This window comes from Aphis gossypii, chromosome X, assembly GCF_020184175.1.
Source record: "Aphis gossypii isolate Hap1 chromosome X, ASM2018417v2, whole genome shotgun sequence".
NCBI lineage: Eukaryota > Metazoa > Arthropoda > Insecta > Hemiptera > Aphididae > Aphis > Aphis gossypii.
The window spans coordinates 55953997-56092922 of NC_065533.1; the positions used below are offsets into that span (position 1 = coordinate 55953997).

Consider the following 138926-nt stretch of genomic DNA (forward strand, 5'->3'; position numbering starts at 1 on the left):
TATTTTAAATTATTTACAATTGTTTTAATAAAAATTTTCAATTTCACACTTACGAGTTTTTGTTTCTAAAATATTTTTAATAATTATTATATAGTACCTACGCGTATTATACACATGCAAACATTGCATAATATGCGTACTTGGAGAAATATCACTTATAGTGAGATTTAAAAGCAAAATTTTTTATTGAAATGTGTTAAAGGCAAACACAACGCATTCTCTAAATCTAGTCATTATTGATAACTTACTTCAGCTATTGCCTATAACTAGGTAGTAGGTATAGTATATTTATTATCTAAATAGTTTATTAAACTTGATTTCAATCGATACTATGCATACAGTTAAACCTATAAAACTAATATAGATACGCATATTATTTATAATATATAAGAACAAAAATAATAGCCATAGATAGTATAGTCAATAGTGTAAGCCAATTCATTTTGAAAAAACGAGTTCATGTTTGTATTTTGTGAATAACAAGTATAAGTAAACGTCACTTAAATATGATCTTGAATGAAATCGATACTTTTGAATAGAGAGTGAAAGATTTTTATGATGACACTAATTTTTAATATGAACATGATACCTATTATTAAATATTGTCATGTTATTATATCCACATTTTATTTATGTACAATATTTAAAAAAATTTATAATGTTGAATCAATTAAAAAAAACGTCGTTGGACTATGCGTTTATTGCTGGCAATTAAATGTAGTATAGTTTTTATGCATGTAAAGGTTTGTATATTATGCTATAAAATTGTTATTATAAATTTATTAAATTCTATCAAATAAATTGGTTTACCTAAAATTATTTAAATTGGCTCTAATTCGAATAAATTTGGTATACCCTATTAGTCATTATACTTATGTAGTGATTAATAAGTGAGAGTATTTTATTTTATAATTTATTTTACTATGTATATATAAATAATCTAACTACATATTTATTATGTCATTACTTATTATTATATAAATTTTGATAATTTATTACATTATATTATGTAAATTAAAAAATAACTATTTTTAAACTCCATAGGTACTCAGTATTTTATCTAAAGACTAATAAAATAGAAGAATGTGAAAACGAACGTATTCTTTCAAAAAAGTGAACAATATGTACAACTTTATTTTTTTACATCAACGCGTGAACGAATTCAAATTTCAAGTGAATTCTCCGAAAATTGTCGATGATACTATAGCTATTCTGCACCTTAATATGGATATTTTATTTGCATTATATAACAACAGAAAATGAATAATACATATCCATACTATTTTACCTTTTGTTATATTGTAATATATTTTAAAATAAAGTGAATTAGGTATCCAAAATTCTCAAAGCATATAAAATTTTCACTTCGTATTATACGTATTATACATAAACATGTTTTTCTATATTACACTTTTCATTCAATAATAATAGTAATAATAGTGTAAATTAAATAAATCATTATACGGTGTAAAGGTATAATATATGAAATGTTAAGTTATAAAGTTTTTGTTCACAGGATAATATTATATTATAATGATGTAAAAAAAAAAATATTCATAAAAGAATATACGGCTAAATAACTTAAAAGATCATAACACTCAAAAACATAAGTATATCATAAAGTGTTATATCAAGTGAGATGAAAACGGAGATACTATATAAATTATATAAAAAAATGTTTACAACGACTATTTAGCAAGCGGCAACAGTCATTTGAAAAATACATACGTAATGTCATAATTTCGCCTTCAACGTACAGTACAGAGTATGTTACATTACAATTTTCGTTGTTTAAACACTTATATAAATTATAACCAACTAATACTCAATTTATTGAAACAGACCTTTATACATCTTGTGTATTGCATATGTTTTACAATACGTTCATTATGTAATATATGATCAAATAACTAAAAGGGTGAACAAGTGGGTACCGCTCTGTTGTAAAGTGATTGTTGAGTGAGTCACTATAATAGATGACGTATTAAATACCACTATTTTTAATATGGTTATTATAATATGGCAATGAATGGGTTAAAATAACTTTTTTTTCTATTGGTATTTCGATAGGTTGATTTAAGTTTAGCCATATATTGTATATTGCATTTATTTTATTATATTATTAATATTTAGTTTCTGTAAAATTATATATTATTGTTATTTATTAACAGTTGTAATTAAGTTAATACCACATTACCACCTTAACACAAAACAAAGTAAATAGGTTATATATTTATGGCTATATAGATAATTCCTAATAAGCATATTATATAGGTACCTAATATAATTTTAAAATAATTAATCTATATATTTTGAAAATTTCATTCTTTGAATTAAAATTAATAGTAAAAGTACAATTTTTAAGTCTTCGCGTAAAATGTTTTAAAATTATAACAAAATAATGAATATCATATTCATCGATTATTATATAATTTCACCCAAATTTAAACATCGAATATTTATAAAAATCTGAGATTTCATACATTCTTTCCTATAAAATATTCGTAGTTTGTAAATTATCGACATTTTATCAAATTATGATGAAATTTTAACTTTAAAGAATTAATTTAATATTTTTTATTGATATGAATAACTGAGATTTAATTTTTAAGAATAATTACCCAGAAAATAATTGTAAAAACTTAACGAAAAAACAACCGAGAAAAAAATTATTTATGTTTATAAATTGCTAGGAAAGAGTATATATACTAATATTATTTTGAAAATTATATAGGTACCATACAAAGAAAATGATAATATAAACATTCAATGCAAGTTCCGCAAGTATCTATAGTTATTCATTGAATGAAAACAAAATAACAAAAAACGTTGTAGCCGAAATAGTTATATTACGGATCACGGATGAATATAATATTCAATTTTATGAATATTTGAATTTCTAAATTCAAACGCTCATAAAAAAATAAACTGATTTTACAATTAATTTTTTTATTAAATATATAAAATTAAAAACGTATAAAGAACCTTATATTATAGTATGAAACCATAAGTATGAATATTAACAATTTTATGAATTTTTAACCACAAAATAATTTGTTACAATGATTCGTTTTTAAATTATAATATAAAGAAATAAAATTTATCAAAAACTGGTTTAGCGTAAAATTTCTGCTTTTTATAAAATTGTTTGTTATTTTGAATTCTGAAGATAATATTTTACTTTTTATCTTCTCAATGTACCTACTAACCAAATCCAATTTGGTTCCTTAAAAGTTTAATCATCTTCAAAAGTTAAAAATTTAACCATGTCCACTGCTCAAAAGACAAATATTGATAGCAAATACAAAAAAACAAAACACATCATTATAAAATCATTATATCATCGCTCCGCTCAAAATTTAACACATATTATTATAAAATATGCTTAGGCAGATAGATCGTGTATGCAAAAATTATTTTTCATATATAATTATGTATTATTGAATTCAAATTTAATATGTCCAATGCTCATTACAGTGACAGTGTACATATAGGTATGTATATTGTATATATACCCACTAATCTACTTTTTTTTTAATATTTTTTATTATTTATCAAAATACTTTATTTCGGAGATTTGTATTCCTATTAGGTCGTGGATTATCTTAGTAATTTATGATTTTGATTATCGTATACTATCAATACATATTATGCATTATTATGATATGCATTATGCATATCATAACGATTGACAAGTGAACGAGTGTGAATTCAACACACATATAACACATGTTACTGCTTACACCTAATACTAATTCTTTTGTTTTTGATGAGATATTAATTGTACACAAAAACATAATAATATATAAACATAAAAACATTATTCAGGCATTGAAAATGTTATTCATATATTTTTTTTAAATGCTTAGTAGATTCTAAAATATTTTAAATGTATATGGACAAATTTTAAATTTATGATGATATACATATTGTTATATACAATAGTACAAATCATAAATAAAAATTGAAACTATCTATCAATCTTTCTTAGATATATATATTAGATTCAAGGAAAAATTATTAAGAAAAGGATCCAAAAATATTCTAGACACCTCCTTAAACTGAAGTCTGCGCACATCTATGGATGAGATACTCGTATAACCTTTTATTGCACTATTATAGCTGATATTTGTAATATTTATACATATTAATGTATTTATAGAGTACAATACGGCAGTTAAATTATAATTATATGAAGTTATGTGTACTTTTCAAATATCCGTATAGACGTACTTGAATGAATATGGGATAACAGATTTTAGAAGTAGGTACCAATATTTTTATCTTTGAGTTACATTTTATAAATATATATTAAACAAAATATTATCTGTTGTTACATTTTTGTCAAAAAGTGTATTACACATGAAGTGGAAATTCAACAGCCAGATTACACAGCTGGTTCCAGGCTCCAGATTGACTCAATATGACAATATATATATTAATGTAATACCAATATCATCTACACATTCAGACTATATATTTTTTCAAACACAACACATCCGACACACCATACACAATACTTTTATTATTTAATCCCTTTTGAATGCCCTTTAAAATTACAATAACGACCTCTTCAGTCAGGTAAATGGCATTTTCTAATCTTGGTCGATCGTAAGCGGAAGAGAATAATGTAGTTTTGACAATTCCAAGACTACCTGTAGAGTTCCCGATATTCATGTCATTTCGGTTATTTAATATAAAAATTTCCATTGAGATTCAAACAAATATTGTTGTACATTTATAACATGTTATCCAAATAATTTCTACCTACCACATGATCTATTTTTGGTAACAATAGTTAAAGAATAATAAGGGATAAATTTCCAGTAGAGTTCGCAATATTGTTCGATAAGCTTCTCATAAAAAGGTTTATTGTTGTGATCGAATGTGTTGTTGCCAATAAAATCATTAATCATCAAATGAAAAATATGTATACCTATATACTGACTATTCTAGTAACAAACTAATAATATTTTCTTTCAAATCTATTGATGTATTATGTTTTTTCATTTTATTGGAAAGGGTGTGTGGGTGGTTTAAATTTGTTAAGTGTAATATTTTCAAATAAGGACATTATAGGCTATTGGCTTTTATTTGTATTAATCTTTCGGTCTCTCTGAAGGGTGTTATTTGAACTATGAAAAACCACTTAAATATTTGCATAACACTTTATTGTCATGACATTCTAAGTATGATAATTAATTTATAAAATTAAAATCTGCTGCGTTTTAGTCAGCATTAACATTCCTATCGCGTGCCCCAAAAAGAATGAAATAATTGAGTCAAGAGAAGTTGTAATTATCGTATATTTACTTGTAATTTAATACATTATATTTTGATATAATTCCAACATTTTTTGGAAATTGAATATAATAATTATAATTTTGTAGATGATTATAGTTAAAATAATATTTACAAGATAATTTTAATACTATACTTTTGTTGAGTTAAATGCTTCATTAAAAAATAAATATATATTATATATTAATATATTATGTACCTACCTATATTTATGCGTGAAGCATTTTTTAAAGAAAATACAAATAATAATTATAAATTTTTAATTTTAATTAATAATATTCTATAATAATTAATTATATTATTTTTTAACTTTAACCCAATTATATAGGTGCACTTGAGATTTGAAACTAATTGATGTTTATACTCTTTAATATATACGATATACCTACAGAAGCTGCTTATAAAAGTACATTATTGCAAAATAAATTATGCTTTTTACACACTACGTGTTATTGCAAGTATCATACATATTCCTTTATATTTGAGTAAAGATGTTTTTTAAAGTAAGTACCGATGTGCCACCTGTGTTTAATTTACATAACTATAGGGGTACAGCATACAGCTATTTGAGTTCTTTAGCTTCTTGGAAAAACTTTTCAAATACAACATTTGCAAACAATATAATATAGGTACAAAGTACACATCATCGTAAAGTAAATTCAAAATATCCTTCTCCCCTCATCGAAGAGCTAAAAAAAATGAAGTTTTATCATATAATTTGATTATTTTTTTTTAAACAATTATGTTAAGAATATAATCTATATAAGTAATTAAATTTTGTAAACCGAATATTAATTAACTATATTCGTCTCTACATATTTCGTACAATGTCTATGCTCAATGAATATTTTTAAATACTATAACATCTATGACCAATAACCATTTATTAATATTAATTTATAACTTAAACCTCTTTGGCTAATTCTTGAACCTCATTTATTGTATACTACATCAAACCAATTCATTATATCCAATAGGAATATAATGCAAAAAGTCTACAGCACAACAATAATTTACAATGCAATTTTGACCAAATCGCGTACGTAATGTCTAATAAAATCAAGTAAATGTTGTATTTGTATTTTATTTTCATTAAAATTTTGTTCAATAAATTTGAATTTCTTTTAAATTTATTGGAAGCAGTTAAAACAGTACCTTAAAACATGGTGGCAACTGTTCGTGATTGGCAGCGGCCGTCACGATGCTCTGGGTGACGTGTTCGTGTCCGTGTCACGCCTCCTGCTCTACTCGTGATTCTTGACTCGCTTCGATGATCACTTATATACGAGCATACTGTATCACGTCACGTAGTAAAAGTTGTCTAAACATTATTGCTACCAACAAACCATTATTGGCCATTATTGTTTAACACCCTTGTACATAAAAATTGGTTTTAACCATTATAATGTAGGTACTAAGTATATACTGTTCTGCATTAAACTAACCAAATCGTAATTCATACGTTTTTACATTAAATAAGAAGTAGCCAACAAACAAGTTCTTAAAAAATTATTATTATTCATCTAATATAAAATCTCGCTTATTCAGATAATCGCAGGAGAATAAAAATAAATCGGAATCATAAATAAGCAGCGTCCGAGATATCGAAATATCAAAAATGAATAAATAAATCGCTAAGCTGCCTAGGCTTATGTTTATACGTAGGAACCTTATACTTACCTCTTATATACGTATAATAGGACATTTTTGAGAAATTAATATGTCTTTTATAGTAATCCGTCACTATACTGACGTGCAAAGTATCTATATATGTTCAGTGAATTAACTGTTTGCATCACGAGGATTTATATTTGTTTAAAGTGATGCTATATATGGCAGTATGGCACTATGGGATTTCCTATATTACCTTATTATATCTTATAATATTAAAGATAAATATTCGTATCTTAAGCAAATTTTTAGTTAAAAATCATTCTCTTTGAGTTTATATTTGGCTATAAAAATATAACTAATTTTAAGAACAATTCATTTGTAGTTCTTTTATAAAATTGTTGTATACTATACATGCATTACAATTTATAAGTACCTATATGACTACATAGACATGTAGGTAAAGTAGATATGTACCATTTTCATTGTGGTTAGAAGATGAAAAAACCATATTATCCTATTATCAACATATGTGTTTCAAATTACATTATTACAATTATAATTTATAGGTATGACGCTGTATGAGATTTAAACGAAAAACAGATATTAATAACATTTCGTTTCGTATCGGTGCTATAATATTATTATATTATAATATATACGTTCCGAATATAATAAGTAATAACTAAAAATATTAAGTTGACATTTGGCTGAATAAATTTAAGTAGGCATTATAATATAACATACTACGTATCTATACCTATATAAATGTACATTTATATATATAAGCATTCTACCACTTTATGATAAAAAATGTGTTTATGTATATATATATATACCAATACACCTGTATATAATATATTATAATAGGTACACGAATGTATTCAACATCCACGTATATTTTTTATGACTTAAGCCACTGCAGTCTTTGTTATTTCCAACAACAACGACATCAAAAACGACCGAGGTGGGTGCTGCTAGACAGTATATGTAATGGATTCTGAGTATTCACTGCCGTAACAGTCGAGTCGAGAATATGACACCAGCAGCGACGAAGAGTGTAATATTTTATAAAATATTATATGCGATCAGATATACATCCGACCCTGCAGTATACTCATTACTATTTTTGTACGTATTATATACCTACACCATGTGATGTATTAAAATAACAATGATTGCACGGACGATCGTAAAACCGTTTCGAAAACATTGAAAAAAGAAAACATTAAAATATTGTTAATATAACACACGTGACGCATTTATATGGATATATATACAAAATACAATTTAAAGTGGTTACATCATATATACTATAATATACATATATGGTATTATAAATTCATAGCACAATATGATATATATTATTTATTGTTGTTTAAAAATCACCAGTAGCGCGGCATAAATTACTAATTATTTTATATCATTTGAAAGTTTCGGCTCATTCGGCAATTTCAAAAACTGCAGATTGCTAGGTACTGTATAGGTACATTAATAATTTATGCTTTTATGTACCTATATAATGGACACGATACATCATTACGAAATATATAATTTATTAAAATTATGTATAAACGTCAGTTGTTCTTATATAACCATAATATTTGCTACCTGCTGTGAGTATAACTATTCGTCGCTACCTACGTGACTTAGAAGTAACTTAAAAAGAAAATCATAGTTAATTCATATCGGTTCAGTGTAATATATTATTATAGATATTATAACCTTAATCGATGATCATTATATATTCCGACACGTTGTAGCAATAATAATTAAACCAAGACTGCAGTATCTATATTATATAATGTATACCGATCAAAGTGATACACATGTGTACATTACAATCTTATTGTAACTGGTAAATAATTAAATATATTGTAAATTATAATATCTACAAGACATTGTTCATAATACGCTATTTATATTGTGTGTTGTTTCAAACCGTTTTATATGTGAAAATCTTATAATTTAAAAGGTAGACATAATATAGTACATTTACGATGGTTAGATTCGACTGATTCGAGTCTGCAATTTTAGTTTATCGGCGCCATCTGCACGTTTAGATCAAATAATTGATAAAAGCGTTTACATGGGGTACGGGATAACACTATAAACGTTTAAATTATAAAACGTTTACGTTTTATCTGTACCAATGAATATAAATATAAATACAGCCGATTGGTCGTTGGACCGTAACTTCCGAAATTTCACGTTAGCCTGAATTCTGATCAACCTAATTCGATTATAGCCATAATAGCGACTCAACACTATATTGCGCTGTTCTGACAACATTCAGTGAACTATATAATAATAAAACATAATAATATATCTGAAAACAAATTTATTTAAATTATAATACCAGACTCGCATAAAATATTGTTACTTATGTCATTTAGGGTTTACTTAGCCCTATTTCTTAGTGTGTAGAACAAGTTTTAGTGTGTCTTAGAATTGGTAGTAAATAAGTTTACGAACACATTATAAGAGTAATAAGGTTATTAATGTCCATTCACTTGTTTTAAAACAACAATGGAATAAAGGTGTTTTTTAAGAAGTAGGAAGTCTAAACAAATTATTTGTGTAAATAAATACCTATATAGTACTATAATGTAATAGAATAGATATCGATATAACTTGTAAAGTTGTAACCTGCAACGCATTAAAGACGATATATAGTATACCTATACTATATATACAAAGCTTTCAATATGACTATTATGCTGATGGATTGGAACAGCGCTGCGGCATGATGTTATACTTTGTTGCTCGTTTATAATATTATATATATGTATAACTGACAAAATAATATGCTTACAGTTAACGCGATTTGCCTTTAAACAGTATAACGTTGGCATTTCAACAATGGTAAAAAAAAAAATAAATAAATAATAACGATATACGATAATAAAACGTAATATAAAACATCAAATCGGCCGTCGAGGGCGACTTATATTAATTAAAATAGTTTAGGTTTTTCAAAGGCCTCGAGGCGGTAATACTATAGAAAACATAATAATTCACACACAATATAGGTATACACATTGAAATATTATATTATTACGCGCTCGTTACACCTTTCCCGTATACATAGTCTTTGCCGAACTCTGGCCACGTGTCTGCACCGGAGCGACGTGGCGGCGTATAATGCAATATTATTTACGTCGTCTCGCACATACGCGCAATCCGCACACACACAAATCGTCGACACGAATATTGTGTGTGTGTGTGTCATTTCGCGTGTGCGTGTCGCAAACAATAATAATAATAATAATAATCATAATAACAGCGACGGCAACAAGAAAAATAATCATAACGACCGAAGCCGGTGCAGGCAACGCTGATTTAGTGTATCGCGCGGGTGCGGGGCAGAGTGTAGACGACGGGCGCTGTTGCGGGGGGGTCGAAAAGCGCTCCGAGGGGTGGAAGGGGATTATAGGTGTGGCGCGGCGAAACGACGAACGTCGAAGGGAGCGGGGCGGGGGGAAAGCTCACTCGCGCGCGTGCCATCCGCGTGAAGCGGCGGCGGCGGCGGTGGTCCAGGCCAGAAGCGTCCCTTCGCTCCCTGCGCACACACACGCGCGCGGGCGAGCATATATATATACATTCGTCCTCTCTTCATCCCTCGTCGTCTATACTCTCGTCATAGCGTCGCGTACGCAAAAAAAAAATCCTCTACCCTGCACCTCCCCTCATAATCGTCCTTTTCCTCGCGTGCTCGTCGTCGTCGTCGTCGTAGTCGTAGTCGTCGTCGTCGTAGTCGTAGTCGTCGTCGTCGTCGTCGTCGTATAAATGCTCGCGTTGTACCGACTCTACTCCGCCGCCCTTGCAGTCACGCGGATGGCTTTACCGCCCTACACACACACATACCCCCCCGGTGCACCCGCACAGACACCGGTGCGTGTCGCCTATATATAAACCCACCACCACCCCACGACTTACCACCTCGTTCCACCCGCCGCCGGTGCTCGGCCCACGTAATGTGTGCGACCCGCGAGCGGCGGGTGCCGACCGGAGGGCCCCATGTGCGCCTGCGGTCGGGCCGCGAGTCGCTGGCAATCGCCGGCCGGACGGCCACATGGGGTACGCACGACGCGCTGCTGTGCTACAGAGCCTAACCTTATATGGTCGTCAACCGCTGCGACCGTATAGGACACTGCGCTGAGCCGACGCGAGACGGGAAGCTCATCTGTCCCGCGTGTTTCGAAATATAATTAAAATAATATTATTATTATTATTATTATTATTTTATCCCACATGTAAGAGCTGCGGCGCATCTACTGCTGCGTGTGTAATGCGCGTATAACGTTTATTCATTCCTGCAGTAATATGACGTGCTTACTATATACTCGTATACGGTATAATATTATGTAACAAAAGAGGGGGAGCATAAAAATGTTAATTTTTCGAACCATTCGACATTTCCATAAATATACATACGATCTATTTTACACGAAAAACGGGTGGGTCGTAAATTGGAATAGTTTTTCCTAGATTTTTTTATACAAATCATAAGATGAAACTATAGTGAGAAAATCGAGAAATTATCTTAATAATAATCTACATCAATGTAAGGTATACAACCACGTGGTGATAGGATCCAAAAATTAGCTGCTTCTCGAAAAATCTTATCATTTACATGAACGCATTTGAAAAAAAAACCACTATATATGAATAACGTTTGCCGTCAGTTGCCGATAGTTGAACGAGAATTTAAATCATATTATACAAACAAATATACAATGTACCTATACACTATAATACACTTTATTATTATTACTACTTAGATTTAGGATATATAGGTCATCTCTGAAAACCAGACCTTCACGGTTCACATCCTAATATCCTATCCACAATCATAATTAATTTTGCCTTGAATTGAACTCTTAAGAAACGACGTTAAATCAAATGTATAAAAAATATTACAGCTGAGAAGATAAGCTATTTTACATCGAATGCTCTTCAAAATCATAATTCATATAAGTTATAAGTAATAACCAATATGGAGATTGATAGCGTTATAATTCATTCTCATTAAATACGTTTATATTATAAAAAATTGTGAACAAAACAACTTAAAGTAAATATATATTATTTTTATGGTTACCTATGTATATAATTGTGTATAGTGTATTTATATTTTTTAAATTTAATCATTTATTTCAATTGTTTAATGTTAGAAATATAAGTACAATAATTATAATAATTTTTATTAATTTTTACCACATATAGTAATAATTAATTCAAAATATTAAGCACAAATGTTCATTTATTTACTTATTTTGAAATAAATTTGTAGTTAATAAAATATATTACCATATGAAGTCAACAGCGTTTTACGTAACTCTTCACTTTAAAGTTATAAGTTCTACAAGTCACCTGAATATAACTATTATATAAGTATAGTATTATTCAGTATTCTCATTTGAACTAACCTAACTTAAAAAGAGATCACTGTTAATACTTTTTCACAACTTCGTAATTTGTTTTTTTATATATATATAAATATAATATTAAATGTATAGTACCCATGCATATTATAGTAATTTATTATAAAGTTTATAATTTAAATTGTAGACTATGATAATATTTCCACTTCTTAGTTTCAAGAGACTATTATAGTATACTACTTACAGAATTAGAGCTATATAATATGTATATCATCGTCAATCGTCTACACAAATGTGAATTATTCGTTTTTATTTCACGTTTCTCATTCTTTGGATTGTATAGCGATACGATGCGCACACATTTATTAAATGAATAAACATTTCTTTACCACCAGTGCATTTGTTTGAATTCATTATTTTGATTTCCTCTATTCTATAAATGAAATATTCACTGAACTACAACAATATATACTATTTTGTTAACGCAATAATGGGTATATACTATTTATATATATATATATATATATATATATATATATATACTCAAGGTTTTTCTTGGCAACTGTCAAGTACGAATAAACTACGCTTACGATGTAATAAAAAAAAAAAAAACAATTAACACAAAAAGAACAATATTTAGTGTAGAGGAGGGGTAGCCGCACATAGTTGGAAAAATTTGTTTAGAGTTCAGTTTTATTCAAACCGTTCATATTGTTAAATTCCTATTCAACGATAAATCGTATAGGAAAATATTTACTGTGACTAAACATTTCAACATTTCACTATTATAGGTATATATAGTAAGAACTATAGGACATAATTGAGTAGGTCCACGTTGTATTCTGTTTCTATAATAGACTTATATTTTTGGACATTTTGTTATGGACATCATATAGTAGTCGAGAACCGTTATATATACTATATTGTTTGCCATCGGGAAAATTGAGTTTGTTAACAGCATGTCATAACTGTGCTATCCATCATCTATTAACATTGTAACAGTCAAGTTTTATTTATTACAAAAGAAAATATTTAAGTAGTTATTATTGTTTATTTTTAAAAACACCATTACACCTATTACCTATACAAACTAGTTTTATTAAATTGTTATACATTGATTTAGGACAGTTAGACGTAGCCATTTGAACTTAACTGAAAAAACTAGGCTGTTTGGAATTAATAATAATAAGGAACAAAGTAGGTAACAACTCTGCTGTACAGTGCCGAGTTTACCTAGTCATTTAAGATTAAGTTGCAGTGATTGTGTTATGTGTATGTTAAATTTGCATTCAATAATAAATCATACGAACGAAAAACGTTTTTAAGCATGCGGATGGTCTATCAGTCTATATTTTATGATAAATTTATATTGCTTTAAAAGTAATTTATTTTACTATTAAGTATAAGTAATACAGTAGGTAGGTTAAGTTAATTTTTAACGAAAACATTAGATTTTAAAATGTTTTCGTGTACCTACATAAAATATAATAATATATGTTTAAACTTATCAAAGTACTCATGAGTTTTTTTTTTAAATTACAACAAAATAATTGAATTTGTTATTGTTTGTTCGTATAATCCAAACTTAAACTTAAAATATTTATGAAAAACTATGTATTTTTTTAGATTTTCTGGTTAAATTATGAACTAATTATTAGATATTATACTAAATGATCAATCCTTATATAGCTATAAAAATTGAATATTTTATACGTTTTAAACAACAAAATTATTTTCAAATTTTCATGACTTACAAATTTTTTAATTCAGATGAATAGGTGAATAGAACTTCAGTATCAAACCGCGATTTGATTTGAAAAAAATTATCTGTCTTAAAAGTTTACGGACCAGACCATGATCATGTTCAGTCTGTATTTACTCAAGACCGAGGCAGACGCATGGGCTGCGCTAGACTGCACCATGGTCCGATAAAAAAAAAAATCACAGAAATAAATGCAATATTCTGAAAAATGTCAACAGCAGTCCTGTATCATTGAATAAACAGATGTGATATTGTTGTAAATATAATTGTTGCATATTCAGAAAAAACATATAAACCATTGATATGGGTTTGAGGTACTTGCAGGAGGAATGAACCACCAAGAAAACCACTATTAATAAGGTATAGGTACTATATATCTGAAAACATCTTTTAATTCATAATGAAATTTACTTGAAAATGATTTCTTACATTTTAAAATTATTTTTTTAACTTCATTATTATTAACATTTAGAAGAGTTTAGAAGTTCTATTTGAAAGAAGTGGAAAAGTTTTGATGCCTTGTTAAATTACTACATTTGACGTGTTTATTTTCGTGCTTTGCATCACCTATAAAAATTAGTAAATTGAATATAGTTATTACTTAGGAAGTCAAAAGTACATTATTCCCAATACTTAGAAATAATCGAGAAATACCAAAACAAGTTTACGGAAAACGAGAATATTTATATAGATAATACCAATTTTCTACAAAATCAATTTTGTTTGTTTGTTTTAATTCAAAAAATAATAACTTTATTCAAGACTTGATATTTTCTTTAAATATTTACATAAGATATGATTTGAAACCCAAAGTTTTTTCAATTTATGTTGCAAAAAAATGTTTAAGTAAAAATAAATTTAAGTCCCTGATTTTATAGTAATTGAAACGTATCTAAAATATGCATTTATTTATTTTGATATAAAAATATAACATTTTTCAAATTTTTACTTGATATTTAAACGAAAATAGTGATTTTAAGTCCTGGTTTCTTACAACCAGGGCTTTAGTTATTTTATTTATTTTAATAATTCAAAAACTATATAAAACCTAAAAACTGAGATTTGTGGTTATTTAACTCGGATCTAAATAAATTTATTTAAAATATAAATTCATTTCGTTTAAATTGCTACATATCCGTAGATATTATATGTTTATATATTATGATGACCGTGTACTTTATTATATTTTTTTTATCTATAACATGATTGATCAATCAACAGACAAACATTTAATGCGTAACACAGATCAAGACCATTAAATTCGCATAAAAATAAAATATAATGTATAATAATTACTTGTCTATATGCATATATATACATATTATATTATATATATATATTTTATATTATATATATATATATATTTTATATTATATATATATATATTTTATATTATATAAGTAATATAAATTAATTCTTCTGATAATTTATTTTTATTTTTTATTAGTATAATAACAATTTACTTAATCTTATATAATGGCCATTAACTAAATTGTAATATAGTAATAGTCATTCAATAAAAGAAATTAATAATACATCTACGGCTCGATGTTATATTATATATATAGTATATTAGTATATATATAGTACCTATCATAAACAACCTATGGTTGCAGCGTAGGTATACCCATCATATTATAATGATCATATTAATGATTAATCGATAGCTAAATTTGAGTTCAGTATATATTTCTTTTGTACTCAACCATGCATCCGCACGTCTGCTATTTTATAGTCTTATCTCAGATGAACTGTCGCACAATTAAACATTAAACTCAGGTATATTAGTTTATAATGTTTATATAATAATTATATTATATTATATTATACGAGAGTATAATAATACATTTATTATATAACTTGTATATACGTATATATAATGGAATCCGGTATAATATTCTGCCGACGGAGCACGTAAAGTTTAAAGTAAATATTGTAATAAATAATAATATAATATGTTTACTTAAGTGCAATTATTTGATATGAATACGTTATCATTTTAATGTATAGAATAAATTTCATATAATCATTAATCCTTATATTTATTTTATAACTTATAGTAATTAATGGAAATTATAGCGTTTATTGTTGTGAATATTGCGAAACGAACCCAAAGTGATCTTTATAGATCAAACTTCAAATTAACCATTTATCGTTACCTAGCAGTTATCTATCAAAAAAAAAATGTGTCATTTAAATATTTTCAAACATTATTCGTGTCTATACATAGAATATATAGACTATTGTGGGGGCATGGTTGGAACCTCCTCATAGTGCCCCTGGAATGGGCTAAAATTTCATTTGGAAAATGATTACGGAAACTGACAGAATGCAATTGCAGCCTGAGAATCCTAACAAACACGGTCACTGTATAAAAAGGTCTTTTTAAAGGCCAAGCTCAACACATTTAGTATAAGATTCCTCATAATTACCTAATTCATATTGTAACTAAAAAATATATAAATACAATTTTGTTTTATAAGTATTTAAAATATATTAAAGTTCAAATTTTGACTAAAGTAGTTATTTTAACAAAAATATCAATTTTAATTATTGTTTATTATAATTTAAAAATCTTATTCGTTGGTGAAAAGAAACTCTTAACATACCTATCTATATATTATTATATTTTATACACATAGTTATATTTTTAAATGTTTCTAATCGTAACACCCCTTTTTTAAATTATATTACATTATAGAGTGGTATGGTTTTGATAAAGGAGATCACATTCTTCTTCACACTTTAATCAATTTTTTTTACGTAAATAATAAAAATTATCAAATAATTTATTTCAATTATTTATAATAAATTTCATAAAATTTTTGAAATATAATAAAAATAAAACGTAAGTGGTTACGTATAACGCTTGAACTGCCATCTTCGAAAAAACAATTTACTAACATAATAATATACAGAAGGTATGCTTTTATGCTTATAATATATACTTTAATGCAACTTTATGCCATCGATCTTTTTATAACAACAGATTTTCCACATACCGTGAATTACAAATTATTTATGAGATGATCACAGAACAATAGCAAATTAGATATCGTATAATTTATATTTTTTATTGAGCCTAAACTGGGATTTTTTTTAAATAAATATTCCTACAGAAGTAATGCTTTAGCTATAATTCTTATAAAATAGAAATATAAAATCCCAGTATAAGTTCAACGTAGAAGAGTTAAAATAAAATATGGATTTAGGTTTTAGATTTTAAATTGGTTTTACAATAATATGAGTTTTTTTCATTTCTTTTTTTTTTTGGATGCGAAGCGGTTGAAAATATTTTTATATAGTTAAAACTGCATTGATTGAATTGATCAAATTCAACTTCAAGTAGATATATTTTCTGATAAAACTTTGTATCTAAATGAGGGAGGGGCTTAAAATAAAAAAATTCCTAGTAGTTATTAAAATTATAGAGAAAACGAGATAAAAAATTATCTATGTTACATTAGCCACAATATGTTTTATAAATATTGAAAGTTCGTTTAAATCATTAAAATATTCATTTATTTATTTACAAAAATATAGGACATGATTAAATTAATATAATATAATATTTCAAACACATAATATAGTAGGCACAAAATAATAATATTAATCGAGTTTTTGCATCATTACCTTTTGGCTATTTACTTGTAATCCTGTTTAGTTGATAGTTGATTTCTTGCATGATTGGATTTAATTTAAATTATTTTGTACTTAAAAATGTATGGGTTTTTAACAAAAACAAATATTATCAGATTTAAAAATGTTATATGAGAACATACATCCATTTTATTATGTCAATGTAAAACATTGGAAATACATGTATTAAACACAATTTATTTTCATAAATACTTCAAGTTTAGGTAAATTAGACAAAATCGGATATTTAAACGAAACAATGATTATACCTTGGCTGTTTTGTTGTAATTCAAAATCTATTATTATAAACTTGAAACTTTTCATCATCATTCATTCATTTACTAAACATAAACAAATTTTCAAAATATTTATATTAGTTTTAAGCTATTTACATCAGGAATAATACATTTCTGCCCGGTACCTACATCAATATTTTAACTTATATAATTGTAAATTAATTACAGCCTGCCATATTAGATAAAATAATATTATAATGATTAATAGGTGTATTAACTTAATATAGTATAACATAATATGAGATTTGTTTTTGTCAAACATTAGTTCAACCTACGCTGTATTACCAAAAGAAAAATACATCACTAATAGCAATATTAATAATATGTACATAATAAAATATTTTTAAAAGTATAGACTGTCTAGTGTCTACACTCAGAATCGTTTTTCGTATGCAATGGTTAATGATTTATCAATTAATTCAAATTAAACAATCCGTTACAGTCGCACCTTTCAATGCTTAGATACACTCTAAGCATACAATATAGATTCAGTAGAGCGACGGTTATTAAGGGCAAATGAAACTATAAAATAATTTATTTAAATGCGTGAGGCACTGAGGCACCATGTAAACTAGTTATGGATATAAAGGTCATGACTCGTTAGGTTTTTTTATGAAAATCAAGTGTTGATAATGTAAAATTATTTTAACAATTAACTAAATATTATTTATACTTATTTACTGCAATCTGTAAAACATTTTTTATGAATAAAAGTTGTAATTGTAGTATTGTATACAAAAAATACAAATATATCCCAATGTTTTGATTTCATCTTAATTCCCAGGCTATAATTTTTGAGTTGTATAACTCACACATAGGTTCACTCGTAAAATTTTCGAAATAAACATTTTAATTACCTATTGGCTATTATTCATAATACACATTTTAACTAAAATAAGTATAAACTAAATTTATTACATAAATAATTTAATATAGTTGCACGTGATAATTAATTAATTCAGTATATTATACATAGTATTTAGTCATTCAAAGTTGATTATTATATTATATTACATTAAAACAAACAGGTATACTACTTCAAGTTAGGGATTACCTTAATTTCGTGAAAAATTCACCTTTTCGTAAAATATTTACGTACTCTACAAAGTATAGAAAAGCCATTTCCATTTCATGAAAACAGCGATTTCGCTTAACCAATCAAAATATGATATATTATTAGAGCGCGAATTTTTATGTACTAAAACCTATCAAAATATGCCATATAGACATAATATGCAGTCCAAATCGTAAATTATGCAACAAAAATTTAATTATTTGTATCCCTAATTTTTATCTTACAATATTAATAAAAATATTAATGTTAGTATTTATAAGTAAATATTGTAAAAAAAGTATTATAAATCAATATATTTTTTATATTTTATTTATTATTAAAATGAATAACCATACACATTTCTAGTTTTTCTTCAGTGAAGTTTATGACGTTATCTGTCAACATATTTCGAAATACTGAGAATGATCGATTGACATCAACTGAAGTTGTTGGGTCGTATTTGAAGCAACTAAGTATTGTTTGGTTTTGATAAATATCATCAAGTTGAACGTTTTCGCCTAATAGTACTGCATTAATTTGTCTTAGAATTACCAGACCTTTATTTTTATTGAAAAGATCATACACATAAAATATGTCGTAATCGATTAGTTATCTTATCTTTATTTTAATTACTGTTTAGTGTCTACAAAATTTATTTTTGATTTTTCTACTAGAAAAAATATTATTTTATACCTATTTTTTTTTAATTACACTTCAATATACAATACCTTTTCAATTTCGTAAAAATATGAAAATAAGCAATACCATTAAATATGCAGGAATATGAACCAAAAATTTCCAGAAATCCAAAAATCTGAAAAGGAAAAAAATATTCAATTGCATTAGAAATCAACGCTCTTTATATTAAACATTATGATGATACTTGGTGCTTTATCAAATTCCCTATTGATGCATAAAGACATACATTAAATACAATGTATGTTGTATATATTATATGAAATTCCCAATTATTAGGCGTAATAGTAAAAATTATTACATAAGGCACTACCATTTTATATTATAATTTATAATATAGGATAACCAAGATTTATAGAGGACATTATAAAATATGTAGTTGTATTTCCATTATTGTTTTAAAATAGCTACGAACTAAATGATTTTAGAAGTAATACATAAATATTTAATTCGAAATTTCAACAACAAAAAAATTTGGTTTGCTATTACTTATTGCAACACGGATTACTTCCTGGACATTTCGATAGACATAGTCGCCCAGATGTCATTACAATTAGTTTATGATGTTAAGGAATTCTTCATTCTTCACGCATGGTATTTCATTGTAGTAAGTAGCTATTAAATTATGGGCATAAGCGTACGCACGAGCAGGAATGGACTGGCCCGCAGGCCCACCGCAGTGTTATTGTGTAATTGCACAGCAAGGATCAATGTCATATCCGGCGTATTCTGGTTTATTCCCTAACCTTAGGGGTAATCCACAGACAGTTGGTTTCTGAATTATATTAGGCTCTACACTAGTTGGGTCTTGCCAAAATAAAAATACTTTATAAACGAAATGTTAAAACTAATATGCGAAAATACTTAAACATAATATAATGTATGAAACTGCAAAAAAAAAATATATTCGCACTATGAAAGCTATAATTATATAATCAATTTTTCCAACATAAAAATGATATTATTATATATTTTTTGTATTTAATTTTGAGAATTTTTTTTTTTTATTTCTATTGCGGTTACGACATGTATTTACATAATATGTAATGACTAAACTAGTATTAGATACCTATGATTAACTCATATAGTGTTCAAGCCCAACTCGGATTCGTCAGTTGTCCTGTAATGACACTGATCTACTGTGTAGTTGCACAATAGCACTGCAGTAAGGAAATCCAGATAGGACATTCGAGAGCCCGAATCACATCAAATTCAGATGATTCAAGTTTGATAAATATTCGAAAAACTGTACGTTTTTACGGTTGGGTATGCCCATAACTTGAGGTAATTGCCACAATGAAATATTATGCTAACCAAATTAATAAATAAAGAATTTCTTAATATATATTTATTGACTCCAATGAAATTCAGACAACTCTGTATATTAAAATTGCACGGAAGTCATATCCGTCAAAAAAATACCTACATATAAAAAATAATTTGCCTTGAAAATTGAAAAATAATTTTTATCAGCATACCGGAGCACTATTTTTGTTTTCGCATATTCAAACATAATTAATCGATAAACACGATTGAGAAACATCGATGTTATTACATCAACAGTGCACTAAATTAACTTAAAATATTATTTGGTGGTCAGCGTGATTTATTCGTTAAATTGTATTAATTCATTAATCAATAATTTATTATAACGCCAATACTCAATACCTACTCATGTTTATCGTATGATACATCATAATAGGTACATACCTATATAGTATATAATTATATTACAGTACCTACTAAATTTTAAATGTAGTATTACACATTATTTAATTGGCACAACAACGTCAATTATTGATTTGATTTTATTAACTATTGATGACAATATTTTTTCCACAATTAATATTATAATATCATAGGTTCAAATTTCTATATTATATTTTCTTAAAAGAATGCTACACAACCGTTTTTAAGGGGTTTGATATCGGCAATTTAAAAACGTTTGGAAAAAAAATTAAATTTTAAATATAATTGACCAGTCAGTTCCTCTGTTGGTTATTGGAAAATTATTTATAAAAACGGTTTGGTGTGGAAAATAAACCTACAACCATTGTTAAGAAATCAAATTTATATATTATAAATAAGAAAATACGTATAAAAATAAGAAAAAGTTATTATTATTTTAAATTCTATTATTTTTAAATGTTTCAAGCTCAAATAACGTTTTCTTATTAATGACAAATATAATTTATAATAATGCTGCGACACTGAAAATGTTTTCTTCTGTATCGTGTATTATTTTGATTTCACATCTATGACTGTATACCCTAAGCTTAAATGATTCTTTTTCGTGTAAAATAATTTCTACGAAAAATTCAAGCTTTATTACTCAATACTCGGGGATTTGTTGGCTCACAAAAAAAACGAATATTTTCTTGTTTATATGAATTATATGGGATTATCATTGATAAAATAAAATAAAATAGATTTTACAATTTGATATAATTGTAGATTTTATTTTATATTTGGTCAAAACCACCAAAATCATTAAATTAAAAATGTGTGTAATTTAATTTTAACTGAGTTTAAGACGTATAGTAAATCTACGATCATTATTTAATTTGTCACGGGCAGCATTAGATAGTATATACATTATTATATTTAATTTTAAATCGTCATAAATCAGTTTTCAATGTTTAACCGTATGTCAACATTCGATACAATTTAATTTAATTAAATAAATTATTATATATTTTGATTGAAAATTTTTCTCAAAACAAACAACGTTTCCTGTTTCCTATGAATAGACCACGTGGATAAGTGTTATTAAGTTATTATTCGTGTCAACACAAATATATTTTGATGGTTAAAAATTAATAATAATTGTTATATGGTAATTATTTTTAGATGTGTTTTTCAAATTATACCTATACGGCTATACAGTATTACTACTTGAGTTGCTACTTCCTTGATGAATGACGAATATATTTTTATAAATTATCAAAATTGACTGTGTTTTTTTAAACTTGACAGGTAACATAGTTAATTTTATGACTTAAAAATAAAGTATTTCATATTTTCATTACATTTATTTTATTATTTTATTTATTTTAATAACGATTACAGTGACTAAATTACTTTTTTGTAATATATAATGTATCGGTATAATGTATAATAAATTTTTTCCCAAAACGCAAACATGGCTTTAGATATGCTATTATAAGTTCGATTATATCTATGGTGTGGGAGATTACAAGCACTAAAGATTGAGTCCGGTTTAGTTGTCTTGAGTATAATTTTGTTTTATTGTGCAGTGCATTGACTACTAGAGCAACTATTTTGAACTCAGTTGGTCTCAGAATTTGAAGAGTAAATCGGTAAATATCAAAGTATAAAAATTTTAGTCTTCCAGTACTTTATAGCTATAATACTATACATTTTTACAGATTTATAAATAATTAATTTATATTACAGATAATTATTAGCAGATAGTGCTTAAAGTTTTTTGGGGTTAAATTATAAATTATAATATTATATTGCAAGTACCTTATACAAAAATATTATTACATATTACTTCAAATAAGAAACCACATTAACGAATCGAACGATTAAAACTTATTTCATATCCTTAATAAATTAAGATTTGATAAAAAAAAAATCGCTTTTAAACACGAGCTTTGTCATATCAGCGAATATTTGTTGAACTGGAAACTATCCATCAATTTTAAGGAGTAAAAGTTAGGCAATTTATATTATAAAAAAAAAGTGTTCTTTTAACTTTGTCAAAATGAATAAACGTTATTAATATTGTCTCAATGATAAGAGTTCTAAAGGCATCTAAGAAAATAACTTACCTAGATTAGACTAATAGATAGTAGTAAAATAATAATTAAATAGTTTATGGTTTCAATGTATCATAGAATATTAAAAATTTTAAATACCTGATTTTTTTTTGTTCCAAAAATGTTGTGCTTAGCTTCCTTTCATTAGTAAATAGTAAACCACAAAGATTATTCTGATTTAAATTATATGTAATGGATCTTAATTCATTACTATAATATATTATACAGTATAGTACCATACCTACACAAGTATATATATGTACATTGTACACCCACTTTAAAATCACAACTTCAATAGTCCTTTAACACAATTCTTAACATCTAAAATAAAACCATGACTGATAGGGCAAGAGTTATAATACATTTACAAATTTTAATTCAATAATAGTTTAATAAATTTTATATCTTAAAAAGATATTTTTATTACTATTCGAATTTAGCATATTACTAAGTAATATTAACAAAACTGAGGATAATTAAATAATTAAAATATGACAGACCATTTTAATTTTACATCTTTATAACTGTATGTAAGGTCCATACAATTAAAATCCATGGTATTCCATTCATTTGATGATAATTAATTTATAAAGTTAGATATTATTCTGCATAATGCTGATATGTGTATAGCATATAACAAAAATCTAATTATTATTCCTAATGAAAAAAAAAGATATGTTAGGTATTCATTAAAATGTATTGCGCCTAATTGATAATATATATATTAATTCGATACTACTTGAAAAACAACAAAAAAATTAACTAAATCTTTCAGTCAATAAAATTCAAAATTAAAATTGTACACACATAAGTATAAACTGTCATCTTAGTACTCATGTAGTATGCTACCAACCAAAAAACTATATGCATAAAGTATGCTACCTATCATATCTATTATTATTTAATTTCATTTAATTGCAGTAAAGTAAATTTAAATTATTAAGATAAATAGCATATAACAACTGTACAAAATTATACCTAAACAGACATGATAACTGATGAAGAATGGCGGTAGTCCATTAATACACAACACAATTTATTAGTAATTTTCAAGCAAAAGTAACCTATGATGTATCACAATATTATTACTTGACAATGATAATCATCAATCTTCAGTAATACATTAAGTTTATTTAGATAAATTTTAATCAATAAAATAGAGTAGTATTTTGGTAGGTTAGGTAGGCAGCATTTTACAATAAGTAGCATACTACACCAACAAAATAGCGATTAATAGCATACTACATATTAAGTACTGTTACCTTTATCATATTTATCTATGATTATCATTTACTCCTTTTGAATTCGCTATCTTTATTTTCATTTTTTATATTTTTAAATTTGTGATTTATATATCCACGATAGTGTAACTATTTTGGTCCAACCTCTCAAAAATCAAAATTTAATTAACATAATTGAGATAAGGGTTTACATGTTACACATTTTATGTTTAATATTTAAATAATACAATTTTCAAAATAATTAAAAATCATGTTATTTTAATAAAAATAATTCATAAACAGGTACTGTAAAAATGACTGCATACATACATACATACATACATATATGTATAATGTATATATATATATATAATGATAATAGTTTATAATATCAAACAATAAACGGTTTTAATTTTTTTTCAACAGAAAGATGATAGAGACAAGGTATAATATAAATGTATAAAAATAATAATACTATTATTAATCAAACATTGTGTTGATTTGATTCCCCCTTGATTAATAATTATTAACATTTTATAAATAATACAAGTTATCTTAATATCTATTTTAACACAAAAATTGCAATTGCCGTAATCTATACTAAACATTATATTTTATAAAATATCATATCAAAGTAGTCATATCATAATACTGCTGTAAGTCTATATTAGTTGGCAACTGACGTATACAAAAAATACATGGTTTTTACTCAGTAAAATTACATTCCTGATTCGGCTATGCCTTCGTCATCTGTAACATTAAACAACAAAGATTAATATTTTATTATAATAAAAATTAAAACTATTGCAACTATTTTGATTACTGCCCGGCATTAGTTTATTATTTAATAAATCGATTTATGTATTTTCATATTGTAGTCATGATCAAAATACTAAATTATAAAATTAAAAAGCAAAGCAGTATTAGTGAAAAATCAAATATTTAATAAAATTGTATTAAATTATATACAAAAACAATAAGATGTTAGTTGACAAACATTCTACTTTAAAATAAAAAAAAACCACACACAATATTGTAAATTCTACGTACCATTGGAAATTGTAAAGTTATCCCATTCTCAGCAGTGAAAAAAAAAATTGTTTATAAAAAATTATAATTCAACAAAAAAAAATATTATATACCAAATGCTAACAATAGTTAGTTTTGATTAAAATCATTAAAGTTATAGACAAAGTACAAAATTTTTATAATTATTATTATTGTTAAATGTTTAAATATATTAATCCTAATAGTTATTACTTATCACTTACATAGGTATGCCACACACACACTAACTTAGACGCATACACTCAACTTTTAATTTTTTCTCACTTTTTTTTATAAAAACGATTTCAGATTTTGTGCTCCTCAACATCATCAAGGTCAATGCTGTCATCAACATTATACCATTATTGCAACACTACACCTAATAGTCATTATGAAGAAAATTTGACTATTAAAAATGTGTAAATATAAAATAAGCTTATAAACGATAAATATCATTTGAATTTTTATTAGAACTAGATTTTCGCCTCCACCATGAAGACCACCACGATTTATTATATGCATTTGTTGTAATAATTGTATTTATAGTTGTTATATTATTGTAGGAAGTAGCTGTTGATACTTTTCTGTTTGTTATTTTAGTTGTTGTATTACTATTTTTGGGCCAAAAGCCCCCCACTACCGTAGGTAAACCGCTAGTAACAGCAGCATTTAACCATAATACACCACATCGTACAATAAAGTCAGTTGTCTTTGAATTCAACATGAGTGACGTACCTTCAAATGCACGGTTATGATGAGCCATCATTGTAGCTGCAGTTGTATTGTTCATTAGCTCCAAATCTTGTTGCTCCTGATCAAGTAGTTCTTGTTGATCACTATTGCCACTGTTTTGTTGTAATATACAAACTATGCATTGATGAATACATATGTATTGTTGCTCAGTTTGTACCATCCATACACGTTCCTTTCGCATTGCATACACAATACCATACACATCAATATAATTATTTACTTGTGTAGGATCATTAAGCGATTGCAAAACTCTGTCCAAAGCTATAAAAGTACCAGATCGGCCAACACCAGCACTAAAATAAGACATATTACATTATTATTAACATCAACAATATTATCTGAATTGAGTTTATTTGTAAACTTGTAACTGAATAAAATAATAAAATAAAAAGTTAATTTTATTACCTGCAATGCACTATTATAGGACGGTGGTGTTGTTGCAGTTGATGTTGATGTTGTTCTATATTATTTCCAACACCTGCATGGTGACGTTCTCTAAAAGCACGAACAAAACGGCAAAGTGTTTGTGGAGGACTAGGTACACCAAAATCAGGCCAAGTGGTAAAATGGAAATGTCTTATTACTCTTTTTTGATCATTCTACAAGCAAAATAAAAGTTTAAGAAAACAATTAAAAAAAAAAAATCTTTGAATATTTAATTCAGTTTAACACTATATTTTCAAGTTTGTGAGATTTAAATTCTTACCCGACAAACCATGAATTCAGTTATCACCCAATCAGAATAATGAGTATCGTTCAGTAAAGTGACACATATATTGTCACCGTAATAAACGGGATGAGTATCATATGGCCAATAATGATCACATTTCTCGCGACCTTTTTCCACACATCTAGTTAACATTATTATACTTCTTGCATTACTTTCCCAACACATCCGCCAAAAATCATCCCTTGTTGAATGCAGCGGTCCCTGTGTAACAATAAATTCTCTAACGCTGTTGTGGCCCTGAAATATTAAGTATTAAAAACTTTAAAATAATAATAATATCAGAGTTTAACTCAGGCATACATTACTGTAAAATATGTATCATATATCAAATCAAATAAAAATATTGAAATTATATCATAAAAATATCATCTTGAATTTTAATAGTTTATAAATTATTTAGTTATAAACTTTTTAAATTACCGGAACATAATTAGCATTTATATAGTCAGATCCTTCTTCGTCATCCACTGGCTGCAACTTAAAACGACTATGATCATAAGGCAAAATATTGGTGAATCTATTTTTAGGACGATTGCATGGTAAATCAGCCGCTGTAGTTGTTGTACCCCCATTAGTGGCGGCAGCTGCTGCTGCATGTTTTAAGTCTTCAAATTCTTCAGAAAATCGAAAGTCAGAATCAGCTGACATTTGAGCATAATGCTCTCCAAATCTATCTACTCGTACAGGTCGGCTGATTTTCATAAATAAAAATTCAAATTTAATAATAGCTAATAATAATAATAAAATATAAAATAACAAGAATACTGTGGATGATTATTGGTTTACTTTAAAATATTTAAATCTTGTTATTAAATAATTATTATTTTAACATAAATTGCATTATAATTTATAAGTTAATTATAGCTTTTTATACCTTAATTGTAAATCACATGATAGTTGTTGTTGTTGTTGAACACTGGAAGAATTTAACATATCACTTCCACGGCCACCATTACGGCCACCACCATTTAAGTTTCTAGTTGATGAGTTTTCTAGGAATTTTCCTCCCGTGATTCTTCGTTGACCAGTTCCAGCTTGTCTTTTACCACCAACAACAGAGCTCTTCATTATTCTGCTCTTGCCACTACCACACAGGAACCAACGACTTCGACCACCCCCAGTAGCTAATGCAGCACAAACAGCAATTAAAATGAAAATAGCTGGTAATCCTACTACAACTGATAATACAATGGCTGTAGCTGATGTTGGAGCTGACGTGTTATCTTGATCTGAAAAAAATAGTATTTTAAAAATACATCATTATTTTAAACTGATTTTAGTATTTTTCAAACCTGTCTGTATAGGAAATGAAAACATGGTGTCTGTAAATTTGTCATTAGCTGTAAATGCCCGCACTTTAACACGATATGTTGTACCCGGTTTTAACAGTCCATTACAATATTGCGATGATAATAATTTTCCGCCACTTATGGAATTTGTATTGCAATGTGCATCTTGCCCAATTGTAAAATCCTCCACAGTTTTATTTGTTGAAAATGGATAGTATGGATCAAGAACCTAATAAATAAAAATAAATATAATTAATGCATCTGTCAAAATAATTTAATTATTTTAGTATCTTCTTTATAATTTATGATTCTACCTTCTAATCATACAAATTACTTTTAAGAAAATAAGTAGTTTAACAATTAAAACAATGAAACCATTGCATGAGACTTAAATACTTAATGATAGTTAATTGTTATTACAATTGGTATATAATCATATACTAAAAAAAGTATTGTACCTGATAAGGAGGCCAAATTGTGTATGCTTGTACATCTTGCCAACTGGGCATTTCAAGACCACTGGCATTTTTAGAATCATCTTCTGCTACGATCAAAGTATAAGCTATCACTCGGCCATTTTGATCTCCAAAATAGTTCTTTCTGAAGCGCACTTGTATAGTATTTGTAGTTCGACTTACTTCAGTTGGTACTACTTGGGCACTTGGTTTAGGTGGTGCTGTTAAAAAAATATTTAAAAATAAATAAAATCTAATTATTGCTAAATATTTTTAAGTAAATTTACCTAAAATTGGCATTCTCTGCTCCAAACTAGCTACAGGACCACGACCAATACGAGTTTCGCCACTTATATTAAAAATATATTGACGACCCGGTATCAGACCTTTAATAGTTGCCCTATTTCTCCATGGCTCATAATATGATGTTTTAGTTGTTTCGCCAACTTCGGTTTCAGATCCCAATGGTGGTTGACCATTAAACAAATTGCCATTACTCAGTAAATTATTTATACCTAATCCCAATATATTTTCTTCTTCTTCGCCACCGTTCAACTGAACCACAGTATTAGTAGATACAGGTATACCATCGGATGACGATGAAGTTGTTATAGCAGTCCAAGACACCACATAGCGTAAAAGTATACCATTATGTTCAGTCTCTGGTAACGTCCACTCTAATGTAAGGTGCCCAGGTTGTACATCTACTGCTTGGAAATTTACACAACGCCCTGGTACCCACTCCAATGTACTAAAAGTACCAGATACTGGAACTGAACGTCTTAATAATAATGCTGCTGCATAGCCTCCTACACCACTATTTAATATTTGTTGTTGAGATAAAGACCCTAAAGACCCTCCACCACCAGCTCGCACTACAACAGTGAATGTATAGTTACGATATGGTCGAAGACCTTGAACTAAAAACCATGGTTTATCAGTCAAGTTTTGTACAAGTAACCCTCCTCCCCCGTCTGAAGATAATTTAGAAGATAAATATGAATTTGCAATAGAAGAAGCTGTGGTAATAATTGTGGCATCAGTATCTAAATATTCAATTTCAAATGCATCATATTGTCCACGGGGTAGGGTCCATACAAGATTTACAGAATCACGGGTTATTAAAGTGGCATTCAAATCAGTAATTGGTTCTGGATCTATAAAACAAATTAAACCAATCAAAATTATTATACATTTTAAAATTGTAAGTTATAATATCTAAAAATGAACTTACAAAGACGATCTTGACGACGTAAAGGTTGGCTAAGAACTCCATAAGCTGATACAGTCCACACAGTGATATCATACAAGCGTCCAGGGACTAAAGAGTGCCAAGTAACTTTCCATTCATTATCTGATGCAAATTTTTCAGCAATCAATGTTGTTCCAGTAGATGATGTAGGTAGTATTCCAGATCCTGAATCTGGAGGAGTGGTAGATGATTGATATGTAATAGGTTGTGTATTAGTTTGATGACTAGCTTCTGCTAGTTGAAAACGGTACTTAATAAAACGACTAGCTGTTTGTGGAGTAGGAGTATACCGCAATGTTAATGTATCAGTAGCAAGTTGTTGATCATTTACAGCCAATATTTCAGATAAAATCAATGGCACTATAATTTTAAATGATTTAAATAATTAGTTTGCTGTATGATTTATAAAACGAAACTATATAATAACAATTAAACAATGTATTTATCAAAAACCCACTTGTATGTGTTTCCAAGATGACAGGATCACTGTACATAGAATGTGAACATGTGCGTACTCGTAATCCATAACCTGCACCAGCTATTAATTCATCTAGACCCAAATTCACTAAAATAGTTCCACTAGATCCATTAGGGTATCCAGAATCAGTAAAATTTTTCCATCCACTAGAAGCTGTTCCAACACTGCTACTACTCCAAGTTGCAGCTGTTGTAGTCCAACTAATGGAGGTAGTAGTTTGATTTTGATCTGCTTGTGGTGGTGGCTTAAGAAGTATATACTCAACAGAATAGTAATCAATTAAACCTTCTGGACGAGGGAATTGTATAGTTAAGTTGGTCGCATCCACAAGCAAAGCTATGTTACTCACAGGGTTTGGTCCTAATAAATAAACACAAAAAAAACTAATTGCAAATTAAAAATTTAAACAATGTTGTTAATTGTAAATGTTCATAAAACTATGATATATAAAAAAACATCATGTTATTCATGCTGTTAGATATAAAAATGGTTCCATGAATAAATGCAATTATTTGTTAAACAATGGATTTAAAATAAATTATACAGCTATACTAACGTATTGTATAATTAACCAGCAGTGGGTATGGAGACTCCAGAGATCCATAAGTTTGGGTGTTAACTTGAATTGTGTATCGTTGTCCAGCCACCATATCTGCTATTTCTGCTTCAGTTGTTTGTACTCCAGGTAACCTAATCCATTGTTGTTGGCCCCCATTGGAATCAATAGTACGATATTTAATAGAATATTCAGTAAACAAGCCTTCAGCTGTAGGGCCATTCCATTTCAATAAAACCGAATTCGACCCAATATTTGAGGCAGCAGTTATATTCTCTACTTGAAGATCAGTAGGAGGCCTAGGATCTAAAATTAAAATTGAAATTTATTACATCAAACATCAATTATTTAAAATATCATTAAACTATTGATTAGATTCTAAACTTACAAACAGCTTGAAAGTAATCATGAGGTTCAGATAGAAGTCCATGACTTATGGCAAATACTTTAAGTTGATAAGCTGCTCCGGGATATAAATTTCTTAAAGCCATGCGCCATTCATTAGTTATCCTTACAGTTGGTATATCATCTATAAGACAAAAGTATTGAATAATTAAAAAACAAATATAAAATATATATTGTATTTAAATTTAAATTTATATTATTAGAAAATTACAAACCAGTATCATTACGACGAAGTACCACTTGAAATGTTTCTTGTCGGCTATTGACATCTGTTTTCCATGATACATTTAATCCATAATCTAATGTTGGTCTTAAATCTTCTATAATTGGTGCAGATGGTTCTAAAAATATAAAAAATATATATAATAAATACTTCAAATTGTGCATTTAATAATTTAAAACAATAAAGAATATTATTTGACTCACTCATTGTGTGATAGACAACTGTATCATTAGAAGCAACACCAGAACTAAGTGATTTTACAGATATGGAGTAATTACGACCGGGTAATAATGACTCTAATGTGCATTCAATAGGGGTCGATGGATCTTCAATTGATTCCCTAGTAGCTTGGACTACCAAAACATTACTATCAGTAGAAGTTGTTGCTGTAATCGCAGCTGATGCTACAGCTGATGATGTGGATTGTTGTCGAGAGGAACCATTTAATGATTGATTAAGGTTATTCCCCAATGATAATACTGATGATACAATCAGAGAATCGGAAGCAGATGAAGAAGATGATAGAGAACCTGTAAGAACCTCAGCATAGCTCACTTGATATGCGTCTTGCCAACTCATTGCATCAGCTTTCCAAGTTAATTGTAATACACCACCACCTCCATCTTCATTCAGATTATTTCCATTTGCATTACCACTACTTATAACTTTTAGATCAATTACAGGCAATGGTTCTATAAAATACACAAGACATTAATACAATTAATCTAATTAATCTAAAATTAAATTAGTTTAACATTTTAAATGATTACATACTTAATGTTACATTTACAGAAGCTGGCCAAGAAGCAACTTTTCCAGAAACTGTCTTCACAAGAACTTGATAAGTTCGACCTGGTTGTAATAACTGTGTATCGTATACATCACACCATTGTGTTGAACCCCCAGAATTAGAACCATCACCATCACGAGGACGAGTAAGTGTAATTGGAGTAGTAGTTTGTTGAGTTTGATCACTAATGCTACGATGAGATGCCAGTTGATTTAAGGAAGATTGTTGTGATGGTCTCTTAACATTGACAGATATTTGATATTTGTCAAATTCACTATACATAAATTAAATAAAACAGTAAACAAATAAATACCTTTAAATATTATAAATAAGAACATAACATTTATTTTTATAAATACCTACTATGTGAATTAATAAAATATATTTTATTCCAAATAATAACGCAAAAATGTTAAATCATAAAATAAAGGTGTTATTTATTGAGACAATAAAAAGAGTTTTTATTTTTATCATTTTTAATATTTTAATTTTTGCTTTTATCTCACATTTCAAAGTAATTATTTGGTATAAAAAAATTAATATCTTAGAGATTAAACTAACAATATACTATATAATTAAAAAATTAATTTACCAAAGTCCTTTTGGTGGTTCCCAGTGTACCCGTAGACCATATGAACTTATATACTTAGGATCTACAGCCACATTTAATGGTTTTAAAGGAATAGTGCGATATTGAGCAGTTGTTGGTGCCGATGTTTCATCTTCACTTACAGTGTGTACACTTATGTTATATGCACGCCCAGGAACAAGACCTTTAAACGCAGCTTGTGCTGGACCTGGTGGCTCACCTTCCCTTTCAACATAAACTGTTGACTCTGGTGAATCCTGAGGCTCAACACTTACCTAAAAAATAATTTTAGTGAAATATAATACATACAATTTCAGGCAAAAATTCTCTTATTTGCATTATTAAAAAAGTTTTCTGTGTATATTATATAATACATTGTTTTACTAAATTAAAGTTGGATGAATATTAATTGTCAAATAGTATAATTCAATAGTTCATACCTTATAGTGAGTAAATACACTAGCTGGATAACTAGGTTGCCAAAGCACCAACAATGTAGTTTCATTTCTGAACCATACAATAAATTTTCCTGGAGTACTGGGTTCTGTGAACAAACAAATTCATTTAAATGTTAATAAAAAAATTCATAAAATGAAAACATTTGTATGATATATAATTAAACACTAACTAGTTGTAAAATTTTTGGATATATAAGCCACACTTTCTTTATGTTCATATACAGTAAACAATTGTAACTGATAGGTAGCTCCAGGTGTCAAATCTTTCAAAACATATTGTTGCAGTGTGTCTCTAGATAAATCAGTTTGAGATGAAGCAGTGGATGGAGAGTTACTAGCATCAACAACTTTCACCAACTGTTCTTGTTGTTGTTGCACTATACTAGATGCAGAAGATGGAGACAAACTGATAACCTAAAATTAAGAGTAATAACTTAATGAATTTTATAAATATTAAAATACATAAGTAAAATATATTATGCACTATATAACAGAGGTAGCTGTTAGGTAGATCACTACATAAGTTCAAGTTGATCATGACAATCTATCATTTTTCTTGAATTTTTTTCACAAAACAAATAATTATAAGTTAAAAGTAATAATTTGTAATCAAATATATTAAAATGTGTTATGTAAAACTATGAAATTAAATGTTATTATATATTAATATTCTAAATAAAAGAAATAAAAAAAAGTGTAACACACATGTATATAAAATATGTTATTATTGAGAGAATTTCTTTAATAAACTTTAAATAGAAAAATCCAGAAGTTGATCATAAATAATTAAAATTGGCCGCCCTAGCTATGTAATATAAACTATAATAAACTATTAAGTATAAATAAATAATATCTCTAATATATAAATATGAAAATGAAAACCTTTGAGTGATATATTCTCGGAAACTACTGAACCGATCGTTATGATTTTTTTTAAAATTGAAGAGCTCATTGCGGAGAAGGTTTATGGCATTTGATCGATTCTCTAACTTTAAAAACAAAGGGATTATCAATTATTATAAATAATGGCCTGTTACGTAGACTATTATTATTATTATTTTATTTTTGGTAACCATAGTAACAACTTTTTATTATTATTATTTATTTTCCTCGTTTTTGTAACATTTTTCACTGATGATTCGCTCCTATTGGTCACAGAAGAAGATGCTTATGTAAGTGTAATGAATGTAATGATATGTAATGTAATGATGTCACTATCCAGCAAAAAAATAAACTATATTAAGGTCGCTATTGATTATGATTGAGTATAATAGTTGTAGACCTGTTGTTATATTTTGTCAAAACCATAACAACAAAAATAAGAATTAGCGAAATAAGTAAATGTCCACAGTAAATCTCAAAATCACAGCAATAGACTAACATAACAATATGAAAACCATGAGATGGTATATTATTGTATTTTATCCACTGTAGTAACAGAAAAATTGATATAATTTTGATACTTGGGGTTAGATATTATAAACTTACGTATACATATCGCGGAGTCCGCAACCCACTACGGGTGGATTACCAACATGATAATATACTGCTCAGATAATCACAAGTCTCACGGGCAACGTGAAGCAGAATGACTATAAGATTATTACTTAACTAACTCACTAATTGATAAACGTAGAGTCTGAATAATCATAGTTTGATGCTTGCAATTTACACAGTACATTTGTAAAATCGTACCACAAATTTAGTGTGCAATAAAAATGCATTTCACAAAATTTGAATTTTAAAGTGGTGCTTGAACAACTTTTTGAAAAATCAAAAGGGTCAATGCAAAAAAACTTAGTGAATCATACTATAGAATTGGCATTTTTAACGGGCAACGAAGTGCACAAGGTCAGCTAGTATAGTATAAAAACAAAATAAAAAGTATAGAAGTTTAATAAAAACAGACAAACTACAAAGACCTTTAATTGTTAAATCGTTCTACTTTATTCACTTTTGAATAAAAAATAACTTAAATTGTCTTAAATTTAAGAAAAATGATGAATCATTGATTTAGTAGTTAAGTAATAATCAAATTTTTTTTGTATTCATTTGAATTGAATTGTACCACTAAATATTTTTAGAAAAATAACTAGCAATAAGTTTTTGAAATATCTATTTTTTAATGAATTATGTATAAATATAAACATACGGGTTTAATACAAAAAAAAAATTAGTGCTACCCTAATATTTATTGTAACAAATCTATTATATACTTGAAATATCATTACCTTCAATTTAAATCCATTGTAATTTCCCAATACTGGAGGTGACCATTGGACGTGCGCTGTTTTTCCACCTTTTACAGTTACAGTTAAATTTGTAGGTGGATCAGGTGCTATTATAACATTTTTAAATAATAAAACAATTAGTAAATACCTATAAATATGGGATTATTATCTTTTATAACTTTAAAATTTAAGATACTATTCAAATCATATTTTTTATACCAGTTGTAATTGATGCGGTCCAAGTAAGTAACCATTGTGACTGGGGCTGTAAAGAACTAGTAACAGCTCCATTTATGAGAGTTTCTGCGCCAGAACCAACTGGAACTATTACATTTCCCGGAGTTGATTGTGGAGAATTATTACTTATTGAATTACTTCCTGTGCTTGAATTACTATAGTATAACCAAAAGTCATAACGGGTCCCCGGTAAGGCTTGAGAAAAATGTATAACATCACCTAAAAGTTTATTAAATATTTTAATTTATCTCCAATTGATAAGCAATGAAGTAATATTCTAGGGCTTTAGAGCAAACAACAATATAATATTTCAATACCGATGTCTTGAGCTGCAATAGTTGTGTTTGCTGGGGGATTGCCGTATGGAGGTAGATAATCAAGTCTAAAATAAGCTTGTTGTAATGAAGATGCAAATGACACCGAGTTTGATGGAGGCAATTGTATAGCTAGATCAGCCGCTCTCTACAAAAATGATAAAAAGTTATTGGTTTAAATAAAATATTAGTAATATATAAATATGTATAAAACATATTAATGTGTATACTTACACCAGTTTTAACAGCAAAGAACAACAGTAATACTATCCACATTTTCACAGTTGACTTATTGATACTTAAACTAATAGTAGTAAATGAGCAACAAAGTTAGATTCTTAAATTACGGCTATGAAAACAAGCCGTTTTGAGTATAGTAGATTGAGCAAGAGCAAATGCAATATGTAGACCAGACACCATTAGGAATATAGGTACTACATTTTGCAAGATTACATTGAAATACTGTTTGTTGAATGACGTCTTCAGTTTTATCACAACACATACAGAAAGAGCTGTCGATCATATCTCAACGAACGGATGATGATGATCTGTAGCCGACCGATACAACTGATATCAATAACATGAATGGTCGTTAAAGAATTCTTGTGCGATTCGTCAAAATCGTCTCGCCGCTATCAACGTGTTTAGACTCAAGTCTTCCGATACGCGCGGATACAATAGTTTTACGGAAGGAGACCGATAGTAGTATTCGAAAACAAAAAACACTCATTAAATTACAACAAATGAACACACAAAATAACACACTCGACACTAAGGGCTGAGATAATAAATTAATACTGACACAATTACGAGCGATCGATACTGTTTGGTAAACACGGATAAAAAAAAATTACGAAAAATGCCGACGTAGGAATCGATGAGAACAAAAAAAAAAAAAATTCTTGTGATTTCACACGACGAAATCGGGCGAGAAAGTAAAAAAACGACTGCTGTACTGCTGTAATACCTGTGTCGTTGCGCGTTTACCACCACCACCACCACCACCGCTGCGGTTGTGCTCTACTACAGTCACTACCGTACACGCTCGGCGAACGCCACCAAAACGAGTGTCGCCGCTTTCGTAATCGGCCCGCGAATCCCTAAGGCCTGGTTCACACGTAACGCACACACGGTCCAACACGCAAACACTACCACACCGTCACATTTACCTACCTGTGACAACAACGACAATAACTTATAATAGTAATAATAATAATAATTGCTTTCACGACGACCGCGACGGACGATAGCTGCTGCTGCTGCTGCTTACCGCCACTCACTACTACAACGACTAAACGTACATATAGCTAAATAATAACAATAATAATGAATAATGATACGGCAGCAACAGTTCCGTGCCCGCGTCGACGGCTGGGGGCTGGAGGGGGCTTATCAGCCACTGATGGGGTCTTTGTTTTGGTTTCCGTCGTCGTCGTCGTCGTCGCGCGATGATTACAACGCGCGGTTGGAGGTAAACTCGGCGTGCTGTTCGGCGGCCGCGGCTGAGGCCATGGTACTGCGACCGTCGTCGGACGTACCGCGGTATAGGTCGTTTTTAATACCTTTGTCGGATCGTCATCCGATACGGTTGAACGCCACTACACACGTCGTGTGTGTGTATTTTATTATTAGGCACCTGCCTAATTATCTTCCACTATTTTTAGGTACCTACCTAGAAAAAAAACCTATAATGCGTATTATCATTGAGTATACTCAATGGTATTATACATTACGACGTATGGTGTTTGATGTTTGTTTCGTCCCGGAGGTTAAAATAATAATAATAATAATTAATAATACGATTTAATTATATTATACAATAATTATTAGGAGGTAACCTCTATACAGAGTATGACATAAAATATAAATATCATCATGATAATTATATATAAAATATTGTTTTAAAAAAGTAAAATATAGTGTTGTAATATATTGTAGGAAGTACCTAGTCAATAATTAAAATTAATAACTGCAGGAAATTGTAATATTGCAGTATTATAATTTAAATTTTTAGTTAATTGTGTCTACACTCGTATGTGAAATTGACTATAAACATAAACATAATTTACTCGACGGTCGATAATAAATAATAATAAGAAAATAAATTAATAACTGCTTATACTTTATTTATATAAATGATACAATATTATAATGACGAATAAAAATGGATATAAGAACAACTATAATATAACATGACTACAAGTTCACGAATGGATGAAAAAATACAATTATTTTTCTAATTTTACGAAATACTTTTCAGCATATAGAACTACCTAAGATATTTAAAGCCTTCAACATATATAATATTCAATATTACATCGCATTTTTACATCACCATTCTCCATTACTAATAGTAATAGTACATAGAGTTATAAGTTTCTATAACGACTATAACATAATAACATAAATAAATTATCAAAAAACCATACACAACTCATCAAACAAATAAATGTACGTAACGTTTTCTTGGATGTTTTTCTAAATGTGAAACATTTATTTATGCCAAATTTAATGAATAGACATGATATAGATAAAAAAAAAAATGTAAATTAAAATGTAGGACAGCTTCTTTTTAATTACCAGCTAATGATCTAAATTAAACACACAATTCATATAAATAAACTATATCACTAAGTTACTCAACTCAACTGTATAATCTACATCTGTAAAGATTTAGTACTAAACAAGTCCAAATAATTTAAAAATAAATAGCATTCAGGTGTTTGGATTTTGGCTCTACATACAATCCATATCTTTAGTTCCCTAATTTTTATGGTAAATTAGTAAAAGTATTTTTAAATAGGTAATTAATTTAATTTAATTTATTTTATCGTCTAATTATAATTTTTATTAAAGTTTTTATTATATTTGAACATGTTGTGTAATAAATAATAATACATATTTTATTAAGTATGTATTTTATTTTATGAGTATGTCGTAGGTGTTAGGAACATTAATTATACTATCTAAAGTACGTCTTAAAGAAAATATAATTTATGTATCTTTTTATATTATTAATTATTATACTTCAAAAACATATTTTCCATAGGTAATACGCAGTTTAAAGTCTGGATAATTGAGTGCTAGTTTGTATCAAAAACATTGCTGGCAAAAATATAAGAAATTTAAGTAATTTAAATAAATAATATGGAGTACTAATTTAAAAATACTATAAAACATATAATATGGCTCACATTTGCGAATTTGTGACAACGTATTATTATTCAAATTTACAACCATGGATCGCTCAAAATATAATAAATAGATCACAGTTCCCTGTACCATTCTGACAAAGCCTCATGGGAATAGAAACCAACATATTTTATTCTGTATAACCATATACCGTCTACTTGAATGGTTATTTATCAATGATACATCGCTTATACGCCTAATCTCTTTGTTATATTATTATAGCATATTGGTATGTATGGCCGTATAGCCGTATAGGTACGTACTTAACTATAGTGTTTCTCGGTAATAGTCCTACGCAGTACGCTCTATAGTTTATTACTCTTAAAACAAGATTTAAGATCCATAAAAGTTCATTGGCTAACATTCAATATACCTACTATGTATTCATTTGTTTTTTTCTATTATAATATTATTCAAACTTTGTAACACGTTTTCGCTAGGCTAAAAATGTAAATCGTATCTTACGTACTATGTAACTATTATGTCAGTGATAAATATATTTATACCTATATATAACATGATTGTATCTAAATATATACCTATTTTGGCTTAGTCGTATAGAAACATCCGTTAGAAAAAATAACTAATAAGATTATACAATCAGCCTTCACCCCAAAATATTTGGCATCATACATTTAGATTTTACGAGAGACGAATGTATTCGTTTTTCAATGTATTTCTTTAGAGTAATGAGGGTGATTTTAGGAATAAAGTTGGATCTAATTTAAACTTTGTGAAAGAGAGTGATACAATTAGGAGGTACTTTTCAATAAAATCGGGAATTACGAGATTAATATGTACAAATTACCAGCCTTCGACAAAAATTGATTTTTTTTATTTAAGAATTGAATAGCTATAATTATTTTGAAAATACCTATATGATATTTTATAGTTACTAGGAACTTATTTTCACAATAGTAATTAATATTTATAGTTTTTAAGTAGGAATATTCGTGGGTGTGTCGTATGCATATAAAAATATAAAATGTGTATGCTGTATTGCATGTGTGTTTATTACATTATTATACATGTATTTTTAAGTTAGAGCTATTATTTTTTATTCTTTTTTTGTCGAACAGAAAAACACGTATGTATATTGTATATGTTTTCATTATTACGTGATATTATATAGGAACATAATTACAAAAAATTGTTTTCCGGTAATGTACTACAACAATAATAAATAAATATATAATAATTGCATGTGATTTGTAAAGGACTTGATGTCATCTCCTACAGTCCTACACATAATTTTTTATCTACGATTAAAAAAATTCATTTTCAAAATATATTGGTTTTCTTTTATTAGTTATAGTCCTATAGACATTTGAAGTTCTTAACTTTTTTAGGTCCATGTTGGTTTTTTATTAAATACCATCAATTTAATACAAATTTCCCCATAAATTGGTCTTTCAATAGTAATTTAAAAATATTGAATATACATGGGTAGAAACAATTTTTCTAAATAACTTTTTTTTATATAATATATATCATCATTCATCATTAGCTGACCTGGCAAACTTTATATGAGAGACAGCCTACTTTTGTAGGGCGTTTATGGTTACTATATCCCTCTCCTAAAGAACATCTAATAGTTTTTCTTAAACTTAACATTTTGCAGTTATTTTACTCATTATTGCTATTTGCTACGCATGCGATTTGTTGGAATCAATAAGAAAAAACCCGACTTAAACGCATTAAAAACAAATTACAATTTTTAATTGTAGATTCCACGCCACTTTATTTTGGTACCTAATGCGTTTAACATGAGTATAGTTTTACCTATCAAACCTATTAAAATTTCAGTGTGTTATTAGTTGGTTATTATAGCTATTACTTATTATATGTATGTATTTTTATTTATTTTTTTTTTTAACTATTTTGTAACTGTAAAAGTAGTAGAAAACACTAAACCAACTACTATAATCTACTATACTATACTACTATACTACTCCAGAGGTTTGAAATTTTCCAAAAATATTTTTTACCAACATTTATTAGACATGATATAATTTTCAAAATATTTTGCTCTTTTTGTGCTATTTATAAACATTTCAAATTTTTTCTATTACCTGCGTACGTAATTTTCTTATATTATTATTAATAGGTCTTGAAAGTTATAGACCGAATTTAACCTTGCTAAAATAGGCAAAATATGCACGAATAAAATGTTAAATATGCATAAATGCATAATATTATTCAAAAAACATCAAATATTATTAATAACATGCACAAAAACAATTGTAAAATTATAAAATCTTTATTCTTTTCCTATTCATCACTATTATAGGAAGTGCATTTTTTCATTTTGACTAACAAATTATACAGTCAGTTTGTCTCATAATTTCTTCGATAAATGCCTTCCTTGGAGGTTTTTCCCTTCCTTTATGCCGACTTATCTGTCCTTCAAATATATATTAGTCATAAATAAATACTATGCGTCAGTAGATTACCAAACATTTTTCCATACCTTTCTCTTATGGTATAAAACAGCATCCTTTTTTCTCCCTCTTGATTTAATACTTCAAAGTTTCTTTTAATTTCTTCTAATATCTTACTTATAAAAAACTAAATAACTCATGAATAATGATAATATGAATAAATTATAAAACATCTTTAGAAGCATAAGTGACATACTCGCAGGCCCGGATTGAATCGGCGAGCTACCGAGAAAATCTCGGTGGGCCGCGTAAAATTTGGGCCGTTATTATTTTTGGACAAAAGTAGTCTAGTCTTTAGATACTTAAAAAATTCACCTGTTATTTAGATATCCATTTTCTTTACATAATTTTATTTCAAAATATTTCACTTATTTTAATAAGGCAATTTATATGCATTTGAAATATTCTTTTTCGTTTAGTTTATTTTGGCTAAGTTAAAATACTTGAAAATTTAACACAAAGTTTCTCATAAGTTTGACTTATGATAATTTAAAAATTATAAAAATACAAACACATTTTTTTTTTATTAGCGTTTAAAATTCAAATATTGACAAAATTCTTCAAAATCATTAGACATGAATATTTTCAAATAATTTTGTATTAAAAAATGTATTAAAAGTTTTGTATAAATAGCTAAGAGTTGAAAATTTAATACAAGATTTTCCATAAGTTTTTCTTACAATAGTTATAAAAAAAATTGAACGTTGACATGACGACTTAAATTTTTTTTATCTATAACGTTCAAATTTTTATGAAATTAAATATATACGTGTAAAATAACAATTATTTTCAATCAAATAATTTTAGTTTTTTTTTATAGTTAAAAATTACTAGTTGTAAAAACTTGAAACATACACCAGTTGTTTAAATTTCCATTTTCTGTACATGATTTAATTTGAGGTATTTAGAATTTTGATCATTAAAACATAAACCACATTTTTCACCACCCAGTAGAAAATATACATCTTAGGCTCACAAACCATCTCCGTTCAGAATCGTTTTTTGTATACAATGAATAATGATACCTATCAATACATTCAAATTTAACACACCCATTATAGTGACCTACTATATATCCGAGGCCCACTCGATACCTACTGTATAGCAGAGCGTTATTTTTTTTAAATATTGTGTTAGTTAAAAGTAATGTTATTATTATAGTATTATCTTTATTTAATCTCTCCTCATATTAATAACATTTCAAAATTATTGGATTCAAAATCATGTAAACAAAAACGTTTGTATAGTTTCTTATAGCTGTGTTATTTCAACTTAGGTGCACAACTTACTGTCATAGTGTCATTTTTATTACATAATGATTATATTATTATTATATAGTTATCAATTTATTACTATGCTAATAAAAGTAAATCTCGCTTAAAAAATATATACTTAATTAAAATATATGACAAGTCAATTTATAAACTAGTCAATCCAATATTTATCAAACTTGAATTGTGTGCGAAATGCGAATTAGTGTGTAGACTTTCTGAAATACATATAGTAACTTTCTTATTTATTTCTTCCCCTGGACCTGTAGACAAACTGGCATAACTGCATCCTTTATTTGGTTTTTGCATACTTATTTTTGTGAATTTATTATTCGGAAAAAACTGAATGAGCATTTTTATGTTTAATTGAGAGAATTAATTTATTCTCGGAATTCTAAATCATTATATATCCATATGCACACATATATAGGTATACGTATATTGTTCTTTGTTCATCAACTATTTTATTGGGGAATCGTAAGTTCCTACACGAGAGTAACAGGTAAATTCCTTAATTCCTACGTAAATTCCTACATATGTGATGTGTAAGTTCCTACTTGAAAAAAAAAAGGTATGTATGTTGGTTCATACACCGCGGAAGACAGGTGCATGTGTAAGTTCCTACACGGTAAAAAAGGTACACATGTAAGTTTCTATACACAACGTAAATTATATGTTATTTATCTAATTAAATTTAATAATTTTAAAAATAATAATTCTAATATAATAATAATTCATAATTGTAAAAAAAAAAAACTAAAAGTAATGCATTTTATATAATATTTAATAATTTACCTAATAAATTTTATCAATTTAATAATTTTAAAAATAACAATAATTCATGATTGTAAAAAAATATATAAGTAATGCATTCTATACAATATTTAATAATTTTAAAAACAATTTAATTCAGCAGATAACGATGTAGGAAAATAGTTGGTACATATTTTTGGACTTTCTTTTCTCTATCCAGAGAAAGTGGAGGATTGTCTTACAGATTATTTTATGGCAGATAAACCTAAAAATTCAGCAATTACAGAATTTTGTGATTACCTATTTAATTGACAACTATAATACAAATAATAGTATTTTTCCTCCGAAAATATGGGCTAAACAATCTTCTAATAGAATACACACGACAAACGCATGTAAAAGTTTCCATTTACATTTTGAATCAAATTTTTATCATGAACATTCGCATAAATTTTAAAATGATTGAAATTCTCAAATTATTTCAATTTAATAAATACATGAAAAAAAGAACTACTGATAGTAACACAATAATTAAAATTAGTCAAAAACATGGTGCAAAAGATAATTTTATAAACCAAAAAATTAAAAGATTAAATTAAATTAAAAAAGAATATTCAACTTAAAAAAAAATTAATCAATATGACTACGTTAAAGCTTTAAGCTTCAGAAATAAACCACATAAAATATAATATATATATTTTTTATTGTTTTATTATATTAAAATTATTAAATTATAAATTATATATTTTACATAGAAAGCAATACTTATATTTTTTTTTACAATAAATTATGAGTTATTATTTTTTAAATTATTAAATTAAATTAGATAGATATCTTTTTAATTATATATTATATATAATAAAAGGTTAAAAATATGACAGTATTATAATATGATATAACTATTATAACTGATATTAGATTGATAGTTTATAATTAAGTACGTAGTGTAGGAATTTACTTGTGTTTTTTTTTACTGTGTAGGAACTTACATAATATAACATAATATGTATCTAATTCTATCAAGTAGGAACTAACATTTGTATTTTGTTTACCTGTTAGGTCTTGTGTAGCAATTTAAATTCGCCTATTTTATTATGTTGCGAATTTTTATAGATTTTAGCCATTAAAGGGTCCATAATACATTCCAATCACAAATAAAAGTTTCAATATGAAAAAACTAATTGAAATCTGGAAGTTTAGAATTTAATTTCAACATCGTTAGTAGGGAATAGCTTACATTTCACTATTTCAGTGTACAATATTATTGTTCACATTTTTATTTATATACCTATATCATATACATACATATATATAGTTTAGTTAGTATAATTCTTATAATAGAAACAATTTAAACTATACATATAATATGAATTAAAACTATTTATAATTTTTGCTGATTTTTTGGCGCCTGTGTAATTTTTTTTTTCGTATTCAAGGAACTGACTTCCTTAGTAAAATATTAACCGAAGTTAAAAAATTTTAATTTAAAAATAAAAATAAATATTGTAAATACAAGGCCTTTTTACCCACAAAGTACAAACAAACAAAACTCTTAAAAGATCACATACTTTAGATAAATTAATAAAAAATAAACAATTTTAAATACTTGAGGCCATTTGTTATCATTTACATTTTTGTTCATAATTTGAAAATTCACGCATGACACATTCAGTGGTTTTCAACCATAATATGCATTAGTATAGTATAATATATGGACAAACATTAGAAATATCGATTAAATTACGAATTACATCTATAGAATCACAATATAACTTTTACCTTAGTTAGTTATAAATTATTTATTATTAGTAATAATCAATAAAGGTATGTTGTTAAGTGCAGACCATTTTATATGTGATATTCTAGTTACGACAAAATCACATGTTAAAGCTGGTAGTTGACCGTGGAGGAGTTATAATATTTTTCCCATAAGAATAATACAAAAACTGTTTGTCATTGTTCAAGGAAAATAAAATATGGCAACCCTATAACTAATAAGAAATAAACGTATGTACTATGTATTCATGTGAATGATTTATTACCTACCTAATACTAAAAAGTATAATGCACTAAAAAATAATTATGGCTTTTCATTATGGCTAGGTGCCTAGGTCTAGGGAAATTTGATCATTTGAGATGATGGAAATAGTACGGAACGAGAATATTATTATACAGATTCTCTCGCAGAGAGGCGTATATAATTACGTATGATAATGTAAAAATTTAGAAGGTTTCTAGTAGCCATTTAGTATAATGATTAGATAAATTAATAAATGGAATTTGGCTAAAATAAATATATTATAATATAAAATATACTAGAAGCTTAAAAAAAAGAGATTAAGAAAGTCAAGAGCAATGATATAGGATTGATAAACGTATGTATTATATTATAAAGCACGTAACTAGATAATAATAATAAGTAATCACTAATAACTAATAACTATTAATATAAAAAATAATTTAAAATTAATTTCTACCAAATTTGTACCTACTTGAAATTTCTATAGAGAAAATATTGTACTTCTTAGATTTGGTTATGAACTTTTTCTTAAGAGGAATATTGTTTACAATTTAAAACACTATGACCCTAATGTATGAACATAAATCATTTTATAATTTTTTATAAAAAAATAATAAGCAAAGTTTTAATTTAAAGAAATTTGTTGAAATTCTAACTTTAAATGTTCATATAAAAATACATAAGACTGTATTTTATGTATTTAATAACTCAGAATTGAAAAATAGTGTACACGTTTTATTACTGAACAAATGAGTACCAAACTTATGGGCTATAGAAACTACTATTCATAGAATTGGGTTACACTAAAATTCAATAATTGAAGAGCAAATTCCCATTTAAAGTTATCATATACTTATAGTCGGGTGAATGTTCGTTCCTATATGCTATCGTCAATTTAGTAATAGAAATTCTTCAGTAGGTAATTCGATCAAACAGGCTAATCAAAGAAAATGTTTTCCATGTATAAAAAACGTTATTTCTGCACTAAATTTACACCCTATAATCGTTTCCAAATCCAAGTCCTACCTGAAATATAAAAAACTTAAAAATGCAATAAATATGTAACCGTATTTAAATGTTTTTGGTTAGAACAGTGATTTACTGCAGTGGTTAAACAAAAAAAAGATGATGTTGTGGAACAGGTCAAGGGGGTAGATGAAGAGGAAAGAGAAATTGTAACCGCAGTGATATAATAGTTTATATCAACGATCAGCCGTCCATTCTTAACGGACAGATACCAAAGTATCTCGAAGATTATACATTTATAAATAATATACCATATTAACAAAAATATGAATTATTTGTTTTAAAATTGTAAAATAGTTATCATGAATATTATTACTTATAGTTATAGTAATGACGTCAATATTAGTCGAAATTAAATAATAAAAACCGTTTTAATTATAAACTCATCATATTATGTACTAAACTACTAAAGTCTAAAATATTGTATTTTTATCGCACTCACAGTTCGGTGTCGGCGTTTGTCTTTTTTCTTCCTATTGTATTATTATGAACGTTTTATGTAAAAAAACATGCATTTCATCGTATTTTAGTTTTTGAGTCTTTATATACTAAAAAAACATATCTTGGAAAATACGCCTTTTGATGTATATTTTAATAACAAATAATAATGAAACTTATTATTTTTTATTATATAAATAAAGTTCGAATAGTTCGATTACTAATTTAAATAATTTTTATATTTCGTATTACCGACTATTACCTGACTTTACCAGTAATTTGTTCTAATTTACCTACTACTTACTAGACAGATGACGCCACTAGTATATTCTTATTCTTACATTTTACCTGCCTTAACGTCATACGTATAACAATTTGTCGTATGTAAATTTATTCTAAAATATATTTTCAACGATATATCTATTTTTTTACTAGTATTTATGTAAGTAATATATATGCCGAGTTATTGATACATCATACATATGATAAGTGCTTACGTATTAATATATTAAATACTAAATTGTATTCATGTTTAACAAGTTGTAGTATCCCGACAACATCTAGCTATTCATAATGTCTCATATAAAAATGCAATTTTTATACTATTAGAAGATTTGAAAAAAACAATAGGTAACATTTGTTTTCCATAGTTAAACATATTCATACGGTAATTAAATATAAAATATATTAAATTGTTTTAATTGTTCCTTGATAATAGGAGTATCTATCAAACATATATTGATATATTACTCCAGAATCCAGAGTAGTTCTAATTGATTATTGTTAAAACGATACCTACTATGTTTAAATTATGTTCATCAGTTATCACTCATCATCATCCTACTTTCTATAGAAGTCCTTGATTTTGCTTAGTGTTTTCTACAATGTAAGTAATAAGTATGTATGGAGTGATAACTGTATTCGACATTCGTAATTATAATGTATTGTTAATCTATTATTACTTACTAGATTTGAAATTTCATAAGTTTGTATGGAAATCGAGCTGCGTAATAATTTAACTTCGTAACAAAACGAATAGGTATTAAATTAAATCACGTGGCTATCGTTCGGAACGATCTGTGGATTAAAGACTAAGTTTATCAAGTGTGACCCGACAGCCCATATTACCTGTAACCCGTAATAACTAATGAGTACTTAGAGTACTTAAATTCTGTGTAAAATAAGGTGTACCTGACGCCTTTCAATAATAAGCAATCTCCAATTATATTTATATTAAAATAAAAAGATTTGTGTATATATGATTTATTTTTCGAAATAAAATGAATATAATAACAAGTACAAAAAGCTATTAGCTAATTGATGTGAAGGACGAAAGTGTACTTACTATATACTAGTTATTACTAAATTGCTTTTGAAAATAATCTCTTTTGATGTATATTGTGTTTTATTTCCATGAACTAACTGAACAGTATAATCTTTTATCTTTCTAAATTTGCATCTTTAATATTCATTGGTAGCCGGTAGGTAAGAGATTAAACTTATCTCAGTATTGTACGACTATAATATGCAAATACCTACTTAATGTCTATATATACTTAAGATGTACATAATAATGTAGTCTAGATGACTAGATGTACTATATGTATACATTATACTGTTTTGCAGGGTACATCCGATTGTATGAGTTCAATTTTAATGAGTCATTAGTTTTATTATTTTTTGATTTACATTTAAGTAGGTATAATATTACAATTTAAATTACTAAAAAGCTAATTTACTACATCATTATTTTGTGACTCGTGAGCTTAGTTATGCCTCAAGATCTGTAACAATGTTATTTACGAATTAAATTAAAACTGTAATATACCAATGTAGAATACAAACATTGCAAACTATAAATATATTAAATGATTATAAATTATGATTTTATAAATACACCGCGGACAAAGATAGAACACTAGATATTATAATTAGATACTCGTCATTTAATCTAGTAATTTGTCTTGTCGTTAATATCGCGATGATAATAATATTACGACATGTTCGTTTAACACTTCTATAGGGGGCAAATAATGCCGAGTATTATAATTTATAACTTATACTGTGTCTAATTGAGGACTCACGTGGGTGAGCAGTCCACTTTATAAAATGTTATTTAATTAAGTTGTCACACACGGATAGTTACCAATACCATGACTATGATCTATGAACTATGTAATGTATACTATGGGAAAAAGAGGTAGTGTAGTTTCACGTAGGACGATCCCCCTTTTATTGATTGGGAAGGTAAAATTGTAATGTTTTTTTTTTTAGATTTTTATATGTTTTCATACTATACAGTACGAACTATGATGTATTATTATTTCGAATATAACATTATTGCGGATAGGTACAACAAATTAGCTCTGGCCCCCGTGACCCTTTGCTTATACCATTGATTATAATTAATATATTATTATAATCAATTCGTATAATACCTACTGCTGTCATCGTAATCATTGATTTTCGACATTTTGCTGGTACGCAGCATTTCTATCGTAGTATCGTGTGATAATAATAGGTATATGTATAGAGATTAGGGACGAAAAACGAAAGCTTCTCAGCGACTCGACCGAAATAAACCAAAATCAATAAATAAAAAACCGCGAGCTTTATGTTTGACGGTCACCGCTTTTTAGCGCTCTTTTTTCGTGACAACAATATTATAGCCGCCGTAAATCTCGTCTCACTCGTACAAATGTACATTGAGCATGAAATAATTCTAGAAAATAAAAAAAAATTACAAATCGGTGAAACCCAAAATGATTCAGTGCTCCGTTCGAGTCGACACGAGTGACACAACGACGGGCGACGACCGGTCGAAACTCGCTCGTCGGCCGCCAGTCGCCACAAGGCCATGGGCCCAGACATTCGGTATCCACCGAGAGACCCAGGTGGACCACCCCTCCTCCCCCAACAACAGTTAGCGACGCAACACGATGTACAATGGAATAACAGAACAACTAACAACGTCGGGCGCGCGGGCAGCTGTTTTCCGTGAGGCCGCCGTCTGCCGTACAGCTGTGTGCGCGTGAGCCGCCGGGCCACTCGATAGCGCTCGTTCTCCCCGCTCCCCCGCGGTCGCTCCCTCACTCGCCTGTGGGTCGCACACAGACGCACACGCACACACACACACATACCAACAGACTCATTGTCATCGTGCCGGCGCGACTGCGCGCGAGCTCGAGCGAGAGAGAGACGGCCGCGGCGTCGGTGAAGGATGGCACTATGGTGGATAGGCGGCGGCGGCGGGGTGGTACCGCGTCCGAATGATAAAGATTTATAAAGACTCGCACTGGCTCGCTACCAAGTACCAACTTACGATAATAACAATAATAATACGAGAAAAATAAATAGTAGTAATAGTACAAAGGAGTCAAGGTCGTCGACAAAAACGTCCCGCATAATATTATTATTAGATAGCGACGGCGGCAGTCGGCATTTTGGCGGCTTGGCGGTCGTTTTTATCGCTTTTTAGTGCGCCCGTTTGTATATTATAGTGCGTGCGTGTGTGTGTGTGTGTGTGTTAGCGATTGTATGTGTGTGCGCGCGCGCGGTGAGTAAACAAAAACAACTCAATAAATAATAAACGTTCAACGGACCAAGCGAGTGTTTCGACTTTTGACTTTCAAGTATTTGTTGCGCGCGGAGACGATCTGTGCACCTTTTTTATTCGTTCGACCTCTCTTCCGCGTCCTCACGGTGCTCCAATCGGCGCGGTGAATACCTTTGGTCCGGAAATTCGTCGTTATTAATCGCCAATTTTTTACCGATCGTCGGTGGACTGCGTCTGACCGTAGGCGTATCGTTAATTTATCCCGGTCGGAAATCGTCGTTCGCGAATAGTATTCCGAAGGTCGGTGTCGGCCACAGCTGCGTACCATCTGGATCCTGGACAAGGACCCCGTCCGTCCGTGTTGGACCCCGGTGCTTTTGTCGTGAAAATGGAAAGTTCGACTACACACCTGAATTCGAGTAATTGCTGTTCACAACGAATACGGTGCTGCCTATACAACCGGCGGATATAAACGGTATTGACGTTGTACCTTTGTTATATTATCCATCATGAAACTGTTGGAGAGCTCGCAATTAATCGAGCTGTCGAGAGCACTTTGCGTTGACCGAGGAGATGTTAAAGTTGTTGCCAGGTAATATTGTTATATTAATTATTATGCAAATGTACACGTCGATCATAATCTCTTTTGATATAGGATTGAAAGCTATTCGTGCAAAATGGTAGGCGATGAGAAACACAAGTATAAAAAGTTTTACTCTCAGAGTGGCACACAGCCAGGTGACCTCGAAGCATTGGGCTGTTCACCAAACAGTGATCCGCGATACGGAAGAAGGTATTATAAATAATAGTGCATTGATAGTTTTATATACTTACTTATGAAAACAAAATGTAAAATTACCCAACCTATTATATTATCGTGGTGTTAATGCAAACAATGTTTATAAATAAAGTATTAAAATTACATATTATAGGATATCAATAAAATTAGTTCTATGATTTTGCTAATTAAATAACTTAACGATTCTTTTGTATATTCAGATAAAATAATTTTATATTAATACACTAATTATTATCTTCTGCAATAAAAATATTCCTAATATATAAAATAATAATAAATAATTGAATTATAGGTATCATGATTGATTTAATTATTTTGTAAGAAAAATAAAAAGTTGCTGTTAAGAAAATTGTAAAAGCTTAAACATTTTACACAATTAAAAATAGAAATAAGTAATAACTAGGGCTTGGAAGTTGATGATCTCATTAACATTAAAAAATGATCTAAAAAAAATAATGTTAATATCACATAAAAATGACAAAAAATTACTTAAAAACATATAGTTAAATGTTTCAATTAATAAAAATACATTTTTTTTTAAATATTTTACTCAATTTTACTATAAAATTCTAAATAAATTTATTAAAGCTTACAAATTACTCAAAATATGACATAAAAATTACAAAAAAAAAAAAAATTACAAATATTTGTTTAATAAATTTCCAAGTTTCAAGTTATCGGCATAATGGTTGACAAGGTTTAATAAGAAGTGAACTAGTGTGAAATCAGTAAAAATGACTTAAAAGTAATAAACACAAAAAAATTCATACCAAAAATTAGTTATTTATAATCACATGCTAATGAAACATATTTAAGGTCAGGAGAGTATCATCAAAAAAGTTAAAAAAAAAAAAAAATGCAAAATACAACAACTTTCGAGCCCTAGTAATAACTCATGTTATATTAAAATTTGACTCACATATTTTATGTATTATCATTGTATGATTAATATAATTTTAGTTAACACTTTTTAATCTCCTTAAAATTTTTAAGATTTTAATTCAATCAAATTTAATGTATGTTTACAGTCTTAGTGTATCAGGAGATGAAGAAGTCTTGTTGTGTGATACAATATCACGCAAATCTTTATTTTACTTAATTGCAACACTGAATGCCACATTTGCACCTGACTACGATTTCACAGATGCCAAGTCGTCAGAATTTAGTAAAGAACGTAGTTTGCAGGTTAATAATTTGCTAATAAATATTATAATTGTTATATTATCTGAAGAACCTACGATAAAAAGCTAATACAAATGTAAGAAATATTACTATTATTTTAATATTCAAAGTGTCAAGTATACCTATTATTAACAAATTCATTTTTATACTATATCATGAAAATAGTTTAGTTATTTGTTTGTAATTTAATTTTTATGCCTTTACAATGCATTATTTATTACTTCAAGAGTTAAAATTATATATTTTCACTAACATCAATTTTTTTTAAGTTCAGAAAGACTTTTATGTCTCTTTGTCTTATGTTTCCAAATTTCTGAGTATAGCCATCTTGCTGTCAAATTAACTTGAAGCTATAATTAAAGTATTTTATGTATACATAAACATTTATGTAAGTTTCTGAAGTCAATAATCATTTATTATACTTAACTTTTAGCGAAAATCCCTCTTAAGTGTCCAAAACATGAATACCCAACCATTATCCTTTTTTTAAAAAACTTTGTTACAATTTGTTTAAATTTCTAGAGGGATAAAAATTATTTTTCAATTCTTATTAAATGATTTTTTGAAATACAAAAATTTGAGGCGAATATACATTTATTATATTAAATTTTAAGATAGTTTAATTATTAATAATTTTTTTAGTGGGTCATGAGAGATGTGGATAATAACTTATCAGCAGTTATTGTAGAACCTACTACAGCAACATCATGTGTTGGATCTAATCAAACTATTTTGAATCACCTACAAAGTAATGCAACTCCCAAAAACTACTCACAGTTACGTGATAAACTCTGGGAAGTTATTGACAAAGAAATTAGCATGTCACAATGTGACATTTACAGGTAATAACTTACTTACAACTAAAATTTTATATTTTGACACATTTTATACTCATTATGTGTCACTTACAGCTACACACCTGACATGCGATCAGATCCATTTAGCGAAGATGGATGCCTGTGGTCATTCAACTATTTCTTTTACAACAAAAAACTAAAAAGAATTTTATTTTTTACTTGCCGACGCATTATTAGGCGAGTTTCACAAATTTATAGATATAATTTAAACTGAGAGGTTTTAAGATTGAATTTTTTTTTTAAATATTTTTTTTTATTTTGAGTCTAAAATAATAATATGACTTAAATTACTAAAATACTTCAATTCATTATATTTCCTCAATGAATCTATACTTCTCAGATTTAATTGTATTTATGTGTGTGTGTTACAATATTTGACTTTATGTTGAATTAACTTTTTTTTATTTTTGTACTTTAGTTCTTCTTATCCTATGGACTTTGATGGATCAATAGGACCTGGATCAGACTCTATGTTCTTGTCTGATTATTATGATGATGGAAATGCTGATAGCAACAGTAGGCATCGCAGAGAAAGAAGTCCTTTAAGCAGTAGTCGTCGTCGAGGTGGAAATAGTAATTTCTAAGTGACAAAATTAAAAGGAAAAATAGTCTAAATATATTTTAACTTGCTGTCTCTCTTTTCTTTTTTATGCTTTTAACTAGATATTAGTGAACATCAGTTAATAACTATCATTATTCAAAAAATAATCATAATATATAGATTTATAATATTTACACAAATGATGTGTTATTTTACACATTTGCACATTTTTAATTGTTATTATGTGTGAGTGTAATTATACTAGGATGTAAATTACTTTCCAAATGTTTGGTAAAACTAAGATATAGTGTGGTGGATCTCAGTTATTGCTTATTTAAATAGTCATGATTGACTTATTGTCGCCGATATTTCGTTGATATTTATTTATATTTGAATTTATTAACAACAATTTTACTAAAGATTATTTAAGTATAACATTATTATAATATTAAAGGTTTATAAAATTATATTTCCAAAAAATTAATTTAAGTATATTTTATCTATAAATGAAATTGTTTAAATTTTAATATTATTTATTACAGTAACAAAGTATTATTATTATACATTAGTAGATAGTATTATATAAGAAACTGATCTTTATCCTGTAACTGTTTTATTTTTTTTGTATTGGTTTGATGAAATTTAGATGAACAAATGACTTATTGTATTCAAAATGTAATAGATTTTATTTGAAAAGAAATATATTATCAAAAAATAAATATTAAAAGTATGTTTTGATGAATTTGATGTACCTGTTTATGACTTATTAGAAACATAACTTTTTCGTTATAATTTATAAGGTGATATTGCTAAAATTAATTTTTATTTATAATTATTAATATTTAATTCTGTTTGTGTAATACAATAGTTGAAAATTTAAAATCGATTTACGAGTGGTAGTTATTACTTTTACAGATATAATTTTAAACCCTGATTTTAATTTTTAAGACAAAAACCAACATTCATGATTTTATTTTTTATTTGATAATTATTAGTTTATTGCAAGAATTTTAAGTAATATAATATAAATTAATAATCTTTGCACACTTTTTAGTCAATCTAGTAATAATTAATAAGTAGTAGAATTAAGTACTAACTATAAATAATTTATTAATAAAATATATATTTTTTAATATGATTTACTTATTGTTAAATGTTTATCATGATTGTAATTATTATTTTATTTAATAACTTATTCACACTATTTTAAAGTAAATAAAATAAAAAGAATTACCAAAATAAATGTGTAAAGATATATACTGTAACAAATTTATCATTTAAACATTCACAGTCTGTACAAAATTATTTAAGAAAATTTAAATCAAAAGAAACAATTTTCTTGTCTATAAACAATAATTTTCAGAATATTTAATAATAAATTACTGAAAATTTGGTTCAATATATTATATTTATTTACAATAAATTTATTTATTATAAATTTATAAATTTATAGTAAACATTGTATTTCTTTTAAATTTTAAAACCACAATTACATAACATTTTAATGATTTGTTAAATCTTATAACATACTGTGCTGTTTAAGTTTACGTAAATTACTAAAATTGCCATAATATAAATTATGACCAGATATCAGTTATACTTTAAAAAACACCACTAATTTATTAGTAATTATATAATTTTCCATCAAATTAGCTTTTCGATAAAATGAATTCTTTATATTAGTTTTATTATTGAATAGTTAAATAAACACACTTCACACATCACAAGGTAAGCCTAATGCCTACATTTAATTATAGTATGGAAAAAATTGTCAATTATTATCTTATTTGGAATAGGTATATATTTAATATTATACTTTATAATTAAATAAAAAACACCATTGCTATTATTTCATTTAGTAATACAATCTTCATGCCAGTTATCTAGTAACTAGTATTGTCAATTATTTTATTTGTTTATTATGTATTAATGTGTATCAAAATATTTGTCATTAGTCATTATGAATTTATTATGCTGACAATTGTCAACTTAATTTATAGGTACTGCTGATTTAGTACTTACATAAGAAGTTTTTTATTAAGGAATAGGCAAAAATCTAAATATAGCCATAAAAGAATATTAGTTAGTGATAGTTTAGTAACTAGATATACCATATTGTCCATATTAACATTAGTATTTGATTCACAAATGCATTCCCTAATATCTGTTAATAGTGTTAATTACCTATTACCTATAACTTACATGAGATGGCTGTACCAACAGTAACTAAAACAACTAATGAGCAGACATTTTTTACGTTATTTTATCTCAAGACACATTTAAGATCCAGAATGGACATAGACAGCCTGAATAACTAGCTTCGCTTAATATTCATTTTGAATGACATGATATTAAGTTGAAAGTACCTACTACCTATGTATCTATGAGTAGTATGATCAAATATTAGAAGAATTGTTTTCAGTGCTTCGCAATGTGAGCTTATTCTAAGAGTCATTTATATTTATGTTATATTTAAATAAAAATGAATTATTATTGCATCGAACATTTTAATCTATTAATCATTTTAATCTATGCATTACATTTAATTCTGTAAGTTTTACTTTCATTTAGTACCTAATCCCAAAATATTCTATCAACACAGCACAGTAGACCTTAGATCATATATGACAGTAGTAACAACATCATAAGATACTGATAGGTTGGTATAGCCGTATAGGTATATAATGTACTATTTTCACAAAAATATTACCTCTGCCTATATTATTATAATTTATTTATCTTGATTTGTTTTAAAATATAATAGATATTTAAAAACTATAAAAAGTTACCACTTTCAATAAAAATGTTAACTGATGAATATTAACACCACGCACCCTTTACTTAGATACCTATGTGGCTACAGCTACTACTTACCTGTTAATTGTATCACGAAGATACAATAATAGGTGAATAAATGAATATTTAAATATTTAACGTAGGTACCTATATTAAATATTTTCAATAGTGTTCTATAGTAATGCACCAACTAATATGGTAAAAATACTAATATGGTATAGGTACACATATGCGAAACTACGGTTCAGGGCTTCAGGCCATGTCCTGACTTAATGGCTAATATACTGGCTGAATATCATAGTAACTGCATTAAATTAAAAAAGGTAAATTACCATATAAAGTTGTAATTAGAATTTTTTTTATATATATATATATATATATATATTAATTATCCTGTTTTAATAAAATTGTCTAGTTTCGCCTTTGTAGGTGCATAATACGAATGCACCTACATACAGGGCCCCCACATGGGGGGAGGGGGCTGATGGACCTTGAGTACAGGGGCCCGGCTATTTTAAGGGCCCGTGGTATAGTAAAAAAATTAATATTTTTCCAAAAATTGTGATAGATGGTTAATTGTATTTTTGGAAGTCTTATAAAGGGCCTGGTCAAACATTTAGTACAGGAGCCCGAAATTGTATGTGGGGGCCCTGCCTACATACATATCTATTGCGTATTAATTAATTATTAATATTTAATATATAGTATACAGGTATGAGGTAAGGTACTGCTTTACTATTTGTATAGAATATAATATCTAATATTATTTCTTTTAAATATAATACCTTCCTAATATATATTTATATTGACTTTCAGACTGTATCATAATATATAAGGATCTTATTATTATATATTATTGCAATTACAATAACAATAATAATCAATACCTAAGTTTATTAAGTATAGATGTATAATTTATAAATGTACCTAATTGCACAATGTGTTTATTTAGTATCTTATTTCATATAATTATCATATGTTATATTTAAACAACATCATTTTCTTTAGTAATTATTACAGTATTATACGATGTGTAAGACTGTAGTTAGAGAAATGTATACATTTCAATATGATACGTACCTAGTACCTACTATGGGTATTTAGTATCTATAATAATATAAGTAATACGTATAATGGACTCAAGCATTAAGTGTATATATGCGTACCTATCTACGACCTACCCACTATAGCTGCCAGCTGGTAGTTGGTAAATATAATAACATTTAAGAAATATAGCCGTAATTTGGCATAAGTTCGATAATAACAGTTAATATTTAATTTAAAATACACCATCAATGAAAGTAATGTTGTATGAAAACGAATAACCATGTAGGAAGTGTATGTACATACAAAATAATTTTGTTATAATTATCAAGCAGTTTTAAAATTTTAATATTTATATAATATTATACAATATACATTAATTCATAATCGTTCAATAATTAATTTAGCTTACGCTTGTACCTAGTTTTCTTTAAAATATATACCTAGGTACATGATAAACACCTGACGTCTTATAGATACCTACCTAATATGTAATTTATATTTTATAATACACAGTAAACAATATAAAAAATATCTCGATATAATGAATGAAACTGTTGTTTTCTTAAACTTTCGTGGTATAACGAAGTACTTTTGAATAAAATTCTTGCGGAATAACGAATTTTTACACTTTTGGAGCTTGTTATTGCCTATTACTAAGTTTTTCTTATCAAATATCCATCGTACCCGTACGTGGTACGTCAATTCAATCTCATTATCTCATGTATGTTAGGTATCGCTAATCAGATAAGATATACCTATGTCGGTTGACTGTTATTGCAGGTTAGTGTATAACGATTACCTAACGGCTCTACGATGTCTGTGACCATTGGAAGGTGAAATATTGAAATGTCAAAATTTATAATGACGTGAGTATGAGCCGAAATTTTTGATCAATACTGGTGAGATGGAATTGTCTCATTAAATGTTTTCCTGACCGAAGTTCGTGGCTTAAAAATGAAAAGTGCTCTGGAGGGAAACTTTGTAAGGAGCGAGTCACATTACTTAGCTATTGAATGGGTAAGTGCATATAGATAACTTCGTCTACCAACAAAAGTTACAGCTTTTATAAAAAATATAAGCTTTACTGACTTTTTTATACATATTTCTTGTAAACGATTTTTTATATTCTCTATACCTACTTGTAGTATTTAATTATTCAATTATTATTATTATCTTGTAAGTACTAACATAATACATAACGCTATACTATAGTGAGTTGATTTACAATCCCCTTTAAATTTTTTTAAGACGAATTTCCTTATAATAAATATTCTATTTAAAATTTTTAAACATTTTATGTTAAAATATGTTCATAAAGTTGGACATTTAAACAAAGAATTACAATTAAATTATTTGGTTGGAATTCAGATATATTTCGCTGGGGGGTAAATACTTTTACGTGAATTATTAATTTGCATTATACGTACGCAATGACATTTTCAAAATATTTAGATTAATTTTAAGTTATTACTTACTTATTTATACATCGTAATACTGTAGATACCTATAATATTGCTAATAATAAAATAAACTACTATAAAAACAAAAATAAATAAATAAATAAATTATAAAATAGAGAACATTCTTAAAAATCTTTTTGATAAAATAAAATAAATAAATGTAATAGTTATAGTAAGTATTTTTCGAGGTATTTTCTTTTTAAAATATCTCGTATTTTTTATTATACTTTTAGTTTTTACTATTAGAGCGTAAATGTAAATTTGTCTGATTTAATATCAAGCATAATAGGAAAAAATACCTTAAAATAAATTAATCAATATATTTTTAGAATTTTCTTGTTTGTAGAAATAATAATATACGTACCTAGTGGTGAAAAGTTATAAAACATGCTATGTTTAATTTTTGAATTTCAACAAAATATAACAAACAATTATTTTTCGTTTAAATGTCTAATTAAATCAATATTTTAACTTAAAATGTTTATAAAAAAACTTCACATATACATTTTTGATATTTTTAAATTTTCAACAAATTTTGAGAAATCTACATGTACTTATCACATTTTTAAGTACTTATTTTAATCGAAAAATTAAAAAATTTTATTTTCATTTAAAAAAAACTTTTAAATGCTTAGAAATTAATGAAATATTCATAGTGTATGGAAAATGATAATGTATAGTGGAATGTTTCACGTGTATAGGTATGACCATTCATTAGTCATTACTTTTCGATTATCAATAAAATGACGAAAATTCTTTAAAAAGAAATCGTTATCATAATAAGTAAGTATCTATAATCGAATATACAGTTTCGTTAATATTTGACCTTCAGCAGCTTAAAAATAATCGTGCACATATATTGTTTTACATTTTAAAATTGCTATATAAATAATTATTATGAGGAATCTTTTGTTCAATTTTCATACTCTTCCTTTGAACAATTTGAAATCGATTAATTTTTAAAGTAATATAATAAATAATACTACAATTAAGTTTTCCATTTTGGAGTTTTAAATAAAATATAAAAGTTAAACATACATTAAATTGATTTATTAAAGATAGATAGGATCAGTTTGTTATTAATTTTTGATTGTAATATGATATCATATTATTCAGATTATACTTACATATTTTAGTACATTGCAAAAGTAATTTTGTTTACAACTATATTGTATACCTAATAAATTAATGAATGTAGTATCACTGTAACAATATTTTAAATGGAATTTTATATAAAAAGATACTAACACTATAATATGAAGAATAAACTATAAAAAATATTTTTCATTAATAATAATTTTTTTTCCATTTATAGTAAAACTTTGATAAGACTTAGAGTATAAGGGTGAAATAATAATAGGAATACGAAATGTTAAAGAAAAAAATAGGGATTGTTGCTATTACTGCTTTTATTTATTATACCACACAAGCCATAATAAGAACATTACTTAATTTGCATTATCAGATTATTTTAATGCTATAATAGCCGCATTGCTATATATGTAATATGTATATACTATACATGTATATATAACTCGAAAAACCGAGTTTTGGTTTTAACTCATTTATATGTACGTGTAATTGGCTGCGTACGACTGTACAAGTTGATCCCCAGGTGAATTGATTCCGGGGCAATTTAGAGGTAGGTATGCATGAGTTGATCCCTTTTTTGTAATATATCAGTAGAAAATTAGGAAAAACAAAGTATTTATAAATTATAAAAGACAACATTAAATAAATAAATTTAAAAAAAATAACTTACTTATTAATTATCATGATATAATATAATGAATTTAAAAATATAGGATAAATTAAATGTGATAACTAAAAAAAAATAATGTCGGGAAAACTTTTTATTCAACTTTTTCGCGATTTATCTTGGATGACTGAGGGCTGGGTAACGGTAATAGGCTGAAGTTAGAGAATCAATTAATACGTTTCCTATAAATGAACTCGGGAATCAATTAATACATAAAGTAAGTTTCGGGAATCAACTCACCTACACCAGTGTAATTTGTATCGAACTGTGGTTTGTAGGTAGACACCACTTATGTATATATTGAACCCGTCAGCCATCACGTATATAGGTACTCGACTTGAATAAACAGTAAATATTGAAGTCTGGTATCCTGACGTTAAATGTTTAACCACGCCTAAAGTGAATTACTGTTCATTAATCATTTCATTGCGGTGTGTATATAAAGAATTAATTGTGGACATTTTGTTTTTAGTATAGGATTTTTTAAAAATAGCTGTCAAATATTAACTATTGTATCGCATAATGGCCATAATGTAGTTCTTTTGCCTTCATGTAGGTACACATAGTAAAACAATGTACCTATATAAATAGTATGCACGTGAGTATGTATTTTATTATATTTACACATATACGTGTATATACATACAATATACATATTAGCTTTAACCCATCATCACAACTTCAACTCAAAAGTAGGGTTAGAGTTTATACAAATATGCAATATAAAATAATGAAATATGTATTTTATTTTGTTAAAATATATATTAAATTTCCCAATTTTTTCCCAACTACATCATTGATTTTTATAATTTTATAATTTATAAATCTACAGCATTTTTGAAACTTTTATTAATATGACATTGCATTAAACATTTTACATTATTTCAGTTTAAATATATACCATAAAATAGTATGCTTCTTTGTGTTTTATTGTAGAGTATATATATAATAGATGAGAGCCTCTATATTTACTTAGTAAATATTAAGTACTCGAACATATCCAAAATAAAAATTGGTCATGTGTATCATATTATGATAATATATCATTACGATTTTGAACGTTACTGACCAAATTTGCAACACTAGACATCCCAATGTGTATTTGTGTGTAATATGTAAATCGTAAACATTGTTGTAAGTAACCATCAACCTATTCGTATAAGTATATACGTCATGGTCGTATACAAGTTACACTATTATTATGTCCGATTCACATTATAGAGATGAAAAAAAAATTGATTGTCATTGCTGGATTAATTTTTTTTTTTAAATTCATCATATCATGACTATATTACATCCGGTATTTTAATTACTAATAATTAATTCAATATGATATATAATTAATGATTATTGTACATAAAATATCTATCACAACGAAACCAAGAAATCATATCGCAGAGTTTGTCCAATAAAAATCTTGTTAATCTCTCACTGTATATATTTGTTTTATAACCGGTGACCGTTCGCGCATAATAGTTAACCCGCGGCGGCGTCACGGTAACAAAATAATATTATAATAATGATATTGTACTTCATACGTGTACATTATATATTATGCGTGTGTACAGTGTGTACACATAATAATAACACCGTTATATATGGTCGGCGGCTCAGTTCGAGGCTGTGCTAGTGAGTAGAATATATAAGGGTAGGGGGTGTTTGTTTAACAACGATTGCGAGGGTCACTGAAAAAATGATCTCACACCCACACACACACCTGGTACGCGGGCCGCGGGGGTGCGTAGTTGTGGGTCAGCGGCGTCGAGTGACGATGGTTTTGGGCGAGTCGGGCAATATTATTTTGCCACGGTAGCTAGCCGATCGCTGTGTCTGCAAGTTAACGCGGTCGCGGCGTAGGTGTCCTGCGCCGACGACGACGAATCTCGGCGGAACACCGCCGCCGCCGCCGTAGGGTGGAACCAAAAACGTATATATCCTGCACAGAATTTATATATATATATATATATATACATACACTCGCGTTCGTGGGCGGCGGCACACGCACGCACGCACCGACGAACGAACGAACGCTCGTTATACAGCTGCGCGCGTATCCTAGCAGGGATCATCGATTCCGGCGGCGGTGGCGGCGGCGAGCGGAAACGGCACAGCTTCCACAGCAGCCCGGGACGACTGCGATACACGCACCCCTCGCCGCACGTAACGTACAAAACGCCACTCCGCGCGCCGTTCGCGCCCGCCGAAATCCCACCCCGCCGAGGGTCGCACCACCGCCGCCGCCGCCGCCGCCACGCGCCCGACTCACTCCCACCGCCAACAGCAGCGCCGCCACCGCCAGATCCGCAGCCGCCGCCCGAGTCAATAGCCGCGCTTCTCCGCGCGTCCGGTTCTCCCGGATCCAAATTCTCGCGCGCTCCACAAAACTGGGTTGCCGCGCGCGCCCGACGACTACGCGCGCACCGCGCACACATCACCGACACTGCCACCGCCGCCGCCCTCGGATCCCTGCCACCGCCGCCGCCACCCTGTAGTGTGCTGCTGCCTGCTGCTCTTTCCTGCTCCTGCTCCTGCCGCTTCCGCGACTGCTACGACGCAACCGACGACGGCGACGACGACCACGACGACGGCGGCGGCAGCGACTACGACACCGACACCGCCGCCGCGCTCCCGCGACCACCTCGCCCGTGCACCTCGACGGCGGCAGTAGTATCCGTGTCCCCGGACATAACGTCCGTCCGCCGGTTGTGTCCGCTCGCGTCGTTCCCGCATATATCGCCGAGCACGTATACACCCATATATCGTACCCTACGTATATGGACCGCAAACCCGTAGTGCTGCAGCAGTAGTTTCAAACACTACGTCACATAGAATATACGACTATTGATATTATAATATTATTACATCGCGTACAGGAATACGTGAGAAAATAGTGCGCGCGGGGTGCGTGTAAACATACACGGACAACAGTTGTCTTGTGTGAGACCATAACAATAATTGCTGTTTTCGACGGTTGATGTGTGTGTACAAAAACCGTTAAAGTTTTCTCTCATCTCGTCGTACATAATTATTTAATATTTAAATATTATAATATATAATACGTATACAATCCGTCCGTATTATACACGACACACTGCACGTGCGAGGAATATCCGGCATCGCGTACCATCGACTCTAAATGAGTTACCGTGGGTCTCAACACCGGTGTAGGAGAGCAATCGTCTCGTGTTCCACAAATAAATCGTTCCCCCGGTGCACCGGTAGTGGCGGTACGACACCGACGCGGCCAGCGACTTCAGAGGGTGGTAGATAGTGCGTCTGCATCAGCATCCGCGACGATTTCGTCATAATCAGCCGAGACGACCTCCGCTGCACATTATTGCTCACGACGCAACGCTTAGTGCTCAATAATACACATAACTGTAACTAAACTGTTTTCAATCTCAAATATAATAATTTAAATAAAAGTACATATATTATATACTGTTATAATATTATCGTACATATTATAAAGTGCACATATTTATATAACACAAACCGCTGAGCATTTCCAGTGCCTACCTATAATAATATATTATAAAATATTTATATACGGCGTTCATATAACCGAGCGTTTCGATGGACAACCAAAACAACAGCACCACCTCTACTTTCCTGCCACCACCCATTGACGGCGAGGCGTCGGCGCCGCTCGCGCAACCCGACGACGATTTCGTGGTACCCCTTTCAGCGGCCGGTACCCCCAATACGCCGGCCGACGACGGCGGCACCGGATCTACCGTGTCGCCCGTGACTCCTGTCCACCTCAATCGTCAGCCGCACGCATTGATGATGGACGATGACCAGGCGGCCAACGCCGCCACCGATAGCGGTGCGACGGACGACAACTCTGTGCTGTTGCCGCCGCCCGAAGAGACGGACAGCGAAGAGAAACCGAACAAAGACGGCGGAGACGATGGAGATAACGGCGGCGAAGACAACAACGAAAACAGGGCCGGCGAAGACGACGACCAGGTACCAGTTCTAGCCATGTCGGGCATTCTACCAGCCACGGCTACTGGAGGTGGCCCGATTTCCGACTCGAAGAAAAACGCCGGCGGACCGAACGACTCGCTGACCGGCGGAGCACCCGGGACCGGAAACGGAGAAAGCAAATCCAAAGAGAAGTGAGATTTTATAATATTATTATAGCATTTTTTATACACACACACACACACACACACACACACACATATATATATATATATAAACATATTTATAATCGATTTCGTTTTGATAAAATATTATACGATTGAAATGAATTGTGGCAATGAAACTAGCGCGCTGTATAATATTATAATATTATACATGTTATTATGTTTACTGTCGTGGAAATTTGGGAGATTCTGTCTGCCCTTCTACTCGCGTATTATCTCTACCCTCTTGCAGTTTTTTTAGGGGTTTGTGCGTACAGGGGGATCGTTATTGGTTTTGATCAACCAGTATATAATATACGGTCGTATGTACTATGGTCCTTACATCTTTCGTGGTTGTTTTCGGGGTGCTTATGCGCGCGCGTCGAGAATTATGGGGAGTGGTATACACGCGAGAGTGCCAACGAAGTTTTCCCTTAATCCGGACTTGGCGTTTCATTAATAAAAATAGTAATAAATCATTTTTTCTATAACATCACTCATTCATAATACGATATCATAAACGCAATGGTATGAAATGTATATTGCAGTAACGTACAAACGCACTCGTGTCTCGTACGAGTGACGAGATACTTTAATTAAAAAATTTATTTTTATTATAATACGAATAAAACAAGTATACTTAATATATATATACAAATTGTTGAGACGGGTACTATAATTATTTTAACAGTGGTAGAGGTAGAGGTGGAAGTGACGGCGGCGGATGTTGTTGTTACACTTATTTTATGTGTATATATAAAGGTAGGCGTGTGGCGACGCGATGTTCATCTGTGGTAGCGGTGGCAATATTGTGTAGCCAGTGAGTCTGTTGCTAGAGTTGTCTGTTGTCTATCCAACGTCAGTCTTTGAATACATAATATACAATTGACTTAGCTCGGTTCGCGTTTACGTATAGGTATTCAGTATAAGGTGCGCTTCAATAGAATAGGAACAATTGAGTATTAATTTTTGAATACTTTAGTTTGAGTTTTTTTTTCAAAGATACGATTTTTCTTAAACAACATACGCCTTTTCTATTTTTTTTTTTTGTAAGTACCTATTAAAATGTACAACAGTTCAACAATTAGTTTAGTTAATTATACTCCTCCGAGAATGCGGTGCGAGTACGTAATATAGGATATTATAATTCATTAAATTATAAAGTATTATATCGACTCTTTATAAGTTTATCTATCATAATAACTAAATATATTAAACCAAACGATTTTTAAACGCACCCTAACGTATATTTTTCGAATATCAGTCGCACGTTTGTGCCGATTAAAGAAAACCGTGTTGGAAAAATATATATGATGGCGAAATCTAAATCTTCGGGAAGTGGAAATCATCTCAAGTAAGTTTCACGCACGAATACATTATTTAATATACCAAACTCACTTTGTACAAAGGTTCTTTACGCACAGTAACAATAGTCATAAACGTTTAAATTAATATTTAATATATGTACTATATGTGTACTATATAGGTCTCTAATATACCTACGGAGTATTATTATTATTCGTGAAATCATAAACAGATTAACGCATTTATGACATTATTATTATACATTATACAAAAAATCATGATTGTGCGTATGATGTAAATTTAGGGTGGGCCATATATATATATACGCACGTCACACACACACATACGAAAAGGGTGGATAATCGTAGTGGGTAGGGGTAGTACATTTTTCCCGGCGGTATATATAGTGATGGCCTTACACGCGGTTTATTACACATTACGTATAAATTATTACACGGCATGATATATGTATGTATGTACGACTGATGCTTGAAACAATTTTTAAGCTCGAGAAATTTAATACGCGCGCGCGCGCGTAAATAATATATGTATTGTATTATTATAACGCATATAATAAAAAACAATAATATTATAATATCATGTACTGTACAGACCGTTGCACATCTTCGTCCTACGGCAGTGACGACGACGTGTGTATTTTATACGCGTGAGAACTACGTCGTCGGCAACAGTAACATTGTAAACTAATAGCGTTGTACATATGTGTATATATATAGCTATAATAATAATAATAATAATAACAATAATATATTATTATTATTATTATTATTATTACTATTAATATCATCATACCGTTTAATTGTATATAATATAATAAAACATACACGCATAAGCGACCCGCCGTAACAAATATCCGTACCGGTAGCTGGATGAGGGACCACGCGACTTATGTGTACACATTTGTGTGTAATACGCGGCGATGTGTACGTGTGAGAGCATTAATTGATGTCAATTTGTAACGTGTGCGTGTGAGTACGCGTATTATACACAAATACCTCCCATCGTATTCACCGTACTATATTATTAGGTATATATTATATTTGTGTGTGTGTGTATCTGTGTGTGTGTTACACGCTCACTTCCGCAGCTCTAAAAGTTTGCCGTTATACCGGCCGATGAATAAATAATAATAATAATAATAATGTACAACGAGGCCGTATTAATTTGCGATCACCGCAGTTCGTTACGTATAAGCGAATACGCGCGGCGAAACAAAGTATTTCGTTTTTAATTAATTATTATGATTATTATTGTCAAAAGCTATTACTATATCGTGTACATTCCTGTGTATATGCGTTGGTTTTACACTACCGTTGTCTCCCGCTGTTCGCGAGAATGGCGAACGCTGTGTAAAAGTTGGCTGCGGCGGCGGTTATGCCCACGACCCAATACGAGTTAGTGCTGCTCACCTATATATATTATATAGGTATATATAATAAATATTCATAATATTCTCTATTCTATGGCTGCTGTATGAAAACGCGCTATTGTAATAATGTCATAATATATTTTTGCGTTAAAAGCACATAAACGATGTGTACACAATTATATTATACTGAATATTATTATTACTACATTCGAATATTATTATCGATCTGTTACCATAATATTACGTTTTTTACAATTCATAACACTATACCGCAGTATAATATCTACTTACACCTAAAGTTTACTTTACCCATTTCTTTACAGTGTGGTTGTGTACATATTATATACAAAATATTACCGGAATATAATATTATTATTGCAGTGGTGTCGCGTTAAAATATAACCACTCCTATAATATGTTTATCGGTTCGTATAACAATTAATAAGCCGTGAGTCCTGGATCGCCTATGAAACTTAATACCCCTTTCGAAATCGGTTTAGCAATATTAAATTTGATTTTCGAAATTTCAAGATTTATGATATTCTATTCGAATTACTCATAAAATCACAAAATTATGTTTCATAGTATTTGTGCGTCAATATAAGCAAACGCCATAAACGCATATAAATGAAAAAACCATATACCTACCCTATTATACTTATATTAGGCATGTATAGGTACTTTTTTACTTATTTATTATTATATAATAGGTATATACTTCCGAAATACAACGTGCTACAAAGGCGATTGAACTTGCAATCAATCAATCAATCCAACATTATTAATGATATTTCTAGCCCTTTATATATACACTTGTTGGGTATAGAATCATCATATATAGGTTTTTATATACCTAAACACAAATAACCATAATACACTTAATCATGTACAGAGCGATCGTATATATTTTCAAAATTATTAAAAAAAGTATAAACGACAATTTGTCGTATAAAAATAATGCTGAAAAGACGTTAATAATGCAATCATATAATAGTTAGGCAATTACTTATTTGCACCACTTTTTGCTCCTATATATTATATAAATATATAATTTATGAGTTCATGACATATAATTATAGTCATATTTTATACAAAATGAATAATTGAAAACAAACAAAAAAATATTTATTTTCCATAATAATACTTTGATGTATTAAGTGCTTATTAAACGTTATATTAAATAAGTGTTCATATGACTTATTCAAATCTTTGGTACTTATACAAACACTGTGGAGTCGTATATCTGTAACAATTTGTGGGATTAAATATAATTAACGTAGATACCTATCACACGCTTTTTTGAATAAACTTAAATTGAAATAGGTAATTAGGTAAATTACTCCTTTTTATAAATATGATTAAAAAAAAAAATTAATGAAATCATACATATGATTTGATCCGTATACAGATTTTCAATTGAGCATTATAAAATATAATCATATTCATGATCATTTATGTACTCAGTATTAACAGTATATGTTTATATTTTTTACTGACAAATCACAAATAACAAAAAACATAAGTACAGAATGGTTTTAATCATAATAAATCATTAACTCATAACACTCACGACCCTAATTTTTCAGATTATCTTAATTAAACTTTAAACACTTACAACACATTATAAAGGGAAATGCTCTTAATTCAATATTTATCACTTGAACATTAAAATATTTTGTGTTGGAATATTTAGTTTACTATGACTTACCATTTAATAAAATTTATAACCTAACCAAAATAATCATTATGATAAAAATGTAGATATACACAATATAGAATTATTTTGAAAAATCTAGTTTAATAACTCGTAAGTCATAAAAACACAAAACTTAAAGATAAAGATATATTTAATTAAGTATTTATATTTATTTTTAATGTTTCAAAATCAACTACAACATATATTTACTGAACAAATATATACCTAACAATAATAATATTAAAAAAGTATATCTGAGAATAAATACACAATTTGAATGTTTGCAGAGGATGAATATTGAATATCTTAGCAAGCTTTCAATAATTTAATAATATTTTATTCCTTATATCTATATAAATATAAATCAAAACTTAATACTTTGCATGAAAAATGCCTATACAATATGTGCAGTAAGTCGTGTTGTTATGTGAATTTAATCGATCGATAGTCAATGCCACCACCGTCACCACCATCGCCACTCCCTCTAAAATATAATGTGATGTTAACGACCTGTGTTATTATTACTACTTGCGTGGTAACGGGAACGATCGAGGATATCCTCTCGCGGTATTTTTTCTAATTTGTTTTTTTTTTTAATATAAAACACGTCGGCGTTTCTTCGATAATAGGTTTTAATAATAATAATAAAAAAAAAAAAAAATACAAGAGCGTATCGCGCCGATTTCTCTAGGATATTACGCGATGTCAGTCAAGTGATCGCAGTTATGACGGTATATAGTGACTGATGGCGGTGTGGAGGTGGATGGCGATCTCGATAATCGCGCATGCATAACCGACAGACAGGAGGATAGGAAGGAACGAAAGGACTCGAGATCGCGGCAAGAAAAAAAATTTATGGTTAACAATTGAAAAAAAATACATCAATGTGTATTTTTTATGTACCTACCTTCGACCATATTTTACGTGCTGTTCACACCGAACAATGTACCACCGCCAATCAACGATGAGTTGCCGAAAATACGACTAAAACGAATCACACGTAAAATATCCACATAATGTATATATGTAGGTAGGTAACTATAAGAGTATATATGAGGTACAAGTAATAATATAATAGTTACTAAAAACACAGAAATAATTCTATAATAGGTACGAATAAAAGATAAATCGCCTAATGAAGGAGAAAGCGTAAAAAATCGTACCGTGACGATGTATCTAGTTGACACGATTGTTAGAATAAATGTATTAATATTTTCAATCAATATTCCCATAAAGTCTATAATATCGATGAAAATTAATTAAACGCTATGGTTTTAAAACAAATCATTTTTTCTTTTAAGATTAATAATTCATAGCCTTACATAAAATAAGAGTTTCAATAATGCATGTTTTAATGTAAACATCAAAAACATACTTCAAAATAATCGTTTAAGTGTAATAAAATGTTTAAATGTTTTATTCATATTTTGGATTCGACGTTTTTAACCGAAAGGTCTAAAAACTATATATTTTACGTTATGAATACAAAAATTAATATGCTGGATTTAATACTTAATTGATTGTGGAAATGAGGTCAAAAGAAAATGTAAAAACACTAAAGACTATACTTGGTGTTTAAATTATACATCTTCAATGTAATGCAAAACATTATTATGACACAAATTGTATTTTCTTTGTTCTCGACTAAATTATTTATTAAAAAAATATATATATACCCAATAAAGTATATTTGCAATGTTTTATTAAACTATTAAACAGATATATATTTACAGAGAGTATCTCGTATCTGAAAATAATATTTATAACCAGATGGTGGATTTAGGAATACATATATAAGACGTATATTGTATTTTTTAGAAACCCTTTCCTCCCTCTCTCTTTCTCTCTCTGTCTTTTGCCCCGTATCTACTCTTTTATTATTGTTATTATTGTTATTATTATTTATTTTTTGATAACAAACAAAAATAAATAAAAACTCTTTTGGTACCTAATGGATTAGTTTTGGTGTGATGAATTGCAATATATGTAGGTGCAATAATATATTAATCATATTTTGTATAAAAACGTCTTTCTTGCTTTAATCCGTGAAAAATCTTTAATTACACGTTGAAAGAGCTTAATGAATAATGATGATGTTTTATCGTTCTCAAGTCTCAACAGTCAACAATAATGGTAGAAAATCTATTGAATTCAATCTTTCTTTTGAGTTTCAATTATATAGACATACAAAGTACGCCCTAATAAATGTTCTCATTTTATTAATAAATTATTCATTTAATTTTGACGTGAATTCATGTATGCATCATCGGTTATTTAATTTAAGAACAAGAACATTTAGAAAATAAAATTTAGATTATGCAATTAATTCAATAAATTGAAAACGAAAAAAACTCTTAGGATTTTAAATAATAAAAGTTTTAAAATCACGATTGCGGTCCAGAAGACCTATAATTTATAATACCAACGTAAGAGCACATTTATTATTTTGTTCGAGGACGTGCGTAACTATGTAGACTTGATAAATTTATTTATCGTATACCTCTACCAATTTATTCCTGTAGTAAAAGTAGAAGAAAATTGTTTTACTCGACTTTGTTTATTCAGTAGGTACTGTAACAATAAGTTGTTGTTGCGCTTGCCGCCCTTGGCTACTATATAACCTTACTGTGGTATACTGGCGTCCCTTAAGTTAAAATATTAATTCAATTTATATTCGCCGTGAATTATGAGAAAAATGTAACGCCCTTAGTTAAAACGTGCACTCTTAGTCATTGTCCAATTTGTACAATAATATTTATATATATTATGACAACGTGTAGTATTCGTACTATGGTAATATATTTTTTTTGCCAACAATAATTATTTAGTTAATTATGCAAGCGTTTTTGTCATAATATGACAATTAGATGATATATACCTACACCTACAAGACTGATATTAGTAATCATGAATTATGCATTTATGCATAATATTACATACTTATTACCTATACTTATAAATTAGTTTATATACAGTAGCGACTGTCTCGAAAAATTGTACAGATTTTACTTAAAATAACTACTACCCCCTACGGCGGGCCCAACCAACATTTCTGCCTTAGTGTAACGTAAAAAATATTTATTAAAAAAAAAAAACTTTTTGACCTACTAACATTTAAAGTTTATTTTAATGCTGTTTTTGATTTTTTTTAGAATTGGCCATATAAAAACTTTTGGTTTTTAATATACATTCACTTTACACTAACTATGTACCAAGTTTAAGTATGTGTGAATACATTTTATTATCTATGAAAGGGATGCTTGAGTACCTTTTTAGACACGCGATAGCCGCCACTAAGTGTATACAACATATATGGTTTAATAAATTAGATATTTTATGTAGGTATGATACATAGTGTATAAGCAAAAATGTCTTAAAAAGTTTAAAAATGCAATATTAAAATTAAATTTTCGAGTACTTGTAAATGAAGGAATCAAACTGTGTGAATAGAAATCAATAAGTATATATTATAATGTGAAACACGTTAAACAAAATACGTTTTGTATTAAAATATGCACACTATAGAATTACAAAGGATGTGTCATTTTCACAATACAGTTAGAATTATTGTATAATTTATATGGTTTGAAAATTAAAATATGAGAATTCTGTTGAACTTTATGTTCTTGTGCATATAAACTAAATGCGAAATTGTGACAGAATATTATATAGAATTATACTTCAAACGATTAAATCAATAGTACTAATTAGTACTATTACTACTATTTACTTTTTTTTTTATTTATCTATTATTAGTATTTACTAATTAGTACCTAGTAATTTATAATAAACACACACACACACACATATTTCTTATATATAAACTGTAAATAATACTAATGATTTGTCAATCTTTATGAATATAGATCACGTTATACTACTGGTAGCGGTACCGGTGCCGGAACAGATGTGGAAGACTCCGGAACCAACAATCCGCAGGCGGCTTTGGGATGTGGAACTACGTTTGAATATGTAGTACTAGTAACAGCGTGCTCAATTTTGTTATTGGCCGTCACTGGCACTACCGTTTACTGGACCATGGCCTACAGAGGCGGATACGACCCCAACTGGTTTCCCTGGCCACCACAGACCCCGAAGCAAATGTTATCCGTCGGCGTATTCACTTATAAGCATCCGCAAAACTTCACTGCCGGCGGCAGCGACATTAGTACTACAACAATTGCAACGACTACAGTGGAACAGCAACAGCAATCTTCGCAATTAAACACATCGACTTCAAATGTTTTGATCGAAGATCGGCGATTCAACCTGCACCCAACTCTAATGACGGTCGGTTTCGTCACTTTAACCGGATTTTGTAAGTTATTAATGACGACGTAAACATAATATTATAAAACCATCACTATTATATATTATAATTTGGGTAGTATAGATATCTTCATTATACTGTAAATAGTGATCGTGTGATTACTACTACACCATATAGTATTAAAACTTTTATATTAATCCTTTTTTTGGAAATTACATTAAATTATTTGAATATTTTATTAATGTTCCAAATTTTGGCACGCAGCTATATTGGTGTACAGAATGGCCGCTGGATGTTCGACTTCGTGCAGGGGTACTTATGTGAAATTAACCCACGGACTTTTGCATTTGGCTACCGTACCGTGCGTGGTGTTGGGAGCTGTGGCTGCTATGGAATATCATCGTTTGAAAGGATTGCCGCATTTGTATTCGCTACACAGTTGGATGGGATTATTGACCGTTTCACTTTTTGTAATTCAGGTAATAACAATAATACATATATATTAAACTTCACTTGATTCACATTTCACACACGACGAGCACCGAATAAATAGACGACATTTAATCTTTAATCGGGTTTTCTTTATAGTTTACCCTTGGATTGTTCACGTTCGTTGTGCTATTGTGTTGTCGCGGCGCAACGGCTGCGTGCCGCCTACGATGTTTTGCGCCCATACACGCCACTCTGGGACTGTGCACGTTCACATTGGCCATAGCTACCTGTCTCACCGGACTTCAGCAACGCGCCGACTTCTCGATATTCAGCAATAATAATGGGTTCGTACTTAGTTTCCGTCATAATACTATAATATTATAATTGCACTTCGTATATAAATTTGTTGATCATATTATGACATATACGTCATACGATGTCATAACGTGTTTTTTTCTCGACAATACCTACTGATGGCTACTCTCCATTTGCGGTATTTTGTGTTTACGTTTGCTGTTATAGGTTATATATAGTATATATATATTTATTATACTATAAGACGTATATAAACATAAAACATATATACCAAACCTCATTCTAAAAGGTTTCCTTTTTCTCTTCGAAATATAAGAAGTCAATGTTTGATACTCATTTGATCGCCAAGAAGGTAGAATAAAGATATTTATATTAAATTCAAAAAATATTTTTATTATTTCAAAATTTTGAATAATAATAATAATAAACTATAGCCGAACCGTCACAACTTCTCTCGTGTTTGGTTGTTTATTTTGCCTTCGAACGATGATATGTAAAATTTTTTATTCTAATTTTATCGTTTAATATAATCGGCAAGTAAATATAGAAAACGATTAATTTTTTTTTCATAACTCCGTAAAAAAAAATGGAAATAAGAAATAATGTCGTCACAAAATGAGAATATTAAAAAAACCGGTTCTTGCGAACTTCGGAGGAAGCCCCAAAAACTAGCTTTGTTTTTTAATTTTTCAAGAAAATTGTACACTTGTCTTGTACTTATTTTTTATTAACAAAAATGGTACTAAAACCTTCAGCAGACTATTATCAGGTATAACAGTAAAAAATTTCAGCCGAATCGGTTCAGTATAGTTTTCTTGGTTAGCGCGGTCGTAAAAAACCACTTACAATTTTATATATTATAGTAGTATAGATTGAGGTAATGAGAAAAATTGGATTAAATGAGATTTTGGAACTTAAAAGAATCATTAAGCATTTTATTTTGATTCGCTAAATTACATTATAATTGCAGTGTTAGCTGCACTCGCGGAATTTCTTACTACCCCACAAATCGGGTGGTTATTAATTATTATACTGCTAGAATAATGCACCTTATTTATTGTATACATCTATATAAATCAGTGTTTACATTCAGATGGTATCTATACGAATGATAAAATTTATATCCTAATAAACGACGTTAATATTTATCCATATATATATTTATATATTATGTACTGAAAATATCAATATAGGCAACAGAAACAGCATCAGCAACAACAAATCACTCTGCCGCCGACGGCGTCGTCGTCTCCATCGTCCTTAAATTCGGGCGAACTACACGGCCGCGCGCTGCCGCAACAAGCTATTATCAACGTTCTGGGTGTACTGTTGATGATGGCCCTGGTGTTTGTCACAGTCGCTTTGTTATCGCAAAAGAAGTCTTGCCGGAGGAATTCGTCGTCGTCGCTGTCGCCGTCCACGATGAGATATTGCAGAAATGGCGGCCAGTCGTTCCAACTGGTGCCGTCCTCCCCAGCTGCGGCTGACGGATCTGATCACGGCGGCCGCAACGGCCGGATGTGATCACTTAAATGTTATAAATTGTTTTACGAGGACGAGGACGACGACGACGACAACCATCACCACCGCCACAACGACCAGACAGCACTCGCGCACCACATATATTACGACATTCAGAATACTATTATAATATTATGTTGTTCATACAGTCGACACACGCTATAACGTTACACAGTACACTTTAAGGCCTATTATAAAAAAAGCACAGTATATACAAAATACGACTTGTAACACTATACACATATACATTCATTCGTACACCGATCGCGAAAAGCTCGACGTATAAATAAGACTATCGCCGAAACTCCCGAACAGCGAACACCGGACATAACACGCCGTGAAACGAGCGTTTCGACGCGGTGACGCAAATCGACGTTGACGACAACGACACGACACGAGAACGGAACTCGATCCGAGACAACTACCTGTTGCGGTAATAATACGACAGCGTAACGGCGGACGAAAGACTCCGTTAATTATAATATACATAATATAATAATGGTGGTGGATGAAATCGGAAGTCTGCCGTTTGTAAAATATACGAATGTGTGTGTTCGGATTTGTGTGGGTTTTGTGGGTGTGTGTGTGTGGGTGTACTATAATGACGTGGTTGGGTTCGACGGTGATGCGCCGTCGACGCTTGTGACGATGACGAAGCGTTGGTGATGGTGGTAAATAATATGGTGATGGCGCCTTATCGAAGAAAATTTTCACTCACAAAAATCATATACACCTTCCTTCTACACATGCATATTATCATCTATGCGATTACCATAATATATACAATATACTATACGTGTATACTGTATAATCAATGCTAATACTTAAGTTTTGTACTCTTCAATCGATCATATAATAATTAATAATTATTATATACAATATTGTACTTTGTACAAAATTTTTATGTACAATTAGTACGTACATACCTATTTAATTATTTTAAATATTTTTAACCTGTTTGCTCTGTTAATGGCCCAACAAATCTGTGGAGCTACACGGGATTTTCCTCACATACTAAAACTTTTGCTTATACGTGCACAATAAAACGAATGCATATTAACATTGTACGATATATTATTATAATTAATTAAAATTTAAAAATGATATGGTATATAAAAAAAGAACGTAATTACTCACAAATTTAATACTTTTTTTTTGGGTGGGGGTGGTTATTGGGCCTTTAAGACCATCCCGTTTCACAACCAAGCTTCCATTCTTACATTCGGTTACTTACTTATTTAAAAGATTTTGTATTTTTAACTTTTTGAAAATACTGCTGTTTATATTATATATTCAAGTAATTTTCTTAATACAGCGTATAATAATCAATTATTATATATAACGTTTTTGAGTTTTCTACTACAGATATATTTAGTTTAAAAAAAAATAAACATGTTTTATTTCTTTTCAAATTTTCAACGCAATATAAAGTAAATAGGTAGCTGGTATTTTATACTTGTGATATATTTGTATTACTACAACACTTCCCCCTACAGTATCCATCTACTTTTACACTCGTATGAAAACAGACAATCTTTTTCTTGAGACATAAAGGTAAAATCTAGAATATATGTTTTAGAGATTGTATATGATTTTTCAAACTTTTTGTCACGAGTTATATGACCGTTAATCCTCTTTAGACTCATCTTTTAAATTTCTGAGTATATAATTCCGCTTTTGTCAATTTACAAACTACATATTCTATACAGGTACTTAATATAATAAACTATGTACATATATGTATTCAAAGTGCACCATACTGCTGTAGTATTATATAACTGTCTGCTAATATTCTATGTACCTATACGTTGTTATATGTATTAGGTATATACCTAAACATAAAACGTTCCTATTCTATATGCATATAATATTTTTTTTCAAAACTATAATATTTTTATTGTGGGTGTTTCAGAGACGGTAAACAGACAATATCTGAGTTGATCAAACAAAAGTTACACTTGAACAAGGAACCGGTAGTGGTTAATGTGTTGGCTGTCTTGCTGGTATCCGTGCTGGTAATTGTATCGTACACGGTACGCCGAGAGTCACTTAAGCGGAGGCCCAACAACAAACCGTCATACACGGCAACAGTGAGTCCACTGCGCATAAAATCTTCGTCGTCGTCTACCGGAAAGTTTGGATCGGGAAAGCAATCGTCGCAGCCTCCGGTTTGAGGTGCATATACACACGTCATTCCGCAACGACTTCTGCCATCACTTCTATATTTAAAACAAACAAAATACAATTAATAACAAAAGTACAACTACAAATTGTCATCGTCGTGTAATCAGTCTTATACTATATTTATAGAAATAACAATATACATTCTAAAATTTGTTTCTCCTATATCATTGCAACCGGCCTACATTTTCATTTCCATTTTCATATTATTATTTTTTTTTTATTATCTATAATAAGTACACTAATACGTTAACATTCATTGGCCGTAACATTGCGCAATTATTAATGAAAACTCTAAGTAACATTATTTAACTAATCTTTGTGTTCCACATTCCTAATTGTCTTCCTATTTCCATATTTCTCTTTAGATAGGTACTATTATGCGTATGTTTGTTTATGTGAATATAACAAATTACAATAACTTACCGATATTGAAATAATATTTCAGATCGATTATATTATATTCACATGTGTACCTATAATTAATAGTATAGTAAGTATTAACCTACACAATAACGTAGTTAGACAATGATACAGTTAAATGGAATTGACTTTTTTTCTAAAATATTGCGTCTTTTCTACTATAGATATTCTTTGTCTATGTTCATACGCACACTTGTATACTCTCGTGTGTACTATATAATTTGTGTGTGCGTATGAATGTTAGATTATTACATTAAAATATTATGGAATTTTTTTTACAACAATAACGTACCTATTTGATAAATGTATAGGATTAAGTAAAAAAAAAATATATAATACGTTTGGCACGGTTGTTTTTACAATACTAAAACTCAAGAGTGTCTATCAATTTATACCTATATTATAATATTATGTTCATAAAAAACACAACATTTATAATGTGTGAAGGTTTAGAATAAACTATTTAAAACAATTCGACCAAATTTAAAACAATCGCGAGTTTTACACATTATTTGATGTAAAATTATTATATACTATTATTATTTATTATAATTATTATCATTAGCAGTGTGTGTGTGTGTGTGTGTAATTTTTTTCAAAAATATAAATACATTTAACTATAAGATAAGTTATTATTATCGAAACTATACTAATATAATATTATTTATAAATTATTAATGTTTTTCGTAATATTTGTATTTAAATTTTTAACAAAAACAACATAGAATATTATTACTATATAAATATATATGCGTAGGCAAAAAATAGAGATTATTATTATCATTATTATTATATATATTATATATAATATATATATATATATATATAATATATTAATATTAATATATTATTGTTTTTGTTATTGATAATTTTTTATTATTATTATTATTATTATTATTATATTATTATTATTACTATTTATATTTCTAATTTATTGTACGTTTTTTTGGGTGTTGTAATTAATTTTATTAAATAGCTTTAGAGAAAAAAAGGAATAGAATTTTTACAAAAAAAACTTACGCGTACTATATACCATTACTAATTATAGCTATTACAAGTACCGATTTATTATTATTATTATTATTATTATTATCTAGCATAATATAATTAATATGTATATTATATATATATATTATAATACTACATATACATATTACTATTAACATTATTATAATTAGTTGTTTTACTATATAATAAATGATAAATACATTTTCAAAACTTCTTTAAATGTATTAGTATTGAGTTAAAATGTCTTTTAAATTCAATCGTGAACTCCAGCGACCATCACAAATAGTTCATTTATAATAGTCACAAAATCTTATGATCAAATTAATGCAGCTAACAAATGCAACAAATATCAAAAAAAATAAGGTTACATCTGTTAGGTACAGCCGTACAAGTATTCAGGATTCAAATAAATATATTTTATATTCTTTACCTTCAGATAGATTATGTGTCTATTATAAAATATGTTATTGCTTCTTAACATGTTAATATAAATTACTAATTAGTGGTAAATATCAGTATAAAGGTTGGTAAAATAATTGTAAATTATACTGATAAATGATAATATAAAAGTGTTAAATATATACTACACGATAGGTGTAGTCCATATTTCTATATAGATCATGATTATAATAATTATAAATAAACAATATGTTATTTAATAACATATAAACCTTTACATTTTATGCTACATATAAAGTAATAATAGTAGTAAAAGCAATAATTTTAATTCTAAAAAGATTGAAAACCACTGTGTTATTAAATACAATTTTAATTGGGGTTAACCAAACCCCTAACCTAACACAACTAGGTTAAAAAAAGTTCCCTTCAACTGAATTTAAATAATAATTTCTGTGAACAAATTTGAGCCGGAGCGGCTCGCCTACAGTGTTTACATATTGCGCACTGCAGTGCTCGTGTTTTGCTCTCGCTCGCCTCGGTTCACTAGTCATTCGCATTTGTGCTCATATGTAAACGCAGCTTAAAATATGAAGTATAAATATAAACATAAACTTCAATTTACTTAATTGATAATTAGAATTCAGGACTAGCTTTTAATATGATAGACACGCACATTATACCAACCTGAGTACCAAAAGGGCATGTGAGAGTTGTTAAAATTAGAATTTGATCAGAGGGAGGGATGTCAAAACAATGCTTGCGCTGAGTACCTACTGAATTATTCAAAGCCGGCCTATATAGTTGATAATGTACAAAGTAAGATCATATATTATAATTAATTGGAGTTTACAGAATTCCAGTTTATAAAAAAATTATAGAATATAATGCATGTAATGTAAATTTCAATATAATACTAATACTAAATTATAATAAAATTGGACTGTATATTTATTTTCATTACACCGCGTGTCCCAAGAAACAGGGTACACTGTATCATTCATTAGATATCCAGTAAATATTTTTCAATTCTGTTTGCGGGACATTAAGATTAATAATACATTTTTCAAGTAACTTTGATGTATCAACTTATTGTAAACTCAAAATTGGCTAAATTAGAACTTAAGGTATAATTAAAACAAACATCTTAGTAAATTTGAATATATTTTTTTAATTGTATGTATTATTATTTATATTTTATTTCCTTCTAAACACCATAGTGTAATCAGAATTGTTTTTACTAAAGTAATAAAATATTTGCTATTTAATTTAATTACTTTGCTATACCCAATTTATTTCTTTATTATCGTGACTTAATGGTAATAAAGATTAGGCACATAGGTACCCAAAGGATTGAAAGTTCGTGGCGCTTATAGACTAAAAATTGTGAAAAGTATGTGTGGTATAACTCCAAACTTACATCCAACTTCCAAGGTATAACATAATAGATTACCTATATAAATATAATAACTATTACAGGTATTTCATTGAAACGTTCCGGAGAGGTTTGAATAAAAGTGACACATTTAACGCATTTATGAGAGACATTTTAGTATTTATTTATTTTATTTTAATTTTTTCTAATTATTTTTATACTATGAAACAAATAATGAGATGATAATGTTAAATAATATGTTACTTGTTTGTAAGGATTTATGTTTGTCATCAACTCTTATCACTTTCACATCGTCCACTTATAATGAAAATGTAATATTGCTTAAAATCGAAATATAGCTATAGAATATAAAGTGATAAAAATGGGTAGAGCGAAATCTAATAGTAAAACACATACTGCAGTCATGAGTTGTAATGTTACCAATGACATCAGACATTCAAACATGATAGTCGAAATAACATAATTTAATCGAGTATTTAAATTAAATTCTAAATTTCTATTTTATTGTTTTTAATAATACTTTTTTTTGTTTGTTTATTTCTGTCTTCTGATACATCATTCATATAATAAAAAAGTATACAATAAATAATATAACACATTTATGTATCACCTTTAAGCAAGCTTGTGGTAGTGTAGGGAGTTATTTAAATATATTAAATTAAATTAAATGTAATAACAAATTGTAAATACAATAGACCATTAGCGATCAAATAATTTTGTCATGGGGAGGGATGTACCTAACTAATTTTTTAACAAACACTATAAAAATCTACATTTTTAAACATGAAAATTAATATTGCCTTTTTTTAATTATATTATTAAATCTATTTTTCTGTTTTTTTTTTTTTTGCCAATTCATCCAGTACTCCGTCTGTAATTATATTGACAACCCCACGATGAACAAACACCCATAGTGGCTAAGCCATTGAGACGACTCTAAAACAATATAATTACACAATTCATATAATAATGTAATAAAATATAATAGTTTAAAGATTCTTTAAATACATTTACTACTTGAAGTGATACCAAAAATTCAGAATTAAGTGCTTTAATTAGAATAGAAGCATCTGTTGCAGCAGTTTCTTTCCAAGTAGAAATATCTTCTAATGACACTACCTACTACGAAGTTAAAAAGTTCTATAAAATCATTTATAGCTTTATACCTCTAAACCCATTTTGTTGCACATAACCACTTTAAGCTTTTTACTTTTGGGTCTATATTACTTTCATTAATTATATTTAAAAAAACATTTTGACGTTTAGGCGAATTAAAAAAGCAATTTTTTTTTCTATTATGTCCAAGCAATTTCTAATATGCTGGATATTACTAACTTTAGATACAGCTAAATTGAGGCTATTGGCAACACAATGCACATATTATGCTTTAGGGTAGGTATGTGTCCTTAATAATAGTTTGAACACCTTTTAGATGTCTTGACATATTATTAGAACCATCATAACCTTGGCTTATCATATTGTTGCAGTCTAATAGTCTTGAAATTTATTTATAACAACATAAAATATTTTATATTAACTTAAAATATAATTTCTTCTTATAACTTAGGATAATATATTGAAGCCTAAGGTCTGACTTGGCTATGAATTATATTAAAGTCTTTGCAAGTTCCAAAGCTGTGAGTTCTTATTTTATTCTTCCGAAAATCATCTTCCCTCTTCCATTACTGTTTTAGTATGTACTTAATAATAATTCGTACATTTAAAGTTGCCAAATCAGATCTTAAGACCTTAGACTTCAATATATTATCCAAAGTTATAAGAAGAAATTATATTTTAAGTTGTTATAAATAAATTTCAAGACTGACCGTTGGACTTAGTACCCATTTAAAACTTACTTCTTTTGTCGTTGAAGTCAACAACTAAGGCATATATTATAAAATTGAACTTGGCTCTCATTTTACATATATGTTTTTGATGAGATACATACTGCTGAAACAAATAAGACCATAATCTCTATGTCCTCTTAAATCTATTTCCTGTTGGCCTCATAATATAAGACATTCTATGATTGGAATTAAACGCTTTCAATTTTCTTCAATCTGTTTTGTTCTAAAAATGAAATTGAAAAATGTAGCTTAAATATAGCCTTATATTTATAGACTGACATTCAATTAAAACTATACTTATTACTTTGATGTAGGTACCTTTCACTATCAATCAGGCTCGGCTTGAAGGGGGGGGCACTGGAGCCTTAGCCCCCCCCAGGCTTTAAAAAATGTTTAATTTCTTAATACATATTTTATTTGATATGTTTGAATATTTTTCCTTGTCAATATTAAACCCCGATTATTAAACTAGATATCTAACAATTTTATATTGCCTGAAAAAAAACACAATGATATTAAAATATGTGGTGTGTATCATATAGGAACGTATCGCTCCCTCGTTGAACCCTAGACCATGTGGCTGTGACGGTGGCGTAAACTAATTTGTAGAACAGACCATTATTGCCTATTGGTCAATAGTTAATAGCCATAACATTGTAACACGTTAAATTACTATTAATTTGTCGACAGACAGTTTACGTATATAATATATATATACGTATACATATTATATAAATAATATAAAAAAAGACTCCCCCTCAACCAAGTCTCAGGAGCCGTCCCTGCAAAGAATGCGATTAATAATTGAAAAACTGTTATTTAAATAATCATTTAAAAAGTTATCAGATTTAAGTAATGCAATTTTATAGTATTCCAAATGTCCATGTTTCTTAAACACCTATATTGAAAAATCATAAACATTTTTAATAAATTTGTTTGTAAATGTACATACATACTTCTGTAGCTTTTTTTGTAGTTAGTAAAAGCTTCCAGTACAAGAGTATCTAGATTTTGACCACCAATTCTTGAATAAGCAACACAATATTTGGAAAAATCACATTAGTACTTCTCTAAATATGCGAGCCAGTTATACAGTTATATTCAGCCAATGGTGTTGAAATTTTAATCCTCTTTTAGCATTACAATCAAGTATTGGAAAGATAAATGTAACTGGTGATATCCACTCATTTTTGAGAATCTGAATACATTTTAATTGTAATAGTTGTAATAATAAACTACAACCACGTATGTTATTAATTTAAACATAAATTAACGATTGACAAAATACTTACTTAACATCTATCAGCATCGGTCAAAGGTACTATTAATATAAGAACTAATGTCACGAGTATTGTATTCAACAGCCTAATATTGTAATTAATTGCTCCATTGCCATCATAAATAAAACATTTGACATTAACTTAATAGAATAAATATTATAAAAATTATATAGTAGTAAAATATATACATTACAAACAAAATAATAAAATGACTAAACAATATTCATACAGTTTTAAAAGTACAAATTTTAAATGTATTTATACTTTCACATTTAATTTTTAATTAATAATAAAATTGATCTTCAATTTAATTAAAGTAAGTACTAATAATAACTGAAAATTAATATGTTAAAATTTGCATTCGTGTAGGTACTTACCCAACTTAAGTTTTGTGACCCTACTGTCTAGTCTGTCTCTTTTTGTGGTAAAGGATTATCTAATTCAGATGTATCAACATTGACAACATCATCTAATTGTTTAACTTTTTTAGAAAAAAAAAACTCAATATTGAGCCATCTTTTCTTTTAGCACTCATAATGATTGATGTTTATATTATTTGTAGCTGAATGACAAATTAACAGTTATAACATCTATAACTCGATGATTTAAACTTTAATACTTTGTAGTCATAAGTCATTAAGTCAACACTCAACATTCAAGAAAAAACAACCAACTAATATAGTAATATCTGAGAATTGGGAAATATGAATACCAATAAGTATCACTCGAATCGATATCGGTATGCACAAAAAGGAAGGTATTAATTATTACTTGGTATCGAATATTCTTGATTATCGGCGAAATAATTCCCATTTATTTTGTATAGACAACTAAATACTAAATAGTAAATATAAATAATAATAATAGCTTAATTCATAGATATGAGTCTATATTGTAGACTATAAATGATAATAATAATTATTATACCATATATAATGACACAATGTATAAAATTATACTAAATATAGGCGTAAGACATAAGGTCTACTGCCCTTTAAAATCTTAAAATAAGTGCTATAATATGCCCTAAAAACACAATAAATAGTATAAATGAAAATTTATTTTGTTCACAAATTAAAAAACTTTCATACTTATAAATTAATAAATTAAAATTTTTTGTTTTTAAATTGATTATCTAAAAAAAAAAAAAATGATACATCATTAATTATATTACAAACTTTTTTTTTTAAATACTAGGTAATACTACTTGGGTTTGAAAATAGCAAAATAAAATTACATAATTGGAGTCTTTGGTGCACAAAACAAATTTATAGCTTACTCTGTTATTTTTATCTGAATCTAATAAAAATTAGCAAATGCTATAAAATTCTAGCCCTGATGATTATATTATATATTTAAAAAAATAAATAAAAATAGGAAACGAGTAATGTTACCACAGGGTGACTCCTCTCATCGAATTGTTCACACAAATAACTTACTATTATCTTATATTCTTATTGTTCCTAAATGAACAAAATCTAATTCTTATCTAAATCCTAATTGTATATATCTTATAAGCAATAAAAAAAAAAAAAAATGTATTTTATTTACACCAAAATTATTTTATTTTCTTCTTCTTCTTCACAGGCATCACAACTCTTCAAGAGCCTCTGCCGCCACCGTCATTTTTTTCTACTCCTCTCGATTTTGTACTTTTTCTTCCCAATCCGGTATCCCTAGTTTCTCTAAGTCCTGCTTTATTATTCAATCTATCCATTGCTTCTTTGGACGTAAAATTATTTTATTTGCACAATTTGTTTTTTTCTACTAACAGCAAACAAGTCCACAGCAGCAATGGTTAGTAGACTGACTTTATTATATACAATACATTTTAATTTTTTTAATGTACAGATAGTTAACAAATAAGTAATCTCACATGTTCACTTTCGTGAAGTTGTAGTCGTTTTTTGACAAAATATTCTTCTTTACAAACATAACATTTTAAATCTTGATCTTTTGCACACCATCGGTTTAATTGGTAATGATCATATTCTTCACAAATTTTATTACAAAATTCGCAAAAAAATGGCTGTTCAATTTCACATGATTCATCTAATGCTTTCATATGATTTTCATCGGGTTTCCATGAATCTTTTGAAAGGTAGTTTTCATAAGGCGATCCATTATTTGTAGCACTTACATAAAATTCCTTTGGTACACATTCCATTATTTTTCTGACTATGTCATCTTCTTGATGCATACAATCTTCGCAACAAACTGTATAATTATTATTACCTGAATTTCCATTCAAATCAATGTAGGCTGAGGTTAAAGTATCATTATTTGCAATATCCATAGAATTGATATCATCGTTGGTGGTAATAGAAATTGTGCGATTATCATTTAACACGTTTAAAAACTTATCTTCGTTATTGGAGGTATCTGTACTTGTTCCAGCATTGTCAGGTGTCATAGACTTCTGAGAAACGCAAGAATTACTATTTACAGGTGTTTGACACTTAGATTTTTTGTTTTGTTTGTTATATTTTCCACGTATTTTTTTAATACGATTCTGAGGTATTTCATGTTGAATTTTGTTTTTGTTTTTTTTGATTCCGTTTTTGGCTTTGTAAACCATACTTAAAAAATAGATAAATTATCTATTGATAAAATGTCTGTTAAGCAAAAAATTGTGTGAATACCTTTAGTGGTAAAAATTGAAAAAAATGTTCTTTTTTGATATTTTTCATATAAAAATCTTCATTTTTTCATATATAAATATATATATATATTCTTCATTCAAATGTTAAAAAAGATCAGTTTCAATTTGCTTATAAAAATGTAATGATAATCAGCCAATCTGTCAACAAAAGAAAAAAATATTTATAATTTTTATAATTTATTAAACTAAAAAATTAATATATTATTATCATAAGTAAATACTACATTTTAAAAGGAAATCTATTTTTATTTTTTTATATTTACACTTGTTTGAAAATATTAAAGGAGTATTTTATACCATAGCAAAATAATAACTATTGATTTTGTAACGATACTAGGGACAGGAGGGTGAAACTTTGAGTTGGCCAAGTAAATATATCTAAATAAATATGAACAAGTCGATTGCCACGTCTGAGAGTCTAGCAGTTTTTATCGAATGTAAATGATTGTCCCGTAAAAAAAAAATATTTACAGGAAATGGTAAATGAGTGTCTAGCCATCAGTCATGATATTATGTCAAATAACATAATACTAATAATAATTAATCTAATAATCTAATAATTAAATCCAACTACAAAATACACTGTGTTTATTTATCAAAGCAATGTAAAGTGTGTATTATGTAGGTATTTAATCAATATTTATCACCGATTCAACTAATATACCTATTAGGTATTATGATATACATCCAAGTAAACGAATACAGTACAGTGAGATACAAATACTCTTGTGCCCTAAACATGACCTGTGATCGTAGACATATCTCAAAGAAATGAAAAATACAATGATATAATGTAATGCAGTGTTTCTCAAACTGTGGATTGCGAGAAGTTTTTTTAATTAAATAGATTGTAAGAAATGTATGTTTTATTTTTTTTAATTGTTTAGACCAGAGGTAGGTATTCAAACTTTTTCATCCCAAGGCTCCTTTCAGTCTTCACAAAATATTGACGGCTCCCAAATTAAAAATGACAAAAAAATCAATGTTTGTATGAATGTAATTTATATTTTATTATTTATACTAATTATTTATTACTCGCGATTAGTATTGCCACACACGACATAAGCACTGATAATTTAACGATGACAGTCGATGGTTACAAACTTACAACATGGGCTATTATTATTATAAAAATTTAGCTGCTATATTGCTATAATAATATTAACTGGTTATAGTAATAAAGTACTATAAATATAAAACTTAAATTTATCACTATAACTATAACATTATGGAAAAAAATTAAAGCTATATTTAGCGAATGATTATTGTAGACAATTCAACGTTTCCCAGCCAGTGTGCCTCAATGATAATAATAAACGTTTTTTGTAAAAATATTTATAGGTTTTCAATTATATTTTTCATGTACCATTCCACTCGCAGTCTTACAGTTTTAACGAGCCTTTAAGTCGTATGCTAAGAAATTGCAATAGTGTTGCTTTTGACTTTAATTTTGAAAATGAATTTAAACTACGCTGTTTATGTCTAGGCTACGGATAGATACATAATTTATAATATTTATATGTAATGTAATAGCATAACTATATTGTAAATATTGAACTTAAATTCTTTTTGTCATAATTCTAAATTCCTTGTAATAATTCTATAATTCTAGTAATATTAATATTAATCTTTTGTGTTATAGTATAATTTATGTACACTCTTTGCCCTAGGGGCGTTAATAATAATAATAATATGACGTGGCTCCCTTCGACAACTCCCACGACGCTCCTGGGAGCCGTTACGCACAGTTTGAATGCCTCTGGTACAGACTATAGAACTAATAGTCTATAATAGAAGTATAGGGAGTCATGATAGATTTTTGGAAGAAATTTTAGGTGGCGGTGCTTAAAAGATAGAGAACCACTGATGTAACGTATTGAATCAAAAAAAGAGTATTGTGCATCGGTACCTAAACGAATGTGCTTCAAATCAAAACAGACACAACCGCTGTACGATGACCTGTAACCAGGGCTGGATTAAAGTTTTGCCGCCCATAGGCTAAAATTAATTTACACAGGTAAAATTTTCTATTTAGTTTCGACCGTTAAAATTTGCCGCCCTTTAATATTTGCCACCCTAGGCTATAGCCTAAACAGCCTAAGCGGTAATACGGTCCTGTCTGCAACACATTCATAGTATCTACCTACTATTTTTTAGTATAAACAAACTTCAACACAATGTAAATGTACAATTAGGGCCGGGCCACACATAGCAGTTGAACCATTCAACAAATACAAATATTTTGATTTTAAATGCAACCGCCTGATACGCGTTCACAGATAGACGGTTCAACAGCGGAAATTGTGGAGGTTCAACCGCTATGTGTGGCCCGGCCCTTAGATAAGTATAAAATACATACCTCGTAAGTAATCGTTACAATAGCACGAACAGAATCCGCGTACGGTTTTTAAAAGACGCGTACTACGCGTCTACGCGAATACGAAAAAAATGAGTCGGATTAATTCGGGAAAAGTCTTAAAACCCGGTGAAAAACGGGATACATTCGACAAATCACGTAAACAATAAATGTCAAACAAAGAAGTATTCAAATACAGTATTATCGTTACAATACCGGCGTCGGTTGGAACTCGGCGTCGGCGGGACTCGGCGTCGGCGTCGGCATCGGCATCGGCATCGGCATCGGCGACCGTTGTACTGCAGCGAAGTCTTTTTTCGGTTTTCAGAACTACGCTTGGTATAGCAAGAGCCCCAATCGAGAAACGGGCAAACTAATAAAATAGGAATACCGATTACCGATTACCGAATAGTAGTAATATAGGAAGAGAAAAGATAGATAATAGTTACGTGAATAATAATAATAATAATTTTGTGTTATATAAATACATAATACATAAATTATTATAATTACAATAATATTATTAAACCATCGGAGAAAAATGAATAGGTAGCATAATAAGAAAATTACTATTAATGTGTGTTATAAAAATGTATGAAGAGTGATGCGAGTGACAACGATTTGAAACAAATACTGCAGGTCGACAAATTAAATATACCTAGGTAACATTTTTTTGTTACGTACATTTATTTTCAATAACTAAAAATATACTAGAATATAATATAAATAAATTTTTCATGATAAATATTATAATTTGATGTTATTATATTAGTTGATAATTTTAATGCTGAAAAGGAATTAAAAAATCAAATGTGTACAGTATCAAAAAAAAACATCAAAAGCGCCTAGAGAGAATGAGAACCTAGTGGCTAGTACATTAATGATAAATTATACATTTATGCCAAATCTGGACTTAATTCCAAATGCATGTACGCGTTCACATTTTTCTTCTTTATTTATCCGTGCCATTTCACTATTTTAAACGATTATTTCATTTTTGTGATTTCAATAGTTGTTTTTGTTTAATCTGATTCTTCAGATTTAATTATTTGTTCCGTTTGAAGAATATTTTTGCGGCATTTTTTGATAAACGAAAAAAAATTCTTTGCATTTTTAAAGAGGTCTCAATACTCTCAATATATTTCTTTTATTACAATAAATGTATTTTTTAAGAAATAAAAAACCAAAAATGTATTTTTTTTTTTTTTAATGTTGTCAATCAACACTTTATAATCGATTGATAAGTATAAAACAAATTGTTTATATTTTAAATATTAATTAAATTCTCTAATAACAAGAGTTACTAATAGTTTCATTCAAAATATAATGTAATTATTATTATTTTTCAGTTTAATAATATTTAATTTATTTAATTTTTTTAGAACGATTATTTACATTAAACACCTTCATTTTATTATAAAACAATGTTGAGTAATTTTATTAACCAATATCTAGTTTTTAAAATTAATATTTAGATAATAAAACAATGCTATGCAAAATCACTGAATTTTGTTTTATGCTTTTAATTTAAAACCTGATAATAAAGCAGTCAACCATATCAAGTATTAACTATATAGAGTTTTACTTCAGCGGAATAGAACTCTATTATGACTACATGTTATACTATAGCACTATTTATTTTTGGTTGCGTTTTATTCTGTGAAAATTCTAATTTGAAACCACTTCTGTCAGACTAACCTTGCCAATAAAGAACAAAAGTGGTGAGTCTCTTAGAAAAAGTACAAAGACAAATTGCATTGCTTATAACCTTTAAAATAAATATAGATATATCAGGTGATACAAATGGACTTATTGCAGTGTTTGAGAACGTGTTGTGCATTCACTTTTTTTATACTACAGTAAGTTCCAAATTTCTCGTATCGCATCTTTAATATATTTGTGGGAAATCGGCGTATTTAAATTCGGATTTTTACAGCATGTAAGTAAGAAAATTATAACTGAAAACTGAAAAGTATACTTTTAAGTTTCAATTGTTATTTTTTTAAAGTTTAAACAAAATATTTATGTATTCAGTTTTTAATTTTTCAAAATAATAATTTTCTTGATAATATATTTTTTTTAAATGATTCAAAATAAAATATTTAAATTTAATGAAATTAAAAAAAATTAAGTTTTGATTTAACTTTAACTTTTTATGTATCTTCAAAAGAAATTACGAAAAATCATTAAAATGTGGAAAATTAGTTTTAAACTATATTTAAACATTCCAAAAGTAAAATTAAACTACAAAACTGAATTATTAAAGAGATAAGTAAGTAGTCATTTTTGGTCGATAACTCTATGTATCATTTATTTATACGTTATAACTTATAATTTTAGTATATAATATTAGCCATAGCATTTCTCTTAATAATATTAATATTACTTTACGTTTAATGAATTATTTGGTGTAAGTTTTGCTGTTGTAATATTTTTATCTATATAAAATACATATACATATATTATATAAATATATAAATACATATACATTAGAATTATATTTATTTTATTTGGGGACATTATAATACATAATTCAATTAATAACTACATACCTAGACTTTTAAAACGTCATTTTATAGTTATATAATTGACCGGACGAGTTTCTACAGCTACCGTTGTATAATAATATAATCTTTATAAAGGTATCGAGTTTTTGTTAAAATATTGTTTAATAACATGCACGCTTTTCTATGTAACAAAATAATTCGTATTTTTCATGTATGTACTCCACTTAGAGAACACTTTAAGACTTAAATATATAAATTTATTATATAAAATACCTTCTATTAAAAATGCACGCATTCATATTTGGATATATAAATATCCAAGCACTTTTAGTATTGACGGAATAGTAATTTACTGTCAGATATGTGAGAAAAAAGTTACATGATCAAAGGAATTTTAAATTGTCCCGCACATACGTACAGCAACTTATATAACAGTTTCTACAGAAAAGAAAAATAATACTCCCAAAATTCTAGTAGTTTGGTGCTTATATAACAGCCTCGTAGTAAAAGTTTGACGCTCAAAGAGAATCTCAGCAGTAACCAGTGATTTTTGTGAAATATTAATAGGGAATAATATTCCTTTGAAAAAACTTAGCAACCAAAAATTCTGTAATTTTAAATAAATTATTACAATATTTTTGTATACGTCTTATAATAGATATCATATTCATAAAATAGAATGACTGCTCCAGATCAGCATAAATAGATAGGTGACACATGCCACTAATAAAAAAGGTGTAAATACCTGTATAAAAATAAAATATTACACTTATTAACACTAACATAGAATGTTACCCGGCGTATAGTATAGGCAAAGTAGATACTAGATAGGTTACAGTAGTAATCAATATATTTTCAAACAATAACATTTTAGCTCATTTGTAAATTCATAGTTCCGTACTTCCGTACTATAGGTCTGTATTAGTATAATTAGTTTTATAATTATGATTATTAGTTTTATCAGATATGAGTGAATTTTGAAATAATTTTAAAAATAATGTGAATTTAATACTTACGTTTAATCAAATATTATATATTTTTAATTTGTATTAAATTAATGACGATTAATAATTTTATATTATCATATATTTTGATGATATCAATTTAATGTTACATTAAACTAAATGATCATTCGTTCAATAAGTTATATATTGTAACCAATTACCTATTGTTGAATTATTAAAATGTTTATTAATTAAATATATAGAAATACATTTTTTTAAATTAAATGAATTATGAATTTAATTTAATATGCGCTGAATATAACTGAGTTTAAAATTTCCAAAATTAAAGAAATCAAAATTTACATTATTAATAATTCAAATATAATACATAAAATGAAAATGTTAAGATCTATTAGTTTATAGGTATAATATAATATGGAAATTGGAATATTAATCTGTGGATGTCCATTAAAGATTCTAAGCGATTATTGCTGTGTGTTAGTATTACAAATATATGCATGTATATGTATTTTTTGTGTGTTGGTAATCATTTCTAGTAAAAAAAAAATACCGATATAGGTACTAGAGTATTTACGCAAAACCAATATTTGTAATTTGTACTATCCACTTTGAACTTTATAATACAAAATAGTTCTTACTAATTTGTATCTGTCTATTTTCGATATTTATTTTTATTTTTAATTGTGAAAATTACAAAATGTTATGAGGATTCAGATATCAGACGTTAAATTTCAAATTTTTATGACTGAATTTGTACCTATATTTTTATCAACAGTTTTTCAATTATGTTTGTACCTATGTATGATCATACCAATGTGGCAATGTAGGTATAATATACAATATACTTAAATGTATTACTCGCAAGTTGTACTTATATAAACGTACAACCTATTTAATTACGAATCATTATACCTACCTATCCGTAATCCGTATAAAAATCTCAATCTGTTTTAATTTTATTTTTAATAAAATTGTAACAGTTCAAAATTATAGACATTTAATATGAATAAATTCATCTAGACGCTGTTATACCGAAAAGTTTTTATTTATTTATTTTTATGATAATATAATATAATCTACAAACTATTATACCATCTATAACAAAAAGTAAAACTAATTAACGAGGCATAGCTTGAATGACGGATTTAATTTATCGAAAATAAAATCGTTGTCGAATTGAGAATTGATGGCCTGTTTAATAATATCAGTTGTCAGTACTACCTATTATTATCACTATTATAATTAAGAAATAGATACGGGATTATTAATTGGCGACTGACGAGTGATTCATCATTCTATATAATATATTATTGATATAAACATTATAAAGCTAATATATTAATATAGTCAATACAGACAATAGTTATATAATAGTATTCATTGTTATTCAGTATTTTAGTGTCTATTCTTTTTCGTACGGAAGAATTGGTAAAATATTAATACGTAAAAATAATGTAACTCTATGGAGGCATCCACCTCCACTGTGTCTGTCCGATACTCCAAAGTATGAACACAATTACACAAACCACAGCCTTCTTACGTAACAATAATTTAATATCGGCAACATAATTTGGAAATACATAGTCATTGCATAGTCCAATAGTCCCTATTGGAGTATTGGACATTTGGGCAGACAGCGCAACCGCACACAATATCTAGCATAATAAATCACGTCATTATTAAAATATTTTTTATATTAATATGTTCTAATAATCTACTATATAGTATTTTGTAGGAGTCGCTTACGTTGGCTACACTGCGTTCGTTGATACCGTTGACGCCACCGCCACGAAACCGGCGGCGGCGACACCGGCCCACATCGAGCACCGACTGGACGCCATCTTTAGTTGTGGTCGACGGCGTCGGTTTCGATTAGCGTCCGCGGTGTTCGGATACGAATTATTATTCCGGATTTTACATCGTTGTTTTCGAGTTGCGACGCTCTAACTCAATTTTCACACTTATTTCCGTATTCTAGTAAATACGACGTAGTACGTCTATTTATTCAAATCGATTTTCGCTGTCACGTTCGCGCGTCTATTTACAAACGGTACAGTTTGTCGTCAAATTGTCAACTTACGCCGATTATTTATCATCCATTCGAGTAATACTCCGAAAAACACTCCGATGGCGTACAATCGACGAAGCGGCGGTGGATATGGAGGTTATGGAAGCGGAGCCGGCGGTTATGGTGGTGGCGGTGGTGGAGCTGGCGGCCGATATAACAATGGCAGCGGTTACCGAGCTGGAGGTAGCTCCGTTAGTCCTTGGCAATCTGGCTCTGGGGCTGGTCCATTACCACGACAGGCACAACAAGGTGCACATCCTCCACCGGCTCAATTGGCAATGGCCAGTAACATAATTAGCAAATTATTAACATCATCAAATTCAATGGTAAAATCATGCTTGTTTGTCATGTAAATCATTGTTCGATTTTTTAGTCTCCTTATGTCTACCTATGGCCTTTTTACTTACCTAAACTAAATTAAAAAAAAATAGCATCTGTATAATAACTGGTGTAAATTTTAGTGCATCTTAGTACTTGTCGATTAGAGCCTCTTATATAATATAGGTTCCTTGAGCCACAGTTCTAAATAAAACCTTAGTAAATACATTAAATTTTAGTTCTAGCAAGGAAACTAAATTCACGATTATACGTGATAGGTATCAACAGTAACTATTAGGTACTTATGCTTTCTTTAATTCAGTGGTGTCAAATAAAGATTACTAACGACACTCTGTTCAGTAAGTAAACCTTACCGCTTACTAAAGCTTCATCCTCCACAAATTACTCGGTTGTTGAATCTGATTGATTACATCTTTCGCCAATGGAGGAATTTCATTTAGAACACTATTGTTGAATGACAACCAAGTGTGTGAAGAATGAACCGATGTTTGTTTGACACTGTGTATTTTTTTGCTGAACAAAGAATATACTTGATTCCTTACAAAATTGGCAACTATAGCAAGAGTCGGTAATAAGCAGCACTAAATCTGGTCTAATGGAAAGAAATAAATGAACTGCCAAACATTTTTTTTTTTAGTGCTAGTTAACTGTACAATAGATATTTGATATCTTGATGTATTTCTAGATTACAATGTCATTTATCGTTGTTTACAATAATAGTTATGATAATACAACAATTATTAACTATATTATTACAAAATTTTCGGACCCTCAAAATTATATTTTTCAAATTATCTGCTATGTCCTATCAATTCTTTATAATAATTTCACGTAGTGTATAGGCTATACATTGTATGAATATTAAGCTGCATGAAGTATATATAATAGACTGAACATGTTTCTTGTCAAACAAAGTGTAATCGCATAATTTTTAATCTATAGATGTATTTTATGAATCTTTTTAGAATAGTCATTCTGTAGAATTAACTGTTTGCAAATAAATACATAAAAAAAAAAAAAAACTACTAATTAGCTCAAAATTTTAAATGTATATTTTTATATATTACACACTTAAAACCTAAATAAATTACAGGTATGAATTTAATTTGAATTTAAGATAAATTCAAGTTTTTGAAAATTATCAAAATATTTATAAAAGTATTAGGTAACCAAAATCTCTTTAAATAGGTTACAATGATAATTTATAATGAAACCTTGTCTAATATTTCTTTAACTTATGTCCATTTTTCATTTGAAAACTGAATTTAAAACAAGTTAATCAAATATTACTAAAAAAAAAAAGCCTTTAAATTAATAATTAAATACTTATTATATTATTATAAGGTATAAGTCTAATTTTTAAAATCCGTAAGATCCACGTGTGTTGTTAACTTTATTATTAAGAAAATTTATCTTTTATCAAAATAAAAGGTTACAATGCTATCAGTGTTGCAGTATTGATTTTTTTTTTTTTTTTTGGTAGTTTAATTTTTAAACAGGATATAAGTATGTACAATGTATTACTAATTGAAACTGCTCATATCCCACTTTAAAATTAAAATTTCAATAAACAAATCAATATTACGTCACTAATTCTATTTTAACCTTTAATTTTGATAGTAAACAAATTCATTCTTATTTCAAAACTAACAACACGTAATTTGTTTAAGTGAATGTAAAATGTTTGTACTGTACTCTTTGTATTCTCTTAAATAAGAAATTCAAACTCACAATTTGTGTGTAAGACAGCACATAAATTCAATTTTTTTTTTGTCAGGTTAACATAATGTTGATTTTTACTACTAAGTTAAGTTTACTTTAGGTACTATTTTATTTTAAAATATGTTATGGTTATATTTTTAAAATTGAGAATTTTAATAATTGAATGAAAAAAATTAAGTTTGGCTCACTACTGCTACAAGTTATAATTAACTTTCTACATTTGAATGATACTAAGTATGCTCAAAACATATTCTTTTCAATTGTTTATTTCTAGACAACATTAACAAAATTATTTTGAATCAGATTTATATGTACCTATGTACCTATTTAAGATATTAATTAAAAATTATCCCATAATTTACCTATCATTGCACTTATTTAAATAATACAATATGATGGTGTTAGATTAAAACCACAGTATTATACAGAAAGTTTATCAAAAAAAATCTAACAATTTTTCATTGAAATCACATTCAAATAATATATTAAATAAGAGTGGTAGTGGACAGTAGTACTTATTGTATTTATATACTAAACAATTGTTGATCATGTGTGACGGTATCAAATATACATTTTGGTGATTAGTATTTTGTCAACGCAGTTGTCATTTTTTTAAGAACTATAATATAAAGAATCTTTATATTATACATTTATGTTATGTTTCTTGTTTTCATATTAGTCTAGGTATTTCACTGATACCTTATAAAATTAATAAGAAAGATTTTAATATAGGTATTATTTTACTACATATTTAATTATTATAATGTATATTTTAGTCTGGAGGTGGTTATGGTGGTGGTCCAAATCGAAGTGGAAATTGGGGCAATGGTCCTAGAATGTCACATATGGGTATGCGTCAAAGACAAGATGGACATGGAGGATTCAATAAAGATAACAGGGTATTAAATTTATTTGATTATTACCAAATCATGTCAAATTTTAATGAAAATTATATTTTAGCGCCGTGGCGGTGGTGATCCACACCATAGATTTTCTGGTGGAGGCCGTAAATCAGGTGGAGTGAAAGATGGAGAAAAACGTAAATCTGCAGGAAAAGTTAATAATGATGAAAACAAAAAAGGGTAACTATCTAATTATAATTAATTATTTGAATCTTACATTTATTATATTATAATACTTAATGTTTTACAATTTTAGACAAAATGATCGTGAGAGAACTAAGGAACAATTGGATGCCGACAAAAAAGTGTCTTATGTTGGTGTTCCTTCAGCCGTACTTTATTGTCATGTATGTTCTAAACATATGTGGGATTCTGAGGTATGATGTAAATGTTATTGAATTATAACTATGAATTATAGTTTTTAATTTGATATTATTTTAGTCTTTTGAAAAACACGTTCGTGGAAGACCTCACGAATTGATGATGAATTACTTAGATGAAGCATACAGAATGCGTGTTGATTTTATGAGACATCAAATTAAAGCTGTTGAAAACCAAAGAGAAATTGATTTGGAACGTGTTACAAACAACAAACATAAATCCAATAGTAAAAATGCAGGGGGTAACTCAGGTTCTAAACCACTTTTACGTAGCTATTGTCCTATGTGTGATGTACGTTTTTATGGACCACTAACTGGGCATCGAAAAAGCGATAGACACAGGGTAGGGATTTATATTTTAATATAAACTCATATTGAATGAAATTTATATTACAATATATTATTATGTTATAGAAACTTAAACAATTTTTGCATCCAGAATGCAAATTGTGTGATGCCTTATTCCATACACGGCTTGAAATGGATGAACATAAACTTACTGCTGGACATTTGAAGGTAAATAAAAATTATACAGCTTGAATTCGGTGTATAAAATAAATATGATGATGTTAATTTTAGAAAGTGTCTGAAATGCGCCATGTGGAATATCCTCATTTAAAGGATGATGAATTTGATCTGATCGACATGATTAAAATTGAAGGTTAGATTTAAATTTTTTACACCTATTTATTATTTAAGAATTTATTTAATTAACAATATTTGTTTTGTGTGTATTTAGAAGAAGATCAACAAGATCATGATCAAATGCCTGTTGCTAAAAAATATGAAATGCTTGGTGATCGTGATGCTACTAAATTAAAATTAGAGTTGGAAGGTGGAAGTGGAGAGAAACATCATCGTGGAAAGAAAGGTGCTGCTAATGCTGGAAATAAGATAGCTGCTGCTGCTGCTACTGATACTAATTCTACTGCTGCTGCTGCTACTGATACAGCTACTGCTGAAACAACTGCTAGTGATACAGCAATTACAACTAATGATAAAGAACAAGAAAGTAAAGAGAAAAAAGAAGAAGAGATGGATACATCAGATGTTATAGCTACAGGAGAAGAATCAGCTGTAGAAGATGTAGCTGCTGATCAATCAATAAAAGAGGATAATGCTATTAACGATTCTACAGCTAACAAAGAAAATCAACCTGCAGCTTACGATCCTAAGGTGGCATTAGGTAAAAACTTTTAGCAATTAGAATTATTATTCAATAATATTTGGTAACAATTTACAATATTTTCTATTTCATTTTTTTAAATAGTTGTTTAATAAGGCTTAAAATTAGATCAGAAGTAAATTTATTAAATCAACGATCTTAAGAAATACATATGTTTTATTATTATTATGTTTATTGAAAGATTTAAACAAGTTTTTAATTAATATTTGATTTGTACTTTTAAATTACAAAATTAATGATTTAATTATCGTTAAACAATAACAACTGTTTTTTTTTCAACATTATTCTATTTTATAAATTAGTAATTTTTTCAATGCTCATTTTAACCCATTTTATGTTATATTTATTTAGGAAAAGAATTGTTGATCCCTTCAAAAGGATTTGTGTGTAGATTGTGTAATTGTTTTTTACTGGACGAGCAACGTGTTTCAATCCATTGTCAGACTGCGGCCCATTATATCAATTACACAACAATGACCAAAATGAAGGAAGCTACTTCAGTAAGTAAGAAACGAAGTATTGATCAGGTGATCGAAAAAGATGATACTGTCAAACAAGGTGAAGTTAAAATAAAAGAAGAAGAAGTCAATAGTGCTGAAAATAGTACAAATGCTGTTTCTGAAAATGTTGAAGTTGATTCTGAGGTTTGTTAATAATATTAAATATGTGTATTTTCCTTTTTTAACCCTTGGAATACTCCAGATTAGCTTGTCCAAGGTTATTATTAAATGAGATATATTATGTTATTATTGTCCAATAATATATTAACTCAATGTATTTGTCATTTTAGGAGAGTAGAAGTGTTAAACGCATTAAATTGGATATTAAAGAAGAACCTGTTGATGATGTCAATAAAATGGATACAACTGAAACACCAGTAGCAACAGTGACTGTAAAAGTAGAAAAACCCGTAATTGAAGATAAGGTAGCTGAACCTGTAAAAGTGATGCCAGCTGCAATACCAATAGTAACTCCAGCTACAAAGCCAGTGGCTCCAGCTACAACACCAACTAGAGGACGTGGTGGCGGCAGGGGTCGTGGAGGAAGGGGTGTTGCTAGACGTGGAGCACGGCGTTAAATTTAAACTAAGAAAAAATTTAAATATCAAAATAAAAAAATAATTTACCCGCTTTTTATTATCCAGTAGTAACAGTGAATTCTACATTCATTTTTTATTATTAAACATTTATATTTATTTGTAATGACAAACCATTAATAATTTAATATATTTTACATTTATAATTTACCCACGGACCATAACAATATTTTTTTCCATTAAATTATACATATGTCTGCTATTATTATTTTTAATATTATTATTATTATATGACTAGCAGTTTTTTTCTGATAGTTATTAAGTGTAGTGATGATAATATTATTTTAGTATACATTATTCTGGTAATAAATGTAATCATGTGTGACAAGTTATACTATTATATTATTTAAATATAAATTTAAATTTTAACTTTACAAAATAATTATTATTTCGAGTAAGGTTTTTTTTTACATTTTAATACATGTGTGTGTTTAATAACTATTTTAATATTAATCCATATTATTCTATAACAAAATATAATTTTGTTCTTTTTTCAATATTGAACCATTGATTACTGTGCTAATTTTTAATAATAATAATTGTTTAGATTTCAAGTCTCATTTGTAGTATAAAAGATAGCTAAGAAATTAATAAACATTTCTGAAATTCTTAATACTGTATTGTATTTTGTGATTCCTTTATTGTTATTTCAGGAAAGTATTACAACAATAAAATAATATAATAAAGTAGTACAATAATGTATGCATTTAGATTGTAAAAAAATATATATCACCAATAGTGTTTAAAAACAAATTATGTAAAATTATTATATCTATAAAATATGTTAAATATTTTTTGGAAATATTATTTTAGTTGTATTTTACTATTTCTATATAAATTTAATAATACTTGTTGTTATTGCCTAATCACAGCACCATATAAATTATATCACTTCATCACTAGGTGACTGTCCGTTATACTCTGATTATTTTTTATGTAATGTAACAAAACTTTCAAATAAAAATAAAGATATAAATTACCTACAAATATTAGTAGCATATAGTTCATTAATATTTCATATTTATATATTAGTCAATAAAACAGTTAATATTTTAGCTAAAGGTTATTAAATTTAATGTCATACATTTAATATAATTAAACAATATGTTTTTTACTGTAAATGTTGGACAACATTAAAGTACTATTTAAATATTGTGAAAAATAACTCATTATAATTAATATTCTAAAATAAGTTTTATATAATGTTTGTAAAATATGTAAGTATTTAAAATTACACATAAAATATAGCGACAATCCAATTATATACTAACCTAACCTGATTATAATATAGTAAAATATGATTTAAACGTTTAAATATTTACTCTTTTTCCATAAATATTGTGATAACATCTAGACTAACTTACATTTAAGATATAGAGATACAGTGAAATATTAATCATGGATATTTAAATTTTAGTTAAAAACTTCTAACAAAGTTCCTTGGTGGCAGCATAAGAGATTTTATAAAGTTCAGTGGTATGGTAAACAAATTCCAATTTAATAAACTTATTATTGGCTTTGGATGTTAAATTGATAAATGTGTGCATTATTATTTAACTATTAAATTATTTTGGATTTGAATGTTTGAAAGTTAATTGTTGTCTTCATCTTACACGTGTACCACATAATAAATTTTTGTTCACCAGTTTCAATAGTATGCTTTTAATTTTGAGATTAGAGTGAATTGACTTATTATCAAATATATAGGTAAGAAAATTGTCGATAGTCTGTAGTAACCTGTTCTCTCATTGTTTTTTTATGATATTTTAATTTTTAAGTAAGTTATGACTATGAGTATGAAAAAAAAATTTTTTGTAGAACTTAGAAGCTTAAGTGTAATCACTATAATTGTAAGCTAGTATTTTATTTTAAAGTAGGTATAACTAGTAAATGTTTGTTTGTATTGGACAAACTAAATATCATGTATAATCCCTTGAAAAGTTGCATAAACATAATTTTATATGATTAAAAATAAATAATTCAATTCAATATAATAGATTAAGTATTGTATAAGTGTAAAAGTTATTTATATGTTGATCATTAATCATGTAGGAATTTATGTTTTGTGGAAGTAATACTAAAGCAGTTCCCGCAGTGTCGTCGATTAAAAAGTGGAAAAAAAAAGTAATTTATGCTTGTTCAAAAAAATTCATATGTATCTTTCTTACTCAACAATAAAATATCTCACTAAATTAAAATTAGTTTTATTGAAAAATAGGTTTCATTCATTAGAAAAGTTAGATAACATTATAACAAAAACCTTACATGTAATTAAAAAATGTCATCATCTGATCATCATTATGTATTTATGTGCACAGTGTAAAGTATCAATGCCATATTTTTTTATTATAATATCAAACTTGTTTACAGTATCAACATTTGATAAAAAAGAAGTTTTTATTGTTATTAATTATTTATCAATCATATAAAATCAATAAGATGTTATTGACTTGATTTTATATGTCTATTATATTGAATATTATTATCATAAACGTTTAATGTAGGTAGTGTAAACGAAGTTTTTACAGACTTGAGACTAGAGTACTAGACTTAAGTCATAGAACAACTAGTGCTCCTTATTTTATTTCAACACATTAACATACATTCTAATATTGTAAATTAAAAACGGTGTAATATTTATAATATGTACAAATAGATTAAATAGGATCAAGTTGTATGTGCTTACTCGATGAATTAAAAAATTTATTAACTTAACTTGGCGGAAATTTAAAACTAACTAAACCTAACCAATAACCTTTGACAAGCGGACGTGCATTGGTCGAGGGATAAAAATTTGTAAATAAAAATAAAAAGATGTATACAAAAAAAAAAAAAAAAGGCATTACAGATATTTTATATTATAAGCACGAAAACGGCTCACTAAAAATGTGCTCAATATCTCGTCGACGACGAAACGGGGACTGGCGGTACCAGGATCGCATGAAGTAGCCGCTACTTGTTCTGCAGTAACCGGCGGCGCGCAGCGTCGGTACAAACGGCGGCGACGACGAGCGGCAGCAGTTGCTCGTTCGATGAGCATCATAGTGATCACCACATACATTCCTGTTACATATATTCCAATTTTTCGCGTTATAAAGTACGCGTTTATTACGTTTATTACGCGTTCATAGTAATGTATCAACTGAGTTCGCCAAACGGTTTCGCGATCGACTTTTCAGTATAACATAGCATTTTTTGGTTTCAATATGAATACTTACTTAAACTTACTCATAGACATTATATATATTCAACAATAGAGGGGAATATAAGAATTTAAATATCGTAAAAAAACCAACGTAAGAACACATTTTTTATCAGTTATAAGTTTAAAACGGGTCAAATTCACTCTTATAAGAGTGGTTAAAAGTTGATTTTACTGAAAGCAAATTTCCCATGTTGCATATTATTATGCGTTGGAGAGATAAAACAAATGTTAAGCTGACTATCTTAATTTACATGCAAACGCCAAAATATTATTGTATGATAAATCGATAAATAAAATAAACGATAAATATGCATAATATAATGTATTAAAAAAAGGTACTAAAATTAATAAGTTATAAAGTAAATTAATAAGTACATATAGCGCCGACGGGAAGTTTTGTGGGGCCCTCAGCATAGTCTTTCATGGGCCTAAGAAATTTTTTTTCAGAAGGCAAAAGCAAAACAAATTTTCTTGGCACGTCCTAGTACCTACTCGTGTGATATTTTTCTATTTTGTATAACTTACTTAAAAATGTTTTTTTTTTTTTATGTACATTATTAAACGTACATTATTCAACATAGCACTATATTTATTTTTTAAAACATTAAACTACAAAATACAACATCTAAAATTTAAAATTTGATTTTTTTTTTCAAAAATTGTATTTACATAATATTATATTAGTATAAATATATATAAAATGCATATATTATGTAGTATGTACCTACTAGTTGTTGTTTATTATCGTTGGAAAATAAAGTGTGATCTCATGTAAACATGTAAACACTGTAACACGGTCTGTACCTTAAGGGACTTAAAAGAGTAGTGCATTTAATATTACATGTACATTTTAGCTGTGCCTATGTGTGAAAAGTAAATTAAAGTAATTAATGTAGTTCTAGTCAGTCATATTCTAAGGAATGTTGTATAGGTAATACATTAGACCTTTAACGATAGGACTTGTTAGTGTGTGAAAAGTAAAATTACATTAGTGTGTGTCGTGTGTGCGCTCAATTTTATCGAGCCCACGAGCCGTATCAATTCCCTTATATAATATATATAATTATAAATTATATATATGTCAATCTGCGTGGCGCGTACTGTATCATTACGGAGTGCTATTTTTAATTTTATCTTATCTAACAAAATCAAACTACAATCAATATAATAATATACAATGAAGGGTCAATGATCTTTATTATTATTTATCGGCGGATGACACTTAACGAGGCAAATGCTGTTGCAAATACGACAATATGATTAGTTTATAGTTCTTAGATGGGAGTCGGGAGACCACTTATTATTTCAGTTACGTGTCGTCTCTAATAATGCATCAAATTACTTATGTTGCCGTGACTTGGAGAAAAAAATTTATAAAAGCAATAATTAGTGCATTATAGTCCACACAGTTTCGTTAATATTTACGTAGATGGTTAAAATTCAACCTAAAGTAAGTTTTTTTACTTTTTTTATTCTTTTAAATTCTGTGTCAAGGTCCCCACACACTGCAGCGGTGGCGGTAAAATTCTATTGTTTCGGCGGTAGCGGTAAAATTGTGTCCGGACTCATTTTAACGCTACCGCCACCGCCACCGCTGCAGTGTGTGGAGACCAGGCGCGGATCCAGGAATATTTTTTTGGGCGGGCCCATAAATTTAACCACATAAGATAATGCAGTAAAATTAAGATTTAATAAAGAATAATTTTCATTTAGTTATAAATATAATAATAGTTAAAAAAAAAATATATTGAAATACAGTTACATGGTTACGATTTTTTTTAGAAGTAACAGATTCATCAGATTCATCCGATTTTGAAAGGGGGACAAGAAAACGTTTCATGGCCTAAAAGAAGTATTTATAAATAAAATAAAACAGGATTTTAGAATAACATAATATATAAAGAATGGCAACTTGTTTTTATGTGTGAATAACTATTTACTATAATAATATAACAATCTACGTGTATATACTGTACATAATATAGGAATTAGGTATGTATTTATTTTCGTGTAAGTATTCAATAATTGCGCAAACAATTTGTTAAATATAAAATAAATGGTTATGCCTTAATAAATAGCTAAAAAACAAAATAAAACTTACCTATTTGATGTATATGCTCAGCACATCAACAATTCGTAGATGGATTTTCAACAAATTTTAATATTTAAATTATTTAATTAAAATGTGGATTTAGGTATCGCGTATTGGAAGTTTACAGCAGACAGAATATTACGAGTACACGTGTGACGTGTGTCAATTAACAAAATTGGTGGTCGGGTGATGCCCAGTTTTACGTGTACTTATTATATCTTATCGAAGTTCCATCGGCATTCGAACGACGACGATCGATATTTAGATAAAATCAGGTTAATCACACGGACAATTACATGTTATTAATAATAACTTATTATAAATGGTACCTAGATATAATGTTGTTTTGTTATACTCCCCATGCACGATTAATACATACATATTTGATAAAATTAATTTTAAAACTTATAATCAAAATTCTAAAATAACAACTTGAATGCCATTAATCAAAATTAAAATTATTGTTCTTGAAAATTTTGGGTGGGCCCGGGCCCACCCGGCCCACCCTCTGGATCCGCGCCTGGTGGAGACCTTCATAATTTGATGTTTATTGTGACTATATAATATATATATATTATATTACGTAATTCTATAATATATTATTAACTACGCGTTAAGCTTATTTTTACGTCAAAAATTATTATCGTTTTTCCGTGAAATCAGATTTTCAGTTTTATTGTACCTACTTATACCTCTTAGTTTTGATACATTAAAACAATAATTAGCTATAATATCAGCTAGGTGTAATACAATTTAAAATAAAAAAAATATGTAATATGCCTTTTGTTCATTATTATAATATATATAAATATACCTGAAATTAAAAATACTTAAAAATGTAATAATTTACCAACAAGGAACTTTCTTCGTTTTAGTCGTCTTTTCCTCTGAATACAGTCGATAATAAGCAAAAGATCGATGAGGAATTTCTACTAAAAATGTATCTTTTGTTTCACGACATATTCTACCGAAAAAGTGCATTCGTCGTGAATCGTGACTCGTGATAACCATAAGTACCTTTATTTGTAAATATTCAATTATTTGTACCCAATTACTTGTAATCTATCCAGGGTTACAAAAAAACATTAAAATTTTAAAGTATTTATATAATATCCTGGAGGCCACGATTAAAGATATATCTTCGCTCGCGCAGATAACCGTTAAAATCCGATAAACACCATTAATCACTGATGAAAGGAACGATTTACCTTATTTGGTCACGTATATAGGAACTCTTACGTAGTTGTGACAATGTTGCTCAACACGTGTGATTTATTTCGTGTGCCGTCAAAGACAAGGGATGGCCCAATGAGGGTCCCTGTCGCTAAGGAGAAAGCCAATTTCTTTAGAAACGCAGAGACCTTTGATGGAGCCGCCTGCGTCTCTGGCTGGCTTGACCAAGTCGGCTCCTATCATCAGTGCATGAGTACAAGCCAAATCAACCACACCGGATCCTGCGAGCGACAACTGGGACTTTTTGTTTTAACGAAAATAAATCAATGTTATTGTATTTATTTGGATTCGAGTATCTTACACCTTTTAATCTTATTAAGTCATCTGCACAAATCAAATACAGCTGCTAATAAGGTAAGGTGCATGAGCATCGTTTATCTATATATTATTTTTTTATTTATAAATTATAAATTATAATTTACTTATTAATATTTTATTATCACGGTGTACTTTGTCATATTCTTGAATCATGACCTCGAGAGTCCTCCGACGATCAGGAGGAAGAGGGAATAGCGAAAATTTAAATAACTAAATACTCACATCTGATAGGTTTACTAAATATTTATTATCTATATTCTCGGATTCTACATCACTTATTAAGTGTATAGGGAAGAGTTCCGCAGATTCTGGCATTCCGACATACATTCAAGGTTTATTATGTTCCTATTGTGTTTGCCTTTCATCATATTTATTATTATTAATAAATAATTAAACATATTTACTCGTATGCATTTTTATTTACTTTAAGTATAGGTACTATTTTTATATTTATTTTTATTTTATTATCTTTTTGCATTGTTACATATTTTTTCATAAAACTTATAGACTAGGACTAAAAGTATTTCATATTTTAATTTAATTTAATGTTTGGTAAAAAAAATTCGTTTAATTATTTTAAAAAAATTTGTAGATAGCCATTTTGTAGAATTTATTTTTCTGAAAATATTGTCGTTTGAACATATAATTTTCATTTACATTGTAATTCTTGATAATATTTTTAGTATAGGTAGGTACTGAAAGCTCAAAGCATCCACCGGCCGCACGAGCTTATGGCGGTCCACATGTTTGATAATTTATTACTGGTACTATGGTATTAAATAATTCACAATTTTTTAGAAGCTAGAAAAAATATTAAAAATCATAAAATTTTAAAACGTCAACAATACTTTCAGAAAATAAACTCTACAAAATGGCTATCTTCAATTTTTTGAAAATAGTTAAATAAAAAAAATATTTTTTTAACTTTTTTTACCAAAGCATTAAATTGAATTAAAATATGAAATACTGGTACTTAATCCCTGTCCCTGTGAATATTGTTTCATTATAATCTTATTCGTATCATTATATTAAGTATAATGAGTTGACTCTTGCTCATAAAAAAAATTGTGACCAATGGTTTTATACATATATTTTTTTTTAACTACAATAAAAACAACTTACAAAAATCATGTATTAAATTTGAAGTTTATTCGACATTTAAAAAAAAAAAAAAAATACTTAGAAAAATCGAAAATTTCAGTTAACTTTAAATAGCTCGAAAAATGTTTAACCATGCAACTATAGATAACGATTATTTAAACATTCGGTGAAAATTTCAAATATTTACAATCATTCGTTTTAGAGTTGTGTTACTATAACTTCACTCCGTTCAGAATCTAAAAAGAAAAACCTGGTTCAATATATTGTATTTTTACAAATACAATATACATATAGATAGAATGTTATCCTTAAGCTAAACAATCGTATTTATATATAGGTAAATATCTATATAGGTACTATATATATAAATAAAACATATGTATTATACTATTATGTATTAATGTTAAACATATTGGATATTTTTATTTAAATATTTAATATAATACACTTATATAGGGACTTATAAATACCATTAAAACTGTACTAAATTTTAAGATACTTATAAAAATCGTGGTTTAATATTAGTATCTACGGATATTTTTCAGAGCAATGATAGTCAGGGCTAAGTCCCTCAGCAAATAGAACCAATTTGCGCCTATGAATTTCCACTCTATTTCACATGCAGCTGAAATATTGTATATTATGTCATCAAAATAAAATCACTTATAAAATATCGTAAAAAACCAAAATACCTACCTTCAAATTCAGAAGTAACACCGATTTAAAACTGAAATAACATATTAATTTAATTACTTATTGAAAATTGAAATACCAGAGTAGTGAGTACTGTTTAATATCTATAGAGATAGGGCCATAGATTGTATCTTATAGAGTTATAGATGTATTATAGTATATTTGTATCTTATAACTAGGTAACTATTTTAAAATTCGTTAATTTTACCTATTCATTATCTTATAGCTAACTATACCTAACTTATTTTAAATATTTTTTTTATTTGTTTAGTCTTATATCTTTTTTATTTCTTTATTTTTTTTTTTTTTTTGTATAAGTACTTATAACTTATACTAATACCATAAATAAAATACAAAAATAAATTTTATGTAGATAGCTCTCTGCCCTTTATAGTTATAAATTATAATGCCGATTAATGATATTTTAAATCCTCGTACACAAAGACATCATTGATGATTTAATTGTCAATAATAATATATTACAACAGTTATAGTACAATACATTATACATTATACATGAACTATTGAACTAAGATTAATCTTATAATACGTCGATATAATAATAAATAATTACTATGGAACTACTTGAAATGTTTAGCGGTGACGTAAAAAACAAGATCTATGACGTGTCATGGAAGAGAATATCTTACAAGCTTTGTTGTTGATAACAAAAATATTTGTTAACAGCAAAAATCATAACATTATCTAAACCCATTACCCAAGCGATTAGTCGTGGTGTAGTCGGTCGACGGCTACGTAAAACTTTACTGAGGATTTCAGTTTACGTTATTTACTACTATGACATATATTATATATCGTACGTAAATAATCAACCGTCGTTTCGTTTTTACTAGATATCTCTTCAATGGCTTCGTCGAGTTCATCGTCGCCGTTGGAAGACTTGGAGACTCAATTGGAAATGTTTGTAGAAAATGTGCGTCAAATACGAATCATAGTGGCCGATTTCCAACCCCAAGGGCAGACAGTATTAAATCAAAAAATGTATTTAAAATATTTCATTACTAATGATTTTTTATAATTTTCTGGAATTTTTATTTGTTATTCATTTTTGTTTAATATTATACGCAGTCAAAATGCCGTCAGTGGCTTACAAGAAATTAATAAACTGAAATCCAACGTACAAGACATACATGTACCTTTGGAAGTATTTGAGTGAGTGTAATTTTAATAATTTTACAAATATGGTCTTATAATATTTATTCTAGAGTCTAGCCATACATAATCTAAGCATCATTAAAATCGTTATTTTTTATCAAGACTTAAAGTTAAATTAAATTCAATCCAATTAAAAAAAAAACTGGGTACTTATTTGTTATCACCTCTCCACCAACCCATTTAAAATTTATCATCCCGTCGATCTATCAGCAGCCTAAAATCTAAAATCTAAAATTTCCACATTCATTATTGATATATCTATATTTAGGTTAGTTTAATATATCATTTATTTAGGGAAAAAGTGTAAATACTATGTATATATAATATTTTTAATTGTTTTTTATTAAGATTAATGTGTTAGTATGTCTTTGGCTTGTTACTATATTGTATGTAATTCTAATTTAAAGCCAATTGCTAAAGAGCAGATTTTTAGGTTCTTGAAAGCTTAAAATATGATGCTAATATGTTATAAAAAAAACCTAAAATATTCTTTGAATTTGTAAATATGCAAACAATATGATTTTTTTTCTAAAATAGTTCAATGAAAACAATAAATAACTATTATGCATCATTCCTTTGGTAACAGATCAATTATATTTATGATACAGTCACCACTTATATATATATATTAATTATTCTATTTATCTGTCACAATCACGGATTGAGAGTTACAGAATGACCACCATTACCAATTTGATTACAAAAAAGTAGATAATTAAATGATTCTTAATTTTTTTTTATTTTTTACTCAAATTGTTTTTCCCAAACAAAAAAAAAAAAAATTTAACTCGAGAAATTAATAATTTATATGATTTTTTATGAAGAATATTAGAATATATTTTAAAGTATGTAAAATGAGTTAAATATTCTCTAATGTACAAAGTATGCTTTAATATGCAAAATAAAATTTTCACTATAAACTAGGGTAGATAAATTGTCTACATTTTTCATCTTTGTAAAATTGTATAAACTCAATAAAAATATGTAAAAACCTAAAGATCCTGAAAGATGTACTTATTTTAAAATATTGTTAAAAATACTTTTTTATGAATTATTTCTTTAATACTGGCAGTCAATTTTTACAACCAAAATTATTGTTCAATCAAACAAATGAAATTTATGATACTTAAGAACCCTGAAAAACTGTCTTATTTTTTTACATGTTTGTATAAAATATTAGTTAATTGTAAATAATTTATTATAATTATTATTGACTATTGTTTATAAGTTTTGTAATGCTATATAAAAACCTATGTAAACAAACTTTTTTACCACATCTAATCTAAATTTTATGTATCAGAATTAAATGTAAGCAATTTTCATAAAAAAATTTTTATTTTTGTTTCTTTTTCACAAATTAGGTACATTGATAGAGGACGCAATCCCCAGCTTTATACTAAGGACTGTATTGAGAAAGCTTTGCATAAAAATGAACAGGTCAAAGGAAAGATTGATGCTTTGAAAAAGTTCAAAGCCAATGTACTCGCAGATTTGGGACAAACATTCCCCAATGAACTCAATAAGTATAGAGCATTACGTAGCAATTGTTATGGTACTAGCAGTGTTGTAGCTCCGCCACCACCACCACCTCTAAATATGTTATCATCTGTCACTTCATTAGGGGGGCCGAATTCTCAACAACAACAGCAAAACTTACTTGGAGGATCAAGTTTATCAATTCAACAACAGCAACAACAATTAAACAACGCTTCTTCCTTAGTGTCCTCTGCCTCTTCTTGTTTAACTAACTCTCAACAGCAATCAAATTCTCCAAATATCACATCATTATTAGGCTGTGATGGCGTGTCCACTGTATCTGCCGGCAGTAACAGTAACAATATCGGGGGCCCTCCAGGTACCTAGCATTAATTTTTTTGTACCTGTGAAACTGTGTACATATATACTGTAATTAATCATTTCAAGATTTGAGATCTTAAATTGTGTTTTTGTGAGTTATAAAACTCACTCATTAATTATTTTCTACCAGTAAGGTTGGTAATAATAATGAGTGAGAAACAATGTCGATAAATTTAGTATTTTTTATATCAATATTAATCGCCTAACTTTATCGTAGATATTAATGAGTTTAATTGAATAACAATTATATATTAACAGTATATAAATTAAATTTTATTGTATCATATTTTTCTTCTTATTCTTCTTACTATCATTTTAAGATAATTCAAATTTTTTTCTAATTAGTGGTAATTATAATTGAATTGTAAATGTAACATAGCTATATAAATTATATTATAGATTAATATACAAATAAAATTTTATTGTATCACATTTTTCTTCTTATTATCACTTTAAGATCATTGAAACATTTTTCTAATTAGTGGTAATTATAATTGAATTGTAAATATAATATAACCTATATGCCTATATTATAAATGATAATTATTTTAATGTAAATTTAGTAAATAGAAATATATATGGTTGAAATAATATTTAATAAAATTTTGTTATGTTTCTGTGATGTATAAATATTTTCAAATAATAAATACAAATAAATTTAATTCAATTTATTGTAAATATTAACACAGTTAAAGTGTTGAATCAGATAGTTTATGAAATATAGTAAAATCTCAATAATTTGGACTTCATTAGTTCAGACAGCAGTTTATAATACATAAATTATGCTAGTTCATGCTAGAAAGGTGCTAAAATATGTGCCTTAATACTACATGTATCAATATTTAATGATTATAATACAATTATGTACTATATTTTAGGTTTTATATTATTAAATACATGAATTAGATTAAAATTTGGATAATACAATTTTCTTAAAATCACAATTATGATTATTTTGTTTAATTCGGACAACCTAGAGCCCCAATTATTCTGTATTAATGAGGTTTTACTGTACTTAGGTCATATGTGTCAAATTGTACAAAATATGATCACCATTCACCCATAATGCTAAGTCTTATCTTTTGTCTTGATTTGATCTATTCGTATCAAATATAAATTACCGCTCAACTGTCAACAGGTTATTTTCATGTATTTTTATCATGTAATTTTAAAATAATTGTGTATTAATAGTCTTACAGTCATACGGGTTCACTGTGTTTGTAAGAAATAAGAAGTTTTGAGTAACTCTAAATGCCTCAATTTGTGTGTGCAAATAATAATTAATTCTATATAAAATAAATAAAATATTATAATATTCAATATACTATCGATTATCAGTAGTCTTCCGCAGAAATCTTTTGTATATAAATAATTTATGATTTTTCATTAGAAATACATGGGTATTTTTTATTAAAAAAATTTTATTTTTTATAAAATTTAAAATATTTTTGTAATATTATATGAATGTTTAAATAAAAATAAAACATGCTCTAATTTAATTATTTTAATAATACATATATGTTATTATAACATTTTTGTTTGAATTTTAATTTTGTTGATTATCCACGGAATTCACTTATCCGTGGATGCTGAATCACTCTATTCTGTGGATAATCAAAAGTACCCTGTATTTTAAATTCAAATGTATTCAATGCTTTAATGGAAATCAAATTAAAATTGTATATACTGTTTAATAACTAGATAGTCTTTAAAATAACTAGATAATTTATAAAATAATGGAATTCAACACTTTAATTGTAACATATACACCTAATGTATAATTATGTGATACAGAAAATGATGTAGTTAAGGTCACGAAGAAATGTATGGAGTCCAGACTCAGAATAAACCTTACTATCAATGAGGAAAAAAGCAAGTACCTAATAATGAATATACACTTAGTAAATAAAACAGCACTAAAAGTAGGTTCTTACTCCTTTGAGCAAGTGGTTGAATTTAAATACCTTGGAAGTTGGAGTTGACATAAGCACAAAGAATAATAGACACAATGAGATCCAATTGAAAATTAATAATGCAAATAAAGCATATTTTGCAATGAATAAGATGCTCAATTCTAGACTATTGTCCAAAAGTATGAAAGAGAAACTGTTTACATCTTTTCTACGTCCAATACTTTTACTTGAAATTCTAGTAGATTCTAGTTTAGAATCTTAATGAGTGGTGTAAATTATTCTAGTACTATTCGTTTCGCCATAATAAAATATTTTATTTTGTGTACCTATATTTACAAGGGTACAATATAAAAATAATATTACTTATTCAACTCTTTCACTTGTGTAATTATTGGTGATTTATTATTATTTTATTATTATTATTTATATTCGTTTTATTTATTCAATTAAGGACAATATAATATAATATTATAAATTAATTATATATATAGTAAGTTCAGTTACCTCTTATTAAAAAAGTATTTAAAATATAAGGTACTTATATGCATAAAAGAATTTAAAATATTTTTCTATGTACGAATGTATTGAACATGGTAAACTGTATCGTAAGGCAACTCATGAAGTGAGCAGTTCGCTATATTTATATTAATTAAGTTTTTTATATAATATATATATATATTATATAAGTACATATACATATTATAATATATTCAAACAAAATTTATCAAATTGGTTACTACAACAAGTTGCTGACTTTTCACTTGTATTATAAATTTCTATCTATTAATAACAATAACGCATGTACAATTTTAACTTAAATAAATATGATAATAGTACCTAATTACTATATTTTAAGACTCATGGCCTTCCATACGAGCTTGCTCAGTGAGGCCAATGATAAATTGTACCTACACTATATTATGTAATATTTTGTAACTAAATAAATAATATTATAATACTATATATGTACCTATATATATATATATATTTTTTTTTTATATAATATATATATATATTTTTTTTATATAATATATATATATATTATATAAAAAACTTAATTAATATAAATATAGCGAACTGCTCACTTCATGAGTTGCCTCACGATACAGTTTACCATGTTCAATACATTCGTACATAGAAAAATATTTTAAATACTTTTTTAATAAGAGGTAACTGAACTTTTACAAAGGTGTACTTTGTACGAGTAGGTACTATGTTTCTCCCTGAACGGCCTGAACTATCACATTAAAAAAGTTAATTAATTTAATCATAAATACCTACATTACCTATCTAATATGTTTATATATTTTAATATTATGGTCTTTGTACACCATAATTTGTAAATTGTTTTCTTAATTTATTACATTACCTACCTAATACGTATAGTATACGCTATACTTATTATGCTTATCATACGTTATTATTATAATTATTAATTCAAAATTCTATTAAAGTATAAGTACCTACGTGTTAAATGTTGACGTGTTGTAGAGAAATGAGAATATATTATTATAGTATTGTTAGTATCTATTAGGTAGGTAGGTATCACGGACTAAGATAGGTGTTACTCCGTGGTAGGTATATTGGTATGTAAATGTATAATATTTTGTAGGATTGTTGAGAGCTGTTGTAATGTTGAAACGTTAAATTATTAAATTCTGTTAGATCAAATAACTATTTTGACTCATATTGTATCGTGTTCATTAAAAAGTATCAGATACAACGGGTTCTCACGGACGTGTATCATTTTATTAATTAATTATTGGCTTATGGATTAAATATTACTTATTTGTTACCTATTATCAATTCATTAATACTACAAACAAATATTATATTATTTTTCATCATATGAATATTCAATACAGACATATAGTTGTGAAACTGTCAACCCTCGGGTTTATAGCTATCCAACTATCCAAGAAATAAGGTCGTAGACGGATAATTTTTCACATCCGTGGGGAACTTAACATTTTTGTCTCATTCGTAAGCATAAATACTCATTTTTAGGATATTAGAAAAAAAATTATTTAAATATATACCTATTAATTATTACCTATATAAAAATAAAATTAGTTAATTATTATTTATTTATAACTATTAAACAAGTATGTTTTATTATTAAAGAGTCATTTTATAAAATAATATGTTTTAACCGCTCTAGGTACGGAAAATGAGTAGAGAGCAGTTAATCTATGTTTTGATCATTAGATGTATCTATGTATTAATTTAAATGTAATAATTTATAATAAACAAGTAATTATAAAATAATATGTAGTTGATTGACTACTTTGATTAATGCATAATTAATATTATTAATAATTATGTATATACCTGGCCATATACCAAGTACCTACCTAATAAATAATATTTTTTTTTAAATTATTTTTTGCTCTGATTTATTTTTCCGGACTTTTTTACAGTCTACCCGTTTTTAGACGCCTAAAGTCTAGTGTGGCCCAAGCCCAAAACGGCCAAAACCCCCTCAATATCAGCCTATGAAGAAGATCAATTCATAAAATATTCAAAAAAAGAAATTTGAAACACAACACTACGAATAATGCGTAGAAGTCGACAGCCGTACGGCGTACTATATAATAATATAGGTAGTTCGAAGTTCGAACGTTGAAATTCCTGTTCTTTTCATTTGTGGTACGAATAAACGTGGAGTTTAAATGGTGTGTGGGCGGGTAACTAGCGGACGTTTGTTGTAGTGTCGCATAGGACAAACGTCGTGATAACGCTTCGTCGAAATATCGTCGTGTTGCGCCATGTTGCCAGTAGTTGTCTCTCGTAACAACGGCAACACCGTTTCAACGGTCTACAGTTCGACACCGACATTCCTTTCTCCGTAGTCCTTATTGCCGTGTGTTAAACTGTTAACGTCGTCTCCCGAACACGTGCGTGATAAGTTGTCAATAACACAAAACAACATTATTAACAACAAAAATAACGGTCGTGTCGAGTCCGCCCTCGAAGGGTTTGAATTACTAAGAACAAGACAACTTAATTCACGATCATCTCAATCAATTGCCGACGATGTGCGACGGCCGTCCGTGATTTTTCTGGTCTGTGAACACTCGCAATGGACAAGTTCGTGAAGCTTAGGAAGAGGAAAGAAGACAACGGCGACGACAACACGGATAAATTCTACGTGCCCTGCGGCAAGTGGATAACTGCGGATGATGATGATTTGGCTTGTGCTTTGGGAGCTCAACAACCTTCGGCCCCTCAGAAGATAGAACGATCGGCCTCGCCGCTATCGCCGATTTCGTCCGTTTCTCCGACATCGATGGACTTTTCGAGAAGTACGTACCTACTTGACTATCATTGTCGAAAACATCGTAATTATTACAATGTAGTGCCCTCGCATTGAAATTATCGAATAGCGCTTATATTATTATTATATTAAAATATTTTATGATAATACTATAGTACCTATTATAGTTTGCAGTTTAGTTGATTTCATCCGACGGTTATAAAATGGACGTATACACAGATATGGAACGAATGCAATTTAGTTCCCAAACGATTTTTTAACTACCTATATACATTTAGATTTTTTATTACTTATAAACTATAAATAAATTATAAAAATGTTGTAATTAACTGTATGAAATATAATTTGAAAGGTAATTATTGTGAAGTATTGAATAAAAATATTTATTTTGATTATCGTGTTCGATTATGAGGTATGGCCGTATGGGGGCAACTTATTGTCTTAATATTTGAGGTAATTTGACATTGAAAGATGAACTAATTTTTTATAAATATAATCATTTTATATCTCAATAATATGTTATTTGGTAACAGGTGATGAGTGATGACTGATTGTATTTAATTTTGCTATATTTAATATACCACTAAATTATTTTTAATATTAAAATAATGTATTTTTGACTACCTGAATGGAGTGAAACTATTACAGGTAATTGAGAAATAGTAGGTTACCTTCATATTATATAATATTAATTTCAAGTAGGACATTGATAATGTAGGTATAATAATAATATAAATGATGCAATGAGTGAGAAATGAATCACCGTACACAAATACTAGTGCTACTTTTTAACAGCCAACTACCCTAGTGCTTTTGTAACTAGTTAATAAATATGGATGTTTATTGATATGTTTTGTTAACATTTCCTGTATTGACCTAGGTGATGATAGTCTAAATAAAATGTACAGGAATAGTATTTTTATTGAAAATAAACTATACTTTTTAATACAATCAAATGCTAATAACAAGTCGTCTAGTTAACTTTTATTTTTACTTACATTTTTGTTGATAGTTGCTAATGATATTTTATGTATTTGTACTGATTACTAGAAGTATTATGACTAGAAATTATTTGACCTATTTTTAAATATTTAAGATTTTGATTCTGAGACTTGTTACATAGGTTACTTTGATGAGGTTGGATATTCCGTACCTACAGCATTTAAAATTAATGTTTTTATTGATGGCTAATTTATAGAAAGTTATGTCTAATAAGCGTATACCTACTAGTAATTTCCCAATAGATAATATAGTAATAGGTAACTGATAGTAATATATTTCTTTATGTTGAATTTTGCAGAATCATTAGGACAAATGAGACGTAATTACGTTTCTAGACGTTTATTATTTGATGATGAGGAAAAAATCAGTGTTAATAAGCCCATTGATGAACAAATGATCATCATCCCTCAATCAATTGATGACTTGGAAGATAAGGTAAGCAATAATAAAATAATTGGGTCACATGCTATGTAAAAAAGAGGAAAAGATAGAAAATGTTCTTATATGGATTTTTAGTGGTCAGTTTTTTTTTAAACATAGGATTTTATAAAAATTAATATTTCCAGTTGTCACTAAAATGACAATAAGCCTATAAACTAATTTTTGGCGGTATGATTATAATATGATTTAATTTTTTTCAATTGTCGGGCTTTTAGTAAAAGGTAGTAGGTACTTTAACATTGGCACTGCAGTACACAATGCTATAGTTTATTACCACTAGTCACTGGCACTTGAGGAAGTTGTAGTAAAACGATGCTTTGTTTTTAGGCGACTCCAGAAGTCAATCCTGACCAAACTATTATCGACTCTCTGTCGGCACGCGGTTTCGTCGTGAACACTCACAGTCCCTGCAAGGACAAAGACAGATTCCCAGGACAGTACGGCCACTTTATACCGGCCGGATCGGATCCGCAGACAAACACGGAGGACGGAGAACGCGTGCCGGCATTGTTACCGTCCGCCTGCAGACAATTCAAATGTCTATCGGTGTTCGAAGGCATCGAATACAGCGTGCTCGTGGCGGACGCCGGTCCGGCAGCCGACGTCTCCGCCGAGACGGCCAAAGTGTTGGCGGCCGTCGGTCCACACCCGCACATCGTCTCGTACTTCTGCAACTGGTCGGACGCCCGTTACCATTACTTGCAAATGGAACTGTGCCCGGCGAGCCTGTCGTCGGTGCCCTTGAACAACGTCGCCGACTGCCGAACGGTGTTGGAGCACGTCTCGTGCGCTCTCCACTACTTGCACGACGGCAAGATGTACGCGCACAACCGCGTCGACCGGCCGAACGTGTTCACGGCCACGGACGGCGATCGCGTCGTGTACAAGCTGGGCGGGTTCGAAGCGGCCACCAAACTGTCGGCGAACGACAGCGGCACCGCCGCCGCCGCCTCGGCCGACGTCCAGTCCCTGTGCCTGATGGTTTCCGGACTGATCAAGGACGTCGACGACCAGTGGTTCGCCGACGAGGAGGACCTGCGCCAGTACCTGTCGTCCGTCACGGAAACGGCGTGTTCGGCCGCGAACGCTCTGTCCGTGTGGCGGTGGTGTTGCGGGGCCCGTCCGCAACTCCGCCGGTCCGGCAGCATGTCGGCCATGATGACGTTACGGGACGTCGACGACGTGGCGGGGGTAGCCGGTCAGACGGCGGTGGCGACGTCGTTCAGAAAAACCGCCGCCCGTCGCGCTTACGAAATCGCCGCGGCCTCCGCGTCGAGCAAATGATAACGTGAGGAGAAAAAAAAAAAAACGTTTTAAAAACACAATAATTACCAAGGTCGGTGCTATTTGTTGCGAGAGCTATAACCAGTTTTAGTTTTCTTTTTTTTTTGTTTGTTTTAAGTTATTGAATTATATTATGATAATATATATAATATATTTATATATATAATTATATTATATTGCCCTATACGGCTATTATACCCTTAGTTACGTTGTTTTGTGTGACGAGATTTTAAAAATTTGCGCGTAAACGACGCTTTGCTTCTTTTCTTTGAAGCGCAGTGACCAAGTAGTTCCTGTTGTTTATCCATTAAACTTACTTTTATTGTTGAAGAATCTCGTTAACTGATTTTTTTTTTAAGTGTACCTACCTACGAGTAGCGTTGTTTATTTTATACGGTTATCATTATTATTTTTTTTTTATTTCGAGTACTTCAAACGAGTACTTTTTATTATTTTGTATAGTTACTGTGAATTTTTTTTTAAATTGTAAACAGAATTTAATCAACTGGAACGTTGATGTGATAAAAGTTACTAATAAATAATTTTTTTTATTTATTCGTTTCTAGTATATTTATAATTCCTTGTCACTAACCATTACAAACCAAGTGTTGTGTTAATTAATCTACGACGTTGGAATACGAATGTTTTTCTACATTTTTCATTTTAATTGATGCAATCAATTAAAGAAAAATAAAAAAAAATAGGTAAAAATGGATTGACTATCTTAGATCATCACCCGTCAATTTTAATTGTTAACATTAATAAATTGTATTTGGAACATTTATATTTATATTTATATTCATATTTCACTCTACATTATTATTGGTTTAATGCAATCCTTTTAGCATTTACATTAATTGTAATCATAATGTATATCAACTAATAACGATACCTTGAATTTGATTGTATTTTAAGAATCATACTGACATACTGGTTTAAAGGAATTGCATATTAAATAAATAAAAGCATCAGTAGTAGAACATTTTAAAATTGTTAAATGGATTTGTTGCATTAAAAATTATAAGTAAGTTTTGTAATATTTAATAGTATAGCACAGCGGTTTCCAAAACTGTGAGGCGTGAGCACTTGACAGGGGAGATATGAGCCGAGTGGTAAATAATATTTTTAAATCAACAATAATTTTGCATACAGTAGTTAAATTGTAAGATTATACTTAGTTCAAGAATTTACAGAATGTTACTACATCTAGGCAGCATTTGACCTCATTGTTTGCATTAAGATTAAAATATATTAGGTAATAGTTGTTTTTTTTATAAAGATTAAAAATTTATAATACTTTTAATAGAAATTTAATAATAATTATCAATTTATTTTGTAATAACATTAAAAATATTTATATATTTTAATACTATAAAGTTGTTATTTATTCATGGGAGGGGCAATTTATTATTTTTATTTTTAAGGTGGCATTAACTAAAAAATTTTGAGAACCGCTGGTACTTACAGTATACAGTATATTAATCATGATATTAATACAACTATAAATTTTATGATATAATATATTATGAATAAACATTAAAATTAAACATCTATTTTTAAAAATAGATTTTTGGATTGTCAAAACTACATTATAGTCATAATTACAAATTATTTACAATGTGCATAAACATTGTTTTTATATATTTTATTATTCTACTATACTCTGTTCAGTGAAAGAATACATGCATTAGGTACTAGGTAAGTATGTACATCATCACTTGATTATTTTCCATCAAGACCGTTTAGGTTGAGTTAGATATAGCAAGGTATCGATTAAAATATACTATTTATATTTATCAACGCCATAGAAATGTACAGAATAACATATTCTTGTTTGGCCATTACATATTCTCTTATTGGAGATTATAAAACAATATCATTTAAGAATTTTTAAATATTTGTTATTAATTATTTAACTACTAAAGTACTAAACAAAAATAATTAATGAATTATTTCTTAATTGTTGGTTGGATTTAAGGATCTATAGAATATTACTAAAAAGTTGTATCATCCCATATTTAAATATCATATAATCCATGTACCATTAGATAGACAATATTACAAATATTTCAAGCATTTGAAATTTTGAAAAATTAAGACTTAACAATAAAAATAATTCAGCCATGTCTAATAATAAAACAATCATAAAAAATAAAAAAAAAAGGTTTCTTGTGTTACTTGATTTAACATTTAAGTGTTTTACCTATAGCCATAGTATAATTATGATTCTATCAAGATAAGCTACAAACGCAGAATTAAATGACGGTCATTTTCATTTATTAATTTCTATTTCTTATATTATTGTATTGTATTTTATAAATATATATATATATATTCATTAATCGTGTAACAAAAAAAAGAAAAAAAAATCATGAGAAAAAACTATATATAATAATAATAATATATAAAAGTACATACATATGTTTACAGATAATATATTATGTTAATTAACTGTTAGCTGGCAGGCAGATAATATGTAGTAAATATTATATAAAAGAAGTTTTATTTCCAGGAGTGGTTTTAGAGAATTCTAAAAACATGAACTTTTCACAATGTGCATAAGTGCAGAGGGAGGATTCGCATACAAATCTATGTAATTACATAATAACAGTGAGTATGTGGTGTGTTGTGTAAGGGATAAAGGAGATTCATCGACAAGATGACAATAGGTTTTTGTCGAATTATTTTCTAGTTTTTTTATCTGATTGTTCACGGAGGTACATAGGAATGTTTTTGGTACTGTTGGAGGTTGTATGCGAATAACATTAATAATTATTATAATAATATAAAGAATCGGAATAAAAATAATAATAATAAAGAACAAACCACGACTGATACTGCTACGATGACGTAATTAATAATTATAGGTAATAATAATAATAATAATAATAAAAATAAAATAAAATATATGTATATGTACACAAAATAAACGCGTTGAAAAAAAAAAAAATATAATTTAAGACAGTGAGTAGGGGTGAACTGGCGGTAAGCATGCCGATGGCACACTTCTATAATAATTTTTTTTTAAATGTATTTTGGATTCAAAAATGTATTTCCCCAGCTTAATTTTTGTTTTAATTAGTAGTTGTAAATATATATCATCTATCTCTGTCTGTGGCTCGATTCTTCATCATCAGCAACGATAGTTGTCCACAAGCGTGCTGCAATGCTTACGACGACACCGTCTTAATATCATTAACAGCAACCACCAGATCCCCCAGATGTGTCTGATGATTTTGAATCAATTGTAACTTTTCCAACTCCATCAGCAGCACCTCCGGTCCTTGCCCATCTAGAGGCCCAATACGATTTTTAATCTCAGCAGCCATAGTTAAGAACGCCAATTCCACATTGGTTGCTTGTTTAGCAGACGTTTCCAGGAATGGGATTTTCAGATGATCAGCATATTCCTGGTTGAGCATATAAAACATTCATGAATATCATGTGTATTATTTTGGACTTTTATAATTAATAATATTATTTTTATACTTTTAAACTTTTGTATAATAATCTTTAATATGTATACTAACTTTAGCTGTTGCTTCATCCACAGCACGTTTGTCGTGCAAATCACACTTGTTGCCCACCAGTAGTTTGTTGACATTATCGCAGGCATACCTAGCTATTTCTTCTAGCCACTGCTTCAGATTAGTAAATGTTTCCATATCTGTACAGTCATACACAACAATGATGCCATGTGCTCCGCGATAATACGATGAGGTGATTGTACGGAAGCGTTCTTGTCCTGCAGTGTCCCACTAAATATAAAAAAAAATTAATTATGTTATTGATAGTTTTTTTTTATAGTAAGGTAAAACATTTTCATAAATTGTGACAATTTAATTGGATTTATACGATGACATAATACACTTTTTAATTAAATTACTATTTTATCAAAAAACTAATAAATCATTAACACAATGTGTGTATAGTGTTTAAAAAAAATATGATTTTGTTTAGTAAAATACCCTAACTATTATTATAATACAATTGAAAAAAAAAATTATTGAAAACATGAATAATAGCTTTAAAAAATATTTTATATATAATATTATGAAATAATGTAGTTGGATACATATGAAAAAACTAAAGGTAAAATTTACACATTACAACAAAAAATAAAATAATTGCCTATTTTTAATATAAATGTTTTTCTATGTGAACTACTAAAGCTATGTGCATTGTGAATTCAACCAATAAAAGTAGTTTGATTATCAAAATCCTTTTTACTGTAGTATAGTAGTAATGATATTTACCTTTATAAAATTATTTTATTTATATCAACTGTTAAAAAATTCAAATAAACATTTATACTAAAAAGTATGATATTGAGAAGAATATTTTAAACAATAAATTGTATTATCAAGCACAACAATTATTTTTAAAAGAATATAAAATATAATTTAAATCACTCAGGTATAATATCAGAAGCTTATAAATATTTAATGATTTATTGCCGGATATTATTTTTTCTGTTATATCTATTGACCTATAATCATTATTACATGTGATATAATATTCAAGTAATAATAAAAATAGATTCAAGGTTGCTTTAAGTATAACACAGTACTTAAATTATTTCAAGTCATGATTTACTAAATCGTCATAGAAGATTGAATTTACAATTATAAAATATATATAAATACTGAATATAATACTCACAATTTGAAGCTTCACAGTCTTATTATCCAGTTTGATGGTGCGGATTTTCTACACATGTACAAGTATATTTATTATTGTCAAAAAAAAAAAAAATAGTTATTAATTATTATTATAAGCAAACGAGGTCTGGCAAAATAGTGGCATATTATTATATAATATCTATCATTTTCGTTAAGTTAATAATTCAAGACCTTGTAAAGATCAGTGTCAATCAAATAGTAAATATGCTCAATATTCCAGTGGTATATCAAAAAGTGTAGATACAATATGTACATGCCACAAACAAGTAGGCTCAAGTTGCCAGCCATAATGTGCGCTATATATAATTGAACTTACGAAATCCACGCCAATGGTGCTTATGTACGAATCGGTGTATGTGTCGTCAGCGAACCGCAAGAGCAAACAAGACTTGCCAACGCCTGAATCGCCAATCAGCAGAAGCTTGAATAAGTAATCGCTAAAAACACAAATGGACACATCAGCAACGACGCGATCTGAATGTCAGATACGACATTGGGGGAGTTCGTGTAGCGGAACACGGCGTAACGACAAAATCGTCAAAATCACATCCCCAAGATCGCGTTTAACGCGAGATACTTACTAATCCGGACTCATGTTTGCTGAGTTTTGTTGGTAAGTTTTTCAGAGATGACGACAACAATTGCTGTGGCGGAGGCTTAGGGGCGTTCGCGTAGATACGGCGGCGGCGACGACGACGACGACGACGACGAGTGATAACAAACCGACTGCTGCGGAATGTTATTGAAATATTTATTGCCGTGCGCTCGAATGCGTAGTTATTGTAATACCTACGTTTTGAGTCGAAACGGGCTGAGAACGGTCACGGGCGACGTGTATGTGTGATATGCGCCGTGAAAACGGGTCGTCGGGATGCGGAAACAATAAAGTGCGTGCCTTGTGCACTATGTAAAGACGCAATATTGTAACAACGGCGGCGGTGACTGTGGCGCAATGGGCGGGTGTGTGTGTGTATTTTTTTTTTCTCTTTTATTTCTCCCGTTTGATAAAACGTCGATGATACACAGACACGGCGGCAGACGGTCCTGACACACACACGTCACACAATAACCGAAATGACGGGCGGGCGGAACGGGGTGTTGTAGGCGACTGGCGGCGGCGGAGGGGTGCCGATGACGACGTTGCTTGAACAAATATGGCCGACGGACACGACGGCTCTCTTTCGAGTGTCGTTGCACGTAACCGCAGTACCCCTATCCCCCGAACGCTTCCCGCCCACCGACCGCCGACGACCGACGCGATAGCGGCGGGTACAGTCACCGGTCGCGCGAAACTATGTGCAACGTCATCGCCGCGCCGGTTTGGAGGCGACGCGTCGGACGTTGCCCAACGGTGCGCCGACCGATGCGCAGCGCGACGCACCGGTTCTCGTCGACGCGGTGCTTACGGTGTGCCCGCGATGGAGGTACAATCGTACAATAATATTGTTGGCGATTTACAATAATTTTTAAATTTTTATCAAATCAAAACGCCCTGGCACGACGTCAACGATCGAGAAAATATGTCGTTTGTCGCGTCGCGGTCGTGTACAAGTACCTAACATCGACATTCGAATGTCCCGGGATCGGTATGAGAATTTTTCAACATTCCTATAATACTCCGTTGACGCCTTACTATAGAGAAATATAAGTTAGTAAAACAAGGTTAGTTTAAAACCACGTACTTGCAGTAGTTGATATCGCGAATAAAAACAATTTAAGCAATTGGCAGTTCGCCCAAGTTAAAAAAAGTTAGTTGTTTGAACTAATCCTACGATTCGTATAGGTAGGTACTTATTTTGACCCAGGAATAAAATATATTCATAGTAGGTACCTTTTAATTGTAGTACTTATATAATGTTATAATACGAATATCCTTTCCTTTTGCGAGTATGATGATATACTTCACAAGAAACGGAATTGACGCCATTGAGGCAGATTACTAATAATTTTGAACTTACTTACTATTTTATTTTCCACGTGACTCAATTTACCATTACTACTTTCAAAATTCACCCAAATTATTACGGATCCAATTTATCTTGCCCACTAATAATAGAGATGTATTGGTTTATAATACGCATATTTTTCATTTAGTAAGTCCCTATATATAAGATCGTAGGAGTGATCGATCAAAAAGTTCGAGCACATTTTTACAGTCAGACAAAAAGTCCGAAAATATAGTATAGAATAAAATATAATTAATAATAATTTTGTACTTATATGAAGACTCTATAGGGTATAGACGATATTGTCATTGATATAATTTAAAAATAATAATATCAATAAATGCTTCATTTATTTATATTATTATTTTAAAATTATATCAATGACAATCGTCTATACTCTATAGTCTATAGTCTTCGTAAAATCAAGCTATTATACCAATCACTTAAGTGATTTTAATATAAAATTTACACATTTTATGTAAAGAAACAGAATTCAATTTGAGGCGTAGAGGGGCAGTACCCCCTGTCCCACCCTCGCTACAACTATGTATATAATAAAGTATATATAATTATAATTTATAAATTAAAATTTAATAGAATATTTAGTAAATTGGGATTTTTTATCTGTCATTAAAAACGTAATTTGGACTTTTTGTCCTAAATTAATTTATAGGATACCACTAGCAGTCAGTTGTCAATGATTTAGATGTGTATATACAGAAAGTTTTCTAATTAAAATTTATAATGATTATGATGGTTGATACTTAATACTTAAAGGTTATACCTATATAAGTATTATGAAAGGAATATTATGTGATTATACAATTTTAAAACTCATTTAAAATAAAAATTTATTTTACTTTTGTATCGATTCTAATTTATTATTAAGAGTAAAATTAAAAAGTAGTTTAAAATGTCTGTTTGATTTATATGAACTATAAAACTACTTTGTCCCGCTTGGTCGGGTGATATGTATTGTTATACAAAATAATAGTAAGATTTTTGTAGGTGAAATATTGGTGAAACGACTTCTCTCTTCAATCTGTTTACGCGCTTAACAGAATCTCATATTTAGGTATTTTTACCTTTTTAGTTTTTACCTATTACCTGCAATACCTGCATAGGCTGCATACAACACAAAGCGATTGCATAATTTTATCATTATACTTACATTCGATAAAATATTACACGATTGTCGATTGCGCACTTAAACCTTTTTATAATTGAAAAAACACACACAACAAATATTTTGTACATAGTTATTACTATACCTAGTTTAAGAAGTAATATTTTATTATTTACAATATTTAGGTAAGTAATAAGTAATAACTGATAAGTACGATTAGTTGTGTTCTTAAAGTACCTACCTACCTATTGCTTTTCCAACTATTATTTTTAAATTAGAATGTACTGTTAAGGTATATTTTTTTGTCTTTACTTATTAGATACGTTATAAAGTTATGTAACTAAAAATTAATGTTGGCGTCGGAACTACGTTTTGATGCTAAACAATCAATAAACTTTATTTATATTTATATTTTATTATTGTATGTTTGTACATACCTATTTTTAACTATATGTTCTTACGAGTATTATGTTATTATGAATATAATTAAATTTGTGACTACCTAGCTATTATCTACTTTATTTCATTATTTTTTAAGCAAATATTAAAATTACATTAGTTCGAATATGACGTAGTGATGTGAATTTTTGTAATTGTTTGAATGTTTACGTAAATTAGAAAAGTTTGTATTTTGTGTTATTTTTTTAATAGTATTCGGTATAGCCGTATAGGACATAGGTAATTGTATTTTGGAGGGTATTTTATATATTATGTTTAACATTTTTATGAACGATTCAAAGTTTTTATTTTTCGAATCTTAAATTTTAAATATTTAAAAGAAAAAACGAAGTCAACTCTCAATTACAAATTAAAAAATTCTTATCTCTATTTGTCTATTATATCGTTATTATTTATCAGAAAATCACAATCAAATTATTACGTACCTATTTTAACATATAATACTTACCAAAGTGTTTGGTTGGTCTGTAGTTGGTAATTACTAATTCTCAGTTATTTGAGCTGAAAGTTTAATGTGTAGAACGTTGGTAACTGTCTGTGTATCTGTAATTGATAAATTCGAAATACTATAGTCTATTAGTCTATAACATTTTTGAAATCGGTTTGTTTGGTAGTTTGTTCAAGTGTAAAAATCAAGTTAATTTAGATAGTTAATTGATATTTTATTTTTGCTGCAAGTTTTTTTCTCTTTTTCTGAATTATAAAAATATGTCCTCTTTGACATAATTAAATAATACCTACAGGCTACAACAAAATATTACACTTAAACACATCATTTTAAAGATACACTTTCTATTAAACAAGTAGACAATATAATGATGTAAAATAGCGTACCAAGTGACAGGCGTGACAACGCAATATTACATTAGAAATTATTATACATGTTAAAAACCGTCAGTGATGGTTTTAGACACAGATAATAATATTATTAATTATTATTTATTATAGTATGATCGAAATAAAATAGGCAGACATGCGGTAGGTTACTACTTGCCTTTACGGGTATAACGACGGCCGTCGTTATTATTTAATATTTAAATCACTAATTTCCTGATTATATTATCATACATTTGGGTTTCGGAATCCAAACTAATATACCTATCTATTATTTCAAAAGCTTGTCCACCATATTATTATTTTATTGACAGAACTGCAAAAATTTAATAATAAATAATCATGTGTTCATATAGTGTGTAAACACTAGACGCCAGCTATTGTTGTACTTCGATAACAATTAATGAATTAACAATTAAAAATTAATATATTACATTGTTGTTAATACAATTTATCGTTAAAGAAGTAATCGTCGTATTTATGTAATTTAAATTTAATATTATTTTTAAATAGTATAACTTAATAGTTGAATCTAAAATTCAAATATTTAGTTAAGATAGGTCATGCTAATGTGTAGGTAACAACGTAAAGATGTAAATTATATTTTCGGAGTCTTTTTCGGTCGGGTCCTCATTACTCAGTAGCTTGAGGGCCCTGAGCTAGTGTCCTACGTAACTTAGGGCAAAAACCACTCTGCTCATATTATTTAAAGTTTTTATTAAATGTATAGGTATCGTGTATGTGTAGTCTACACGCACATCAGTTTGAGATTTAAAAATTATGGTATCTATATTTTGTATAACTGAATTTATTTGTTATCAATTTTTGAAGGGTTGAATTTAATTAGTTTAGTGCTTATTTATTGCATCATCATTGCTTTCAATATTCTTTTTAGTTTTTTTTTTTGTTTTTTGTTTTGTTAATTTGATTTACTGTAAGCAGGTAAGTCGTATTTATTCGTAATATAAATAAATCATATCTGCAGATATTATGATTATACAGGGCAATTATTATAAATTTAAATACAAAATATTTGTTGTTCACAATTATGTTGTGTTATTTGAAATATAAAAAAGTAATAAGTTTTCCTTTACTATACACTGTATAGTATAAACACACTAGAATCTAAATTGTATGAAGTCGGTATATTATTATCTATATATTCCATAACGACACCGGCCGTATATGATATAGGTACCTACTTGGTAAAACAATGTTAATTTCAAGGTTCTTGCAAAATTCTCTAATTTCGTACTTTTATGAATAAAATTACACTGTATACAACTATATACAACTGTATTGGATATAAGTACATAACTATACTTACTACAATGATATAATTAATATCGGTTATGTTTGTACCGTACATGCTATACATAATAAATCAGTACCTATGTCATTTTACATAATGACTATGTATTATTGTATTGCTAGGTACAGGTATTGCATGCATGTAGGTATTTCATTAATATTATCTGTTAATCTACTTAACTGTATTAAAAAAAAAATAGTATAAATAAATTAGTTACTTGCGACTATAACTATAATCAGCACAAATGCATAATAGTTTAAATATTTGAGACCAAATCACGAATGTTATTATAAGTCATGAATCCCAGCAGTAAAAATTAAAAACCACTGATTTTTTAAACAAATATTACCAATGTGTAATTTTTAATTTTTAAAATACTTTGTTATTTATCCATAATTAGTTATAATATTCTTCTTATTTTTAAAATATAACTATCAAATAGGAAAATAATATATAAATTATAAAATATTATTATATATAACAGTAATATCTACATCATTTTATGATTACATATTTATATCAATTATAGAAATTATAGGTACCTATAGTAGGCACTATACGAAAAAACGATATAAATGACCGACTACCGCGGTCCTTTGGCTATCATTTTAGATGATATCGACTACTGCTATGATGACTTTTAAATAGTGTACTTGTGTACTTACACTATATGTCTGTATACAATGCAATATTATTTAATTATTACTATTATTTTTAATCATTATTCATTTATATCATATCTCAGATGACTAGAAGAAGATTCCAATAATCCACCAAAAGTGTTTTTTTTTCACTTTCATTTTACTATAAATTGTACCTACATAAAAATTTATGAAAAAATTGTTAATAAAATGTCTTTAAAAATCGTCATGATCGTAATAGTTACAAATGTATAATCTGTACATAATATTCAATGTCTCAATGGTTAATAATTTAAAATATATTTATTTTAAAATACCTATATAGCACGAATATAAATATATGTTGTATGTTTTTATTACAATATTAATATATTTTGTTATTTTTATATTTTTGAAGCGTACTGCGTAATATAGGTATCTAATTTTTACTATATTTTTTTTATAGTTTTTTAGTTTTAACATAAAAGTTTTATATAGGTAGGTTTCTTTTTGTATTTCTTGATAACTAAAATACTGAATATATTTAGATATCCAAACGAGTTGAAAAATAAATGTATTTTTTGCATGAAAATACTCGGAAAAATGATTGATGTTATTAGCCGTACATTACAATTAAATGATGTTTTTTATTTGCTAGGTTTTCAATCGTTATTTTCATTATATGATTATCACTGGATACAGAGTTTAAAACAATAAAAGTTATCTCGAAAAAGTTTAATAGGGAAATTAAATTAAATTGTGTATACTGTGTAAGTAGGTACTATCAAACTATTATAATTTGCTAATTATAAACTTATATGCTCCATAAGTATAGTGACTAGATATAAATAAATAAAAAAAGTACATTTTAAAAGTTTGCTTCTCCTCTGTGGTAATTACCCAATGCATATATTATTCTACTCACTTCGCCCATGTAGTAAATAGTCATAGCCCATAGGTTATCTTTTTTTATACAATTTTTTTTTTAATCTGATTACTTTTTTTTTATTATCTATACATTAAAAACTAATTATTTAAAATTATAATGTCAACTCATTTGATGTGTGACTTAATAATAAAAATTCTTTGAAATATGAGTAAACTTAAACTTAAGTATAAATATTTCATTTATTATTTAAGGGTAAAAAATAAGTGTTGCATCTATCAACTTGCCTTTTAATAACTGATATATTATAATGTATGTGCTAAGTATAGGTACTTAAAGTACCTGTACATATTATGTAACTTAATAATTAAATAAACTTATACTATTACAAAATAAATATTGATAATAATAATTAAAAAAAAGTAGTCGAGTGAATAACGTTCAACTGTAGGTATATTAGATTACTATAATGGAAGTATTAAATTTGAATCCAATGATAGGTATCATTTTATATGAAAAATGATTCTAAATGGAGATGATTTGTCGACCTAGGATATACTATTTTCCAGTGGGTGGTGAAAAAGGTGGTTTATGTTTCAATGACCTAATTACACCAAAATTTAAGTTCTTTTAAAATTATTGTAAGTCAAACTTATGGACAATTTTGTAGTACATTTTTAACTCTTAGTTATACTTATACAAAAATAAATTTTAAATACAAAATAATTTGTAAATATTCATGTTTTAACAATTTTTTTTATCAATATTTGAATTTGTGAGAAACTTTGTATTAAATTTTCAAGTATTTTGACTCAGCCAAAAAATTGTTATCGATGTTTATAAATTTGTAATAGTTAAATAAACATTTACAAGTTTCGATAGGTTTTGATAATATAAAATTGATAAAATCATTATTTAATAACAGTATTCGTTTTACAGTTGTCGAGTGATATTGTTTTAAAACTATTGATTAAAAATCGTTTGTTCCTATACTTATATGAAAGTTTAAACCAAACTTTTGGAGTGAAAAACGAAAATTACTTCATACATAACTCGTGATAAATAAAATACATTGAAATCAAATAATAAAAAACCGTTACTTTCTTAGGATTAAAAAATCAGTAAATTATTGTTAATTTAAAACGTTCGGAGTTCGTACAATAACCATTGTAATTTGTAGGGGAAAAAAATAGTATTTTTCTCCAATGACTACTAATTCCAAAGAAATTTGTTTTTACGTTTTTATATTAATTGCTGTATAATATTAATAATATTATGTACAACCTCAAATTGTAACAGACCGTGAAAGTAGTGACTGAATCCACAAATACAGTAAACAGCAGGTACAAAAATAATCAATGTTATATTGACGTAATATTTATTTTAATTTATAAAAACACTGAGAACCTTGTAAAAAAAGCTTGACTGTGAAACTTATTTTTATACATCTGGATATTATACACTATATATAGTACACTACTATTAATTTATAATAGAAAATTTATATGCAGGTAAACCCGGGTAATGATTGAAAATGTATAACAATTTAATTAAATTTTTTTTTATAACCTCTTTATGATTTAATAGTTTATAATTCCAAAATAATTTTTATCGATTATTAAGTGTTAAGTACAGAAAATAAAATTGTTCTTTAGTATAGATAAAAATGTAAAATTGGATTGCAAATCTAATTTTCTTTTTTTTTACTTCGGTGTTTAAATACTATAAATTAAACAACTTATAGTATTTAAAGATAAATGTTGTACTATCGTAGAGGATTAATCATTTATTATTTGTAAGTCAGAATCTAACTTAAACCTAACTGACCATACTCATTCGGAGTTTGACCAAACTATTTTGTATATCCTATAGAAATTAGAGAATTTACAAATACCATTTAGGTAATAATACTAATATAGCTCGATTTTTTTTGTGTATAATTACCGGCAGTAGTCAGTAAACCCTAGGGTATTCGAACGTTTACCGTCATATATAATATGTATGAGTAGGCGTGCGTGTGTATATGATGTATGTGTGTGTTCGTAAATAAGCTGGTGAATTACCAATATATTATACATATAAATTGATTATATCATGAATACAAAATTAAAATACACTCATGAGTCATAATAAGATATAGTTGTAATAATTAGTAAATTATGTCTATTATTTATTAAGTTTTAAATAATTTTAGATTTTTATTATAGGTATTCACTACGCAATATTAAATTTCAATCGAATTCTAGTAATGTTATAAATATGAACATTCAGTCACTTATTACCTTAAATAAATGTTATGTATACTAAATACCTACTTAAAAATTTAAATTAACTATCTATTAATAATTATTTATTAGATAAGTACATTACGTCATCATAACATATCACTCTCCTAGAAATTGGCTCTATGCGTTCATTTTTTATTTTAATATAACCTATATCAATGTATTGGCACACGTGCAATAATATACTCACCGTCAAATATTAGGTTCTTAAACTATTTTATTTTATAATAGTTATGGCTGGTTATTTACTAGTTCTTAACAAGATGTCTGTATTATATTTATTCCGTATTTCCGTATATACTTAGATTCAGTAATAAATCCAATAGAATTTTGTTTTAATGAATAAAATAAAATTCTATTTAAATAAAATACATTTATTTCATCCAAAATCAAGCAAATTGACAATGTATGTACCTAATACCAATCATATTATTTAATATGAAGTTATTCTTGAAAAAGTTAATAATTAATTTTTATTTGATAAATTAAAATCATTTTGGCTTGCGTCTTGGTATTTTAAATAAAAGTTATAACTTATAACTGCCTCTATTTTAGTGTGCACTGTGTGCAGTATTAAAATTACAATTTATAGAATTTACTTAAACTCACCTATACAAAATTATAAATAAATGTGATCAAATTATTCAAAAATTGTTTAGAACTTCAACTTCCGTTTATTTTAAATTTAACTTATATACAAAAAAAGTAAACAGTTAGAATTTTTTTCTTTTTTTTTGAGTTAAATATTTTCAAGTTAAGTCTAAAATAAAGAAAAGTAGGTAACTACTAACTATACTCCACTGTAGAGTGTAGGGCGAGTGTACCTATCGTTATTGAGTAAGTCACAGTATGTACCTATTAAATTTTAAATTAATGATAAATAATTATGGCTGGTTAGGTATTTAATAACCTCTGAATTGTTCCCAATTATAAAAAAAAAAATTTCACTGTATTGAGCGAATTGTCCACTTTTAATTTTTATTAGACTACTATTTGTCCCTGTGCATTTCGTTGCTCGTAAAAATTATTGTAAGTACAGGATAGATTGTTCTGTTTTATTAACATTTTTTTTTATTTTTATAATACTATAAACTATTTTTTTAAACAACTTATAGCAATCCCGTAAGATAATAATAACTTACTTTGATCCTTCAAACGTTGTTTTGCCATATATTTTTAGAGAATTTTAGTATAATTATAAATTACTAACTTATTGTAAGTACGTGGAAATAGTGTCGGGGATAATGTCTATGATTGAAAGTGTAATGCAGAGCTGTGGATGATGACTGTCCTTATAAATATAACAACACACTGACTATTCATTTTCTTAATTTAATGCACTAAATTTAAAAAAAGAGGAATAGGTACCTACATATTTTTGTCTTCAATGACAATTAAAAAAAAACCAATACTAATCTTGAAAAACAATCGAGTGTATTATGTTTTCTGTAACTCCTTCGACAGTTACCTAACAAAAATAAACTTGATGGTTTTCCCACGTAAGAACATACTAGGTATAATTGTCCGTGTGTGAAACATGGTGTTCTCAAATCTATGACACAAACATCGTTTGGCGATGACGGTTTTCAGATGATGTATTTGTTCTTTTATTATTTTACCAAGCTTTCACAATTATAAAACACGTAGGTATTATTAAAAATTTTCCGCAAACTTAGTTGTGACAAATTATATGTGAAAGTGATGCGACAAATGTAGAATGAAATGTTATAGTAACGCGACACTCCATGTAAATGTTTTTACTTAAAGTCAATTAAATTATTTTCATATTTATATTATTTTATTATTTTTATTTATTTCGAGATTACATGTCATCCGGGTTACTAATAATTTCACCACTTTATTATTACAACCTCGAATTAAAATATACATAAAATAATTATGTAATAAATAGGTATATATTAATGATTATGCATCTTTATCTTTATGTATTATTAAAACGTGAGGACTGAGGCGATTTCTTACGACAGTTATATCTGAAGTTCTATACTAAATCGATTTTATTGATTTCTTTTTCTAACGCAAGTAATCGGTGTGCAGATAAGCCATAAAAAGAGAAATGTCCAAAAAGTTAATTATTTAAATAGTTATAAGAAGTATTAAGTTTGCTATAAAAAATAAATAAAATATACCAACTATATATATATAAAAACCACGAGATTGCATATTATTGTATCTTATCCACCGTCGTAAAAAAAAAAAATGATACAACTTTGAAACTTAAGGGTTAGAAATTATAAACTTGCGTACACATATCGCGAGGGTCCACAGGTAGATTGCCTACTTGATAATATATATTGCTCACATATAAATACATAATTGTAAGAGTCTCACGGGCAACGCCGAGCTTAATGGCTATAATATAACCTGACTAACTTACTGACTGATAAACGTAGAGCCTGAACAATAATATAAGCATTAGGCATGCAATTTACACAGTACATTTGTACCACAAATTTAGTGTGCAATAAAAAAGCAATTCCCAAAATTTGCATTTTAAAGTGGTGCTTATGCACAGTTGCACAATTTTTTTGAGATTCAAAATGTTGAACACTGTTAAACCAAATATTAAATAACAAATTAAACAAAGTTTGAATCATATTAAAGAATTGGCATTTTTAATGAGCAACGAAGTGCACGGGGTCAGCTCGTATATACTTTAATTCGTGATTACAACTAATTATTATTATTATTAAAAACCAATAGCAACTATTTATAAACAAAGATTTCCATCGTAAATCTCAAAATCCCTGTTTAAGTACCTACCGGAGTTGGACCTTTTTCTTTTAAAAATACTTTACGACTTATTCTCAAGCCTACCAAATGGCAAATATAGGTACATAAAAAATTTCATGAAAATCTGTCAAGCCATTTCGAAGAAGTTCGACCACAAACACTGTGGTCTGTGATCAAAGAATTTTATATACATAGATATAAATTTATAATATAATAAGCTTTATATTTACATCACGTAAAAAATCTATAAATCTGGACCTCACGACTCATAAGTCATAAATGAATATCAATGTCGTATTTGTCATTCAAGACCTATAGGTATTTCGATTTTGATAGATGAGTGCTCTCGATTAGTTATGTGAAATATTCATATTATTATATGCGGGTAAGTTTATTAATATACCTGAATATAATATGTATCTAATAATAATTAAGCTCTATCGGCATGGCCATATGGTTTATATACTATTAATAGTTATTTATTTACTGAGTATTTTGTATATTATAAATATTTCTTCACGTTTTTATAGTATTATTATTTATTAGGAAATAAGTACTAAGTTATTTAAGTAATAGAACAGTTAATACATATCTATTTTAAAATAAAATTTGCAGTTATTTTTGGTTTCTAGCAATTGTTAAAAAAATATCATCAACAATACTTATACCTGTATGTATAATCATACATAAAAAAAAAATTATAGAATGTATTATAACTGAATCTTTATTATATATTAATTTTTGATGGTGGTAGTATGTCTAATGTCCATTATTCTTGCAAAATAGATATATTAAATTCATTTAAGTTGAAAAAGAAAGATCATTTAAATAAGTATGTTAAATTTTTATCAGCTTTTTGTAAAATCATATAATTAATACAAATTTGGACTAATATTTTTTATGAGTGTTGACGTGTTGTATTTATATTATTACAATTTCATATTGGTTCAAGCATAGA

The 138926-nt window shown here is 28.3% G+C and overlaps 8 protein-coding genes and 1 long non-coding RNA gene across 13 annotated transcripts; 5 read left to right on the forward strand and 4 right to left on the reverse strand.

Annotated features, from left to right (window-relative positions):
- Positions 1 to 25140: 25140 nt before the first annotated feature.
- Positions 25141 to 37913, reverse strand: LOC114125287 (tyrosine-protein phosphatase 10D). 2 transcript variants are annotated; one of them, XR_003592509.2, is made up of 24 exons: positions 36793 to 37913; positions 36562 to 36706; positions 36227 to 36463; positions 36008 to 36114; positions 33947 to 34190; positions 33759 to 33862; positions 33322 to 33593; positions 32714 to 33003; positions 32143 to 32631; positions 31932 to 32057; positions 31700 to 31840; positions 31312 to 31617; positions 30735 to 31115; positions 30260 to 30637; positions 29313 to 30182; positions 29029 to 29246; positions 28574 to 28799; positions 28156 to 28510; positions 27702 to 27972; positions 27258 to 27518; positions 26957 to 27150; positions 26534 to 26844; positions 26084 to 26177; positions 25141 to 25501 (listed from the first exon to the last, which is right to left on the reverse strand). XR_003592509.2 is itself a non-coding variant. In XM_027988881.2 (23 exons), the coding sequence occupies exons 1-23, from the start codon at positions 36832 to 36834 to the stop codon at positions 25470 to 25472; spliced, it is 6000 nt and encodes a 1999-aa protein (XP_027844682.1). In that variant the 5' UTR covers positions 36835 to 37911; the 3' UTR covers positions 25141 to 25469. The 2 variants fall into 2 exon arrangements, 1 of the variants encoding a protein (XP_027844682.1); XM_027988881.2 differs by lacking the exon at positions 26084 to 26177 and having other exon boundaries at positions 36793 to 37911.
- Positions 37914 to 50821: 12908 nt separating this feature from the next.
- On the forward strand, positions 50822 to 56002 carry LOC114125284 (repressor of RNA polymerase III transcription MAF1 homolog). Of its 2 annotated transcripts, XM_027988874.2 has the most exons (6): positions 50822 to 51847; positions 51911 to 52048; positions 53083 to 53239; positions 53879 to 54078; positions 54148 to 54270; positions 54512 to 56002. In XM_027988874.2, exons 1-6 carry the CDS (start codon positions 51765 to 51767, stop codon positions 54675 to 54677), a joined length of 867 nt encoding a protein of 288 aa, XP_027844675.1. In that variant the 5' UTR covers positions 50822 to 51764; the 3' UTR covers positions 54678 to 56002. The 2 variants fall into 2 exon arrangements, with proteins under 2 accessions (XP_027844675.1, XP_027844676.1); XM_027988875.2 differs by lacking the exon at positions 54148 to 54270.
- Positions 56003 to 64375: 8373 nt separating this feature from the next.
- Positions 64376 to 80594, forward strand: LOC114125279 (uncharacterized). Of its 2 annotated transcripts, XM_027988869.2 has the most exons (6): positions 64376 to 65820; positions 74087 to 74538; positions 74755 to 74969; positions 75079 to 75266; positions 76431 to 77191; positions 78671 to 78820. In XM_027988869.2, exons 1-5 carry the CDS (start codon positions 65273 to 65275, stop codon positions 76759 to 76761), a joined length of 1734 nt encoding a protein of 577 aa, XP_027844670.2. In that variant the 5' UTR covers positions 64376 to 65272; the 3' UTR covers positions 76762 to 77191; positions 78671 to 78820. The 2 variants fall into 2 exon arrangements, with proteins under 2 accessions (XP_027844670.2, XP_027844671.2); XM_027988870.2 differs by lacking the exon at positions 76431 to 77191 and having other exon boundaries at positions 64381 to 65820; positions 78671 to 80594.
- Positions 80595 to 81995: 1401 nt separating this feature from the next.
- On the reverse strand, positions 81996 to 84710 carry LOC114125291 (uncharacterized). Its single transcript, XR_003592510.2, has 3 exons — positions 84328 to 84710; positions 84019 to 84232; positions 81996 to 83098 (listed from the first exon to the last, which is right to left on the reverse strand). It is a non-coding gene; the product is annotated as an uncharacterized LOC114125291 (long non-coding RNA).
- A 1940-nt stretch (positions 84711 to 86650) lies between these two features.
- LOC126551620 (uncharacterized) lies at positions 86651 to 90667 on the reverse strand. Its single transcript, XM_050205525.1, has 2 exons — positions 90311 to 90667; positions 86651 to 88089 (listed from the first exon to the last, which is right to left on the reverse strand). The coding sequence occupies exon 2, from the start codon at positions 87865 to 87867 to the stop codon at positions 87145 to 87147; it is 723 nt and encodes a 240-aa protein (XP_050061482.1). The 5' UTR covers positions 87868 to 88089; positions 90311 to 90667; the 3' UTR covers positions 86651 to 87144.
- Positions 90668 to 95594: 4927 nt separating this feature from the next.
- LOC114125281 (zinc finger protein on ecdysone puffs-like) lies at positions 95595 to 102461 on the forward strand. Its single transcript, XM_027988872.2, has 10 exons — positions 95595 to 96173; positions 98685 to 98807; positions 98869 to 98990; positions 99067 to 99187; positions 99252 to 99533; positions 99605 to 99706; positions 99770 to 99851; positions 99930 to 100376; positions 100728 to 101020; positions 101167 to 102461. The coding sequence occupies exons 1-10, from the start codon at positions 95907 to 95909 to the stop codon at positions 101452 to 101454; spliced, it is 2127 nt and encodes a 708-aa protein (XP_027844673.2). The 5' UTR covers positions 95595 to 95906; the 3' UTR covers positions 101455 to 102461.
- An 8375-nt stretch (positions 102462 to 110836) lies between these two features.
- Positions 110837 to 113809, forward strand: LOC114125289 (mediator of RNA polymerase II transcription subunit 10). Of its 2 annotated transcripts, XM_027988884.2 has the most exons (4): positions 110837 to 111116; positions 111204 to 111287; positions 112652 to 112842; positions 112912 to 113809. In XM_027988884.2, exons 1-4 carry the CDS (start codon positions 110980 to 110982, stop codon positions 113151 to 113153), a joined length of 654 nt encoding a protein of 217 aa, XP_027844685.1. In that variant the 5' UTR covers positions 110837 to 110979; the 3' UTR covers positions 113154 to 113809. The 2 variants fall into 2 exon arrangements, with proteins under 2 accessions (XP_027844685.1, XP_027844684.1); XM_027988883.2 differs by having other exon boundaries at positions 110838 to 111116; positions 112652 to 113809.
- A 4108-nt stretch (positions 113810 to 117917) lies between these two features.
- LOC114125277 (uncharacterized) lies at positions 117918 to 121621 on the forward strand. Its single transcript, XM_027988866.2, has 3 exons — positions 117918 to 118365; positions 119638 to 119774; positions 120108 to 121621. Exons 1-3 carry the CDS (start codon positions 118143 to 118145, stop codon positions 121062 to 121064), a joined length of 1317 nt encoding a protein of 438 aa, XP_027844667.2. The 5' UTR covers positions 117918 to 118142; the 3' UTR covers positions 121065 to 121621.
- A 1812-nt stretch (positions 121622 to 123433) lies between these two features.
- On the reverse strand, positions 123434 to 126936 carry LOC114125278 (ras-related protein Rab-1A). The gene is given in 6 exon segments (XM_027988867.2): positions 123434 to 124342; positions 124345 to 124474; positions 124595 to 124822; positions 125727 to 125774; positions 126063 to 126183; positions 126328 to 126936. Coding segments are annotated over 6 exon segments (624 nt in total). The 5' UTR covers positions 126342 to 126936; the 3' UTR covers positions 123434 to 124259.
- Positions 126937 to 138926: the final 11990 nt, after the last annotated feature.

Excerpts from the sequence above, each read along its gene's own strand:
- LOC114125287 (XM_027988881.2), bottom strand. The coding sequence starts at position 36,834 with ATGTGGATAGTATTACTGTTGTTCTTTGCTGTTAAAACTGGT. Across the intron at positions 30,183-30,259 it reads ACGTCGTCAAGATCGTCTTT|ATCCAGAACCAATTACTGAT; the intron begins GTAAGTTCATTT and ends TTTGTTTTATAG. Across the intron at positions 29,247-29,312 it reads GCAGAGAATGCCAATTTTAG|CACCACCTAAACCAAGTGCC; the intron begins GTAAATTTACTT and ends TTTTTTTAACAG.
- LOC114125284 (XM_027988874.2), top strand. The coding sequence starts at position 51,765 with ATGAAACTGTTGGAGAGCTCGCAATTAATCGAGCTGTCGAGAGCACTT. Across the intron at positions 51,848-51,910 it reads GATGTTAAAGTTGTTGCCAG|GATTGAAAGCTATTCGTGCA; the intron begins GTAATATTGTTA and ends CTTTTGATATAG. Across the intron at positions 54,271-54,511 it reads ACTTGCCGACGCATTATTAG|TTCTTCTTATCCTATGGACT; the intron begins GCGAGTTTCACA and ends TTTGTACTTTAG.
- LOC114125279 (XM_027988869.2), top strand. The coding sequence starts at position 65,273 with ATGGACAACCAAAACAACAGCACCACCTCTACTTTCCTGCCACCACCC. Across the intron at positions 65,821-74,086 it reads GAAAGCAAATCCAAAGAGAA|ATCACGTTATACTACTGGTA; the intron begins GTGAGATTTTAT and ends TTATGAATATAG. Across the intron at positions 75,267-76,430 it reads ATATTCAGCAATAATAATGG|GCAACAGAAACAGCATCAGC; the intron begins GTTCGTACTTAG and ends ATATCAATATAG.
- LOC126551620 (XM_050205525.1), bottom strand. The coding sequence starts at position 87,867 with ATGGTTTACAAAGCCAAAAACGGAATCAAAAAAAACAAAAACAAAATT.
- LOC114125281 (XM_027988872.2), top strand. The coding sequence starts at position 95,907 with ATGGCGTACAATCGACGAAGCGGCGGTGGATATGGAGGTTATGGAAGC. Across the intron at positions 96,174-98,684 it reads TAACATCATCAAATTCAATG|TCTGGAGGTGGTTATGGTGG; the intron begins GTAAAATCATGC and ends TGTATATTTTAG. Across the intron at positions 101,021-101,166 it reads ATGTTGAAGTTGATTCTGAG|GAGAGTAGAAGTGTTAAACG; the intron begins GTTTGTTAATAA and ends TTGTCATTTTAG.
- LOC114125289 (XM_027988883.2), top strand. The coding sequence starts at position 110,980 with ATGGCTTCGTCGAGTTCATCGTCGCCGTTGGAAGACTTGGAGACTCAA. Across the intron at positions 111,117-111,203 it reads ACAGTATTAAATCAAAAAAT|TCAAAATGCCGTCAGTGGCT; the intron begins GTATTTAAAATA and ends TATTATACGCAG. Across the intron at positions 111,288-112,651 it reads GTACCTTTGGAAGTATTTGA|GTACATTGATAGAGGACGCA; the intron begins GTGAGTGTAATT and ends TTCACAAATTAG.
- LOC114125277 (XM_027988866.2), top strand. The coding sequence starts at position 118,143 with ATGGACAAGTTCGTGAAGCTTAGGAAGAGGAAAGAAGACAACGGCGAC. Across the intron at positions 118,366-119,637 it reads ATCGATGGACTTTTCGAGAA|AATCATTAGGACAAATGAGA; the intron begins GTACGTACCTAC and ends TGAATTTTGCAG. Across the intron at positions 119,775-120,107 it reads TTGATGACTTGGAAGATAAG|GCGACTCCAGAAGTCAATCC; the intron begins GTAAGCAATAAT and ends CTTTGTTTTTAG.